General features: G+C 46.4%; 4 protein-coding genes across 16 annotated transcripts in view; 2 read left to right on the top strand and 2 right to left on the bottom strand.

The window, feature by feature from the left end:
• Positions 1 to 11,946: 11,946 nt before the first annotated feature.
• Positions 11,947 to 51,217, bottom strand: LOC146236366 (putative E3 ubiquitin-protein ligase HERC1). 5 transcript variants are annotated; one of them, XM_084688006.1, is made up of 79 exons: positions 51,047 to 51,217; positions 46,914 to 47,909; positions 46,021 to 46,167; positions 44,292 to 44,474; positions 43,582 to 43,893; positions 43,364 to 43,460; positions 43,095 to 43,238; positions 42,829 to 42,956; positions 42,599 to 42,743; positions 42,342 to 42,513; positions 42,046 to 42,180; positions 41,121 to 41,286; positions 40,729 to 40,854; positions 40,398 to 40,631; positions 40,110 to 40,262; positions 39,735 to 39,867; positions 39,124 to 39,321; positions 38,647 to 38,859; positions 38,083 to 38,256; positions 37,692 to 37,806; positions 37,403 to 37,529; positions 36,950 to 37,115; positions 36,372 to 36,669; positions 36,123 to 36,195; positions 35,977 to 36,025; positions 35,454 to 35,680; positions 35,166 to 35,363; positions 34,897 to 35,017; positions 34,535 to 34,775; positions 34,238 to 34,404; positions 33,973 to 34,134; positions 33,793 to 33,890; positions 33,579 to 33,677; positions 33,310 to 33,477; positions 32,953 to 33,192; positions 32,741 to 32,824; positions 32,383 to 32,608; positions 32,024 to 32,294; positions 30,931 to 31,730; positions 30,506 to 30,719; positions 29,636 to 29,805; positions 28,794 to 28,877; positions 27,654 to 27,840; positions 27,058 to 27,194; positions 26,560 to 26,768; positions 26,183 to 26,451; positions 25,933 to 25,985; positions 25,650 to 25,847; positions 25,313 to 25,478; positions 24,029 to 24,278; positions 23,633 to 23,858; positions 23,268 to 23,539; positions 22,718 to 22,845; positions 22,427 to 22,551; positions 22,082 to 22,300; positions 21,796 to 21,923; positions 21,338 to 21,537; positions 21,069 to 21,183; positions 20,775 to 20,906; positions 20,502 to 20,603; positions 20,205 to 20,378; positions 19,070 to 19,354; positions 18,876 to 18,941; positions 18,393 to 18,518; positions 18,130 to 18,268; positions 17,818 to 17,999; positions 17,499 to 17,654; positions 17,199 to 17,321; positions 16,996 to 17,098; positions 16,591 to 16,760; positions 16,276 to 16,408; positions 15,991 to 16,154; positions 15,719 to 15,888; positions 15,336 to 15,501; positions 15,162 to 15,238; positions 14,820 to 15,072; positions 14,467 to 14,619; positions 13,907 to 14,212; positions 11,947 to 13,748 (listed from the first exon to the last, which is right to left on the bottom strand). In XM_084688006.1, the coding sequence occupies exons 2-79, from the start codon at positions 47,871 to 47,873 to the stop codon at positions 13,563 to 13,565; spliced, it is 14,466 nt and encodes a 4,821-aa protein (XP_084544132.1). In that variant the 5' UTR covers positions 47,874 to 47,909; positions 51,047 to 51,217; the 3' UTR covers positions 11,947 to 13,562. The 5 variants fall into 5 exon arrangements, with proteins under 5 accessions (XP_084544132.1, XP_084544133.1, XP_084544130.1 ...); XM_084688007.1 differs by having other exon boundaries at positions 30,931 to 31,706; positions 36,935 to 37,115; XM_084688004.1 differs by having other exon boundaries at positions 36,935 to 37,115.
• A 160-nt stretch (positions 51,218 to 51,377) lies between these two features.
• Positions 51,378 to 53,905, top strand: esm1 (endothelial cell-specific molecule 1). Its single transcript, XM_084688010.1, has 3 exons — positions 51,378 to 52,143; positions 52,650 to 52,796; positions 53,120 to 53,905. Exons 1-3 carry the CDS (start codon positions 51,837 to 51,839, stop codon positions 53,206 to 53,208), a joined length of 543 nt encoding a protein of 180 aa, XP_084544136.1. The 5' UTR covers positions 51,378 to 51,836; the 3' UTR covers positions 53,209 to 53,905.
• A 5,300-nt stretch (positions 53,906 to 59,205) lies between these two features.
• Positions 59,206 to 112,995, top strand: arhgap24 (Rho GTPase activating protein 24). 6 transcript variants are annotated; one of them, XM_084686937.1, is made up of 11 exons: positions 59,206 to 59,426; positions 59,575 to 59,677; positions 67,173 to 67,390; positions 76,065 to 76,152; positions 103,773 to 103,895; positions 106,770 to 106,977; positions 108,439 to 108,571; positions 108,938 to 109,011; positions 109,117 to 109,238; positions 109,320 to 110,457; positions 110,878 to 112,995. In XM_084686937.1, exons 3-11 carry the CDS (start codon positions 67,193 to 67,195, stop codon positions 111,116 to 111,118), a joined length of 2,325 nt encoding a protein of 774 aa, XP_084543063.1. In that variant the 5' UTR covers positions 59,206 to 59,426; positions 59,575 to 59,677; positions 67,173 to 67,192; the 3' UTR covers positions 111,119 to 112,995. The 6 variants fall into 6 exon arrangements, with proteins under 6 accessions (XP_084543063.1, XP_084543062.1, XP_084543065.1 ...); XM_084686936.1 differs by having other exon boundaries at positions 59,206 to 59,677; XM_084686939.1 differs by lacking the exons at positions 59,206 to 59,426; positions 59,575 to 59,677 and adding an exon at positions 70,756 to 70,829 and having other exon boundaries at positions 67,291 to 67,390.
• Positions 112,996 to 118,116: 5,121 nt separating this feature from the next.
• The window catches only part of mapk10 (mitogen-activated protein kinase 10), a 28,336-nt gene continuing 3,168 nt past the window's right edge, over positions 118,117 to 143,284 (bottom strand). The window contains exons 2-14 of one of the 4 annotated variants that reach the window (XM_084686365.1): positions 137,194 to 137,265; positions 135,702 to 135,871; positions 131,831 to 131,960; positions 130,597 to 130,655; positions 129,893 to 130,031; positions 129,469 to 129,634; positions 128,740 to 128,811; positions 126,559 to 126,741; positions 124,922 to 125,046; positions 123,918 to 123,944; positions 122,290 to 122,353; positions 121,715 to 121,792; positions 118,117 to 118,709 (exon numbers count right to left, since the gene is read on the bottom strand). In XM_084686365.1, coding sequence (XP_084542491.1) covers positions 118,567 to 118,709; positions 121,715 to 121,792; positions 122,290 to 122,353; positions 123,918 to 123,944; positions 124,922 to 125,046; positions 126,559 to 126,741; positions 128,740 to 128,811; positions 129,469 to 129,634; positions 129,893 to 130,031; positions 130,597 to 130,655; positions 131,831 to 131,960; positions 135,702 to 135,871; positions 137,194 to 137,265 — 1,428 coding nt within the window. In that variant the 3' untranslated portion in view covers positions 118,117 to 118,566. Of the gene's footprint in view, positions 118,715 to 121,714; positions 121,793 to 122,289; positions 122,354 to 123,917; positions 123,945 to 124,921; positions 125,047 to 126,558; positions 126,742 to 128,739; positions 128,812 to 129,468; positions 129,635 to 129,892; positions 130,032 to 130,596; positions 130,656 to 131,830; positions 131,961 to 135,701; positions 135,872 to 137,167; positions 137,266 to 143,284 lie in introns of all 4 variants that reach the window. The other 3 variants (XM_084686367.1, XM_084686368.1, XM_084686366.1) reach the window with 3 other exon arrangements.

A 143,284-nucleotide genomic window follows, 5' to 3' on the forward strand; every position in this document is an offset into this window, starting at 1 on the left:
GAAACAGCTTGCCTGTGATAAAATCTTTAGTGTGTCTAAGTTTGCTCCTGTATTTTATTACATTTATTACAAAGCCATTTACACCACACTGTTTTACAATGCATAAGGTTTCTTGGAGATCATACTGTACTTATGCAAAATATCCCTTCCCTCAAAGAATTTTGTCAAAGTAAAGGTAAAGAAATTCCTGTTGCAATACGATTACAGATAATAACCCTGGCAGTAAACGATACTGTAAGCAATACTGTAAGCGATACACTGCAGAGTTTTGTATCACAAGTCCAATGGGTAAAATTCAGAGATGGCGAGGGTTTGCATATCACATTTAATCTTGAAGGGGAATGTCTCTTGAGTCCTAAAGGTCAGACCCTGGACAACTATTCAATACACTCATATCATTATTCTATGACAACACACACATATTTCTCTAATTCCTTTAAACAGTGGACTTCACTTTGCGCATGTATCTCCAGAGATCGAAACACAGCAATAACCTAATGACTAAAGGTGTCAAACCTATTTGAGCTTGACTCGATTTGCTCAGGTGGGATTTCTTGACTGAATGACTTGAGTGCTACAATTCTTATTAGTGGATACAAGGTCACACCACAACGAGCCAGTCATAATTACTCTACAGCAACATGATCAATTGTTTCAGAGTCATTTGGACCAGTCAGAACCATGCATCCTTTCAACCTTTTTATTTGCCATGGTGTTCCATTCTGCAGATTGACCTGCAGCTGTGTGAGCCCGGTGTGGGCTCTCCCTCCTCAGCGCTGTCTCACCTCTGTCTCATCGACTTTCTGATGCACGCAATGTTTCTTTCCATCCTAGCCTCTCCTCAGTCAGACAGTCATTGTGTTTGCCCGGTGTCTGCTGAGCCCTGATGAATCATTCTCTCTGCTGTCGGTGGGTGCCGTGAACGAATGGGGAGAGGAAGGGTGGAGAAAGGAAAGGTAGAAAGAGGGAAGGTGGAGAGAGAGAGGGAGGGAGGGCGGAGAGAGGGAGGGAGGGCGGAGAGAGGGAGGGTGGGAGAGGGAAGGTGGAGGGAGGTAGGGAGGAAGGGCAGAGAGAAAGCAGAGGACCTGCATTAGAATGCAGAGCTTGTATCCAGCTGCAGCTGCCGGATGCTGCATTTCCGTTACATTTGTGTTGAGCACACGGACATGCACGTTCTATTACGTCGAGTGGTGGGGGAGGACCCAAACGCAGGACAGTAGCCAGGCATTGCATCAAAAAAAAGGTTTATTCAAACCGTAAAAACAGACAAGGTACTCACAGCAACATAGGGTAAGGACAAGACAAAGACTGGGCACAAAACAGGAACCTAAATATACAGAACCAAACAAGACACAGGTGGACACAATGAGACTAATGAGAACTGAAACCACTCAACGAGACACAGGTGAAGACAATGACGGGGCAAAAACTAAAACAGGGGGGGCATACAGAGAGCTACGTCTAGGAAGTGGATTCACTTGTTCTCCAATAATTTATGGTGCAAGGCTGCATGGATATGATACAGGAAATGTAGCATACTGAGTAGGTGTACATTACAAGAGTGTGAAAAATAATATATCCAAGCTTTACTCTCCTTGGAGACGGGGAGGTGAGGGGCAGCGACGGGGAGATGTAGGGGTCGCGCACAGTGGTGGAATGGACAAACTAAGCAGGGAGAGAAACATATTTAAAGTTACAACAGTATGATAGGCTAGCTGAGAAGGCATGTCACTGTGCTAATTGGATAGAAGAGAGCAGATAATCGAACACTGAAACCCTGATGACACCCCAGGCAATGAGGAAGAGGAAAAGGAGAGTGTGCGTAGCGGTCGGTCGGTCGGGAGGGAGGGAGGGAGTATATAGCGAGATGGTTGTATGGCCAGAGCGTGCAGAGTTCGGTCTTCCTGACTGAACCTGCACTAAGCTTTATGGAGCAGTAGCCTACAGAGTTATTTATGCTCTTATTTTTGTGCATGTTCCACTGCATGTTAAGCTGCTCTTTTGTGAATGTTACGTCTATGAAATAGGTGAGTCGGGGTCCACCCATGCCGCAGCTCTCTCTCTATGATGGTATCTAGCAGTGGAGGTAATGCAGCCAGCAGTGATGGTGGAGGCTTGAACAGTATCTTCAAAGGGCACAGCAGGGAATGAGGGACTCTGATCTGAGCCGATAATGAAGTCTGTAACAACAGACAAGTCAATCAAGATTAGCGGAGTGAGATCTCTGCATGACAAATTAGGAAGCTAAAAAAAAGTCTACCTTTGTTGGTCTCCTAGGGTTGTTGAAATGGTAATATCAGCCAAACTTGTGTGTTCAGATATGCAGGATGATGTAGTGCAATCTCTACAGTCCCAGCTTTTATTCCTGAGAGTCGTATGGTGCATTCACACAAGCTGCAATGCGGCACATCATCGAGTCAAGTTCCAATGCATCGTTAATGACAAGTGATGTGGGTAGTGGGGCCAAGGGGAACATGAAAGAGTAAGGAGTCGTGTGTCAGGGCAAGTGCCGAAGGTGGACCCAAACGCAGAGAGGGACAGGATCACAGAGAACAAAAAGTATTTATTATTCCCAAAAGGAACCTTGAGGAACTAGCAGGTTGTCCTATGTAACATTTTCACTGAGCATGGTGGAGCCTCCAAAAGAGTAGAGAACATTCAGCTTTTTAGTGACACTCGGGAGGGTACAACTTTGGCCACATAGTGTTGAGTTCATGACATGCAGTGCTTAGATGACATGCCAAGTCTTTCCCTGTATGAAAGCTCCATTTTGGCAAGTCCACAATTTCCCTTTGGGGATCAATAAAGTCCCTACTACATGGACGTATCTGTTTTTGCAGCAGGTTGAGATGATCAGTGAGTCACTCTGGCCTTCCCGCCTTGCCTCACCAGAACACTTAACCTCCACTGTGACTACAGGCGCCCTTCACTGACACTGCTCAAGAGAGGTCCGAGACTCCTTGTTAGCCTGCTGTACTGGCAAAAATCTGTGCACTCACACAAATGCGCATAGACACCAAAACACAAAAGCACACCTACTTACAAACACACAATCTGTCCAAGGACCTCAACGTCCCCATTCATGTGAATATATCAGGTGCTAAAGTGAGGTATTCTTAGAGAAAGGTGGGGGAGCAAGGGGGACAGAGAAGGACGTGATGGAGTACAATGCAGAGAAAAAGAGAGGCAAGTATGGATGAGGTCCAAAGGATATAGATATATGAATATTTCTGCATCACAGTCCTCCCCAGCTCCTACACTACAATCTTTACAAATCAAATGCCCCTCCTAGTATTGCTGAGTCTATCTTACTCTCAGCCTACGAAACACTGAGCTATGGTTCACATGGTGACAGCCCTCAGCTGACAATCAGTCTGCCGGCTTCTTCGTTCAGCACATTGTGTTCTCCGGCTCAGATTTAATACATCAATTACACCTTTGCCCCTAGGTTGGTCTAGGGCACCATGGCTGTCTTTTAGCCTTGTCTTATAGACATCAATATGGAGAGAAAGGAGATCAGAACCACAGCATCACTGGACAACACTCAGATAAAAATACCAGCCCGCCCTCCCCCCGCCTCCTAAGAAGGATTGTAAAGGCTTTAAGAAGATCTAGGAACCACAAGCTTTCTGGTGACTGTGACCATTACAATTATTAAAAAAGATGGTTCCCTGTATGTAAAAATATCACTTTAACGTCATCCTGAATTATACTTTTAATGGTAGCTTAGTCCACAACACAAGGGATGATTGTGGATCTGCTTAGTTCTGTGGTTCTACATCATCTTGGTCTTCTTAAGAGGTCTCGCTGGTCAGATTATCCCTTAACTGAATAAGGTACTTTCCTTATCCAGGTCCCAGTCCTACTTAAATCCATTTGAACTCTTCAATGCTAATGTTGTCCCAGAAGCTGTCTGCTCATGCAGTGAACAGACGGTGCTGTGGAAATGCAGGCCAACACTTCCAGAAAGGTCAGTTGGAATCAGAGCAGATGTACTCTGTTCCCGTAAGCACTGAAACAGAAGATGCAGAGAGTCGGAAGCGGAACAGTGACATATAGCCACACGTCAGCAGATGCATTGGATCAAGTGCTGCTCTCTAACTGGAGAATGCCTTGGGACAGTTTAGACATTTGTCACGTGACTTCGATATGCAATCACCCCATCCCAGACCATCCTAGTTAACAGCCTCTAAATCCATTAATTGTAGTTAATGACCTTCCAATTAATTCAAGAAATGAAAACTTGTAATCTTTTTGGAATATATTTTCTCCATTTAAATGATAAAAGGCCAAGCACATGGAGGTTTACCAGAAAGTCAATCATTAAGAAAGATGAATAGCTATCCTGATTAAAATGATTGATTAAAATAAAAAGTGTAGTAATCAATTGATTTCATTGTGTTCCTAAAGCCTGCCTGCCTGCCTGCCTCAATCGAGTCTGTCAGTTATCAACCGGACTCCACACCCTCGGAATCAAATAAGTGAAAGTGAGTAGGCCTAATTCTGTATTACAATTGTAGCCGTGTAGGTAACACAAATAACTCACTATAGTTTAGCCCTATAGAATAATAGCATTCCTACTGAGTGCCAGACACCTTTCATGTCTTCATAGTGCAAAACTCTGGGATGAGTTATAGTGGGTATAATAACAAATAACACAAAAACATGTTTTATTGTGTGTGTCCCAGGGTGTTTCATCCTGGTTAAATTGACTCTGTGTATGGTGCTTTGAGTGAGGCATAAAAAGTACTCCGATTCTGAACTAGCCTCATCAGTCTCATTGCATTCCGGTCTCTTGAGCTGCATTGTTGGGGGTTAGGGTTAGTAGCCTACAGCTGGAGTTGAGCATTGAAATAAAGGAAGTAATCCGTTGTCCCTGAAGCAAGCCGCTAACACTGTTATTGAGGCCAAAAATGGAAACAACAGTGAACATTGATGTGCGTCCTTAACACACTCCTTGACAAAAAAACTATTGATGTTTTTGAGAGACTAAATGAGGCAACAAAATATATAATTGTTTTGTGAACTGTCCCTGTGACATTTGTAATTGCACTGTGCAACACACACAATGAACAGATACAGTGAGTTATATGACTGTATCTGAATGACATTCAACACATTTTGGTTACACAATTTAGGACACTGATGGACTGTGGATTAAAACAAACAATCCCTCACGTGTAGTAACATTTGAATGAATCTTTGAGTTAATATATATTGTCTTTTCACAGCATTAGGGTTTACATTAAGTCCATGATAATGTTGACTATTAAAAACAAAACAAAAAAAACCTCTGGTAAATATATTATATTGATTTGGAGAGACTTCTTGTATGATACCTTATGTTTAACAAAAATGGTGCCACGAAGAAAATGTAATTCACTTCATTGAGGACAGTAACTACATTTTGTGTTTTTATTCATATTGTGCATGTGTGTTGCATACCGTATGGACTCTTGACTCATGACTCATCATGGTAACAAACTGTATGCTAGTCAGATGAGAAATTAATGATGGGGGTTGACCAGATCTAAAGTCCTAGTCCTGCCAGCACGTGACACCTAAATCCTGCTGCATAACGGTAAACAATCCAACCACGTTTAAAACCTAGATTAAACAAATCCCATATGGACTCAGCTCCCTTTTAGAGTTCCTATAACAATAATCGGGATCATATTATTTACCCCCACGCTGCATAGCAAATCACATTTGTCATCCCACCACATGCGTCAGTCCCGGAACTCAAAAGTAGAGAACACACAGCTGTTGTTCTGGAACAGAACAAACGACTGCATCTCCAAATGTAAAAAAAAACCATGGATTTTGACTTCCCCAGTCAATTGCGGACAGATTCCAAGATCAATATTACCCCATCAATGTGTCGGCAGATGTCAGTTATAATCTGGGATTAAGGCTAGCCTGTAGGGACCCTGTGAGTTTCTCCAGATCTGAAAGCAGTGGTTTTGAATCTTTGTTTGGGGCATGTGCATCATTGGAGGCTCCTCAGGGCAGGAAGAGGAGACTCGAGGGTGTTCATTATGTGTCATGAAATTTGCTTTTGGATAGAGATTGAGAGAGTGATAGTTGAGCATTTTTGTATCATCCAATTAAAATGTGTTAAAATTACAGGAGACAGAGAAAGTATATTATAAGCGTAAACATTTTGTTATCTAACATGAGGGCAATACTTCAAAAGTTCAAAGCAACTGGGATTTACACATTTACCTGGAAGAGGACCCATGTTTATTTTGGCAGAGAATGGTAAGAGAGGCAAAACAATCTGGAGAGAATGTCTCAGACTCCTAGCTCTGTATTCTCCAACCTTATTAGATGTAAGGAGACTTGGTGCTGTTTTATCGACAAAGGGAGTTTGTAAAAAGCATTAGATACAGGAGTGACAATAAACTGTGGCACACATGGTTTGACTTAAAATAATAAGTTCTAGATTTTTTTCTCAAAATAAAATTAGTTAAATTGAAGATTGGATTGTTCTCATGTTTCTAATGTGGCATGAATATGAATTACTAAAATGTTACTGTTTTCATAACACTTTATACTCATTTTTGCCAAGGGGTGTCAATAATTCGGTAGTTGACTCTATGTCATGAGCCTATATAAAATGGTTATGTGACAGCTTGTATGCGAAGGGAAAAATCTCTCAGTACTGGCCTTCAGTCAGTCAGGTTAAAAAGATGACTCTAATTTAGTAATTGTGTGTTTTTTTTACATAGGATTTAAAATCTGAAGGTTTAAAAGCTAAAGGTTTATACTTGCCACCAATAAGCATTTTGAAAAAAGATTATGAGATTATTTTGGAATAAAACATTAGAATTAGCTGGCAGCTTCTCAGAGAGTTGCCAATGTTGGCCCCCATGGCTGCATAGAGAGAAAAGCGAAATTCATATGATGTGATTAGCTAATGTTTTTTCTTTTCAAAGGCAGCACAACGGTTACATCACACTGTTAAGACAGATAGTCAGGGTCAGTACAAACCCAGATGAAGGATTGGCTGTTACGAACCCACAGCTGGTGTCACACCAATCAAACAGCACACCGTGTGACCTTGAAGATATTACCCAGCCACAGCCTCTGTTAACTGCTGACTGTTAGATGGTAGCGCCAATTATATAATGTCCCCATTGATGACTTAAAATACGATAGTCAATATGTTTTGAAGCACAAACACTATTTTCATTTAAATTAAATTATTTCAGAATGGATGGAAGGACGAATGGCTGGCTGGATGTTTGGATGGGATATACAGGAGGTCACAGTGCATATGCAGCCCCGCTGCAGCAGTGTAGGTGTGTCTGCAAGCCCTATTTGAAACCACAGTCCCACAGAAAGATAAAAAATGCTAGCCCTGCCCGCTTCCTTGCTGGTCACAAACAGGACTGGCTAACGACCAGCTTTTATGGGCATGCATCCCAGCTGGAGCAATCTAAAAGGACGCACAGGAAACCAAAGCACCCAAAAGCAATGTACAGTAGCCTGTATGTGTCCCTGCCAAGAGTAATCACAGAAGAGTACCACAGTACACCACAGTACACAACAGTGTACTGTACAACAGTACATATTCAATACACACCAATCAAAGAACATTTCCAGTTTAAAGCAATAGTCTGACAAATACAGGAAATCTAGTGAACCAGCAAGTTTCCTGAAACATCATTTTTAACTAATTGCTGTGTGTGTCTGCTTGGGGCACGGTCAATAAAGCTTTTCATTGTAGAAATCATACAGGCAGGGACAGCATAGGGAAATAAGGCCTGGTGTAATGCAACCCCCCCCACACCCCACCCCCACCTTCACTAAACAATAAGGACTAGTAATGATGAATAGGTTCATTTACAGACTGAAACTGCAAGCCAATTCTGTGTAATGCTTCAGAACTAATATAAATGATGATGAGGCGTATCAGCGTTGGCGCCGGGGTCCTGATTACAGCACAGTGGGACCCAGCGCCCTGGGAAAAACACTAAGAGGAGCAGGGGAGAGTTGGGGCAGAAGAAGACAAAGGAAGGTTGGGGTGCAGGGCGAGACAACATGGTCCACGAGCCAAGGAGCGATTGAGATAAACAGAAGGATGTCCCGCAGAAGACGGAGAGAGAAAGAATGATGGATACAGGGAGGGAGAGATAATAATACACAATCATTTCTGTTTTGGAGGGGGATTCCCAACGGTCCCTGTGGATGACAGGTGTCGGTGTCTCTCCACAAGTTCAGCCGCTCAAACGCAGAAGCAAGGCCGTCCAAATCCCCAAGTTCTATCCTGCATGTCCGTGATGTTCCATTTCCAGTTTATCATGTCATTGCCAGCTGTCATCTCAGTGTTTGAATCCAAGGTCTTTGACATCAACAGGGCCTGCTGAAAACACAGATCAGGTCTATGGCCAGACACCACCTCTCTCATCTCAACAAATGTACTTTTGAACATTTGAAAAGAAAATTTTAAAAATCATCCGCCAGACTGGCTTGGGAATGTGTCTTGGCATCTTGCTTAAACCCATGCCATCTTGTTAGACCTACACAGGTGTGGAGCCCTGGGGAGAACAGGGAGGGTTTGAAACCTGGACAGAGGGAGGGGGTAGGACAGCTCCTTTTCACTGTTGGCAAGCTCCCTATGTATGAGTTCACACTGTCCCACCATCTGCTAGCAACACCAACAATCAGCTGACTCACATGAAAGGACAGGAGCAGTCCCTGAGGGCCTTTGGCGCCAGACTTAGGAGCCCCAAATACAGGGACATGACCAGGCATCCCAGCGACCCTCGCTGGTTAGTCCCAAGGGCCCCACAGCAGGCTGTTTGTTGCTACAGAACAGTGTGCAGTTCAGAAGAACAACATGACTGAGTGTGTGGGTGTGTATGTGTGTGTGCTGTAGCAGACCACTAGACAACTACAACTGCATTTTGTAGTTCTTCTGTACTAATGGTTTCCCAAGATGAATGCTACATTTAATTGTTTAAAAGTCACTCTTACAAGAATCCAGAATATACTTAGTTATCTATCTGGCCAAGATATATCTACCCAGGGATGCAACATTAAAGTAAAACATCTTTTTTTTTCAGAATCAAATTAAAATTGAATCATTTCTGAAGCTGCTTTGATGTTAATGATGCTATATTTGTTTAAACTTTCAAAGGTAAAGTAAGTCGACCTAGACAAGTGAATTACCAAGGTGTCAATACACTCTCCTGAAATCACAGCCACAACCTAATTTAGGATATAAATGTTCAAAGGACAGAACAAATTATGAGACTCATTGCTTTGAAACATCAACTGAGCCTGCTGTAGGCATCTCATTTGTCAATATCAGATTGGCTGACAGGGGGAAACCAGAGTGTCAGAGGTCAGTGTTCCTGTCACTCACCTGCATCATCAACTCTGCAGGAGCGGTAGGGGGAAGGTAGGCTTGGAGATGGGCGTGTGTGTGTGAGGGCGGGCGGGCGGGCAAGAGACAGAGGGACCGGCAGAGAGAGAGAGGGGTGGAGCAAGGGAGGAGGGGTTACAGGCAGATGGATGAAGAGAGCGAGAGAGGGAAATGGAAAGAGACAGAGAAAGAAAATGTGAGGTGGGGGTCTACTGGTTATGTATTCAAAGCAGTGTGAATCAGGGAACATCTTACATTCTGTTTTTGACATATGCCTGGCCGTTCCCCTCGGCCTTGAAGATCAAACCAACATGTCCACTATAACACATTCGTTCTGTGCAGAGCTATGGAGCTCTCTCTTCATTCCCAATGCATTCAGTATATCTGCATCTACCAACCCTGCCGAGAGTCACAGCACCATATACAGACACCATAACTTTACTGCCCTCCTGTGGCCAGTGATGAAAACACAATTTGGTGTGTTTTCACCCTTCTCAGTTTATTCAATACTTGCTTCATATTGCCGGGTTCTCAAATCAAGCCACGATCAGCGAAACACCAGAAGATGCATATCTTGCATTTGTGACCATTAGCATCAGTATCAGCATGCACTGGGCCTTCAGGGTCACACAGCAACACACAACTTGTCAATAGTCTTAGACTATGGCCCTGGTCAACATCAGTCGCCTGATGTGTAATGCTGCAGTTAGACAGGCAGTCCTGTGTGTAACTATGGAGGAGAGGACAGATGGGAATATAGACAGTGCAGATCCTCAGAGATCAAAGCTCATCTGAGGTCAGCCTATTACCCTGTTCTGCTACTGGTCTAAATAAGATAACAAGTTCGGACTTAATCATTCGTTTGCGTAATACCAGGGTTTTGAGTGTGTGTGTGTGTGTGCACGCTGCTCCAGCTGTTGGCTACTTTAATCTTTAGAGGGCAGTGGGCACGCCATCTCATCTGCAGTTTTTTCATTCTTCTCATAGCCTATTACACAACCTTTGACGTGCGGATCCAGTTTAAACCCTCCATTATCTCAGGAAGGACAAAGAACCCTCCGTCTTTATTGAATCATTTCAAACCAGGAACATCTCGTAGCTTCCTCCCTCGACATACATGCACACACACAGTGCATTGGGGGAACATTATTTGTAGAGATGCAGTGAAAGGTCATTCACAGCTACATAACTATCCAGTTCCCCTGTGGCAAATATACACAATAATCTTCTCCACTCAAATACTTCTAACCTTTGCCCCTGAATGAAGCTGAATTCACCTAACTACAATCCACCTTGACATTACATATATTGTTGACATTATTATTTTTTTAACTTTCTTAATGTTATGTTGTAATTACGGTGATCGATGGACAGAGCAATTCATACTGTGAAAATGGACCTGTGAATTCAAGCTGAATCCTCCGTAAGAGCATGCTTCAGCTACTGCATGGGGGGGGGGGGGTAATAAGGTCATGGCATACCTTTTTCACACTGACAAATCACAGACATACCATTGACCGTGCTTCCTCAAATACCATCAGACTCTGATTAATTGAATTAAGAGCAAGCTATTGATGGCTATACTTAGCATTACCCTCACATGTGTGTGTGTGTGTGTGTGTGTGTGTGTGTGTGTTAGATATTTGATAATAACATTTTGACAAGTTTTACAAAGTTTTGTGGATAAAATATGATACAATCCAGTATATACAAATCAAAGCCCGTTTGATACACAGTACTATGCTTCATTCCCACATTTTCAAACTGCAATTGTCTACATAGTGTGGAGCAGTGTAGATGAGAGATTACCTATTTCTTGTCATGCATCCCAGTAATAACTACCTGCCCATATCCATGATTCTAAGTGTTGAGTCAAGGAGCCATCGCCTCTGTCATGCTCTGCTCCTCTTATTGGTTCATTTCCAGGCCCATTCATCAGTGTGATCCCATCACAGGGGGCCATGGAACTGAGACGTGCACCAGAGCATCGTTTAGTCTGCAAGGAGAGTGGAGGTTAGACATGGTGGGGAAAGGATGCAGCAATTCCATTTGACTCAATCACTTACATATGGAGAGGTGTTGTATGGGAGTACTAGAGAGCCGTGGATGAGGGACAGAGGAGCCGTTGTTGGTCATGGTCATTGATCGTGTCCCGTGAGGCTTCTACGGTTTGTCTTAGAGTCATGCTGTGACGCCCGGACTGCAGGGGCCAACTTGTCAGAGAGGTCTTGTCAGATCGAGTGTTGTGGAACATTTTGAGGCAGTAACCAAACACCAGAAAGAGATTTCTTCATACAGCCAATAAGGAGAGCTGCAGCTGAATTCCTTATTTAAATATTTAAAAAAGCAAAAGTTTAATACGGCCCAACAAAACAAGATATTTGCCAATAATTTTCTTTAGAAAAACATTCAATCAAACAGGTAACCCTGAATTGAACTGGAGCTGATTAGCTGCACTGAGGTTGTGTCCTTTTGATGCTGTGATGATCAAAATAATACCCAATTGCATTCCGATTCAAAACAACAATAAAACCTCACGTTATACTAATGTTGGGGAGACCAAGGAGAGCAAATTTCAGTTTTAAGTCAGAATTCCACTTTAATATATTTTTTTTTTCTGCACAAGCAAGTGTACACGTGTTCTAAAGTGCGTCACACTTTACATCACAACAACCAAAACAATCCATTCCACTGTTATGTAAAGATCCAGTTTCTCTGTCAGGAGCATCGAATCACTGAGTAAAAAAAAAAAAAAAAAAGACCTTCCTGGGAAAACACCCGATAATGCTTAAATATCAAAACTCAATTGTACACTATATAATAAAGCACACAGCACACAGCACAGTCACTGAAGCCTCAATACAGAAGGAGTCGGCTGGGTGTCTCCTCTCCACGCATGTTTGAAACCAAGCTTTAAAATAAAGAACTGAATGGTATACTAAGCCTGCAAATTCTAATCTATAGGTAGCCTATAGCTTGACCTTTGTGTTCAAATATGCCTCACATCCCCCCCTCCTTGTAGGGGAAAGCATTTGTTGTTTCACTACACTTTTCACAACTGCCAAAAATGCCAAAACCCATTGATCACATAGCTACAAAGAATTATACAGTACAGTACAGTTTTGGCAAAAGATAATCTGTTGAGTGCATATGTGCATGGCATTGCTGGACATACATTCATAGTACAGGTCAGAATACATTGTGTTTGTAATGTACGTGTGTCCCTTAACATGGATTGAGGCTCGTTGGCTTCCACACCTAATGACAGCAACAGCACTGACTCGTCTGTCACATCCGTCAAGGTGCTCCTGATTTGACTCTCAGTGCAGCCCAGTGAGTTTGCACCGCTTTCAAAAATCCACTGTTTCAATTAGAGACTTACGTAAATCCGACACACCGCAAACAGTCAAAAGAAATTCCAGTCGGATTCGACCCATTATCAGTGTGTCAACACTGCCTCACTCTCGCAGACATTGGTGTCAGTCACATGATTGCTTGATTGACACTTCCATACCACAGGCAAGTCACTCTGACATTGAGTTCCAAAGCCTGCAGCCTGACAAGGTCAGTATAAACCAGACAAAAAAAAAAGGGTGTATACTTTGTTTTCTACGTCTGCCAAGGACATAGTACCACAGTACTGTAGTCTACAACCTGACATAATGACAGGTCATGCCAACCATGGCAATAAAGGACAGAGTCATTATTCACAGCTTTTCTATACACAATAGTAGCACTGATAGAATCACATTTCCTCCAGCAGGGTTAGCAATTCTTGCCATTTAAGGCGATGTTTTAGTGCAGTTTTCCTTAAATAAATGTTTCAGTAGAGTATGCAACGTCTTGATAAAACAAAAACAAAAAAGAACTTGAACAAAGTCTATAGAACTCTGTACCATGCAGAAACGGCTTGAATCCTTTATTAACAGCAACAAAAAGGTATGTTGACAACCAGAGCACAGTTGGGAGGGAGGGGTCTCACCAGAACGCACTCAAGTTCGTTGTCACCTCACTGGCAGAGTGCTCAGTGAGAGGAATATTGCACCAAAACATTATTATTAATAATAATAATAACAACAATAATAAGGAAAACAAGAGAGGAGTCAACAACAACAAAAAAGACAACCTGCAAGCTTGTGCTTTCAAGTAATGGGAGCCATGTTGACCTGTTCCTGTGTGTCAACTAGAGTCAGTACTCTGTGTCGGAGCCCTCCGCAGGCTCTGTGTTCCTTGACAGCATGTAGTTATCCATGTCTATAGAGGGACAGTTGTGGATGGAGTAGCGTAGGCGCTCAGCTAGTATGGCCTGGCTGGTGTAGGGAGGTAGGCGCAGCTGGAAGAAGCACGTCTGGGCGGTGGGGAGACCATTGATGGGCTGGGAGGGGGGAAAAAAAAGAGGCGATATATTAAAAGCTCAGATTCAAGATCCGTCATGTTTTCTTGTGGTACCAAGTATCCCTCTCTGGGGTTGTGATTGGTCCTCGGGCTTCCATGGCTTATGAAACGTGCGAGTGTCGGTAAACAAGGTCTTACCCTGTCCACCTTGATGATCTGGAACTTCTGAGTGATGTCGGCAGGGTTGGAGGGCAGCCTGGACCGGCCCGATACGAAGCGCAGGAAGAGCACCCTCTCCTCATTGGTGAACTCCTCGAGGCTCTGCCACAGCCAACCAACCAGCTGGTGGCCATCGGTGATGTCACGGTAGCGCACCACCTTCTTCAGCATCTCCACGGAGACCTCCGGCAAGCCGCAGACCAGCTGCTCCAGCTGCCGAGCCGTGAGTAGGGAGAGGAGGGGCACAGGGATGATGGTGGACATGCCTTCTCTCACTGCTGCCACCTGCAGGACATAGCAACAACAGCTTGGTTTGCTCGGGTACACAGCCGGTTCATCTGGGCTCGCAGAGATAGGGCTGGGGCAAATGGCCGGGTTGAAAAAATGGGATGGGGCGGAGTAAAAAGATGATGTCAGGCAGTCGTGTGTATGACAACCACGAGGGCCACAACAACAAAAACAAGCCACAACAAAAACAACAACAAAACATGAAGGAGGACAACACCTCACAATGCCAGGGCACATTGCGAGCCTGCTACCTGTCTGTCCATCTCGTGCAGCCTGTACTCCAGAGCCCTCTCCACGTACTCCGTCCTGTTGGAGAAGGTCAAGGAGATGTGCCGGCCTCCAGGGACCACCGGCACCAGCGTCCCATCAGCGCTGTGGGCCACAAACGAGTCCAGGGGAATCATCTGCAGGTGCGTAGGGAGGAAGGGAAAGAGAGAGAGAGACAAAGAGGCAATGGAGAGGAGTTACAGAAGAGGGGAGAAGATGGCAAAGGAGATGGGGAACAGAAACAAAGATAAAAAAAACTGAAACCTTCCTTTCTGGGATACTACTTGCAAGCTGCTCTCGTCCTAGCGACCCTAGCCTTCCTCTCCCTTTCTCTCACCACAGGGAAGTTGTCCTCTGTGATGCCTGTGTTGTCCAGGTGCAGGATGCCTAGCAGGGAGCGGTAGGTGAGCAGGTCCACCTCCTCCAGGTCAGCGCCGCCCAGGGGGATGGAGCACAGCTGCTTCCACACCCACGGGGCCAGGTGCAGGTCCAGGGGCTTCTTGGTGCGGATGGCCACCGCCATCAGGATCCCCAGGAAGCGGAACTGGACCATGTACTCTTCAGACACTGCCCCAGGGTTCAGCAGGAACCTATTACAGAGGAGGCAGATCAAAAAAAGCTCTAAATTACAGGCAGGGCGGATATGGGTTTGGGTCGTGGACTCAAGAGGCTACAGCACCTGTCAGTGTTGCTGCCTACGTCGGTGGAGGTGTTGGGGGTGTGGATGAGCAAGTCGACCACGCCAGACTCTAACTCCTGGGCACAGAAACAGTGATAGGATTACGTCAGATCGATTCGCCGGTTGATGAGCGATCCGACAGCCTCGACCCTGCCGGGCGGGCCTTCCTCCTACCTGGCACATCTCCGTGATGGTGTCGTCAAACACCCCGCCCGCGTCGTCGGCCCCCTCCCCCACCAGCTTCACCTTCCAGGCCCGGGACGGCAGACGCAGCTCCAGGGGATTGAGGCTCACCACCTGCCTGGCGATCTGCACGAAGATGGGCTTGCTGGAGCGGCCCCTGTTGGGAGGGGAGGCACGGATGCAGAGGGGGATCAAAGAGATGGGATCAGGCAGACATGAACAGAATAAGCCGTGTGAAATCAGGGATATAAGGCGGTTGTACAGTGGGACCCGGCTTATTGGATCCAAGTCGCAGGACCCAGGTGTGTAGGACCCAGGGGTGTGTGTAACCCCGGGGTTACGGGACACGGGGGTTTTGTGTGCGGTCCATGTACCTGGTGGAGATCCTCTTGACGGTGATCTGGGGTCCGTAGGTCTTGCCCTGGGTCATGGTCCTTCCGATGGAGCGGACCAGGGGCAGGGTGTTGACCTTGGGGGACAGGAGCCCCCTCAGCTGGCCCTGGACGATGGCTGCCGTCCCTGAGCTGTAGCGGGATGACGACAGCTGGAGGGAGCGGGGGAGACGGGGTGAGAACCTGACAACGCGCAAGACATCAGGAGGGCACCTGCACTGACTCGACCGCGCGCCTCTGGAGCGTGTGCTCACCTGGTTGCGTGGGTCCAGGTTGAGCAGTCTCCAGGACTTGTACATGAGGTCGGAGAAGTGGAAGAGGACCCGGAGGCGCGTGTTGAGGACCTTGGGGCTACAGTCCTTCAGAGCGTTGTACTGAGGAGGGATGCTCTGGGGCAGGCCCAGCTGGAGGGAGGCACCTGGGGAACATGGTTTCCACACACACAGAGTTAACCATGCATGGAGGCTAGGCAAACACAAACACAGTGGAGGGCATGTGTGCGTGTCTGTGTTTGCCAGTGTCCATGGTCCTGTGTGTACCTGAGGCCTTGGCGGAGGGCGTGGTCCACGCTGAGCTGTGGCAGCGGCCTGCGGAGATCTGTCGAATGCTCTTCCCCTGAAGAGCTGTGGCCAGGCTGGGCTCCTTCACTGGGTTGGAGTGGCCCAGACCCAACTGAAACACACACACACACACACACACAGGTACACACACACAGGTACACACACAGGTACACACACACAGGAACACACACACAGGAACACACACACACGAACACACACACACACACAAAACTAGAATAAAGCAGCAAACTCTGTGGCTGTGTTTCAGTGTGTCCCGGTCAGCTTGGTTCGTACCTGCCCCTCACAGTTGCAGCCCCAGGCGTAAACATCACCAGTGGAGGAGAGGGCCAGGACGTGCTCACAGCCCACTGCGATGTCCTCCACAAACACCCCCTCCAGCGCTGGCACCAGCTGGGGCCGGCTGTGGTTCTTTAGCATGGAGTCTGGCAGGCCAATCAAACGCTCTGAGGGGGAGAGACACATGAATATATAAGACTCTGACTTGTTTAGGGTGCTTCTATATATACCAAATGGTTCACTTTTTTATGCCGGAATGTGTTGGGGAATATGTAGGCGTCGCAAGCCTGTGTGACATGTGACCTGTGTGACCTGTGTGACATGTGACCTGTGTGACATGTGACCTGTGTGACATGTGACCTGTGTGACATGTGACCTGTGTGACATTCATGCCATGGCTACCTTGCCCAAAGGTGTACACGTGTCCGTCATTGGCCAGGACCACCGAGAACTGGGTTCCACAACCAACTTTCCTGATTCCCTTGTTACACAGAGGCTCCACTTTCTATAAAACAACACAGTCTCATGTTGTGAGTGGGAGGGTTCTGAAGGTTCTGAAGGTTCTGAAAGGCCGTGGTGATAACAGTGTGAGGAGGAGGCTGTACCTGAGGGTAACACTTGACAGTGCAGAGCCCTGTGCCCAGTTTGCCATAGTCACCATCTCCAAACGCCCATACGGTCATGCCGTCAGAGGACAGCACGAGAGTGTGGTTGATACCGCATGACACCTGGAGGGGGGGGGGGACGTCTTTATAGTCACACAAGCAGTGGATCTGAACGAGCACTACTGTGGCTACACATTGTGTCATTTTTACTGTCTATATCAAGCTTATGGATCCTCAAAGACAGACCCCCCTCCCCCCCCCCCAAGACAAGACAGGGAGGGTGTCCTGCTGGAGTCTTACCTGCCCTACGTGGTAGCCCTCCAGCGCTGCCACCCTCTCAGGCAGCATCTTGTTGGAAGTTGACCTTTGACCCAGGCGGCCCGAGTCTCCGCTGCCGAAGGTGAACAGCTTGCCATCGGCCGTGACCACGGCAGAGTGCTTGAACCCACAGGCCAGCTGGGGGGGCAGGGTGAAAACACCACATCAGTTACGCGATGGTACACCCAAAACCAACCTCCAATCTCCACACGCTTTTATTTTGAAATGTAAATTGAAGACGCACGCACAAACACACATCCTAAAATAGACAACAAAGCTTTTGAAAGTGTCCTGTCGTCACCTGCACCACCTCCTCCCCCTGCAGAGCCTCGATGTGTTTGGGCCTCCGCTGCCTCTCGCTGTTCCCGTGGCCCAGCTTGCCGTAATCGCCATCCCCCCAGCTGAACACCTCCCCAGTCTCTGTGAGGGCCAGGGAGTGGCCGTCAGAGCCGCATGACGTCACCAGCTGGGTCACCACGTAGCCTGCAGGGAGGGGAGGGGGGGCGGGGGCCAGGGGGGGGGGGGCGTGGTTTAGACGAGAGAATCACCACTGTTCAGACATCGTAGCCACAGGGGTACACAAGAAGACATCCGCGTGGCCAGATGTTATCACCTTGCAGGGCAGAGATGATGGTAGGGGCGTAGAGGTCGTCAGAGTTGCCCTGGCCCAGTCTGCCGTAGCTGCCCTCCCCTACGGCCAGCACCGTCCCGTTAGCCTGCACCAGGAAGGTGCAGTTCTGCCCACACACAACCTGCCACAGCAGCACACACACACCGTGGGTCACTCACTGGCCAATGGGAACGGTGTCTCCTACTCACACCCTGGGATCGAGTCACATGACATTACAAGAGCATGGGCATTGGTGTCTGTGGCACCTGCTGTGTCTGGGACAGAGAGGGGGCGAGGGTGGGCACCATGAGGTTGGTCCCTGCGTCTGCCAGCTGCCCGTGGCGGCCGTTGCCCCAGAGGTACACCTCGCTCTTCCCGCCGTGCTGCCAGTCCTGTCGGGAACACATCGAGAAGCAGACGCTAAGCTAGCTAACCCATGGCGGCCCGACACGAGGAGCCAATGCAGGCAGGAGCTGTTTGTGGAAGCCCTCCGGCATTGGGAGCGTGAGGTGTGGAATGACTCATTTGGAACTCTGAACCATAGCAACGTGAACTATCGGTGACGAATAGCCCGCCTTGGGCAGGCCGTTGTCAGTTCCAATAGATGGGAACTGGGACACTTCATTTGACTTATGTACAGACAGAATGTTGTGAAGCGGAAACATTCAAGTGAAATAAAAGCAAGCATGACTAAGCTCATACTATTTGTATATGTGAGATAAACATGATTTATGTGACAGATGCCTTACCTCAGGTCTGGTGGTGGCCCAAGACATTAGCTGTTCGTCCATCATGAAACTCCACTTGCTGTTGTCCTAGTGACAAAAAGAGAAGCTTGCCAACAGGAAATTGTAAATTTGTCTCTAGATGCTGGTTGCCCCCCTCCCTGCTGAGGCACACACACACACACACACACACACACACACGTCACAGATGCAATTACCAAGGGTTTGGAGATCTCAGTGGCGCCCGCTTCTTGGAACTCGGGAACAGTGAAGGATTCTGGGAATGCGACTCCCCTTGCGATAGCCTCGGCTGTCCTCACGGTGGTAGCGAAGGTGGAGAGCCACGTCCACTCCTGGGGACAGGCGTGCGTGTCCGGGCCGGCGTGGTGGGGGGGGCGGGGGCTGCGACACAAGTGCTGCTCCAAAGACAGCCCCACTGTCAGAGAGGCCAGGCTCTGGAGGAAGGGGCTGTGGACCAGCTGGTCGCCCGCCATCACATGGCTCTGCCCAATGGAATGACACACACACACACACACACACAATACAAAGGGACAAACACCCACAGACAGACACAGATCACTGATCAGTCCTTAAGACCCAGCGAGGTGGCAAACTACTCAGCCACTGTGAGTCATTACCCCTGGGACCCATTAACCTTGTCTAGAGAAAGAGAGATGGGGGACAAAGGGAGAGTGAACAAGAGCCAGAGAGAGAAAGACAGAGAGAGAGAGAGAGAGAGAGAGAGAGAGAGAGAGAGATAGAGAGATAGAGAGAGAGACAGAGACAGAGAGAGAGAGAGAGAGAGAAAGACAGAGAGACAGAGAGAGAGAGAGAGAGAGAGAGAGAGAGAGAGAGAGAGAAAGACACAGAGAGAGAGAGAGAGAGAGAGAGAGAGAGACAGAGACAGAGAGAGAGAGAGAAAGACAGAGAGAGAGAGAGAGAGAGAGAGAGAGAGAGAGAGAGAGAGAGAGAGAGAGAGAGAGAGAGAGAGAGAGAGAGAGAGAGAGAGAGAGGCACAGACAGAGGGCACTGAGCTGGCCTGATTGCATCCAGACCTCCAGCAATTTCACAGATACCAAGGTCGATTAGACGGTCTCTAAAAACACGTTACATAAAGTTACACAGGAAAAGAAATCAGGACAAAAAAAACAGGCAACAAGTCAACTCCCCAGATGGTTTGTTACACACAACCGTTTGTTACATAACCATCTGGGGAGTCGCACTCGGAAACGAGGACAAAAATCAAACGTGGCTGGATTCTGACATTGTTGTGCTCCCTTGAATCCAGCTGTGTTGCAAGGTGAGTGAACCTCCTGTTCCTATGGTGCAGTGAGTAAGGCGGGCAGCACCCACCCTCTCGTAGCTGTACTGTTCATGCAGCAGGACGGGGAGCCTCTCCAGGAACACAGCCATGCACGGGGCCCGGCTCAGCCCCACGATGCCCTGGGTCCTCAGTACAGTGCGACAGGAAGCCAGCACGTGATTCTGGGACATCCAGTCAGTGTTGCAAAGGATCAACAGAACATCCTAGAAGAGGGGGAACATGTCTTCTATAGGGAAATGTCTTTCTCCTTTGGGTTTCTAAACACAGCGTTTTAAGGCATTCTTTTTTATTATTTACCTCGTAATATTTGTTAAAATGTACTTTACCTTTGACCTCCCGGAGCAGGCAGCCACCCCTACATTTGGTATCCAGGTGGTATTGACCACTGAGCCCAGGCCTGTCACCACAGTCTGAAGGACTGAACCATCCTTTTGAAAGGGAGTGGGGTGTTAAAACAGGGATGGATTAGGACATACTGTAGGACACTAACACTATAACAACACTAAATCTGCTTCTTAGGAAAGTAGAATGACAGTTTGGTGCTTAGGAAGAGAATATAATGAGGCTGATGAATATGAAATTCATAAAGGAGGTCTCACCTGTAGAGACCAGATGTTGAGTAACCCTCCGATCCCTCCAGAGACCAGGGCAAGCCCGCTGGGGCAGAACGAGAGGGTCTTCACTGCTGTGATGTGCCCGCTCAGCCTGAACACACACTTTGCACTGCCCCGCTGAGGAAAGCAATCCCAGGCAGAAACACACTGGGTCAATGTCAGCCTAGATCACTATGACACGGTGGCACTACATATAACTAATTAATCCAACTGGTTCATTTAGTGAGTCAATGACACCACAGGGTTGTGTGTCGGAGACGCGGGTCCAGACAGACTGACCTTGACGGCAGCACTCTTCTCCTGGCTGGACGAACTGCTGAGGAAGTTGGGAACTGATACGCTAGTGCCCCCTTGTGGTAATGTCCACACATACAGGAGACCATTCTGGCAACCCCTAGGAAGACAATTAAAACGATGTAAATAGTGACTGAAAGCTGATGGGGGGGGGGGGGGGAAGAAAGGACGGTAGTGGGTAAAGTAGTTATGATGTTGATGTCTGTGTCTCTCAGCCTGTGAACTCAGCATGGTACTGAAGGTCCTCCACTCACGCTGCCAGCATGAGCCTGGGCTGGGGCCCTCTGCCCGCTAGCAGGCTCCACTCCACCACGTTGACCATGCCCGTGTGGAAGAGGGAGTGCAGGGTGGTCCAGGCGCCCCCCGTGCGCCCCCAGATCTTCACCACCTCCGAGCGGCCGGTGGACAGCAGCAGGTGGCCTGTAGGGTCCCACCGCAGGGCACTGACACACTCCTGGGGGAGGAGGGAAGGAGGGGGGAAGGAGGGGAGGGAGGAGGGAGGGAGGGAGGGAGGGGAGGAAGGAGGGGAGGAGGGAGGGAGGAGAGGAAGGAGGGAGGGAGGGGAGGAAGGAAGGGATGGTATAATTATGAGGACACGCACGCATACACTGAACACGTACACACATAACAAAAAACACTCAAGCACACCAGTCTGTGGTGTGCAGTCTCTAAGCGTGGATCGTGTCTATCGGGGGAAAAGTTGCTGACTCACGGGAAAGGCCGAGAGCAGCAGGGGCTGATCAGTTTCGTAGGATCCAGCGCAGGCCAATAGGATCTTGCCGTCGGGATAGCCCACTGCAAAGGGCTTGTCCACACTGTGCCAAGCCACACACTGAGGGGCTGGGGGAGGGAACAGAAAGGAGAGACGCAAGTCCACTAGGTCAATTATTCATGCCATTCTCATTTAAGATCCCATGGGACAAATACGCTTGTCGCGTTCCTGTGCCAGGGCTGTACAAGAGCGTTCGGACAGAGCCAGTTTGACAAGTCCTCCTCACCTTCTTTCCTGTGACAAAGGGTCAGCTCGGTGCTGTCGGTGTGGAGGTCCTGCAGCGACACCTGCAGCCAGCAGAGGGAGCCGTCCAGCCGGCCCACCAGCAGGCTCTCTGATGGGCTGTCTGGACAGATGCCCGCCTGTCCAGGGAAGGGGCTGGAGGTCTGCACCCAGCCCAGGGCCGTCACCCAGGACGCCTGGTTCTCCACGTGACCCTCAGTTCCTGGACCACCGTGAGACAAACAGAATCAGCATCGAAACTGCACACCATGTACTCAAAACGTGCACTACTTGTTGCGACGCGAAACCCTCCGGAGGGTCTTGTTTGAAAGGTCTTAAGCAGACTTACCGCTAATGGCCCAGATGTGGATGAGTTTGTTGTGGAAGGCGGCGAGGAGGGTTCCCCCCGCGCTCCAGTACACGGGGGAAACCAGGTGGGCTCCGCCCGCTCTCTCCGAACTCTGTCTGTCCTCACTGTGGGGGGGGGGACACACAAACATTAGATGGACAGCCAAAAGGCCACAGCTAGTGAGTGTCATGTGGGTCAGCTCCTGCCCCACTGTTGAGACTGGACCAGTTAGCGATGCTAGCTGGTATGTGTTGGTGGTTGGGTGTTTGTGCGCTGGATGTGGGGTCGGACCTGCTGCTGCAGGAGAGCGTGCGCAGCAGGTCTGTGCTGTGCTGGCTGACGTCCCACAGCCGCAGCGTCCCGTCCTGAGCGCCCGTGGCCAGCACGCCCTGCTCCTTGCTCCACAAGCAGCTGGTGACCTACAACACCACCAACACACACAGGTTAACACAGGCGTGGTGGATCTCAGAACATGGGGTTCTGACCGGGAAGATGTGTCCTTGTAGTAGCAACACTCAAGTTCAAGTCTTTGATTTGTCTGGTACACAGAACAACACAGGGTCAGACTGGGCACTGAAATTCTTAAGACAAGACAACACAAGCACCTGGCATAACAAAACATATCTATGCTGAGCTTAAATAAGTGAAACTTCCTAAATATACAGATAACAATAAATAATCGACTATACTAACCCTAATACTAAAACGTCCTAAATTACAGAAAACAATAAATAATACACTATACTAACCCTAAATGCACATAAAAGCAACCCTATAACCTATTCAGAATGACCTAAGTTCAGAATGACCGTAAACAAAATAAAAAGGATTGTTCTTTTACCCTGCCATGGTGTCCCTCCAACTTTTTGAGAGGACATTTGCGCAGGTCGCCGGCCATGTCGCTGTAGGTCTGGGGACGTGGGGGGTTGTCCCTCTCGGACGCGGCCAGGGCCTGGACCAGCTGCTGGGCCGCCCACTGACGATGCTTGCTGGTCAGCCTGGCGGAGAGGGCGCAGGCTGCCAGGGCGTTGGCCAGCTCCAGGGGCCCCACCCTCGCCCCAGCCGGGGGGGGAGGAGATGCTGCGCTCGCCGAAGGTCCCGGACTTCCCACGTCTGGACCAGTGAGAAACAACAGGGGGGGGGGCGGGGGGGGTTCAAATGGGGGTTAAAAACCATCCAACCTGTGCTGAGAGATCCTGGACATACCTTTGGGCTCTTGTTCTATCCTCTCCCCGCTGTAGCGGTAGCGGACGCCCTTCTCTGTGAGCAGACACACGAGGCTCTGGGTGACCAGGAAGTTGGGGGGGGTCATGGCCAAGGTCAGATCCCTGTAGTCTCGCTGCTGCTGTTGGGACCCCCCCTTCAGACGAGCCCTCTGCTGAGGGTCACTGATGGCCCCCAGGTTCATCCCTGTGGCCGCTGCAATGAGGTCCTACACAGGAAAGGTCAGTGTAGATACGAGCCTGGATGAAGCTACTTTAGAATTCTGGCAAATGACATGCTAGTTAAAGTGCTTACATGCTAATGTTTGTGTAAATGTACATTAATAGGTCTATGGGTTCATGCCGGATGTTTCTAGGTAGACGTGGCCGGTGTACTGACCTGTGTGCAGATGTCCACCAGCTCCCTGTAGGCACAGGCGCTGTGGGAGACCAGGCTGCCGATGGCTGAGCTGAGGAAGCTGAGGAAGGCTGAGCTGCTGCCCTCGCTGCTGGCCCCCCTGCCCGCCCCCTGCTGCTCCGCCCCCGTGTGGACCCGGCCGCCCGCCGCCAGGCACATGAGACGCACCAGGATGCGGATGTCGGCCAGGCCCAGGGCCTCCAGGCCGCTGGACTGACTGCTCACTGAGGCACTAGGTCACACAGGAAGTGAAAGAGGAAAAGAGTATGACACATTCAGTATGTGTTCCGTTGGATCGTTTTCAGCTCTTGAGCCAATGAGAATTGTCAAAGCCCAAAGAAACAAAGATAGGAATCGGAAAAAAACATTGCTAGATAAAAAGTAGGTAGGAAGTTAAGTCGTTAAGTAGTTGGTAGGTCAATATTGCAGGTACCGGTTGAGTAGGTCTAGTATGTAGTCATCAGTAGGTGAGTAGGTCTAGTATGTAGTCATCAGTAGGTGAGTAGGAAGATATTGAAGGTACATTACCAGTAATGTTTTCATACTTAGTTTTTAATTATTATTATTTTATTGTTTTTTTTGTGTCTCATTCTGTTCTTCTGTCTATAACTATGTGTTTTTATGTTAATACCTGTCTTGGCCAGGTCTCCCTTGAAAAATAGATTTTTAATCTCAATGGGACTCTCCTGGTAAAATAAAAACACAATCTAAAAATGCAGGTCTGTAGGTGGGTAGTAGGTCTGTAGGTGGGTAGTAGGTCTGTAGGTGGGTAGTAGGTGTGCAGGTGGGTAGTAGGTCTGTAGGTGGGTAGTAGGTGTGCAGGTGGGTAGTAGGTCTGTAGGTGGGTAGTAAGTCTGTAGGTGTGTAGTAGGTCTGTAGGTGGGTAGTAGGTCTGTAGGTGGGTAGTAGGTGTGCAGGTGGGTAGTAGGTCTGTAGGTGGGTAGTAGGTCTGTAGGGTGTGTAGTAGGTCTGTAGGTGGGTAGTAGGTCTGTAGGTGGGTAGTAGGTCTGTAGGGTGTGTAGTAGGTCTGTAGGTGGGTAGTAGGTGTGCAGGTGGGTAGTAGGTCTGTAGGTGGGTAGTAAGTCTGTAGGTGTGTAGTAGGTCTGTAGGTGGGTAGTAGGTCTGTAGGTGGGTAGTAGGTGTGCAGGCGGGTAGTAGGTCTGTAGGTGGGTAGTAGGTCTGTAGGGTGTGTAGTAGGTATGTAGGTGTGTAGTAGGTGTGTAGGTGTGTAGTAGGTGTGTAGGTGGGTAGTAGGTGTGCAGTTACCTGGAGGAGGTCTGGGAGAGGGCCCTCATCACCATGCTGTAGGCCAGCAGGATCTGGGCTGTGGACGTCACCCGCCTCAAAGCCTGCAGTCTGTCCTGGGGGTCTCGTAGCAAGGAGGCCTGTTCCCCCAGACTGAGGGGGCCCTTCTGCTCAGCACTGGCCGCCCCTGGGTGCACCAGAAAACAACTCAACCGCCCTGTTTTTCCTGCTATTCTTGGAATGATATGGTAGAATTTGTGGTGGGAAATCAAATATCAAAACATCCTGTAAAACCATGTTAACATCATCAATGGAACGGGCCCACCCTCTCTTTGCTGGGTAAATCCACTGAGGGTACCTTTGTGGACCAGGGCCCTCTCAGTGTTGCAGGTGGTGTTGACCATGGCACCCAGGGGGTCGGCCTCAGAGAAGGAGATGGGATCAGGGACCATCCTCTTCTCACTCAAGCCCAGGGGGCTCAGGAGCAGGCCAAAGTCCTCCAGGCCTGTGAGGCGCTCAGCGTCACAGTCCCCCTGGTGAGCCAGCTCCCAGTCGTCTATGGAGAGAACAAACACACACAGACACACTCAAACGTGCACTGGGGTAGCTCGTTGCCAGGGCTTGACCCAGAAAACACCTACCGTCTGAGGTACTGTCCAAACGACCAATCAGATCAGAGGCGTGGCCTTTCATCCTGAAGAAAGGCAAAACAAAACTCATGATAAAAATAAACATCCATTCATCCATCTAGTGCACACTACAGCACAGGTCTTCTGATCTAGACTTTAAACTGCGTCCAAAGAAATCTTGAATTTCTCAAAATTATGAAATTGCCACTGAAGTTAGAGCTCTGTAGTCTAGACTAGGCCCCATGGATCTTGGTGTGATCACCTGTCGTGCTTGGAGCCCAGCTCTCCCAGGTTGGCGGCCAGATACTTGTCCCTGCAGGTGCTGCATAGCAGGTAGTAAGGGCTGCCGGAGCCGCACTCGCCCCCGAACCAGCCGTCCACGTAGGCCCCTGTGCTGCGGTAGCCCCGCCGCCCGGCGCTCTGCCCGCAGCCCGGGTGGTTGCGCTTCATGTGGGTGTTGAACTGCAGGGTGAGGGTGTTGCACAGCTCACACTCCACCATCTCATGGTGCTCGTGGTGCTCCTCCCCACCCTTGGAAGGGGAAAGGAGGATGGATTAGGCGTGGACACACAGCCTGATTGGGCTGGCTGGCGGGGTGAACGCCCGACGTCGCGGGTTTGACCTGTCGAGTGTAGCTACCTCCACCATCCAGAGGGTGTCCCTCTCTGAGCTGATGAACTCCGGGGTGAGCAGCTCCTCGTAGGGCTCTTCGTGGTACGGGTCGTCCATGTAGCCCAGCTCAGACTCCTCCTCTGCAGCGTAGGGGTGCGTCTCCGCCTGCTCTGGCCAGTTTGAACCTCCTGGGTCCTGCCTGTACAAGGGAGGGATGGGGTTGGGGGACGGAGAGTCTAGTGGAACAGATGGAGAGGGAAAGATATAATTCAGTAGGTTACACGAGAAAACAATATTATCCTTTGGGTTGTTATTATAATAAAATTCCATATTATATATAATATATATATATATATAATATGGAATATATATATATATTATATTATATATTATATAATATTCCACAAGCCCTATAAAAGGCATTTTTAATAAAGAGGTTGCATTGAAAGCAAAAAGGGGAGACTAGGATTCGAAGTGAATGGTTCAGTGAACTAGACTGGAGTCAAGCTCAGCAGCGCTGCAGACCTGCTCTCCTGAAGGAGGTCCTCTGTCCCAGGCCTGACGTGGGGTGGCGCTGCCGTCGGGCTGGGGGAGGCCTGTTCCTAGTCAGGTGAACATCCAGGAAGTTCTCTCGCTCCACCAAGTCCAGGCCTGCCAGCAGACTGCAGAAAGAACCACAGTCATGCTCACCCGCAAGGCCGCTTGAGGGCATCTTAAGTCCTTACACACAACTCCTAATGCCACAAGATGTTTGTGATGCCTGTTTAACATACAGTAGACCAACATAGCTACAGTGTTGTCACAATTATAATTGCTGAGTGCTGGAATAAACATGTTTGATGCATAATTCCTTTGCCAGTGGTGGAGTCTCTGCAATGTGAATTGATGTGCCAAGGGGTGCATGAAGGGTTTGTGACCATCGTTACACGGCGGAAAGATTTGCTACGTCCATAACTTATCTGGTGTCCATAACTTACTCACAGTTATACACACTACAATACACTACACTTGGACAAACCTTCCACATAACAAGCTTCCATTATTAATGTTACTATTATTATTATTATAACGACTTCTTCTCAAAAGGCCATGTTGTTGGTGACTGTAAGCCTGGTCCTGACCTCTCGCTGGGTTCACTGCTGGGCCCCTCAGGACACTGCACAGTCTCTGGTCCATCGGGGGAGGGGGTGTCAGTGAGGGCCCCTGGGGGCGGGCCTTCATCCGTCAGCTGCTCCTCCACCAGGGGGTGCTCCAGCATCCAACTGGCCAACACCTCGATGGTGCGGGAGTCCACCTCGCCCGACACCCCTGCAATCAGAGACGTTTGGGTCAGGACGTCAGACTGGTCAAATGGAAGGATGAGTTATATTGGTCCGTGGGTTAAGGGTTTGGAGATTTGTGGATAAACTGAGTTTATAACAAGGAGGGAGGGCTGTCGCATCAAGCTGGGAAGTCAGAGAGGGAGGATTTGATCTAACATGGCTAGTAGATTAGGTCAAAGGGTTTTATGGTTTTTTTGTGCTTGCACGTTTAAAAACACTTTGAAAATCTGAATAGTGACAGACAGCAGACAGCACACACTGCAGACAGTAGACAGCACACACTGCAGACAGCAGACAGCACACACTGCAGACAGCACACACTGCAGACAGCACACACTGCAGACAGCAGACACTGCAGACAGCACACACTGCAGACAGCACGCACTGCAGACAGCACACAGCACACACTGCAGACAGCACACACTGCAGACAGCACACAGCACACACTGCAGACAGCACACACTGCAGACAGCACACACTGCAGACAGCACACAGCACACACTGCAGACAGCACACACTGCAGACAGCAGATAGCAGACAGCACACACTGCAGACAGCACACACTGCAGACAGCACACACTGCAGACAGCAGACAGCACACACTGCAGACAGCACACACTGCAGACAGCAGACAGCACACACTGCAGACAGCACACACTGCAGACAGCAGACAGCACACACTGCAGACAGCACACACTGCAGACAGCAGACAGCACACACTGCAGACAGCACACACTGCAGACAGCAGACAGCACACACTGCAGACAGCAGACAGCACACACTGCAGACAGCACACACTGCAGACAGCAGACAGCACACACTGCAGACAGCACACACTGCAGACAGCAGACAGCACACACTGCAGACAGCACACACTGCAGACAGCAGACAGCACACACTGCAGACAGCACACACTGCAGACAGCACACACTGCCATACCTGCTGCCTCCATGGCCCTGTAGATGTGCCTCATGGAGAAGCCCATCTCTAGCAAGCGGACTGGGACAAACATTTGAGGTCGTTCTAGAGATTGGGAAAGAAAAAAGGAAGAAGCAAAGTATAGAAAAATAATAGAAGAGAACAAAAAAGGTCAATGTTTTATAAGATGCTGAAGTTGCAGGCATGAGTGTCATATGATACTTCAGCCATGCTTTCACAGTGGCCTGCTCATTTGGTGCTCATATGACCAGAGCCTGGTTTCTTGAGTTAAGTGGCAAGGATAATCCACCCAGTGGTGCAATATATTGTTTTACAGCCTAACCAAACCAAATGTAAGGCTCCATTAGGAACGTTAAAAACATCCTGTCTTCAAACACCAAAGTGGAGTGGTGGTCCATGTTGCCTTTCAAGCAGAGTGCACAGCCCATCACGTTAATGTAACAAAACCCATTCCGCCATTCCACAAAACAAGCATTACTGTACCACATGCTTCTTTAGGAAGGTGTCTGGCAAAGGAAAATGAAGCTTGGTCTTGAATAGACAGCTAAACATCTCAGACCATGCAGAACAGACAGATGGCACCCACAGTGATATTATAGTAAGTACACATATATTATAACTGACATATATATCTGTAATAACTAAGACAAAACTAATTGGATAACAAACTGTGTGTTTATACAGTATCCCGTATGTATAATACACAGTGTAGACTATTTATTTCAATGAATCAAAATCTGGAGTTGTAATATGCCTCCTGAATGAGCTCCACGCTACATGAACTGACCAGCACCGTAGGCCTGTGGCGCTGAACAGTAAAAGATATGACTGGCTGGTCTTACCCACGCTGCTCCTGGCCTGCGTGCTACTGTGGCCCGGCTCCAAGAAGCTGGTCTGCTGCTCTGTGAAGGCCTCACAGGAGGCCGAGCTGGCCAGGCTGAAGCCTGGGTGCAGCATAGGGGGGCTATGGACCAGGCCGGCCAGCGTGGGGAACCGTGCTAGCACCATCCGCCTAGAGGGGGACGGGGAGGGGGAGGGGGGAGGAGACACACAACACAACAGGGTGGTAGAGCTTGGTAGTAAGGCACAACACTCATGCATAAAGAGAGCAGAAATACAGAAGGTCTGGATCCAGTGTGGGCAGGAACATAGCAAGGTTCTGGAACCCTGAGGGGCGTGAGGAAGCACACATCTTCCAAGAGAGCCTTTGGTTCCTCGCTTGTTAACGGAATATTTGCACTGTTCGTCGGTAAGTAGCACTATCAAGGTTTCCTGCGCCACGCTCCAATTGTTCTCGACTGAAGCTTCCCTGGCTCTGCCATTGTGGTGGTACCACCAGCTGTATATCTGCTCATGTTTGGGCCGGCGGTGGAGCTGGTAGTAGGTTAGCCAGATCAGCTCACATCAGACAGGCAGAGCCGCGCAACCACAGCCTCGGGAGGGGTTAGAGTGCATGGTCCCTCTCGCGCACACACACACCCACACACACACACACACACACACACTCACCCATCCCCTGGGCCTCTGTCGAGTTGATGCTGCCACTGTTGGCTGCCCCAGATCTGCAGCAACAACAACCCAGGTCGGTCAGTGACCACTGAGCTACCCTCTGAGCGTGGAGGGGGCCGGGGGCGTGTGTGTGCGTTCTCTCCCCTCCCGGTCCCTTCAAAGATCCCCATCTCTAACCCCCCCCCCCCCTGAGGAGTACTCACTGCAGGAGGTTGATGGGAAGGAAGGGGTTAAAGTTGTCCAGGCTGTCGGCCTGCAGCGCGGTGAGCAGGGAGGCGGCCAGGTCGTTGGTGGAGGAGGAGGCCGAGGCGCCGTTGGACTGGCCGAAGACGGCCGTGCCCTCGGAGCCCGTGCTGTAGAGGGACACAGAGCTGGAGGACTTGGACACGGGCTGGGAGGAGGAGCGGGGCCCCGACCCTGGACGAACACAAGCACACAAGCGCACCAGATCGACATCAGGGCCAAAACAAGACATCATCACCAAAGGCATCAGACATTCCTCCCAGGATGCTAGTTCAATTCCGAAAGGCATGTCATGGTGTTGTCTGTAGTACAGTGTGGAGCTCAGACCAGCCACAGACCTCAGACCACCCCGCACATTCCAACGCCGTGCAGAATAATATATTACCTTTCCGATCTTTGCTTCCTTTGTCTTGTGACCTGTTCAGTGCTCCCTTGTAGATCATGATCTGAGCTCTCTCCAGATCGGCCAGCGACACGCTCTGCCTGATGGGGCAAGGGCGGACCGCCCACTTCACCATGCTGCGTACCACAAACTGCAAGACGGACCTGAGCTCGGCGCCATCCTCCTTGGCCTTGTCGGGGCTTCTGGGCCCGGCGGAGGCCGGCTCGTGTGGAGCCACCAGGAGCTGGTCGGTGAACCTCCCGCAGCTGAGGATGGCGGCCAGGGACTTGAGGGCCCCCAGGAGGAGGTAGGACACCCGGACAGCTCTCAGCTCCAGGGAGAAGACGTCCGGCCTGGCCAGCTGGAGGGCCTGGGGAGGCGGGGGGCAGGAGGGGATCTCCTGCTCATCGGCCCCTTTACTGGTGGCTTTGGGGGAGGGAGGGGGAGAGGAAGGCTCCTCCTTATCCGCCCTCTGCTCGCAGCCCTCCTCGGCCGCCCCCCCCCCTCCTCCTCCTCCTTCGTGGGACATCACGCGGGCTATGTCCTCGTCCAGGCGCCGTTCCAGCTCGCCACGGGGAACGCCCCCCTCCTCCTCGGAGCAGCGTCTCCCCCCGGGGGGGCGAGGAGGAGGAGGGGGGCGACCCCGGCCCCCGTCCTGCTCCTCCAGCAGGCCGGTCAGGAGGATCAGGTCCAGCAGGACGGGGGGCTGGAGCTCCATGAGGGCGGTGACGTCACCCTGGGGCGCGGGGCAGGGCTCCAGGGAGGAGAGCGGCGTGTCGCTGGGTGACCAAGAATTGAGGAAGCTTGGTTAGTGAGGGGGCGACGCGCGCGGCACACGCAACACGGAGAGATGGGCGGAAGGTGGATGAGAGGGTGGGGAAAGGCGGACGAAATGAGAAAGGAGGAAAAAAAGGAATGGGGGGGGGGGGGAAGAAAGCAGGGAAATGAAAGATCAGAAGGACGCTCGAAGGCAAAAGGGAAAAAATGATCAAGACAGAAATCAACAGTCAACAGGACAAGCAAATTGGAAGTAAACTGAAAAAACGTAAAGATCTAAATGGAGGTTTCACACAAGCATCGTGTGTGTGTGTTATACCTGACAGAGAGATCAGCGTCCTCCCACTGGAGCTTAGCCAGGGGGCTTCCCTCCTTCAGCACCCCCAGCAGGGTGGCCCGACGGCCGCTGGGTTTGTGCAGGCACACCCCCCCCGCCCGGAGCCCACTGTCCACCCCTCCCATCACGGCCAGCGCCGGCCACACCTCCGCGCACAGGGCGGCCAGCTGCTCCTCAGACAGGCTGGAGGGGCCCGCCACCTCTGACGCTCCACCTTCCCCCTGGACCTGCTCCCTCTCCCTGTCATCTGTGCCTTGAGAACAAACACTGCAGCGTTAGCCTTCATCCTCGCCTCGGCTCGACGCTGCTAATATACTGTAGCCTGGGGGAGGTGTTCAGACCTTGCTTGGCGCTGCCCAGGCGGCCGTCCCTCATCAGGGGGCCGATGAGCTCCAGGCGGGCCTGCATGTGCTGGTTGAGGTGGGCCGTCCAGGGGGCGCAGGGGTGCAGCCTGCGGAGGAGCTGGACCGTGGCCTCCAGGAGCACGGTGGCCCTGGGGCTGCACAGGGGCTCCCCGGGCAGCAGGTCGCTGGGCATGCCTCGCATCTGCAGCTCACGCAGGGACACCTGGGGGACACAAAATACATTTCATTACTTGAATTGGTGTAAATGCCAATACCGATATATACAGTATATATATATATATATATATCTTTTGAGAACCAACTGAAGCTGATAATCTCAGCCTCTCGTTCCTACTTTCTCTCCAGGGTTACTGCTGTAGAACAGGACACAGGGGTACAGCTCTGTAGCATCCACACCCTCAAAGGCCAGCTTGGGCTCCTGTCAGAGACACGACGCATGAGCGAGCAGCCGTACAAGAAGAGACATGACACCGCCTGTCCCCCCCCCAGCACGTCCCCGTTAACCCATAGCCTCGTCTGGTCTCCCCTCGTCTGTGTGCTCCAGACCTTGTTGTTCTTGGCAAAGGAGATGGTTCTGGCCTCCATGTCCAGGATACAGGTGATGGTGTCTCCCTGGGTGAAGGAGGGCAGGGCCCGGCCCAGCTCCCCCCCGTGGTAAAGGCTGCCGCTGTACGCCCGGTACAGCCACATGTCCGTGGTGGTCCGGTGGTTGTAGTCTCTGATAGGCCAGCGCGACACACCGATGCACGTGCCCTCGTTGCCCTTGTTCTCCTTGGTAATGTAGAACTGGGGGGAGAGGGGTGACCACGTGGTCAGGAGGCCCAGTCAAGACCCGCCAGGTTAATTGACAGTTAATTGACAATTAACAGTCAATTGAATCCTTAGAATGGATGGGTGTGGTACCTTCCAGAGGAAGCAGCCTGACGTGATGGCGGTGGTGGCCAGGCCGTAACCCTTCCCCCCTGAGCCGTGGGAGAGGACGTTGCCACTCTCCAGGGAACAGCAGATCAGCTTGTAGGGGTCGAAGGAGAAATCTCCAATGGGGATACATTCATCGTCGCTGACGGCCTCCTGGAACACAACGATACTGTGACACCAACCTTTAACATCTCCGCCCCCCCCCCCCCCCCCACTCAATAATGGGGATATTGTTACAGTGACCAGCCTGCTACCTTGATATGGCTCTCAGATGTCTTTTCTTGATTCTTCTTTGTGGCTAACGACTCCTCCCACATATAGGCAGATAGCAGCCCAAACAGTTGATCAACAATCTTTCAAAAAATCAAAAAATCAACAAAAATAAAAAAGAGAGAGAGATAAACAGAAGTTAGTGAGAGTCTACATCCGTGTACAGGTGGTATACATTAGTGTTGTTTTTGTTTTTACCTGCTGAATCTGTGCAGAGTCTGAACACCCTGGTAACAGGCCTTCCAATATGTGGAATGCAAGTAGTTTGGTTCGGAGATTCTGAAAATGTGGCGAACCTAACGGAAACATCGACGTTGGTTAAGAAATACTTCTTCAAATCATTACGACAAAGCAGTTTAGCTGAGCATGAGGTCTCACCCGAAGTGCACTTGTGGGAGATAATCCTCATTAGTGGATCGATCCACTTGACGCAGGCGGACATCCTCTTGGTCACGCGCAGCGACAGGATGCGCCGCAGAAACACCAGGAAGTCAGCGAGCTGAGACTCAATGATGCGACTGCTCCTTGCCCCCTCAGTCCCTGCACGATGGACCACAAGTCCCTCGTCACCAGACCACACGCACTACATAAACATCTCCACAAAATGCACTTATTGAACCAGTCGGCAACATGTCCCTTTCACCTTTAGCCCGGGGCCTTCTGGCACCGCCGTCCGCCTCCCCCTCCTCACCGGCGCCCGCCTCCGAGTCCTGCTGCAGCTGGACAGAGTGCAGGAGACTCTGCAGGTGGTCACACATCACGTCCATCAAAGACTGGGACACGTCCAAAGGCAGCGCCTCTTCACAGGAGCTGAGCGCACACACACACACAACGCACGCAGGGCGACACACCAAAAAGAGATTTCACTTTGACTCCAAATATCCAGCGGAACGACTTTGAGCTTCCCCCGTAATCGGGACTCCTTCCCCCTCGGGCTCACCTGGCGGCCATAGCCAGTATCTGGAGCAGGCGAGCGCACGCCAGCTTCACCGCGCCGCTCAGCAGCAGGTGGCCCGAAACCGAGGCGGCCAGCCAGCGCTGGTTCATCAGCACGCACGTGTTGTTGGTCAGAGCGGACAGGATCTCCAGGACGCCGCACTTGATGACCACCACCAGGTCCACGGGCTGGTAGTTCAGGTTCAAAACAAACACCGTCGCCAGCAGCAGGTGCTGGGAGGACCCTGGGAGACAGAGAGAGGAGAGAGGTGAAGAGAGCCATGGGTCTACTTCCTAATGGGTCGGATCCCACCGGTATGGGACGTGACTGAGGATACCCGTGTGGCTCCATGTTAGCAGACCAACCTGTCTGCTGCTTGTCCAGCAGGACCTTCTGTCTGAGGACGCGCACCACCTGCTGGTAGAGGGTGTGAGCCGCCACCTGCAGCTCCCTCTGGGCTGCCATGGAGGCCGAGCGGGTGCCAGACTGTGGACGCACACATCCACATCCATCACTGACTTGGCATCGCATCGTGACATCACACTCACAACACATTTGGCTCGACCAACCAACAGACCAGATCGTCCGTCTAACGGTCATCATGTTAGCAGGTGCTGGGGGGAAGGGGGCTTACAGTGTAGTGCTGCATCTTATCATTGGCTCCTAGCAGACAGCGGGTGATGGGCGAGGCCAGGCCGAAGCAGCCGGAGAGGAACTGCAGCTGCACCGACTGCAGCAGGCCGGGGAAGCCAGGGGGCGCCGTCGAGCCGCTGCTCTTCTCCTCCATCTCCGCCAGGAAGGAGGAGATCTGGCACATGGCCTCCAGACGCATCTGAGGACAACCAGCAGGGTGAGGGCGGCCAGAAGAAACATCCGGAAGCCACGAGTAGTGGCGTGTGTGTGCGTGTCCCTGTCAGTGTACCTCAGCCCTCTGTTGCTGCTGAGCCATGGCGAGGGTGATGGCACTGGGGTTGGCCTGGCAGCCCTCCTCCCGTTCCAGCAGGCCATCGCACAGGAAGTGGAAGACCTGGCTAAGGACCGGCGAGCCGCCAGAGGCCCCCTGGAACGTGGTGGAGGTGGTGGGGCTGATGCACTGGCGCAGACGCTCCCAGGCGTCCTTCATGATGCCCAGGGAGCACAGAGGCAGACCTGGGGGTACACAGTGGTGGACAAGGTTGTGGGGGGGAAAGCAAAAAGAATGTTTGAAAGAGTAAGGTATCTGGCTAGCCCCCTGGAAAGAGCCGATTCCCTTTGTAGTGTTGAGTTACTTCTGCGGCGAAGGCAATCCATTGGCAAGCATTGGCTTGCGCATGTGCGAATGGGCTTAGCACGTTTAGTCACGTGACGTGTCCCGTTGAAAACGCTGCCGTCTGAATGGAGCTGGTGGATCACGGCGTTCAAGCTTCCCAGACAGAAGGGAGGAGCTTACCCAGGTTTCCACTTACCCATTTTATTCTTGAAAGACGCCGTCGAGTTTCTGAACTGGTCTGTTGTCTACATGAGAGAGGAAAAACAATTTTGCATGGATATGAAAATGATCCTTTTAGAATATGTTCACATTTCACGTACAGAGTTGATTACATCGGCTGACCTGTTTTCTACTTTCTGTGGTGAAGCGGAGTTCTGAGGACTTTGAACTGAGCACAGCCTCAGTGGAGGATTCCCTGAGGAAGATGGTGGAGACGAGTATAAAAAACACAAAATAAACACAACAAACCTCCTTTACTCACACACACACACACACAAACTATAATTGTGCTAGACATTGTGACACCATAGAGGACAGTAGTCACATTGACATTCCTAAGAAATGTTCCCATTAAATCCTGCGCACACAAACCTGGACCCTGCGCTCTCAGCCGGCCCGCTCTCCGCCTCCTGAGGCTCTTGCCACGCGGGCCGCACTCCCAGGAGCAGGAATACGCAGCGGGAGACCACCAGCTGGCAGGACGTGGGGAAGGACAGGCCCTCCTCAGGCCCCGCCCGCCTGTCCCACGGCCTGCCCACAGGCTCCCTCTCTGGGCTGCCGGGGCTCTCGGCGCTGCAGGGGAGAGTGGAGGTCCCTGACGACTCGTAGACCGTCTCGTTCTGCTGCAGCTGCATGGCCTCCCGCGTGGCCAGGAAACACTGCAGGACCTCTGGGAGACACACAGGGGACGGCAAGAGGCAAAGAGGTACACCACGGTGAGTCTGGGGAAGGGATCCGCACACTTGGAAGTATGAGGCTGCGGAAGTCGAGGACTGCTTTGCAGAAAACCCATTGTCCTTCGGACTGCTGACCTCCTTTAGTCCATGCCCTGCACCCACACAGCCCATCAGTTCTCCCCCCTTTCGGAGGCCAGCCTCAGGACTCTTATCAACCCACGGGACAGCCAAGCAGAGGAAGAGACGGTCAGTGTTTACCCGGCAGGTACATACTGCTGATGCTGGGTGTGTCCTCCTCCGGGCCCTCCTCCTGGTTGTGTTCGGCCGCGGGGGCAGGACGCCTCCCTGGGCCACAGAGCTCGGGGTCTTTCCCTGCCTGCTCCCCGGAGGTGCCCGCCTCCTGCCTGTCCTCCTGGGGACCCTGGGAGCCCTGCGAGATCTGGGGGGGAAGAGAGGGAAAGACAAACACCAGGAACGTCAGAGGAGGCCCTGGGACTTGGTTTAGATGTCCCTGACACCTACCAAAGTCGAAAAGGTACATTTCTTTGTGTGTTCCTGATTCTTTTCATTTAGGAGCGCTTGTACTCCTTGGGAAAATAGTTAGTGCAGAGGCCTGATTGGGATGCAGTCAATACAGGGCTTTACTTCCTAAACCTGAAGTGTCACCCCTCGGCCAAGGTCAGAAGTCACTGAAGTCACAGGGGGCACGTTGAAGTACGCCGGTACCTGTTTGGTTGCGGTCAGGGCCTGAGTGCTGGCGGACGTCACCGGCAAATCTTTGAGGGCCAGCAGTGTGTTCCTGATCTTATACACCATCTCATAGATCTCTATCAGCATCTCACACGGTTCATACCTGCCAAGGAGAACAGGGATGGACGTCAGGAACACCATGACGCAGTGAATATATCCAGGGGGAAAAGGCCAGAGAAGATGTATCGACAAGCCCACATGCTGTACGAAGCTAATGTCAGAACAGCAGGGATCCTTCTGAGGCCCTGCAGTAGCAGTGACTCACTTGTCCTGCCAGTAGGCTTCGTCCTGAAGGCCTGTATGTTTGAGCAGGGCGGCCAGGCTGCAGCGGCACGTGCTCTCCAGCAGGGGGTCGCCTGGAAGGCTGCCGCTTTCCCAGTCTGACGAAACAACAGAAGGGATCTAGTCCTACCTACATACACTACAGTACGGTCTGCTCCACGGATTAAGAACGAATCCTCCTCTAATGTTTGCATTCCATGATTTACCATGGATCAACACTCTTCCTGTTTATGATCAAGGGCGCCTTTAAGGATCGCCATTACTGAACAGGCATCTGTTTGATATTACTGGCAGAGGTGTGTGTGTGTGTGTGTGTGTGTGCGTGTGTGTGAGTACGTGTGTGTGGGGTGCCGTGTTGGATAATAATAGTGTACCCCTGCTGGCAGAGTAGTCCTTCATCTTCCTCCACAGGCTGCAGGCAGGCTCCCGTGAGGAGCCCAGAGCCAGCTCCATCAGCAGGCTGGTCTCATGGTTCAGACACAGGTCTGTCAGCTTAGCGTCAGAGCAGCCCAGTAACACAGCCTCAGATAGCCAGGCGGTGCTGGAGTCTGCAGGGAACACACACGTGCACACACACATACACACACGCACACACACACACACACACACACACACAGAGAGCAGGGGAGCATGAGCATGCTGTGGCTGTCTAACAGACACATGCTCATGTCATTCACCAGCAGTGAGTTAGCAGTATCATTTGCAGCGGGTCATGAGTACTTCCCTGCGTATGTAATAGGCAAACATATTGTTTGAGCACAGTTTTTTTTTTCTCCCCCCAATATGATCATGTTATTCTGTATTGTGCCTCTCAGTGCGTCTGTAACAGAATAATTCCCCTCTAATGTGCTATACTGGCCAGATATCCAGACGCCAGATGAACTGACTAGTTGACCTGCCATAGGTCAGACTGATGTCTGGTGAGCGTGTGGTCATACCTAGCTGTTCAAAGTCCATCTCCAGGCCATTGGTCAGGAGGGGGTTACAAAGCCAGAACTCAGAGATCCTCTCCTGGACGGACGGAGGCGGACCCTGCAGCATCCCACCCAGGCAACGACCAATCGCCAGCGCCACCGATCGCTCCAAGTCCAGAAGCCACACCCACCCGTCATCTTTCGTTCCAGCATCAGGCCCCGCTCCTACTGATTTATCTGACACAACATCCAAGGTCACGTCAGTATCAATCAATAGTCATCCAAGAACCAATGGAGATACAATAACAGCGATCGATAAACAATTTTCAGTCATCAATATTTCAATTAATAATCCAAAAATCCATAGGGATAAAATAAACAAAACAATGACACATAACGTTGATTAACACTCAATTATTATTATTCATATCCAGAGGGAAATCAACTCCTAGATGTATGCAGGGTTAGAAGAGCAGAGAGAGGCCGTCCCAGCCAGCTGACCTGAGGCTGCTCCCTCCAGCTCCAGCTCCTTGTCCTCCAGCAGGGCCGTGTCAGGGAGCAGACAGCTGAAGTGGTTGAGCTTCTCCAGCAGGGTGAGCAGGTGGCAGAGCAGAGGACGCACCACGCCCAGGGGCAGCAGCAGCAGCGAGTACATGACCTGGCACAGCAGGCTGCCCGCTACCGAACTGAACAGCACCACTGTGGAGGGAGGGGTGGAGGGAGGGGTGGAGGGAGGGGTGGAGGGAGGGAGGGAGGGGTGGAGGGAGGGAGGGAGGGGTGGAGGGAGGGAGGGAGGGAGGGAGGGAGGGAGGGAGGGAGGGAGGGAGGGAGGGAGGGAGGGAGGGAGGGAGGGAGGGAGGGAGGGAGGGAGGGAGGGAGGGAGGGAGGGAGGGAGGGAGGGAGGGAGGGAGGGAGGGAGGGAGGGAGGGAGGGAGGGAGGGAGGGAGGGAGGGAGGGAGGGAGGGAGGGAGGGAGGGAGGGAGGGAGGGAGGGAGGGAGGGAGGGAGGGAGGGAGGGAGGGAGGGAGGGAGGGAGGGAGGGAGGGAGGGAGGACATAGTCAGCGTCATCCTCATGATCGTGATGGTCGTCCCCATCAGGCGCCAGGTCTTACTGTGGAGCTTGGTGATGACGTGCTTGTCCAGGCAGCTCTCCTCCAGCAGGACGGACGACCTGCGAAACGTCTCCGTGGCATAGGGCAGCAGCAGACACAGGTGCTTGTGGAGCAACGTTACACTGCTGTCGTCCTGCAGGCGCACACACACCAAAAATTGTGTTTCAGGATTAGTGAGATCAAACAATAAGCGGAATATTTGCAAGTAGTTTTCATTGAGTTTTTCTTATTATTTTTACTCATGTCAACTTATCGTCTGAATATTCTAAGTAGTGACTACAAAAGCAGTGTGATATACCAACTGTAGTGAGTAGTACTGAGATGTGTTGAGCATCATCGGGGTGGTCAGAGGTGGTCAGAGAGAGCGCTGGTTACCTCTGCGTGGGGGTAGATGTAGCAGTGTGCCAGCAGGTGCTTGTGCAGGGCTGACAGCAGGTGGTGGAAATGAGAGGGAGGAACACTCTGCTTCTGGCTCTGGCTGGACTGCTGCTTATCACTGTTCTTCTCCAGCTCGCCAAACGCCCGCTCCTACACACAAACGCACACACTTGTCACGGCCCTTCTTCAGTAAACAATAATAATATTTGTAACTTGATGAACTCGACCATAAAGTGCACCAAAATGCACACGCACACAGACACACTCTCTCCCATTCAGCGTTACCGTGTAGAAGCCGATGCTGAGCAGCAGGGTCTTGAGCAGCACCTCCGCCAGGTGGAGGTGGTCGTGGGCCTCCGTGGAGCCGGAGGAGGAGGAGGGAGGGCGGTCGGGGTGGTCCGGGCTGGGGGCTGCGGGCGCCCCCTGAGCGGTCAGCTCCCCGGGGCAGCTGTACCCCAGGAGGGAGGCCACGTGGGACTGCTCCTGGAGGCTGTTCAGCACCATGTCCAGCTGCAGACGCTGGACGGAGAACGCGGAGCTCAGACGCTTTTTCGCTCAGGACAGCTACGAGTCAAATGCTTGTGAGGCAGGAGAGGGGCGAGGCGGCGGCCGGTACCTGTCCTCTGGAGAGGCTCTCCCAGCTCTCGGGGCCCTGGGGCAGCAGGGAGTGCAGCAGCTCCGTCCTCTCCCTGAGGGGGGGCAGCAACAGGGACGCTCCGATGGACAGAGTGTTCATGACCGCCTTCAGCAGGCGCACACACACACACACACACACACACAAGAGAACACAATCACGTTCACGTTGAATCACAGGGATAAAGTCAACACGAGCTGCCATTTTTGGGGTGGCCGATAATGCTGGAAATAACACACAGCAGATTCACTTTCTCCACAGATTTGCCATCGAGCTCTCTTCTTGTGTTGAGGGTGTTTTTGGTGCATGCCACCAGGTCTGAAAACGATTCGAGGGGAACCACGGACTCGGCTGCGACTGGATGGGTAGTTTACCTGTTGTATGGAGTCTGGTACATTGGAGTCTATAAGCCTGAAGAGCAGGTTTCGGAGGGGCCTCCCCTGAGCCCCCAGCACTGACGCCCCTGTCCCCCCCGCATGGGCCAGGGACAGGTGGATGGACAGCAGCTTCATACACAGCAGGACAAACTGGTGGTGTTCCCTGGGGAGACAACACAGACAGTGTGTTTGGGTGTGACAGGGGAGTGACTGAGAGTGTGCTTGGGTCTCTTGAAGAGGGCAGCAGAGTGTCCTTTGTTCAAGGCCGCATGCCCTCCAACTCTCCACCGTCGGGCTCATGAATGGTGGCAGATTTTCTCTCAGTGTCAGGATGGATCTCTCAGCAGGCAGGCCAGAAAGAGGCACCACAATTCTAAAAAAGGGTTGACTCTGATTTATGAGCTCGACATCGGATCATGCCACCAATCCACAACAGAGTGGCTAGCATAAGGGAGAAACATATCTCTTCAGAGAGCTTAAATACAGTATCTGGACATGTTCAAACATAGAATGCACAGAATCGCTTCCTTCACGGGTCTTCAGTGGTCAGTACACTGATACACTAGAACGTTCGGCGGGGGAAGTGGTCGTTAGTCCCAGTTTGTACATGTTTTTCCTTACTGTCTCCTAACTGTCTGGGCTGTGTGCTATATTCTGCTCAGTGAGGGCTTCGCTGCAGGACCTCTTGACCTTACAGAGACTCAGGCTGCACATGTACACTGAACATCTGCATATCAGACAGGAAGGGGAAGGTTGAGAGGGTTAGAGTGAGAGAGACAGAGAGAAAGAGAGAGCAGAAAGAGAGACAAAGAGACAGCAGAAAGAGAGAGAGAGACAGAGAGAAAAAGCGGAAAGAGAGAACAGAAAGAGAGAGAGACAGAGAGAGAGACAGAGAGAGAGAGCGGGGGGGTAGATCCTCTACCTCTTCGAGGGAAAGGGGGCAGGGGGCGTCTCGTCCCCTATGCCGTCGCAGTAGCGCTCCAGGAAGCTGCGGAGGTAGGTGAAGGTGCTCTCCTCCAGGTCCACACAGAAGGGCCTGTGCCACGCCACCAGCTGCCTACACAACAGGAAGACAAAGGACGTCCTGGCTATTAAGAAGCAAACACTAAACCTTGTTTTTAAGACACATAGCCGTAACGGCCTGCATTGTATCGGGAAGACAAAAGGCAGCTGTCAGCTCCGAAAGTGCATACAGGCTGAGAGACTGCCGCCCTGTACCTGTCTGTTGGCACTGCAGTCCAGGCCAGACTGTGGGAGGTGCCTGCCGTGATTTGCTGGATGGACACTCCCTCTAGACCAATCACCTTCTTGGGCTTGGTGACAGGCGTGGAGGTGTGGCCCTGCCCACACTGGCCCATGGCGTTGTTGCCCCAGGCATACACCTCGTTCTCTGGAGTGGAAAGTCACCAAAAATCAGTTGCAACAAATGGTGTTAGTAGTGCTCCGAGGATGTTTTTTTGGGGGGGGGGTCTCACCATGCGACAGGGCAAGACAGTGGCTGTCTCCACAAGAGATGTCGATGATCTTGGTGACACTCAGCTCCTCGATGAACCTTGGCCTGAGAGAGATGGTCTCAGAGGAACCACAGCCCAGACACGAGCCACAGCCCCACGCAAACACCTGGAACAGCGGAGAAAAAAAACACTGGGTCAAACTCTATGTGTGTGCGTGTGTGTGTGTGTGTTCACGTGCATGCACACTGTACCTGCCCAGCAGAGGTCAGAGCCAGCGAAGACTGGCTCCCGGCACACACTTTTCGAATGATGAATCCATGAAGCGCTTCGACGACCTTGGGCCGATAAACACGGTTGGTATCTCCGTGCCCTAGTTTACCTTAGAGGGGGGGGGACACACGCTCACATGAGTAATGTCTTACTGGGGGCGGGGCCGGGGGCCGTTCTGAAAAGACAAATAGGAAACCTTGTAGTGTCTAGTTGTGTCTGGTTCATCTGAGCTTTTCTGTAGTCCTACCGTTGTCTCCTCCTCCAAATGACCAGACGATGCGTCCGTCCTGCGCCACGGCAACCGTGTGAGAGCTCCCGCAGGCCGCCTGGCCCACGCCGCTGACGTCCTTGACCAGCGTGGGCACGTTGCGGCTGTGGCTGTCGCTGTGGCCTGGACACAACAGCACACGTGACTCACCTCCCCAGCCACGGACGCGCTGCCGTTTGAGAGCTCCGCCTGGGTGTCTTTTTCCGTAGGCTGAGCTGAGAAATCATGTGACCCACAGACAGACTTACCCAGCCTGCCAAAGTCCCCTTCTCCCCACGTGTAGAGCTCTCCATCGTTGGTTACCGCGGCGCTGTGTCTGTAGCCAGCAGACACACACACCACCACCTGAGACACACACACACACGGAGAAGTTCAGAGGCCCTCTCTCTGGTTACACTGACCTATGCACGATAAGAAACCTTTTCCGTTTCCTACTGCACAGCTGTCCCACCCCTGCAAGTCTCACCTTGCCCAGCAGGGGTCCCTGGATGATCTTGGGGTATTTCTGCGTGGCGCTGTTGCCGTGGCCCAGCTTGCCGTAGTCGCCGTCCCCCCAGCTGAACACCTCCCCCTCCGCCGTCACGGCCAGGGTGTGGCCGTCGGAGCCCTTGGAGGAGGACACCTTCCTCATGCTGCGCGGGGGCTCCAGCACCAGCTTCTTGGGCATGGACTGGTTGTTGGAGTCGCCCAGGCCCAGGCGGCCGTAGCTGCCCTTCCCGCAGGCCTTGACCGAGCCGTCAGCCGACACGGAGAACGTGCAGTACTGGCCTGCTTCGATCTGCAGGGAGGAGGAGGAAGGAGGAAGTGGAGGGAACTGATACGGTGATCCAATTAGGCCTGGACGCATTCGAAACAGGAAATGATGCGATGGCAGATCCTAAACGTCAAAGACATTATCAGTCTGGTGTTTAGTGCGTCCATGTCCTCAAACAGGGCTGGAAGTAAACATGTTCTCTGCTTTGGTGTTCATGGTGTGTGATTCTGAGCTCAATGTGCAGAGTCAAAGACCACATACCCTCTCATTTCGACCATGACTTAATAGCACCTCGAGATGTCAAGCTAAATGCTAATTCCTTGTTAGTGAGGTCTCATGCGTGTAAACCTGGCGAACACCGTGCCGCCAAACAAGCCATGGACAGCCTCCAGCAGCCCTGTGAAGGGGGCTGAGGGTCGTACCATCTGGGCATCGCTGAAGCCCTGCGCCAGCTTGGGGTGCAGGATCTTCTCCAGGGTGCCCTCGGCCAGCTGGTGGCTGCTGTTGCTGCCCCACACGTACACCATGACCGTGTCGCTGTCCGTGCCGGGCGCGGCCGTGCCCGCGCTGCAGGAGCACAGGCAGCTGGAGGCCAGGTTGCAGATCTGCGGGGGGAAGAGATGGAGATGTGGGAGTCACGCGGCTGTGGAGTGAACCTGAGTGTGGCCCTCACAGTGTCCTGACTGGCCCATATAACACCCTGAGTGTGGCCCTCACAGTGTCCTGACTGGCCCATATAACACCCTGAGTGTGGCCCTCACAGTGTCCTGACTGGCCCATATAACACCCTGAGTGTGGCCCTCACAGTGACCTGACTGGCCCATATAACACCCTGAGTGTGGCCCTCACAGTGTCCTGACTGGCCCATATAACACCCTGAGTGTGGCCCTCACAGTGTCCTGACTGGCCCATATAACACCCTGAGTGTGGCCCTCACAGTGTCCTGACTGGCCCATATAACACCCTGAGTGTGGCCCTCACAGTGTCCTGACTGGCCCATATAACACCCTGAGTGTGGCCCTCACAGTGTCCTGACTGGCCCATATAACACCCTGAGTGTGGCCCTCACAGTGTCCTGACTGGCCCATATAACACCCTGAGTGTGGCCCTCACAGTGTCCTGACTGGCCCATATAACACCCTGAGTGTGGCCCTCACAGTGTCCTGACTGGCCCATATAACACCCTGAGTGTGGCCCTCACAGTGTCCTGACTGGCCCATATAACACCCTGAGTGTGGCCCTCACAGTGTCCTGACTGGCCCATATAACACCCTGAGTGTGGCCCTCACAGTGACCTGACTGGCCCATATAACACCCTGAGTGTGGCCCTCACAGTGTCCTGACTGGCCCATATAACACCCTGAGTGTGGCCCTCACAGTGTCCTGACTGGCCCATATAACACCCTGAGTGTGGCCCTCACAGTGTCCTGACTGGCCCATATAACACCCTGAGTGTGGCCCTCACAGTGACCTGACTGGCCCATATAACACCCTGAGTGTGGCCCTCACAGTGTCCTGACTGGCCCATATAACACCCTGAGTGTGGCCCTCACAGTGTCCTGACTGGCCCATATAACACCCTGAGTGTGGCCCTCACAGTGTCCTGACTGGCCCATATAACACCCTGAGTGTGGCCCTCACAGTGTCCTGACTGGCCCATATAACACCCTGAGTGTGGCCCTCACAGTGTCCTGACTGGCCCATATAACACCCTGAGTGTGGCCCTCACAGTGTCCTGACTGGCCCATATAACACCCTGAGTGTGGCCCTCACAGTGTCCTGACTGGCCCATATAACACCCTGAGTGTGGCCCTCACAGTGTCCTGACTGGCCCATATAACACCCTGAGTGTGGCCCTCACAGTGACCTGACTGGCCCATGTAACACCCTGAGTGTGCTGGGTTAGGTGCAAACGGCTGGATATGAGGCAACAATATCACCGTCAAGATGACTTAGTATAGATAGTCCGCATATTTTAATGTTAGGTTCCTATATGTTTACTGTATGCACCTTCCTGCCAAAGTAAATTCCTTGTCTGTGCAAACTTTCATGGCGAATAAATCCTCTTTCTGATTTTAAAGATGATCAGAATCTTAACAGGTAAAACGACTGGGTCTTCCGACGTAAAAGTCCAGCCCTGCTCTGACAAACCTCTTCAAACAGGCAGAGGGCCACGTGGGACAGACTGCAGAGGCCGTCTGCATCCTTCTTCAGCACCTGAGTGTTGAGGGAGTCACCCCGGAAGCCGTCTGCATCCTTCTTCAGCACCTGAGTGTTGAGGGCGTCACCCCGGAAGCCCTGAGGGAACCAGCAGAGGTGGGCAAAGAATTCAGACAGAGACACACTTCCCCGCAAAGCCCCACCACATCCACCACCTCCTTCGATGGAGCCAGCCAGTGGAGGAGTGGAGCTGGCTCACCGATACACTATGGATTCTTAATATGGATTCTTAATAAAGTGTGCAGTGGGCCTATATGCATCATATAATACAGACTACTGGGGTCCACTTGAAACGTCTGTGGCAGAGTCCTTCATCACACATACAGCCTCCTGTATGTGTGATAAAGGAGCCTGCTCGTGGAACCTTTCCTATTGATTAAGGGATGGATAAATCTAGTGGAGTCAGAGAGGCTCTGGAGGCAGACATCGGCTTCAGCAGGCTTGTAGCCCGCGGCAGCAGGCCAGGACACCCAGTGAGGTGGACTCCAAACTCTCCTTTTACAGGGGACATATATCAAAAGGAGGGGATTTAAGAGCTTGTCATTAATGCTGCATGCAGGCAGGCTGCTAAGCCGGCTGGGAGCGTGCTGTACGTGTCAATGTGACAGAGGGCAGGGAGTCGCTCAAGAGGCTTCATCCTCCTTCCTGTGGGGGCCTCGGTGTGAACGCCACGCTTCGCTCAGACCACTTGACATCAATACTCTGTCTGTCTGGGGCAGCTGGCAGTGGCCTTCGGCCTTCGCTAGCCTCGTTGGAGGGAACAGAAGGCCGGCCGACCAGGGGTCTGAGGAGAGAGCGTGAGCGGAGAGAAGGACCCCACGTACCGAGTACTGCCTCATCTGGAGGAGGGTCTGATGGATGAGGTCGTAGCCCACTCCCGCTTCCGACTTGGACTGCGGAGACCCTGAGGACGAGGAGAACGGGGAGGAGGAGGACGTGGCCAGGGCCACCTCCACCCACTCCAGCAGGAAGCGCAGAGACCCCCTCTGCACCGCCAGGCCCAGCAGCAGCTCCAGAGCCAGCCTGCGTCCCGCCTGGTCGGCCCCGCCGCTGCCACAGCTCACCGAGGTCTTCTTCAGGAAGTCGGCCACCTGCACCAAGCAGTCCAGCCCGACGGCCGGGATCTTGTTCTCGTTGGCCAGGGAGAGCGGCGGCAGCGAGGCCAGGACGGACGAGGCGGTGGCCAGCACGTCGTTGCACAGCGCCGCCCCGGGCTCCTGCTGGGCGTAGCGCCAGTTCTGCTGCAGCAGGGCGAACAGGAGGCTGAGCCCCGTCCGCACGCCCATCTCGATCAAAACATCCGTGCCCGACTTGGGCCGGGACGCCCCCCCGGGTAGCCAGGGCTCGGACACGGGCTCCAGGGCGGCGCTCTCGGCGCCGGCCGCGGTCGGCGGAGGCGGCGGAGACCTGAAGCGGTCGTGGTACTTGCTGTGGAGGGCGTCGTAGATCCTCTGGAGGACCACCAGTCTCTGGTGCAGGCCCAGGGCATAGGGGGTCTGGGCCAGCATCCTCACGGCCAGGCAGCGCTGGCTGTGGAGCAGGGCGCCCAGGTACTCCTCCCTCTCCTCCTCGGCGTTGGACTCGTACTGGAAATCAGGCAGGCGAGGCCCGATGAGGTCCTGGACGGGCTCGGACAGGCCCACCACCTCTTTGTTGTGGAGCAGCTTGGCGTAGAGGCCGGCGGCGCCGTGCCGCGTGGAGGTCTGGATGCTGTCCTCCGCAGCCCAGGAGCTGTTCAGGTGCTCCTGCCACTTCAACATGACATGGGTCTGGGACGGCACCATGTCTAAGCATTATCTAGTCTACTCTCCGGAGCACAGCTGGCAGGGAGAGACAGGAGAGAAAAAAACACGGGTTATTCCTATCACTTTGATGGGATGTGAAGGCCTGAGGTTTAGCTCTATTTTTCTGCTGAAAATCTAAGCAGAGCGGCCAGTCGATCCCAACTTGATCAAGTCCCAGCTAGTGTCAAGCCCTCGTCTAGCCCAGCCCAGAATGCAATCCAGACATCCCTGTCCCAGTGGGTGAGGATGAGTTAGGGCACTGTCACCGGCAGGGCTCAAGTTTAGGTGTAGTGATGTTTAACTCTAATCTAGCACAGTAAGAGTCGGTGTGATTATAATAACATGACCTCAGGGCACCTTCACTTTTAAAACTGGGCCTGCATGCTTCAGTCATATCAAACAGATGGTTCTTCTGAACCCGACGTGTCTAGCCTGTCACAGCCTGTCTGCATCACAAATACTCTGAAATACTCCCATACTTTGAAAGACAGTCATAACAATTTTGCTCAATTATATTGGGATGTGTATTGATATAGTTGTTGTGGTCAATGGCACAGCAGAGACTAGTAGTGACAGTAAGGTAATTGGAGCTGCCTGTGATTTGATTTATAAATACATTATGTTTCAGCCTTACACCACCACCAGTCTTTCAGCTGGACGGGCACATGAGCTGACATACTATCCTTCTCCCCTCTTTTTTAACCCACAGTCTGCATTCAGATGTCTAGTCTGACATTTTCAAACTGCTTCTGTTCCAGATTGAAACGTGTGCAGAAATGAGGGTGTGGGGCAATCGGGGCACGACTCAACTTTCAAAGTTCACACAAGCCTACACAAACAAGCCTACACAAACAAGCCTACACAAACAAGCCTACACAAACAAGCCTACACAAACAACAACAACAACATCCTCAGAGTTCCAGGGAAGGACTTTTTCAGGCACGCAACTAAGGCATGTCAGCTGCAAACATGAAGGAATGTTGTCAATGAGTTTCACCGCTCTAGATAATAATATAGTCTTGTTAATACAATACAGGATATTACACTCAACAAGCTTATACTGACAGTTATTGGTCTTTCTTTTTCCTATTCAAGACAAACATCAAAACAACAGGCCTATCCTCTTAGAGGATAGAGAGATAGACTGATAGAGGATTCCTCTATCAGTCTGCATGCTCTGCATACATTTGAAAAAGCTAATAACTAAATACACAGACGGCACAAACAATCAGTCTCATTGCTGGCCTTCATAACACAGCACTTCAACTTGGCCTAATGGCTCTTCTTATACACATTAAGCTAAGTGAGCATGTGTGGGGGGGGGGGGGGGTGCAATTAGGCTAGGCCCCTATACTCCATGTGAGACATGTAGTCTTGAAGCCCTCCAATAAGAGCCCCATCAACACTAACGCAAGGCAGGGTGATTGCATACTGTAGCCCAATGTAGTCCAGCCTGGTCCTAAGCTATATGGTTTCCAGAAGACAAAAATAACAGGAAGCTACATCAAGACTTCAATGTTACAGTACAAGAGAGTCAGTAAGGACAAGAATAACTCACTCATATGAAAAGCAGTGAACCGCTTTATCGTCAACTTTTTTCATGACCACAACTACCACACACCTATAAAGCATACAGTTTGACCCATACACTCTGTGAATCCGTATCATGTAAACAAATGCAGACCTGTCACTATCTTGATTATTTACAATATGCTAGCGCAACTTAGGTTAAATTACACCTTACTAAAAATAGGCTAGCCACATGGCTGGTGAAATAAAGATTCACTCTAAGAGACTATTAGACCACATTACATTAAGATAAATAGCCTTGTGCATTCAACTAGCCTAACTTTAGAGGCAAACTGGCGACTTTGGATGCAAACTGGCTACATGATTTTAGGCTGGTATTATCAATAAACATCTTTTCCTTCTTAGAAAGGTTCCAAAAGAGATAAGATTAAAAGACATTCACACTAATGTCAATCAACCTTTCACATAGATATGCATCACCCCATCACACTTACCATCTAGTTTAAAGGTACTGTTAGTCAAGTGGTGAAATTGACAATGACAAAATAAAGACAATTGTGACAATAGGGGTTTAAGGAAAGTTGATCATCACGTTTCAAATACAAGGTCACCTCCATACCAGAACTCTCACAGTACTGATTGCATACAAGCATGTATGCTTCAAGGACGTCTACCAGTGCCAATCATACTAGATTCAATACTGCAGTCTATTACTGTGGCTGTGCACTACGAGACAGGTATTACTGTAGCTATTCCTACAAGAACCAACATTACTTGCTGACCGAATCAGTCACATTTATGCAATCATACAGTCACCTAGGTATCTAGTACTGTGTCTGTGTGTCATCTTCTGTACACCAACGTGAGAACAGAAGATGAATAAGCAAGCTCATAAGCACGTACCAATACAAATAAGCTAGCTGGCTAAACCGACTAGATATTCAAAAAGATGTTATGAGCTAGCTATCACGTGTACTGTAGGTACAGTAGAGCTAACTTTGTCGAAGCGTTCATTGCTTGCTAGCTCTACGTTAGTGTGAACAAGTTAGTCACGCATAACTGTCACTCGCATGCAGCAGCTGCTCTATCAACGATGTCAGTTGATTGCTTAGTAGCAAGAGCTAGCTCAATTGCTAACTAGGTAGCTATAGCTACCTATAGGCTAAGTAGACTGTGCTATCCGGTTTACTGTACAAGCTAGCTTGTGTGGTGTTGTCTAATAATTGCATTATCAGCTAGTTACCTTTACGTAATATGTACCAATGGAAATAGTACTGCCATCTACAATTAGCTACTGTAACCTAACAAAATACATTCGCGTGACATAAAATAATATAGCTGGCATAGCTACCTCTCTCCAGTGTGTCAGTCACACCGGTGTTTGCCTGCTTTCTCCACTCACAGGCTACGTTAGCTAGTTTGCTGTATAACTTAGCTAAGCTACCGCCTGTACGGTAGCTGCAGTAGATAGCTAGCACTACAGTAGCTAGCCAAGTGCTGCAAACTGTCAGTGTCAGATTGAACGGTTGACCAAGCCGCTAGCTGACAGCTTGCAACCAACTAGTTCCATGAATGATTAGATCTATGTAGTTAAGATTTGTATTTACAATTAAAATGAGTCCGCATATGCAAAGATTACTGACTGTTTAGATTGATGACAGCAATAGAAGGAGTCGACACTCCTTTTAAATATGTCCCCGTAAGTCCCGCTGATAGTCTTCCTAGGACAGGACGCGATCATAACATTCTGCTGTGTGTGGGTGCCATGAGAAACAGCACACCACACAGACAGAATCTGACGAAAAGCACATAGGTACTGTAGGCTGTCCGCAACGTCGTATGGCAAACATTTTTTTTGTTAATCAAACTACGTTCCAAAAACATTATTAACAGCCACATAAAGTTCAAATTAATTTACTTACGACATCTAGTCTAACATTTAAGTTAAAAAAAATTGAACTATCAAAAAAGCATCGTATGAGGTTGAGAGATATCTGTGAATTAACACTTTGTTGAGTTTTGTTGCACTTGTGATTCTTCTAAGGTCAGACCTGGTGAGGAACTGCAAAGTGCAGGTCAAAGGGGCACTTCAATGCAGTCACAATAACAAACTAAACATAACTCATGACATCAGTTAACACGAATTTCAATTCCTGGATGGCTGGTTGGTGTCAATCCCACTTCCATGCCGGATTTCTAAAACAAGGAGGCTAGCTGGCAAATCGACGACAACACCGGATTGAGGAAATTGACTAGGGGCAAACCATGTACAAAACAAATTTATTTTAAAGCAGATAACTATGCAACCTGATGTATCCCCAAGGTCACTCTATCCAAGTAGCTCTGTGGTCAGCCTCTCCACAATAGCTGTACTGCGATTTAGCCTATTCATTCAAGCATTTGCCATAGGAGCGCTAGTGGAACCTTCCAGTGATGTATTTTCTGTTTTTCACGGTGTTGTCTGCACTAATTGTGCGAAACGTTGAGGCATGGGGCGCAAGTGTGAAGTACGCCGTCAACTGCCCGGACAGATGCAACGTTGACCTGTGCGGTGGAACTCAGCGCTGCAGACTAACTGTCCTGGATGACTGCGGCTGTTGCCAGGTCTGCACTGCCGGCAGAGGAGAGCACTGTTACCGTACTGTGTCGGGGATGCACGGGGTAAAGTGCGGACCAGGTTTATTCTGCGAGTTCTACAAAGATGAGGATGACTATGGAGATGAATATGGCATTTGTAAAGGTATGATTCACAGTCCATGACGCACCTGAAGTGCGCATCACAAAAAGCCTTATGCAAATTCCAGTATTTAAACCTTCGAGTAGCCTAGACCTATATACCATAGTATCATAGTGCTAGGGCAAGACAATTATAAATAGATATCTTAGTAACACGATCACAATAGCTGTCTCCTTCAAATAGATAGATGATCCCGACTCTCACAATTATTGAAATTTAATGTTAGTAATTATTAGTTAATTATTAATAAGGTTTGTAATATGATAGGCAGTGATGAAGTTTCTAAACTTTAAACATAATTTTAACAACCTTAGTCAGCATCTTGTGCTTATAAAGTTAGTCTCAGTTTCTTTAGAATCTAGATACATAACTTGACACTTCACAATGCATGTAAGAGTAAAACATTTGCCAAAGGAAAGTCATTTATTGCAGTATAATACATTCACCTTTAATATGTCAGATGCATGTTGTGTTCTGATACACATAATTATGGTATTCATCCCTTACAGATTGCACATACGGAACATACGGTGTGGAGTGTCGCCAAACATGTAACTGCAAATCTGGGGGCCTCTGTGACAGGGAAACTGGAGCTTGTCTCACCTTCAAATTCTTCGCCAAAATCGCCAGCAAGCTAAAGGCACAGCCTCCAGCAAGTGAGTAATTGAGATGAGATAGATATCTATATAATAAGGTTAGTGTTAGTAATGTTTTTCAGACACAGATATCGTCCATGCATCATACAGTGCGATGTTATATGTTATAGCTGAAAAGCATCTTCTCATCAGTGTCCAGGGCTTTTGTGTTGCACCTTCCAGCACTGTTAATTTTAAACATTATATTTCATAAAGACTCTTATTTCAATAGTTCTGTGGTTTTCAATGAGTAATTGTGAAACCATTACAAATTGAACAAGGCATCCGCCGTTATCTTAAATCATTAATTTTGACTAAAGGGTATTCTTTCATTTCTTTATCAGGTGGTGAGACAGGCTCAGGGGAAGTGAGCATGAATGGGGACCACAACGCGGACAGGTCCACAGCTCCTAAGTGGTTGAACCCTCGCTGACAAGCAATAGTCAGGACGTAGTTTATTCTGTGATAATGTAGCAAAGTAGTAACTTAAATTATGGAAGGATATATTTTATCATGATTTAAGAGAAGCAACTTTTCTACAGTATTTTGAAAGTTGATTTCTGTTATGTTTCAAACCAAACCCGTCACCGTGATAAGAGCTAAATAAGAATGTACAATAGTAGGTGATTTACCCTTGATGTACAATACATAAAAATAAAAGTACTGTAAAAAAAATCTGTGCTTTACAGACGGTTTAGCCTATAATCATTCCTCTAGGAGCTAGAAAAATCATTATACCATGGTTACTGGACTGGTTTCTCAGACTAATGTTGAGTGGTTCTAGAACTACTTAAAATGCTTTTTAATCTAGCCTTGATCTAGGTCTGTACTTTCATATTCCATGTCCTTTCCATGGCACTCAGTTGATGGAAGATGATCAGTGAAAACATATAAGAATATCATTGAACATCCATTTGACCACACTTTATCTGAGCATTTGTGAGTATCTGGCAAAGCGAATGATCTGTTAAGAAGCAAAGTAGCATATTCTCTGTTCTTCACAGATTTAATTTATATTGTGAATTCTGAGGAGCTTTTGTTATTCCTTAATGTTATAGTATGCAACTATACTTTATACTCAGACATGTTCACCAGCAAATGTACAGAATAGTATTGATATTAAAGCCAAAGTTACCATTGAATGAAATGCAGTTTGTCTGAGTTGTTAATTACTTTCTGTCTTGACTTTAATGAACAGTTTGTCTTAGATAAGCTCAAGTAAATACAAAACTAAAGAGACTTTTAGATAATAAAAGGATTACCTTTTTACATGTGTATATTAAAACTGAGTAACAATACAATAACAGTATTAGACTTCTTACTAATATGTAATATTAATTACTTATGAATTGTCCCAGTCACTTGCTGGTCCCGGTCGGTGTTAAAAATAGATGTTATGAGCCTCACCTCCAGTGCTTTACGATGCACAACCGGTACACAACAGTTTTCCAGTATCCAGCTTGTTTATTTCCTGTGCTTCCTGACACCTGTGAAAATGGTCACTCTTCCTGTTGTTGTTGTGTCTGCCCAGGACAGGAATTGAAAAGACAGGAATTTGTCAAGTGACACACGTCACTGGAGGACTGTCGCGGCAGAACGATACCGTGCTTCCTCTCTCATTTATCGGACTTTTTTCCTGTGACACAACTCTGACACCTCAACATTAACAAGTTCTCACAGTGAAAATATAGTTGCTTGACAACAGAAAACATTCGTTAAGTGGCACGTTAATAATATGTATACAAAAACACAAATTAGAATATGTATTACTCTTAATTCATTAACTATAAAGTTTCTTCTAGGCCTGATGGCAGTTTATGTTACTATGGCTAGAGGTATATGGCCTCTAAACCTCTGCACCAAATGTACACCATTTCTTGCCAGATGAGGATTTTGACTTCCCTTTTCCCACACAGTGCACAGTTTAAGCCCATGGACCTCACATCATTTCTGTGGTGAAGGTTTGCCGTCATTAAATGAGAGAGGCATTAACGATAGCCATGGTATATTCGTGTTTTGTTTTTCCCAATTTGAAAGTCTCGAAGAGGTCATTTTAAAACTGATGGAATAGCAAAACTCTGAACATTTGGTAAAGCCCATAGCATCTGGTCTGCTTGAGTTTCAGAATGTAGTACTGTAGACAGACAGGTGGGGTAGCAGGAGGAGAGGGCTGTGTGTGTATGTGTCTGTGCGTGCATGAGTCGGAGGGTGGGGGGTTGATAGTGTTCCTATTTGCTCGCATGTTCCTCTCATTCCCCTGAGAACCAACACACAGGGGCTTCACAACCAAACAAAGGCCAGGACTGCAAAATAACAGGAAAGTGTTGGTGAGAAATACCCTTTATCAGGCTCCCTGAACACGTCAACACCGTCCTACAGAAACAAAGGTGGCTGAATGAAGCAGTAAATAACCATGATTTACGGCAAATGCCTTTTCTGGTATTTACAGCGGGCTCTACTTCAACACGTTATTTGTTAGCACAGGAGCAGGGATCATAAAAGGCAACACACACCGTGACCTTCTAGGAAATTAAGTGATGTCTGGGTCTCGACACTTGAGGACAACAATGAGTCGGATATCTAATTCAGGAATCAAACGAAAATCTAAACTGATTGGACGTTTGGAATTCCACTGCCTCCCTAGGTTGGCCAGTGCCTTGGAAAGACCAAGGCACGCTTTTGATGTGATAAGTGGCAACTTTGCACGTATGAAGCTTGTTGTGGGAGTGTAATGCTGGGGTGGCTTGACTCTGTCCCAAAATTCTCAGTCTGGATAATGTTCAATTTCATTGGCTCTTTGGTGTCCTCACAACATTCTGGTGACCTTCCATAGCAAGACACCTAGCGCCTGTAACGTGGACCTCAGTGACCCTAAAAACATCCTTCCCCTGCAAACAATGATCTTGCTAAGCACATTCAAGTCTAAAAGTTAGTTGTGTCACCTGTTTCCCAGAATTTGTTAGAAGTTGTATGAAGTCTAATGCAGATCTTCTTATTGGGGTCGTCACTTCCACTGGATGATTGGACAGATGTTGCATTCTGTCAGCTGTAGCTTTGAGAAAGCATTATTGCCAAGAATAGACACTGTCTAGACACAAAACTCACTTGATTTTTGGAAACCAATTGACACACCATGTTTGTTGATATATTTCTCTTGATTTATTTGACCTTTGGGTTTGGTCTAAATGCATGGTGACCTTCATTCTGTGTAATGAAACGTATATTCTTCCTGTTCTACAGAATGGTTCAAAGTAATGTTATCCTTCTACAACCACACCCTGTTGCTCCTTCAGCACTATATTCATAATATTATCTGAGAAAACCCAGTGGATCTGTTGGGTGGTGATAACCACTTTGGACATTGCATTACCATTTCCCTGTCAAACCATTAACATCAATCTTGTTTTGAAGCACTGATGAATCTGCTGAAATTTGGTCATGGAGTTTGTTGGCATATTATACAATGCAACTACAGCTGTGATTTAATGTTGACATTAGTATAAAACAAAACATTCTCTTTTTTTAAATGCTACCCAGATACTATAACTATAAACACATTTTAGTTGTATGTATTATTGTAAACAATTGGATCAGGCACAAATTGTACACGAAGGACATGATGGTTAAACATTTTCTCATGAATGCATCTCTACCCTTTAATAATGGTTTTGCATAAATAGTACAGTCCTGGGGTCACTAAGGTCAACTCTTAAGACTCTTGATATTGAAGGTCACCAGAATGTTGCGAGGACATTCCAAGGAGAGACAATAGATGTGAACATTAATAAGATGGGAATGCTAAAACAGAGTGAATCCAATCCAGCATTAGTATAGAATAAATATGAGTTTGAAATCAACTAGCTATAGTTATTATTGTTATCGTATGTTATATCGTTCAACGAACTACCCCAGACGTGTGTGGAAAAAACCCATTTTGATCGTTCAACATGCAAGTCCTGCAAGTCACCACCAGAGGAAGTTAGAGTCAAGTAATGAGACACAGGTTATTTGACATGTATGCCTACAGGGCAGACAATATTTGTGGAAAAGGGAAGAGGTACAGATGGATATATTATTAATATTATTCCACTCTGTTGAAGTATAGGAGAGGTTAGTGTGTTGTCAGTAGTGTAGTGTAAGAGGGATGTCTGGAATACCCTGCTCAGCCTGCTGCCACGGCGACCAAGCCTCAGATGAGTGGAAGATGATGTATAGATGGATGGATAGATGGTCTGACATGATTATTACATAACAAAAAGCATACTTCTATACATGTTTTGATGAGGGAGACATATGGGGGTTTTTGTGAATGTGGATCACAATGTTGAGCCTTGCCCATGTGGAGCCCACTTGAGCCTGGCCCCGAACTGTACACTGCAGTCAGGGTAACCCCCTTCAGTACTACACCAGTACAGCTTGATATCTGTCAGACAATTGAATGTACGGCCATTAACTTTCAGACCTCCTAGATTGTTAGTCTAGGTTAATTTAAATGTAATAATGTGCACAACCTAAATCCCTTTTAGTTCTTAATTCTTTTGACACAACCTTTCGCATGATCACATTCATAAAGGATGAAAAGATTCTTGGCTTCTATATTTACAGTACCTCTCAATATTTACATATGGCCAGTGCACACCATTACCCGCCATGCCTGACGTGCAGTAAAGTTACTTAAGTAGCGACAAAGGTGGAAGCAGGTATAATCTAGGAATCAGAGGAGTAATACATGTTAACACTAGATGGCGGTTGAGGACCAAACCTTGGGGATGGAACCTCAGCTCCTGTATTTAACGATCTTCAGTAAACTTAATGGAAATGTTTCACAATGAACACCAAACTGAATGAGCTTCTTGTGTTTTCTTTGTATTGGGACTTATTTATTTTTATGTGTAACCATCTACTGTATATTATATGTGTTATGTATCTATGCAGATGTACTGTATCAATATTGTTCTACTGTAATGTTTTTAAATTGAAGCATAGAATGTAGAATTCTCAGTTTTAATTACTCAAAACACAAAGAAACCGCTATTGAATAATATTCACTTATCCATGTGAAGTAAGTTCAAATTAGTATCATGTAAAATACCTTAGCTTATTGAATTCTTTAAAAGACAAAATATCTTCCAGTATTTCAGTTTGGAAGATGGCCCACACAGCCCCCCTCTGTCGTACCTACAGTATGGCTTGTCTTAATGAGATTCAAGTAGCGGATTCATTTCAGACATAGCCAGCTCAAAATAATCCTGAGAAGTTGTACATGGCAGGTAAATGCAGATATTTAATTGATTCAGTCACTGTTATATCTGGAAAACTTGGAATCTGCAGTATGTGACACAGATGTCATATATCATCAGTTGACAAACACAGTATGAATGTTATTGCTATGAAGGATACAGAAAGTACAATATGTTGGGGCACTGTTAAACCATAATGTCTCAGTGCTGTCAGAATAAGTACTGATAGATAGTATTGATAGCTGTACTAAAATACTAATAACACTTGATTAATTACTCTTTAAGAAGTTTATATCACAATAACACAGTCATAAAGCACTATTCATACACAATGAGGTAGATGATAAGGACTACATTAGAAGCTTAGTGAGGCATGGCTGCTCACTGGTATGTATTTTGTGTTCTCCAGCTGCCACGATTGATGTGCTTATGTGAAGGAACAGCACCTCTTACAGCGCACTAACCACCAACCTCATTCTCCAGCTTTTACTCTCTCGGCAAACGCAGAGATATAGACAGAGTCAATTGACAATGGGAGCAGACAAACAAGGTGCATTCTCTTTGGTTGTGTGTACAGCTGGTCTTACACCTGTGTGGGAACTGACTTGAGGAGACCAATTGTTTGGTCCCTGAAGCTTCATACAAACTCATTTTTCCCTGCCACCCTAGAAATTACTCATATCTGGGGCATCCTCATGCACGCGTTGCTTTCTTTTCTGTGAAAGAATACTTCTGGACATAAAAAAACTGGAATGGAAGTTGTTCATTGTACTGTCATCTAGCTGCAAATGTACTGACTGGGACACCCTCGAATGTGTTTAAATGTTCTGTTTGAGAAACAACAAGGTTAGTGAGGGAACGGTGTGAGCCACAGAGCTGGCAGTTGTTCCTACGAGGAGAGGTAGAGTGTAGGGAGTGTGTGTGTGTGTGTCTGTAAGAGAGTGAGGGAGAGAGATTGTGTGTGTAAACGTGTATGTGTGTGTATGTGTGTGTATGGGGGAGTGAGAGGGGGCTGGCAGTTGTGTGGAACCTGAAACCCAAACTGTGTGGAGACAGCCCAGTCGGGGCACTCATCTTCAGACTTCCTTAAACATGCTGGCGCAAACGCCTGCTCCCCCCTCCCCCCTCCTCCTCCTCCTCCTCCACTCTCCCTCATCGTCCACCTCCCTCCCTCCGACTGCAGCCCCTGCTCTCGCAGACAGCAGAGCTGGAGTTCAGTATGAGTGCGTAGACAGTCAGCTGGGGCTGGAAGTGTGTGTGGACGGTACTGAACCGGAGGGGTGTGTGTGTGTGTGTTCACGTGGGTGTAGGTGTGCCGTGTAGATGTGTGTGACTGGTAGCCCGTGTGGCTTTGCTTGGCTGGTCACAACAGCCGTCCTATCCCTGCGGAGGTTCCCAACATGCAAATAGTGTGAGCAGTCAGAAGAAAAGTTTTGACAGCGTGTGTCACAGCCTCTTCTGCCTACGCAGGCAGGCAGTCGGTCAGACAGCTGGCCAGTTCTATGGAGGTAACTACAGCAAGGCAGGAGCGGGCTAAAATCGAGCTTCTCTCTCTTCAGGATTGTTGCCCTCTCTCTGACTGAACCTGTCCCCAGATTGGATCTCATTTATTTCTCCTCCAAACGTCACATCTTCGAGAGCCCAAAGTGTTGTTTTCACGGGGTAAGTGTGCATTTTGCTCTGAGCATTGTGGTGTGCTGAACAATGTGTACTCTGGGGCTACGCGTACGCACCTGCTGGTAGTGTTTTGATTTGTTTTTAGAGGTTGTGTTCTATTTTTACCAGGCAAGTTCTTCAGGTCTGTGGCATGCCTGCAGACTGTAGGCAGAGTTGAATATAATCATTTGGCAGTCATTTATCAGCCTCTCCATGGAAAAAAAGACATACTGTTTAGCGTCGTCATCTTTCCCATTGTCAAGCTATTAACTCCTATTGTGAATGTACATGTCATGTTTTGTGTTGCCAAATGCTTTAGTAAAGCTATAATGTTTTAGTAAGCCTCACTATTTGCCATCTTGTATCCTCATCTGTGAGGTTTTAATTCCCTTCATGTGAGTCAGTGGGTGTCATATCCCTTTGACACACTGTGCTATATATACTAAAGCAGAACTGTTCTCCAAATACTTTCTAGTGCAACAGATCTCAACAGAGCTCAACATAGAAAAGCTGCTGAGATATTCCCCTCCCTGGTTGAGCGTGTTATACTTTTTCTTTCTTTCTTTTTTAAACTCAGATTGAGTCATTTGCACTCTGCAATGAAGAGAGGAACATAGACCAGTATGAGGGTTTATGAACACAACAGTGTACAAACACGCTCAGACTGAACCTTTCTATGTGACGGTGAAAACTCCATTGACACACAGGACAACAGCACATACATTGTAGAATGCTCTATATTTCTCAAAAGGGAGCATTATAATTGCCAGCTCTGTGGGTACAGTATATTAGTACATGTCTGGTACTACATGATACCCATGCAATGGGATTGTCCAAGGTACTCTCTCAAGGACACAGATCCTGTTTGGGGACACACAAAGAGGGAGGCAGTGACACACACATTCATATTCATTCATTTTAAAACATGACATTATGAAGTCCTATCTGGATAAATGTTCTATCCTGTAACATGTCATAACCCCCCCCCTCCCCATCCCTCCAACATTGTCCTCCTCCTGTGCACAGAGGTGGTTACGAGACAGGGTGAGAGGGCGGGTCGAAGCAAGGGAGGGAGAGAGAGACTGATCCAGCCCCCCCACACTGGGTGAGGAATGTCTGCAGGGGCCTGGCTCCGCTGGAGAGCCCTGGGATCAGATTCCCTCCGTCAGCTGCTGCACTCGGCCCCCAGGTCTGGCTTTGTCATATCTGTTTATCTAGGGAGGGAGAAGGGAGAGGGGGGGGGGGCAGGACGGTGTTCATGTGGGCTTGCTGAGGTGTAGCCACTCCAGGGTAGCTTTGACTCGGAGGATGGCGGCAGAGAAGCTGAGTATTCCCTCTGCTGCCTTCAGATCGGTGAAGTTCCTACGATGGCTATGTCATATGTTTAAGGAAAGCACACTGCTTTGCTTTCAGACCATGGGGTTGTGGTGTTGTTCTCCTTTCGGCACTAAACACACCAGACTGAGGCTCTCCAGACATATCACTTTAAGTGGTTTCAGTATGACTCTGCTCATCTTTTTCCTCTGTAAGAATCTCATCTCAGACCTATTGCGACGCACGTCAATAGAGGGAAGGAGGAATAGAGATGGGGAGAGAGGAGGATGGAAGGGTGTACAGTAAAAAACAGAGCTGCATCCCAGCTTTAAAGGGATTCCATATGCTCTATGTAGAAAGGGTTGTGAATGGGTTTAGATGAAATAGGCCACCATAGAGAAGCAAAGCAGCTCTAGCAGTCTCTCCCACTCGCCCTCTCTCTGTCTATTTGTGTCTATTCCAACAAAGATATAGACACATGCATACAAATATCAACATGTTTACTTGTCTCAGTCTCTGTCGTAGGGTGAGCCCTCCACCTATCTCTCCAAAACTAGTATCGTCTCTCAATGTCTCCACTATGACTGACAGTTAGTGGTGAGGTGTGAGCAAACATCTACAGGTCTCTCTCTTTTCATGGGGATGAAGTCACCCTCCGTCATCCAGCAGGACTCACGTTCATGTCGGTGGGCTGATTGACGCTGCGGTACCTCTCTCTGCAGCCTCCGTCCGACCCCTCACAGGCAAACACCGTGCAGGAAAAACGAGCTCCTTGCACCATGGTGTGATTTCAGCAGGGGCTCTCCAGAACGTTGTGTCCTGTGGTGGACTCTGAGGGGTTCTCTGGGGTTTGTTTGTCTTCAGCACAAGGTCTAGCAGAGGGCAGCCAGGCACCCACTAAGGACATGGTCTGGGGCCTTTTTATTCAAAAAGCAATCATTTTAAGATCATTTTTTTTACTAATATCTAGTGATCTAGCTTGCTGGAATCTGTTTTTTCTTTCTTTCAGTCTAGATTTAACACTGAATATTTTAAGTGTTAAATCAGCATTTCTCCTGACGGATGGAGATTAGGATCAAGGGATACAGTCAGTTACAGTAATAATTTCCCCCTGTATTTTAGCCTCTTCCTATTCTACCCTCAGGTGCTGTCTATTTGATATAACCTCTGTGCTGCCTCCTTGTTAACCATTTCAATGCTGGTCTGTGAAGGAGGCATTCTGGCGTGTATACACATGCGCATTAGTCTGCCAAAAGAGATATCATCAACCTGCTCAGTCTTGTGGTACATGCTCTTTGGCCTGCCATAGTGCCTTATAGGTTCACGCCCCATTGGCCATGCATCACCCAGAGACCTGGTGAGCATGGGCATTAGCGGCCTAGTCTTGGTAGTATCTCAGAGCAACAGCTGCAAGGCTGCAGTACTGAGGCCTGCAGACAGACAGACAGATGGTCACGGTAATGGCTTCATCAGCTTGGTAAATAAAGAATTTATGTCAGAAATTCAGCAGGGAATTATTGTACAGGTCTTAAGTGCAGTTTAAGACAGTGGATTAAGGGAGTCATTTGCACTTGTTTGGATCATAAATATAAACAAGGCAGTCATTCATCTTTTTAATATGCTTTCACCCTCCAAGTAAGACAAGAAAATTAATTTCTCACCATCTTAGCAGGAGCAAGCAGTTCTGCGAGTCTCATTCAGTAGCAGAGCCACAGAGTGGCCCAGGGGACCTAGATGCCTCATTCACATGTCAGGCCCCTCCACAGATTTATGACAATACATAAAAAAAGGAATTGTATAGTGTATATATATATATGTATATATATATATGAGTGTACAAATATTACATTTTAGTGACCCCCTCATTTAAAGATGGGTCCCCCTAAAAATATAATTCTGGTTATGCTACTGGTCTCATTACTGAATTTCTACACAGCTTCTTCTGACTATAATTTACCAAAGGGTAAGATAGACAAGTTAGATCTCTTTCTTCCCTCAGAATGAAGGGTTCCAACAGAGAAATGTCAAACAGTGAGACTGCCAGTCTGGCTTTTGTGTGCAGTGACCTCCATTACATTCCCATAGAGACCTACAGATCCCACACCCTGAGAAAGCATAGAACACAGCAGAAACTTCACTATCACACCAGCCCAACAGTCAACCTACTTGCAGAAGGAGCATACTGTATATACAATATAGTGAAAGCCTTAATGAAGCATAACTCAGTCTTTTATCAAACAGGCAAATCAATTCTAAATGTTGTATTTCAATGTTCTTGTTTTAGGGTACACAAGCTGGAGTCTGTTTCCTCCCCTAGTCCATGCCTTCATGACTGCATAATGTTTACCACTGCTGATGAGTTTGGTCTTATCAGCAGAATTAATTTTTCGAGTTCAATTGAGAGCTTTATTGTCTGAAATGAAAATGGACAATGCATCCTTCCATCAGGCTGGGAATGTAATGTAGGGCTGTACCACAGTTGTTTTCTCTATCTCAGGACTTGTTTGAGAGATTGAGACCCATCAGCCCACAGCAGAACAAACTGTGGCCTGGTCAGAAGCAGCAATATCTGGAGTGTGATTGAGAGCAAACGTCCATGTCCATCAGCTGATACAGCCACAGAGGGAAGGATCCTTCACCCCACACCACTTACTTGGTACATTATGCAAAAGACAAGCTCTCAGTTGTGCCTCAATCTCAGGCAAGATTACTCGTGATGTGAACACTGAAGAGACAATAGTAACAGCATGGGTTATGTTGAAAATGTTTTTTAACGTTGACGTATTCCAGACATATTCTCTGTTTCTTACAAAAAGTAGAGACCATAAATTTCCTTGAAATCCAGAGCTCTAGGGAATATGGCACATCCTGTTTACAAACATGTGGTCCATCGCAGAATCCCATCCTTAGTCCTTGTCCTGTGATCTTATGGCAAAGGTCAGGTTGTTTTTCCCATTGACTCTGTAGCTCAGTCACACACACACACACATACACAAAGACACACTCACAAATGCGCATACAAAAATGAGAGAAATACCATAGAGAGAAATCCCCCCCAAAAGCATATACTGCCTGGGATTCCATAAGAAGGCTAAAAGCCTAAAGCTTAAATAAATTTATCGGTTACAACAGTGGTCGTGCTGATAGATGGCATTTCAAGGGTTAAACCTACAACTTCAAAAACTTTTTTTACGAGTGGGAGTGAGCCTGAGTTTTGTTCAAAGGCTTATATTTTTCATTTCTTCTTTCATTTCTTTTTCTCTCACTCGCTCACCCCCTCTCTCTCTCTCCCTCTCTCTTGTGCTGATGAAGAAGAATAAAGTCATAAATAAAACATTCAACCCCTCATTGCTTATTTGCCAAACAGTAGTGTATATTTTATTCATGAGTGTTCATCAATAGAGCCTTTTAGGTTAGACAGGGCACAGGGCTCGGGGGACAGAGAAAGGACAGAGTGCCAGTGTGAGTGGGGCATCAGAACCTCCGTCAGAAACAGGAGGACGCTGGCCCACTAGCCACATGCTGTATGAGTGAGGACCGACCGACACACAGGGATGGTCTGTCGCTCCACAGGAGCCAATTAGTAACTCTGATGTTCAGAATGGGGGTCAAATAGTGTCACACACTGTACTTTGACACTAACCCTCACAGAGATGCAGTGAATTCTTTTTAAGATATGACACTATTCAATACCTCACAGTTGTGAGGTATTGAACAGTGAGTTGCGGCAAAGTCATCTATTTCCCTATTGAGTGTAGGGGTTCAGATACATGTCAAGGTGTCAAGGGAGGGAATGAGAAAAGGTTCAGCACTGACAAGGCTCCATGCAGTGTGGAAATGGTTCCTTGTCGTTTTTTTCCCCCATCATTGGACATCCGATTGACTCACAAAAACTGTATGTGCACTAAGGATTTATTGAAATATACCCGAGCACACACATTTAAACTTTTAAGCACTGTGCATATAGTTTGTTTACTGTGTAGGCATAGCTCCAGCTTTAGCAGCTAGAACCAGTGGCATTAGACAAGACCTATAAATCACAGACCAGGAAGTCTGGCATGAAGACAAGACTGTGGCACGAGTCAGGCAGCAGCCACAACAGGGGTTTCCTCAACAGATGGGTGTGTCACCTCTGCTCTGTTTGTATGTGTGTGTGTGTGGCATTGGGGGAGTGTGTATGTGGCTGGGTGAGTGTGGGTATGTGTGTGTGTCTGTCAGGGTGTGTGGAGATGTGGTCTGTGGTGGTTGTGTGGCATTGTACAGTATGTATTCACATGTTGTTTTAGATAACAGAGTAGTGGCCAGGACGAACTGTCACTCCTAGTTTATCTTTGCACGCTAGCTTCTGCTGTGCTATCTTCTGCTGTGCTATCTTCTGCTGTGCTAGCTTCTGCTGTGCTAGCTTCTGCTGTGCTAGCTTCTGCAATGGCATGTTGGTACTAACAGAATAAAAGGAACATCAAAGACATCCAGATGTGAAGAGTACATCCTTTAGAACTGTGATGTACTCTATGTGAGACCCTGGTTGACAGATCTCTGTCATTCTACTTTCATACAGCTCTATCCATCAACTAATCTAGATCATGACAACACAATATAACAATAACAACAAACACTTTTCAAGGTATAGTATGTAGACACTGACACTTTAAACACTTTAACTAAAACTATAACATTAATTTGAAGACTCAAACATGTTGATTTCCCTGCTTAAAAACCCACAATAGTGGAGTTTCAAACAATGTTATTTAGCAAGTCAGCTATTTCAAGACCATAGCAATGGGCTGGTGATGGAATCCCGAATTTCACCACCACCAGCTAAGCGACTGCACTTGTTCCATTGAACAACTGGAACGCCTGGCCACATCTGGTCCTCATCTGGGCTCTCTCTCTCTCTCTCTCTCTCCTCTCTCTCTCTCTCTCTCTCTCTCTCTCTCTCTCTCTCTCTCTCTCTCTCTCTCTCTCTCTCTCTCTCTCTCTCTCTCTCTCTCTCTCTCTCTCTCTCTCTCTCTCTCTCTCTCACCAAAGCACAGCCAGAGCCTCTGATGACAACGTGGCAGTAGTCTTTATCCAAAGAGTCAGGACTTTGTCATTAGTGCATGGGTGTACAGAGCAGTAGGGATTAGAAAACATCCATGGGATGTTTGGGATCTTTGAGGGAATTGTTTGGGTTGATCAGATCATCACTGGATAATCCCCCCTCCTATCCATACACAGACAATACAAATTCATGCGTGAGTGTACTCACAAGCAAAACATCTCCTTCTTGTAATGAAGTGTGGTTTAAGTAATCTGTTGAAAAGATTATTCCATTTAGGGGGTCTGTTTTTTATGAATTAGCTGTGACAGAGAAGAGTCTGCTTATCCTTATCATGTGCTAATGGTAATTACTACACAAAGGGAGGTACTACTAGTTAACATAAGCCTTGACCTCAAATACACGGTAGTGTCCTTTTGATGTGCCGATTGTATTTGAACAAAGTTGATCCACCCTCTTCTAAGTGGATTGGCATTCACAACTCATAAAAGTAACGCCCAGAAAGAGAGAGAGAACGAGAAACTTAGAGTGAGACAAAAAGTGAGATATTGTGTTGTTTGTGTGAGTGTCTGTCTTTTTTGTTTAAAGAGGTAGGTGGAGAGAGAGAGAGAGAGAGAGAGAGAGAGAGAGAGAGAGAGAGAGAGAGAGTGAGAGAGTGTTAGATGACAGAAAAAGGTGATAGAGTGGTGAAGAAAGCTGATTCATGAAGTAAAAGTTTGGTAATATGGTCTATTATGTGGCCTCTGAACGCCCTTTCCCTCCCTCCCACATTTCCGTGCAGGCCCTTTGCTCCCATCCCACAGCCAGTATGGGGCTCTGTTGCTGTATCACAAGCCATAACACATTTGCTTATCTGGATACATTCAAATAGAGGCTTTATGGACTAAGAAAACAGAAAACAGCCAAAACAAAATGGTCCCGGGTGTACTGTATATCAGATATGACAGTCAATGTCAATTCCTATGGTTGGTGAATGGATGACATATCTGAGTTTCCTTGTCCCTCTACCTACCATTACTGCCTCTCCATCTCCAAGAGAAGCCTACTTAGGATAAAGCTGCGAGTTAGCAGGCGTTAACACCATCGGTCCATCATCAACAACAGTCAAGTTCCCTTTCATTCCAACCCTATTCTGCTTTGTGTGTCCAGGGAGATCCAGCAGTCTACTCATGGAGGACCAGGCTGTGTCCAACAGCAGCCCACAACATGGGCGAGGCCAGGGCCACAGCCAGGTCAAGCACAATGTCATCAGGTGTGGGTGGCTGAGGAAGCAAGGGGGCTTTGTCAAGACTTGGCACACCCGTTGGTTTGTGCTACGGGGAGACCAGCTCCACTATTACAAAGATGAGGAGGAGACCAAAGCCCTGGTAAGTCAAGCAAACCTGCAACTCCCTGCAACACGACTGGGTTTCTCAGCACATTCTTAGTTTGAAGCATGTTATACTGTGAATGACAGAAGCACCATCCTCTTTTCAACAGACTCTTTTTTCCATTAAATTGCTGACTAATGAATATGTCATGTTTGTAGAGTTGTCATGTGGCAGTGCTGATATGCGGTATTAGATTCCTCAGTACCCCTTTGTGTTGTGTATAGTAACTGGGGGGCAACTGGTGTGAGGGGGTGAAGGGGGGGGGGGGAACATGTATTTAATTGTCTTAACAAAATTGCAGAGGAAATACAATGGACCTTCCTCCTTTCCATCAGTGTACTCCCTCTCTCTCTCTCTCTATCTCTCTCTCTCTCTCTCTCTCTCTCTCTCTCTCTCTCTCTCTCTCTCTCTCTCTCTCTCTCTCTCTCTCTCGAAGCGGCGTACTGTCTGCGTTAGTCAGCATCACCGCTTAGCTAGTGGCTCAAGTGAGCTCTGAGTATACCTGGCTCATGTTGAAGTGTCAGTCACACCAAACTTTGATTAAACAGTGTACTGTGACTCAGCATGTTAATATTAATGGACACTGAGCATGTGTATGAAAGTTAGTGTAACTATTTGAAGTTCATGGATATGGAAGGAAATCATTGATTGCATTTGGTTAAATCTTCATGAAATATACTTTGAAGGACTTTATTTTCCAACCTGTGCTTCAGAAGATTATTTAGCATGATTATACATAGCATGCTTAGCAGTAGACTTCTCTGATCACCGACAATAAACTGTTACGGTTGAGTGGTGGGGCAGTACTCAAATGCAGGTGGACAGCTGGACAGGAAGTGCTAATATGAATGATAAAATACAACAGAGCTAAATAAGAATCTCACCAGCCACGGTTCAATTTATATAGCCAAGCACAGCTGTAATACTGTAGATGGCAAATGAGGATGTAACACAAGAAATGGTCTGAGCGTCGAGTCTGATTCCATGGGCTGTTTTGACTCCATTTGACTGCAGAGCGCCTGTAGGAGTAGTCAGCTGTGTCTTCAGAACAGAGTCAGACTGAGTCATGGAGAGCAGACAATGACTGAGGCAGACAACAGGCCCAGTCTCTCAAGTTACTGTAACCAGGCAGCCTGCTCTCTAGGCATGCTCTGACAAGGCCCTGGGAGTAGACACTCACAAACTCACATGCGCATTTGTGCACACACACAAAGAAGCTGATTGATATATAAAGTTCTCAGTGTAGTGTATTACATTGAATATGAGTTGCAAGAAATGTGGCCTATACAGTTTTGTGAATTACATTTGTACAAAGAAACATACGGTTCAGTATTGATGCCAGTAACTCAGCATGAGAATCAAAGGCACAAAAAACAAGCTCCTATCAGCTCATTAGTGGAGCTCAATTTAGTCCACTCAAGGTACTGGACTTTGATGTCACACGCTTGGCTGAATGAGGGATATTTTAATAAGCTGATAACTGGCTGGGTAGTGAAAAATTAGGATGAAAAGTAGCTTTAAAGGGTGAGCCATCCAACTTTTAGTGCGGAACACAAATGCATGGAAAAGTGTTGGAGTGCATTAGGGTACTTAAGTCTGTGTATTGCATTGTGGGAAGATCTAGAATGCATATTAGATGGATGGATCTTTGGACTAATATGGAATGGAAGCCTCTGAGGGCCAAACTTTGCAGATGTGATCGTGGGCAGTTAGTCACACCAAGTGAAACAAAGTCAAAACCCCAAAGTCTAGCTGGTGGGAGAGAACTGTCACACCTCAGTCAGATGCTGGCCCCTGTTCCCAGTATGCTGCTCCACTCTGAATGCTAAAGTTTTGTATTGAAGTGAGCATGGAAAATAGGCAATAGGTTTCTTGTTTGATATTACATTGTTTCTTTGTTATATTGAACTGGCTAAATAAACTGTACATGAATGAATGCATTGACAAAGTTTATTTGTTTGTGCAAGGCATGTTTTTTTCTCAGTGTTTTTCTGTCATTTATTTAAGCCTGACCTACCTTAGTGACTCATTCTCCATGCAACTAACATTTTCCATACCCTGGCCCAGTTTTGAAATTAAGCCAGCACATTTTCAATACTTCCAAAAACTCGTTTTTGTCTGCATGGAAAAAAACTGGAGTGAAACTAGGCCAGGCATTAAGCAGTTTTTTCAAAGTTGGTAATCTGTGACCTGAAGAACACTTCGCAAGCAAATCATTGAGACAAATTAGCAAAGGCTGAGTTTCCACTAGTCCGAGAACATGGCCAGAATACCACCCAGCAGATCACCTACCTTTGTGTAACACTGAACATCAGTGAGGCCCAGCCAGTATGTGTGTGTGTGTCCTGTAATAGGAGTCAACGAGCGTTGAAGCCGATACAGGGTGATGATGTGGAGCAGGCTTTATAGTGTCTATTAATCACACCACTCATGTGACATGATATCTCCATTCGTTACCTGCCTCGTTAGCTTAATTGCAGTCTCCGACACAGGTGCATGAGCATCTGCCCTCTTCTGTTGCCTAGGGGATTTGCGACATACTGGCATGCGACAGGGGGCACTAGCTAGAAACACACACACATACTCACAGTTTGTCTCACATTCAGTCAATCATAGCATGTAAAAGTACCCAGTCATGCTTGCCATAGTTGTCTAGTATTTGATTTTTGATGTGCAAGTAGGAGGATGTAGAGCGTTTGATATTGCCATTGTCACAGAAGAAGGACTTTGTGTCCCTCGAGTCCAGGCCAACCCCTCTCAGGCATGGTTGGAATGTTAGGAATGGGAATGGGGAGAGTTGAAAGGTCACTGGAGTGTGTGTGTGTGGCTTGGCACGTGTGGGCTTGGCATCAGCACGCCTTTGACATGCCCCTGCTCGTCCAGCACTCACACACACACACACTCATGTTTTTTTACAAAGAAAACCCTTTTCAAGAAGAAGAGACGGACCATCTTATCCTAGGACCAACACAGAGACAGTTGTCTACAAGAAAACACTGAGCTGATTTGTTTGTTGTAACCCATTAATATAAGTGAGATCTTTTTTATTGCAGTATTTATGTTAATACCTGATGTGAAAAGAACAAATGAATGTTATTTACTCCATATTACTATCTGGAGGAAATACCAGTTCCAGGAACTGAATGAGAAAGCTGTTGCTAAAGTATTTGTTGGACTTCTCCACCTTCAGCATTTAGCAAACCCATAACATATCTATAATTGTTCAGACTGTTGCATTTTACAGCTAATGTTTAATGAGTTCAACAGTGGAATCATTAGTGCATCTTCTACCCACCCCAGTGACTGGCCAAACCTCTACACGTGTTGCCCTGTCAACACATAACAACATTTGCTAATTTCAGATTTCATCATGCGCAGCATTACCTCCCACTCCTGCGTTGAAGTTAGCATCAGAAGATGAAGGGCTGCTTTCCAGGTAAAACATTTGTGGCCCACGTCTGGGCTTGAGGCACTGCCTTTGTCCTTTACAGCTTGCCTTCTCTCTTTGTTAACCTCCACCTTAGTTCTCTGAGATCTCAGTGGTAGTGATGAACGTGGATAGGGTGGAAGGTGTACATTCATGTATTAAATGTATCAAATCATTCTGAGGCTAGGCTTCTCCTGTGGCCGAGACTAATTAAAGAGACTACAAAATGATTCCTTGGTACTTTTTCAAAGCTTGTTTGAAATCTAGCCTTGGATCAATCATTGAGGATGTTCTCAGGACAGAGGGTGTGGACACTGAACTCAGATCAGATCCAGCACTCACTTCCGTCGATGTCTGCAGTGCCCTAGGCAGCAGGATGGAGGCTGTGGGGCTTGTGCGGGGCTCCATAAGATCAATAGAGGCTTTCACAGGGTTGTTAATCGCAACAGGAACAGCCTGGTTCACACGGGGCCAACGTCTTTGTCAGATTCAATGTTCTCTCCAACCCAAGACCACTGAGATATACCCATCTGCTGAAGATAAATAGCAACTGTTGATTCCTCCCATCCATTAAGAAAGACCTGATTGAGCCAGATAGACGAATGACGAGGTAAGGGGCCTCGGCTGAGGGTAGTTGAAGGTGAAGCACCCAGACTGCCAAGGTTATTAATCAACCAACTCCACGATTACTACTACAATAACAGTCATTTACAAGGACACATTTGAAGTACTTTTCTGGGGGCATTGCAAACCTAAACCTAACCTTACTGTAATGACATTGAATGGTGAAAATAATTCCTTAGTATAAAGCCCACCTACGCCATGAGATTGCTATCTTATTGATGGCTGAGTTTATGTGGTTAGCTGCACGTGTGAGTCAGATACAACCATGAGATTATATGACCTATTATCCTTGAGATATTTGCACATTATTACAGATTTTGAAAATTCGTTAGCAGAGCAGAGGATGACCTTCTGTTCCTACAAAGGATGTTTGCGATCTATGAAGACTTTATCTCTCTCTCTCTCTCTCTCTCTCTCTCTCTCTCTCTCTCTCTCTCTCTCTCTCTCTCTCTCTCTCTCTCTCTCTCTCTCTCTCTCTCTCTCTCTCTCTCTCTCTCTCTCTCTCTCTCTCTCTCTCTCTCTCTCTCTCTCTCTCTCTCTCTCTCTCTCTCTCTGTCATTATACCTGCTGTCCATCTAAGTCCCTCCCATGAGATGAAGGGCATGATGATCCTCACAGAGTCAATGTTTTTTTAATCCCGAATAAAAAGATGCTTAATCCATGAAAGATATTTGCTTTCCAGGACGTGGTAATAAACATAAACGTAAGATGCAATATATATGTGTCACGTCGACTGGGTTTTTATCTGGTGTACTACTTTTAATATTGTGTTGGGTACTTGAATTGACTTGAATCCCCTGATCAACCCAGACCAAATCATCATCCATAATGTATTGTCCCATTAGTAGTCCAACTCCAAAGCAGCACTTTGGTGTCAGAAGCAGTGACGGTATCTACAGATGATGGTGAGATGCTTGTGGGAGTAGAGACTGTTCCGACCTTTCAAAGCAGAGGTATCACAGGCCCTTGTAGATCAAGCATGCTCACTGTAGACTTGTTCCACAATGATCCCCTTCTACTTCAAAGCTAACTGAGTGTAGTTCTTTTCATAGTCTGTTCCCCACTTCACAAATGACATTTGACTTTTGATCGAATGTTACAATGACTAGTGAGCACTCGGAAATGAATTTGCGAAATATATTTGCATTTCGAACACACAAATATAGCAATTGGTGTCAAACTGGATGGAATTGTGCAATTTGGGAGGAAGTCCTGAAGCAATATGGAACTGGTCATACCTAAGATGGAATCCATCACTTTAGGGTAAGAAAATATATGAAGCTAGTAGTGGTTGATTTAAATAGGACTCAAAAACAGTCCCGATATGGGTAATGGAAAATCTGAGGTTAATCACATTTGAACTGTAATATTCTACCCAGCTCTTAATGTATTGAAGTTTTAAAAATGTTAAAATGTACCATTTTGGGGGGATTACATCAATTACCCCAAATATGTGTCCTTATTGCGTTTATGAGATTGCTGGATGATTGGATTGGCCTATCTGCCACACTGACAGAATAGATAAGGCTAGAAAAAAAGAGCACAGTGCATTGGCAAAGTTACTTGCCACGTACGACTCATTTTCACACACACATGCACACACTGCAGCAGCCCTTAGTTTTTATTCAGTAACTTCTAGAAGAAACTTTGTCTGTTTCATGTGTAAGTAAGATTTTGCTTCCATTTCCTAAGTCAAACAGAGGCCACTGGGACAGGGCTATAATGATAAGTGGATGAAAAGACCAGTGGTTGACCCGTCAAAGTTAATGACCTTCTTATTGAACTGGGCCTCATCAATGGCTGCTCCCTAATTGACTCATTAGTGGCCATTCACATTTGGCTGTTTACAATTTGAAATCTATTAAGTCTTCAACTTTGCCTGGTCATTGTTTCATAGCCCACCGATTTATTCTTTCTGACTTTTCAGTAAATAAACTCACAGTTGGTCTCACATCTCTGCCTCAAATAAGTTTAGCCACCCAACAAGGGTTGACAAAAAAACATCACCACAAACATTCCTTGGTAGGAAATGCCTATGGCATAATGATGCCTTTCTCTTCTTACACACCATTTAGCTGCCAAACTCGGATGGGAATGGGGGGGGGGCGGGAACAAATTAAGACACTGCACTAACTTCTGTCACCAAAGGCATGCGCCATAGTGAACTGTCGAAATGTGGACATGATTTTGTCCGTCGTACTTCCGTTCACTACTTCCCTTTTCTGGACTGGCCACAATATACCTGAGGGAGAAAGAGGAAGGGGGAGAGGCTCCCATGCTGGGCTCTGACTCGTCAGAGAGGAGCTGGCTCACAGCCCTGTTCTTAATGACCATAATAAAACAGCCCTGACTCCAGAGGGCAATGTCATAGTGAGAATCGAACTACTGGCCCACAAGTAACAGAAGCCCAGAAACAGCCCTGGCAACAAGGTTGTGATGGATTGTAACGTCTGGCTTCAGTAGCTACGATACAGCATCTACATAACTGTGTTTAGCCCCTCTGCGTTGGGCTGGGCTGGGCTGCACAGGGTAAACAGTGCCCTGTCTGAAACTGGGTTTGTGTGCAGCAAACAACATCAACCCAAAAGGGTGTCATTATGGAAAGTGTGGTAGGGAATTGGAAAGGAATAATATGTCTGGTGTTGTGGTTTTGTAGCAGGCCCTTACAGTATATCTGCAACCCCCTGCACTTACACTTAGCAATCAGAAGGGTGTGTTAACAACAAGCTGCTTTTTATAGGCTGAAGTCATCCACTGGGTTGGCTGTGGCTTTACTTGTTGTGCTCTGAAACTGTATTTCATTTCACAGGCCTTTCTTGTCTTAATTGTCAATGGAAAAAACAGTCAAGAACAAGGGAGGGAAGCATGTGCTGAAGCCTTTTTTGATGAAAGTCATCGCCGGTTTGCTTAACACCAGAGGCAAAAGGACATGAATGAAAGACTATTGTCATTTGAGAAACAGTTGTACTCAATAAACAGAAGTTTCCGGTCGGGACATTGATGTTTGGCAGAACCTGTGGACCACATAAAAAATGTCCCTTCATTTTGGGGGCAAGTCTGTGCTGTCTTTATGAGCACCATTAAGGCTCTACATGTGGGGCTTCAGGTGCAGCTTGCACTTCCTCTAGTCACGGTCATGGCTCATTAAAAGCTCTTTCACAGCAGGAAGCCGCCCTCAGATCCTGTTTATCTTTATGGGCCTTTAACACCAACGCATCAGCACACATCTTGGAAACATTAAAAACATTCCCAGATAGAATACTTCTTAATGGTGCCGATATGGTCCGAACATGAATAGACAGAAAGGGTACTGCCTCCAAAATACCAAGCTTGTCATTGACGTTTGTCGGTCTGATCAACTACATCACTAGTGGTGTTTACTCTGAAGTGAGCTATAGTTTGAATGAGTGCACAGAGTCCACACATTTACTGAAGTAAAGCCAGTAAAGGGTAGGAAGAATCAAAATCTAAAATCAAAATCAAAGAAAGAGAGCCATGAGTCTCTCCATCTTGTGTGTCTAAACTGATAAAGGCTGCTACCTTTGGCCCAGCAGAGATTATTTTACATCATGCATTATCTTTGGTAATCCAATCTGCAGACAGTTCTATGAATGGCCCCTTTCTGCTCTACGAAAGTACATCATATCATACTCTGGGGCTTAGAGAACAGGCCGCAGATGCACATCAACCCAAGTCAAAACCTGTCTTTGTCTTTGTTTGATGTCATACTGTCTTCCCTCTAATACACAAGGAACCAGGAGTGCTACATGGGTGTACATCTTGAATAACAAGATTCAATCGGCTTTAATCTGGTCAGTCCTGAACTTGAATGCTGACAGTCAGCGATGGAGAGAGGTAGACACAATTACAAGGACAAAGAGAGACTTGTGGAAAGTGGAGCAACAGAGAGTGGAGGAGGAGAGGAGGAAAGCGAAGGCTGGCTCCACACTTCACCAGTGGTCCCCACACAGACCGGTGGAGCTGGAATTAGCATAGTTCTAAGAATAGCCCAGCAAGGTTGTTGAAGTGGAGGGGGTTTGGGGGGGCTGGAACATGCTGATGTTGGGACTATTTAAAGCTGACTCCAGGTCACAAGTGTCAAACACTGATCTATTCGTTGGTGTTGGAGCATCAGGGGCTGCAGAGGAGTTGGTGTTCCCCATAACGCCACCACATTGTCACATTGTCACATTGAATAACAAATCAACTCTGTCATCCTGACCCCCCCCCTTCCCTGGGGGAGTGGTGCTTCAGCACAAAGTCTGCAGAGTTGCTGGCTCCTCCTCCCACCCCTGGCCCCACCCCCACCTGCCTCAACCGCATCCTCCAAAAAACGCCTTGGTGAAATAAGCACTTTTCTCTATGTTAATCGCTCCAAACCATGCTGAGTTAAAATTGTATGTCCCCTCTGACCAAAGAAGAAGGCTAGAGGTGCAAGCTTGGCACAAATGTAAACAGTGCATGTGCTGCATACAGTAGCAGGTCTGTTCTCGGACAGCACACAGGCTGTGGAAGGGTTGGCCACAAGCTAGAATGTGATGGGTCCGGGAGTTGTTTATTTTCACCTAACCCTCTCTCTCTCTCTTTTTCCCATGTGCTCTCCTTTTCTCTTGTTTCTAGGGAACCATTTTCTTACCTGGAAACAGGGTTACAGAGCACCCAACCAATGGGGATGAAGGTGGAAAATTTCTGTTTGAAGTCGTCCCAGGTAAGACGGATTAAAAAAAAAACTCTTTAAGAATGGCCCATGGTGATGATGAGTCAGTAAGAGCACCAAGTCCAGTCACTCCATGGTATTTCAATGTAGTGATAACATCAGTCTACAACTGACCTGTTGTCAACCATATTCCTAAACTGTGTTATGCTTGTGTTGTCTGGCTTTTGTCTTCACTGTTAGGGTCCTGTCAGTAAATGACCATCAGTGGTGATATTTGGGGGGCAGCTAGACTTGAGTGAAATTCTATTGACAAGAAGTTCCGCTTCAGGTCTTGTTCAGAAAGTACAGGTGGACAGGTTGGATTTTGGAGCGTAGGAAGCACACAAAGCTGGAGTCAAAACTGTAGAGTAACAAGCATAACTAAATTAATGATCTTGTCAGTGTCCAAGCCCTTCTTTCTCTTGCATTAAAGCAAAGCCATAAAAGGTGTAGAATAGCTGTTGAGGGGACACGGCAATGTGAACGTCAGAATTCGAGGTGGCTCCTCTGACCGACTCATCACAGCACAGGCCGGCAGAGCTCCAGTGTGTCTTGTCACTCGTGTGACACTCATAGAAGAATTTGCTCATGACATCGGGTTTGGGAGCTGAAAGCACGGAGAAACACATTGGAGAGACGATGACGCCTGTGTCCTGACTGTGTGACATCTGTCAGGCTATAGATGCTGGGGGCTGTTGGGGGGGGACATAACCTGTTTCTTTGATGACATGACCTTTGACCTGTGTTGGAGTTCAGTAGCTATCTTGTGAGTTAACCCCCACAAAAACTCACATGCACACACACACACACACGCACACACTGTCCAGGATGTCCTTGGTTCAGACCGTACTAAGGGAGTCCATTTTCCCAGGCAGAGCGATGCTGGGAATGTGAGTCCAGGGAATTCATCTGTAAACACAGACACAGCTGTAAGTCTGTGGTCCTCAGCTGGCCTGTGGGGGAATGCGTGACCAGCTCCAATCAATCCATCGGATATGCTGTAGGGAACAACAGATAAAGTCCACAGTACATTTTGAGCGCTCATCCTTTTCCCTCTCTTGTCCTCCCCCCCCCCCCCCACACACACACACACCACCATCACCATGATCTTTACCCCACCACTGACCTTGAGACTTTAACTCTATACCATGTACTCTTTTTTTACATCTTTGTTGATGCCAAGAGTTAAGTGAGAAGCACAGATTTTGATGTCTGAATCCAGCCTCAGAGAGAGAGCTGTGCTTAGTTCCAGCTCTGTTTTGAGAAACAATGTATGCCCTCTTTTTTTTATCATTTTGTGACCTTGGTCGGCTATCGAACGCCTTTCCTCACTGTAGCTGGTAGACTAGTCACTCCAGGGACAAACCGTGCATACTTGTAGAAAGACTTGCCTAACCTGCGCTCAATTCGATCATTTAATACACTTTTGGTTGTGGTATTGTGAGTCGACTTTAGACAAGTGGACAAGTGTGTGTGAGGTAGGACACCTCTCCTGAGCCTCCTTTAGGAGGGATGTTCAAACATCTGTCAAATAAATAGTGTGTGGTCATGTAGCAGTAATGAGAAATACATACAAGCCATGTTGTGTCTAACAACCAGAAAAGTGTTCTCGGTCATGAGGAATCCAAACCTTCTTATTAAATTGCAATTTCAATCAACATCGGACCTGCATGATACATTGAGTAGACTTATGAGAGACTCAGATACACAAAAACAGTTTTTTTAAACCGAAGTTATAACGTTACTCATAACCATTTGCTGTCAGTGGCTTGACACTGACTGATAATGCATGGTATGTTTGGAATAACATTTTGAGAGAGAAAATCTTTAGCGCTTGTGGGCCGCTCTGTCTGTCAAACCAATTTGCCATGATACAAATTCTGAAAGTGTTGAACTTCAACATCATAATTACTCAATTCATGAGGGGCTTTAAAAAACAATCTACATCCCACAAAAACATAAATGTGGAAACTATAGTTTCTTTTCTCCTTTTATTTGGAACTTCCACACTAAAGAGAGACCCATATCTTCTTTGCATATATGAATATGCAAATGTATAACCTTAGAATATCTTGGTTCCGTGTCACAGGATAAGATGCAACCTAGCGCTATGTATTTACATTTACATGTATTTATTTAGCAGACGCTTTTTTCCAAAGAGCTTTACAAAGTGCATAGGTCACTGATTACAACAAGATAGCCCCAAAAACGTTGCGGCTAGCCAAAACATGAAGCACATATTGTGAACAACCAAAATAAGTGCCAAAGGGAAGAACCATAAGAGCATGTAGTTCAACAAGTTACAATTAAACAACGTGAATCGCTATAAGTGCAATTCATGTTGTTTAATTGTAACTTGTTTAACTACATGCTCTTACGGTTCTTCCCTTTGGCACTTATTTTGGTTGCTCACAATATGCTATGCATGACAATGAGGTTCTTGTGAGTAAGTAAGTAAGTAAGACTTTATTTATATTAACACATTTCATACAAGAATTGTAGCTCAAGGTGCTTTACATAAAATGTTATGAGGAAGAGAAACCATATGGTGTTGGTGGGGGGAACACCTATGTTATGATAATTGAGCAGTTAAATAAGACTCAAGATTATCATATGTACAGTATATTATACATCAGTGTGTTATATATCCATTGCACATACATAGGAATTGCAATTAATTAATCAAATTGCATTAAGCATTGGCTGTGTATGTTATTTTAACAGTACGGGCCAGGGGTGTTACCAAAAGAAGATAAATGTTACCACCCACTTACTCCTAAAAGCCCAAGTTTCACTTAATAAGTGGCACTGCTAAACCGCAGTGAAGCGTAACTACATGGCAGTTCTTATGTAACTACAATGTCATCACTGTAGGCATTGCTATGTAGTTACATGGTAGTTAATGAAAGATTAAAGTGTTGCCCACGGTTCTGTCAGACATGTAGTAATTAATCTGGAACAGCTTTAGTCCTGAAGGAGCCGACTGTGTACTACCTAAGACTTCGTCGGGGGGGGGGGGGGGGGGATTTGAAATGCCACAGACTCCATCTGGAAACACAGAACTGTCAGACTCTGGTGCCATGGCAACTTCATTTTCAAGTTATTATTCCAAAACGCCACCATGTATATAATCTTTCTCAGGATTCATGTTTCTGTCACCTGACCTTGGTGAAAGGCTATATTGTTCTGATGGTATCCACAGCTGGATTTGTACCTATGGATGAGCTCATGTTCTGATGGGCTGTGCCCCTCTCCACTCTCTGACTAGAAGCCCCGCCCTGGGGAGCTCACCTATGTGTGCCTGCTTGCAAGGACATACATGCGGGCATCTGTGGGTGTGTGTGCGTGCACACCTTTTTGTGTACAGGCATGTGTGTGTGTGTGTGCATGTGTGTTTGTGTGCGTGTGTGTGTGACTGGCATTCATGTGTTTATGTGTGTGTGTGTGTGTGTGTGTGTGTGTGTGTGTGTGTGTGTGCATGTGTGTTTGTGTGTGGATGTGGCTGACTGCACCATTGATTAGGAGCTGGGGGGGGTCTGCTGTCAGGTACAGTGTTATTAAGTTCCCAAGCAGTCAGGGGTGATTTAGGGAGGCTGCTCCCTCCCTTTCAGTGAAGGACTGAGCTGCAGGCTGGCTGTCACTGGGACAGAAACATGGACCCTTGGTTTGTCCCTGGATGGATGTCCAACTGTCATCATCAGGCATGGAGCAGTGTATGCCTGCCTGCCTATCCTGCCTGTCTGCCTGCCTGCCTGCCTGCCTGCCTGCCTGCCTGCCTGCCTGCCTGTCCTGCCTGTCTGCCTGCCTGCCTGCCTGCCTGCCTATCCTGCCTGTCTGCCTGCCTGCCTGCCTGCCTGCCTGCCTGCCTATCCTGCCTGTCTGCCTATCCTGCCTGTCTGCCTGCCTGCCTGCCTGCCTGCCTGCCTGTCTGCCTGCCTGCCTGCCTGCCTGTCCTGCCTGTCTGCCTGCCTGCCTGCCTGCCTGCCTGCCTGCCTGCCTATCCTGCCTGTCTGCCTGCCTGCCTGCCTGCCTGCCTATCCTGCCTGTCTGCCTGCCTGCCTGCCTGCCTGCCTGCCTGCCTGCCTAACTGCCTGCCTGCCTGCCTGCCTGCCTGCCTGCCTGCCTGCCTGCCTGCCTGTCTGTCTGTCCTGCCTGCCTGCTTGTCTGTCAGATCTCACATGTATACTTGCACACACACCTCATACCTCTTCTGCAGCAGAAAGTGAAATGTGTTGATTGGGCTATGTTTACAAGTGCACCAGTTTATTCTATTTTTCCACTGCACTGTAGAAACAGTCAAATAAATCTGTGCCTCCATAAGAACATTTACAATTGTGAGCGTGTCTGTTAAAAAGAGATTATTAAGGATTTCCCGTCAAATTATAGTAGGCCTACATTTTCTTTTGTTGCCTATTTTGACCACCTGAACAAGAAATGCAGAAAGACTGGAACGTTATAATCATCGTTTGAGCAAGGATTGTCAGAGCAGAAACACTACTGGTGTTGTCTCTGTCTGCCCTGTCTGTATTGATGGAAACAAGGACGGAGCTATTACCCAGCTAATAAAGAGCCCAAAGACGAGCAGAGATACTAAATGGAAAAGTCCAAAATGCCATTGGTCTAAATGTGTCCCGGCTGCCGCATTACAACACAGAGAGATCTGCAGACTAGCAGCATCTGCATGTGCTGCTCGGCCAACAGAGAGGCAGGGGGAACTTAGAGTGTGTGTGTTTGTGTGTGTGTGGTGGGGAGAGGGGGGGGGGTTGGCAGTGGTGACATGGTGAGGCAAGATTCACACAGAGATAGAGTGGGAGAGTATCTGGAAAGAAGAGTGAAAGAGAGAGTGGTGAGTGGGTAAAGCAGACCATACAGATGCCCATTGTCCTGTAAGGTGATGATGGGGGTTGGCCAAGGGCCAAGTATCTGTTGACTGCCAGGGGGCCTCGAGACAGAAGAAGGAGCCCGTTTAGGCACCTACTTCTGAGGAAGAATTTCAGCTCGGCCCCAACTACTGTAATTTAGCACTACAGTTTTTCACTCTCTCTCCCTCCCTCTCTCTCTCTCTCTCTCTCTCTCTCTCTCTCTCTCTCTCTCTCTCTCTCTCTCTCTCTCTCTCTCTCTCTCTCTCTCTCTCTCTCTCTCTCTCTCTCTCTCTCTCTCTCTCTCTCTCTCTCTCTCTCTCTCTCTCTCTCAGTTGCACTCACTCTCTCATTTGCTCTTCTCTCTATCCTGCTCCCTCAAACCCTCTCTCCCCGTTTGACACTTCCTGCCTGGCACCCTGCCAGGGCCTGACCGGGGCTGTTTGTGAAACAAGCTCCATCATGTTGCTGTAATGCGATAAACAGTCAAATGAGGAGCGAAAGAAGGAGGGGGGGGGGGGGGGGGAGGGAGGGAGGGAGGGAGGGAGGGAGGGAGGGAGGGAGGGAGGGAGGGAGGGAGGGAGGGAGGGAGGGAGGGAGGGAGGGAGGGAGGGAGGGAGGGAGGGAGGGAGGGACAATGAAAAGAAAAGCCAGATGTTGTTCTGCTAGAATGGTTCAATGCATTACTTCCAGCGTTTTGACTTGAGTGCACCATCAGCGTGCAGAACATGTCGATTGCACAGTCATGGCCCTGTTTTTTTTTATGGATCTTAGATCCTCACACGAACGTCCCCCGTTATTCTTAGCCTCCGACAAGGAGTGGAGGAGGGAGAGAAAATGACTGCAGAGCCTGCTTGATAGAATAGGAGACTCTGTTTATGCGTTTATATCAGAGTAAGTGTCATGAAACCCTGACACAAGCTCTCCGGCTTGTGCTCCTCTCTCAAATAGGTGTAGGCGGATTTGAATGTCTGGGCATAAAGTCTGGGCAACATAAAGTCTGGGTAACACAGAAGAGACCTGTTTCATCTTTCTCTTTTGATGTTGTTGTAAGGCCAAACATTTGCCTTGCACATTTGCTTCACTGAGATCTCCAAGAGACACTGGATCTGCTTGGTTCATACATTCTTCTTTTTTAAGTTCTTTGGTAGACGTGCAAATTAAACAACTGTTTTCTTTGTTGGTGTTTGAAAGTTGAGCGTGTAACCTGTTAGCTAACTAATCATTGGTCTTGCACTGTTAGACACTGCTTGGCGAGCAGTAGATCAAAGGGCGGGCCAAGGTTGAGCTGAGATTAATCATGTGATTCCTCAGAAAGCCCAGCCAGAGGAGAGAAGCCCCTGTTCAGCGTATACCCTGCTGTGTTCAAGATGGGGAAACCGCAAGGCCCCCTTCATTCCCACATGTCTAATAAAGCCAGAGCTTCAGCCCACTCTGTCTTTGGTGTTCTCAGTATGTCACTCCACTGGCCCCGGGCACAGCTTTTACACATACCAAAAACGAAATCCCATTCCTCTGTCTCCCAAGCCTGAAAGGACCGGTACTACATGCCTAGAATGGTTCTGGCCAGGCCAGAGAAGGTGTTCACTGGACACAGTGCACATCATGGCAACTCTGGAAGTTTCTGGAATGTTTCCATGACCACCCCCCCCCCCCCCCCCCCCAGAGGCATCCTATAATAATTCACCCACAGTCTTGGATTAAGTTGCACAAGGCAGGTGGATAGCCAAAGGCCTTCATGGTGTGGTTTTAAGTCAAAGCAACAGTAAGTGGTAATGTTCCATTACTGTACCTTCATTACAGTAATAGATATTAACAGTTACAGCTACTCAACCAAAGCCTTTTTTTATCCTAGTCAAAGGGTATATCAGGTGTTTGCTGGTACCCTTAGAGGTAGGCTGAATTATGTTTGTGCTATATGTATAAACACAACATAAGCAGTTGCTACCCTGGTTTAATGTACGAGAAAGGCTGTACAATGCATCGTAGTTCTTTCTTTCTCATGAGTTCTATTGTGAGAGTATGGTTGCAGTGCCCTCAAGTGGTGATAAGAATAACTACATCTATGAGAACCCGATAAAACATTATTTACATCCCTCAGAGTTTGAGAAGGTTAAGCTATTTTCTTTTGGAAACAAATGCATTGATCTTATTCTTATCGACATTCACTGCCCCAGTAATGGTTAAAGGATCATCTATCTGTGTGAAATGGATCTAGCATAACATTACCCTCCCTCCCAGTCAACAAGGTCAGTGGGGAGTGAGGATTTTATTTCTCCTTCTCAGCCAATATTGACTCATGAAATATCATAATGTTGTATGAAATTTGGTTGAAGTAACACTTCCATTTCAGTTACCTTCTCGGCATGCTGTGCTTTTAAAAAGAGGAGGGGCTAGATAGGAAGAATGACACAGACGACAACGACAACAACCAAAACAACAACAGAAGTGTCAGTCCCTTCAGGCATCAGTGGGTTTTACATTCACTATGAGAGGCATGAGAGTCCTCCATCGAATCACAGCTGATGTAAGAGTCTGAAACCTGTCTGCCTTACCTCCATCATCACCTCCAGCCCTAGCCCACCTACACTCCATCATCACCTCCAGCCCACCTACACTCCATCATCACCTCCAGCCCCAGCCCACCTACACTCCATCATCACCTCCAGCCCCAGCCCACCTACACTCCATCATCACCTCCAGCCCCAGCCCACCTACACTCCATAATCACCTCCAGCCCCAGCCCACCTACACTCCATCATCACCTCCAGCCCACCTACACTCCATCATCACCTCCAGCCCACCTACACTCCATCATCACCTCCAGCCCATCTACACTCCATCATCACCTCCAGCCCACCTACACTCCATCATCACCTCCAGCCCACCTACACTCCATCATCACCTCCAGCCCACCTACACTCCATCATCACCTCCAGCCCACCTACACTCCATCATCACCTCCAGCCCACCTACACTCCATCATCACCTCCAGCCCCAGCCCACCTGCACAACTTCTGTGGGCTTCCCACACTCCTTGGTTGGATCACATGACTTGTTCATGAGACTTCAGTGATTATTTAGTATCTGTTAGAGCACCGGTAGTCTTAAGAGACTGACTTTGTTCTAGGGCATGACATGGACCCTTAATTTAAACATGAAAGAACAGTAATGCCATTCTTGTGTTACAGCTAACTATTACATGATGTGGACAGACGTGTGTCTAAGATTAGAGGTGCTTCCATTGGTCATTTTGACATGCCAGTCAGAAGCAGGAACGCCGATCCTTCATAAACGAGCAGGGAGCGCACACACACTACTATCTGCCTGCACTCTGGAGTGTGTCATGTTCCTCCAGCAGTTCCTTGCAAGATACACAAACACATAAACACATTTATCGTCAGGTTCAGATCACTCATCAACCAATATTACGTTCTGTCAGTGCGCTGCTTCACTTCTGAGACTAGCATTGGCATTGTGCTGCGTCTGTTTTGAAAGTGTTCGTACAGCAGAGCAGTGAGGGTGGTTGTGACAGTCAATCACCCTGGGTAATGTGAACTCGTTCTGCACAGCGTGGGGCCTGTAGTGTTTACTTCAGACTAATGCGCTGATTATTCGGACAAATGATCTCTAAATAACAATTTATTTCACTGCACTGCAAAGACATCTTTTGATTAAATAAAGCAGCTGGAGGAGATACTTTTCATCAAGGTTTGCAAACCACCAATGCGCTTGTGTCTATGTTCTCGACAGCAGTGTTGGTTTCCTTACTCAGCGTTGTCTGCCCATCTCCTGGACGTACTGGCCTCCTAGGATATGTTGCAGTAAGATGTCTAATGTCAAGATGACCTCTAAAGTGTGAAGGGCTAATACTGGACGTCACTGGCATTCTGACTCATGCATTAAGACACTACACATAGAGGCCAACTATTCTCTGAAATCCATGTAGAATGGGTTAATATACGATATATATATAAGATATGATGATTATAATCAGCCATTGAAAACAAAACGGAGGACAGATTTGGTCCCACATTTGCCCTGTAAAGACAATGAAGAGACTGTTGAGGTGATAGACCCCCCAGGAGGCCCCTCTGATAACTGCTGTGCCACTGGATCACAGACAGACCCCCTCCCCCTGCCCCTGCCCCTGCCCTCCCCCACTGCACCACCAAACCTTCTGACATCCCTCCAGTCTCAGAACACATTGGTATTTATGAGGTGTATAAAAAGCAAGTTGGTTTTAATCCTACAAAGGGTCCTGTCACCATCAACTATGAATCACTCTTCCATTTCAAATACTGACCTATAAGCATGTCTGCGTCTAATACAAAGAGTAAAATGAATTATGAGAATGCTGGTGATAAAACTGCCCTTTCTCTTTGTAAAGTAATACTCGGTAATTATGTGTCCTGTATGTGCTGCTTTTAGTTTAATATTGCAGGTTATCTTACTGTTTTTTTTTTTTCATTGTTTCTACTCTCGTGATCACGCTTCTTCAGTCATTCTTGGTCAATCCATTACCTTTTGTTTATATACAACATAAACCTGTCAGTACAAACCAATTTCATTAAAGTGTTTTTCCATCTGTGCAGCTTGGACAGCTGTATATAACATTGTTTTTGAAGTGTTATAATTGCATGAGGTATATAAACAACGGATATTACTCTGGTGAAATGGATACAAGGGATGAGTTGGATAGTGACTGATTTGTGATTTGACACAGTTTTCATAAGGTGGTTTCATTTGGTATAACTATTTCCATTTGCTGTATAACTAAGGCTGTCTCCTCCACACTCCACTGCCTGGAAAATGACATATTCTTTTGCCTTTCACTCTCAAATTTTCTTTGTGATATGACATTTTCAGAAAGGTCATGATATCCCCCCCCTTTCTCTCTTTGGGAGTGTGTGTGTGTGTGTCTTCACTCTTGTGTGAGCGGTCCATTAGATACTATCTGAGAATCTGCCCAGTGTTGTTTCCATGGGGAGTAGGGGTTTGACTGACTGCTGTTGACATTTCTCTCAGCCCGTGTGTTACTGTTGATAGTCGTCTCTTCCACTGGCCAGATGATTGGTGATCCTCCAGATAGACAGAGGTCATTGAATCAAATAGAATATGATCAGAAAACTGGCTTGACCTGTTTTAGTCAGACCTTTGCCAGTTAGCGATCATTTCCCAAAATTAAACAATATCCTGCCGATTTAAATATGTAGTTGTGTTTCTGTTTGGACTATCTGGCTATTTCAACATGACATTTTGTCAAAAACAAACAAACAGATGAGCTTGTTAAGATCAGTTGGCATCACCTTCCATTAGTGTGTGGCTGGATTGCTGTAATACCAAGCAGGAGCTGACTCCTGCTCTGATGAACCCAGTCAGATGAGTCACACAACCTGGCGCTGGTGACGATGGGTCTCCTCAGATCCCAGTACTTGCTATTAAGGCTCAGAGCATGTAGTCACATCTACCTCAATATCCTGCAGCTGGCCATGATGACGCTCTCAGCCATCTACGTTGTTGCTTATGGATTCTCTTGTGGAGAATCCAAAGCACGAGGCAGAGATGCTTCTGGATGACACTGTGACGGCTCGTTTCTGCCTCTGAGCTCAGACAGGGTTTTTTGAAGTCACAAATCATCCATTCGTTTGAAGGGGTTGGCTTGATGACACGAGACACATTCAGTTGTGGAGGAGATGGGTGAACATCGTACCGTTGAGATTGTAGTTTAAACGGTTTGTGTGTGTGTGTGTGCTTGTGCACGTGTGTTGTTTTATAATACATTATCATTTTAAAAGCTGTAATGTCCTTGAAATGGTTGTAAATCATTTTTACAAATCTGTGATGTTCTTCCAAACCTCTTTCATACCAATGTATTATCAACTATAGTGTGAAATTCAGAAATGTTATTGACGTTTTGTCAATAAGAAACAGCAATGTTGATTACAAATCTTCAAAGTGTCTCTGCTGACCATGTTAGGGAAATCAAGCTGTGTCGTTACAAACCTTTTCCATCACCACAATATAGTCCTTAATTAGGGCTTACATAACCTCTGTCATCCCTCCATCCCTCTCCTTCCTCTCCTCCCTCCACCCTCTCCCTCCCTCCTTCCCTCCCTGCCTCCTCTCCTCCCTCCACCTCTGTCTCTCGTTTTTCTGTTTCTCTTTGTTGTGGGCTGAGATGGCGGCTCTGTGCTCCTCCTCAAGCTAACACATCAAGCGAACTCGGTCGGTGGAATAGATGTTTGGGGAAGAAAAGAAATAAAATGTCATCTATCCTCTCAAGACAGTGAGAAAATCAATGGCAATTTTTTACTCCAAAGGTTTTCGCTTCGTGCCCTCAATTAATTCTCTCTATCACATTGGATTGGGGGCACATATTGGATTCTGGCATTATTCAGTCAGTCTTTGCTTTGTTGTGTTAAAGTTTCTTTGAACAAGTACTGAGGCGGGCCATCAGGAGCCTTTTGATTAAACTTTTTTGAAATTGAATCTCGCCCCCGGTGCAGTAGAGTTCCTTGAAACAAAGCTTATTCTTCATCTTCAGAGAAATTAAAGGGTGGCTGGCTTTTCTCACTCTCCCACTTTGCTGCAACACCTGTCTCGAAAGTTAAAGAAGCTGCACGTATGTGATGATACAGAAAATTGTCTGTCTTTGGGGTATATCAGTGGTGAGGCAAGAAATTGTATTTCTTTTGGAAGCTTAATTTAGGATTCAGTGCGATGGATCTGCTTCAGAAGGGGAACAGGCAACAGCAAAAACAACACAGGCAAATAAAGTGTTAGGATGAGCTGAGCAATTCTGATTTCTAATCTGGACAAGCCTTTGTTCATTGGAATGATACTACGGTATACAATATGTGACATGTTTTATTTGATTGTAAATGTGTAGAGCAATAGACCTGTCCCAGAGAACAGAACAAAGGACACCAAAGTCCACTGATATAAAGCATGTGTAAATGACCGGCTGTACGTCAGACAGGGAGAGAGACTGTTCCTCTGCTCCGCCCTAGGATCTGTCCGCCATGATGGACTACTGTGCACTAGATCCTGTAACACAGGCCCTCTCTTCCTGAGAAAAGACAGGCCGGTGGAGGATCCAACACACCCAAACAGTACATACTTTCTTCAAGTGGCTTTGGAAAGGGGCCAGTCCAACTCTTGGAGAAGCAGCTGCCTGCGAATCACAGGAGGACTGGAGAGGGGCTCTCTGCTGTGGTAGTCGAGAGGCTGGCCGTCCACTGTTCCACTGTGTGTCCGTGGCTGCCTGCAGTCCTTGGGTACATGTGGCATCTCAGCGGCTGTTAAGTTCTGCGTAGTCCACAGAGCACCAAGCCAAGTCTGTGAGGCCGTGGAACTTTGTGTCTGGAGGAATGATCGACGAGGGCCATCAGGGACATGAGGACTGGTTCCAGCTGAGGCCGAGGGCTTGGGACAGGGACAGGGTTGATACCGGGGCCAGGGCTGAGACAGGAAACAGCCGTCTCTTGCATAACAGCCTAATGGAGGGGATCGGTATTTGACGTGTCGAACGTCCCCCTGGTTTCCCTCCCAACTCCCTTAACCCCTCGTGTATCAAGTTAGCAAGGTCTCCGATGACAGACTCAGCCCCTTTGTTTTGCTGTCGGTGTACACGCTGCGCACACTCTTAGGCTGTTTGTCAACATTGTGAATGCTTGACTTGGTCGCTTGAGTATGGTACGTAAGCTGATTTCATGTCAGATAAATATTTGGAGGGCCCTCCTCTTTTTTCATCCCCCTCTTTCCTGTCTGCTTAACACAGCAAACAGGGCAGTATTTAATTCAATCAGACTGTTCGCTTAGTTCAATGGCGCACTTTGTATGTCTCCTAATGGAAGCTTATTATGTTTGACTAGCCTTATAGTCTGAATGGGAATTCAAAAGTTGAGGGAAGGATTCTTACAGACCCTGTACTTGGCCAGAGAGCTCCCGGTGTCTATGTACCAACAGTAGCCAGCCCAATCCAGCCTGTATTTATAGAGTGTGTCAGAGAGGAGGAGTGTATGTCAATTGGCCCGGTGCCCATTAGTCGATCGTTTGATTTAGTGGCCCAGGGAGACCTCTCTAGCACAGCGGCCAATGATTTACAACATCTAGCCCCCCACCCCTCCTTCCACTTCCTAACAGCACTGAAGAGAATAGGCCGGCCCCCTCGCCAGCAGCCCAGCCCCTTCCATGGGTCTCCTGGTCCTGGTGCTTCTCTTGGCTTGGAGTTCGCCCCACTCCCAGACCCAGGACTAGAGGTACATGTTAGGGCCAGCCAGACCTCCCCTTACCTTGACCTGGTTGTTGTGGCTGTGATCTGTCTGGATCCCGACTCGGTTTGACTTGGCAAGGAGTGGGAGACGGAGGAGCTGGCAGCTGTGCACTGAAGACCTACAGGAAGGAGAAAGAGAGAGGGGAGGAAGAGGAGAGGCAGGAAGTGGAGGTTGGGGAAAGAGAGAGAAGAGCACAGCAGTGCCTGGGACTGTTGCACTCTTTGTCATCTCTAGCTGTTTCTCTGACTGGTTGGTTAACTGGGACAGATGAGGAGTCTGCTGCAGCAGTGTTTACACTTTGGCTCCTGCTTCTCCTCAGTGTCGGCAGAGAGGGCGCTATACTGTACTCAATGGACCTCAGCTCCAACCCAGGTGTGTGTCTTCACCTCTAACCCCTGTGTGTGTGTGTGTGTGTGTGTGTGTGTGTGGGCGGGTGTGTGTGGGTGTGTGTGTTGGAGTTTGAACTAAACTTTGGGTGCTTGGATTTCACACCAGCTGTTTGTCTTTGTCTCTTGGGGAAAGGTTTCAAAGCCAAGCAGCTTGATCCATTTACTGGTCTGACATTGGAAGGGTGATGCATTCAAACAGATGAATTGTCAACCAGTAACTTCAAAGACAACATTTATTGGATGAAAATGAAATGAATCACTGTCTGTCTTGAAAAGCATAGAATATCTTGTTGCAGTAGACTAGTGTTCCCTGTGCTACCTTCATAAACAGGTGCTTCGCAGGTTAGTGTCACGCCCATGGCCATGCCCCAACCTTACTTTGTCTGCCCTAGTGTTTCCCTGTGTTATGTGTTTATCAGTACCACCTGTATCTTGTTGGTTGTCTTTCAGTGGTGTCGTTTGTGTTGTTGAGTTCACCTGTGTCTTGTTTGGTTTGGTGTCTTTGGTCAGTCTTTGTCAGTTGTTGTTTGTTTCATGGAGCATGTTTCCACGTGTCCTAGTCCCTGTGAGTTGCCCTGCTGATTCGACGTGCTCCATTAAAGCCCTTTTTGTTTCTGGAATCCTGCCTCGCCGAGCTCTCTGCATCTGGGTCCCCCCTACAACTGTTACAGTTAGCCTATGGCTTGTGGATGACTTTAGGATGTGGAGTTTTCAATGCTGCTGAGCTGATCTTCTTTCCTGCCTCTCTTGATTGTAATGATCATCAAACGAGTCTCCAGAGGCCCTTTGTTTTGCATATGTACAGTATGTGTGTTTAAGGTTTTTAATTAATACTCGGAGCATTCCAACGAGAATGGATAGAATGGATGCCACCAGATACCAGGCAGGCATACTGAGGTGTAGCTCCACAAATCCTGTCAGTGGAGCTGAAAACATGCTTTATCAGACAGGATTCTCATTCCTGATTCAAATTTCACTTGCTGGGATCTCCAGGCAGCTCAAAGGCCACTGGATTCATAGCTTCCGGCCTTCCAGTAAATCCACCTGGGGAAGATGTTCCCAGGCAGAACTCAGAAAGAGGGGGGGGGAGGGGGAAGGAGGGGGGAGGGGGACAGAGGTTAGATTCCATGGAAGGTGGGAGAGGCAGAGATGGAAGGGGAGAAGAGAGGGTGGTTAAAAAGAGAGTGAGGCAGGGAAGAGGAGCAGAAGGAGGAGACAAGAGGCTGTCCAGAGAGAGAGAGAGAGAGAGAGAGAGAGAGAGAGAGAGAGAGAGAGAGAGAGAGAGAGAGAGAGAGAGAGAGAGAGAGAGAGAGAGAGAGAGAGAGAGAGAGAGAGAGAGAGAGGGGAAAAGGGGAAAAGGGGAAAAGGGGAAAAGGGGAAGGAAAGGAAGCTCCCTCCCCTCTCCTGAACACACTCTGACTGTTTCACCCTAGACTAACCTCACACTCAATACTAGCGGGTGATTCAGAGCGACTTGGGTGAGCGGGGTCAAGAGATAAACACGGGGATGGCCTCAATATCCTAATGCTCTCTGACTAATGCACAGCAGCCACTCAGGAAGACGTTAGGCTGATCAAAGTGAATGAAGTTTCCATTTGATCAGGATGGGTAGCCAAGGCGTCTTGCTTTCCAGCACAGAATGCTGACCTTGTACATAGTATACACCGTTCCACACTGTCTCACTGAGAATCAAAAAGGAGCATCGTGCCCTAATGTATTGTCAGTGTTTTATTCTTAATATAGTGTGGTCGTCCGACATCATCAGGAGTGCCCTCAGCCCTCCTCATAATGACACAAACACACACACGGCCCTGCTGTCAGCAATTTGAGGTTATTTGATCCTTTGGGATCTCTGGGGCTATCATAGTCTAACCCTAACCCCTATCATAGTCTAACCCTATCATAGTCTAACCCTAACCCCTATCATAGTCTAACCCTATCATAGTCTAACCCTAACCCCTATCATAGTCTAATCCTATCATAGTCTAACCCTAACCCCTATCATAGTCTAACCCTATCATAGTCTAACCCTAACCCGAACCCCTATCATAGTCTAACCCTATCATAGTCTAACCCTAACCCCAGCTTACTTGCTTGCCTGCCTGCTTACTTGTCTGTTAACCTGCTTATTTTCCTGCCTGCTAGCTTGCCTCCCTGCCTGCTGACCTGCCTCCAAGCCAGTCTGCCTGCCTCCCTGCCTCCCTGCCTCCCTACCTCCCTGCCTCCCTGCCTCCCTGCCTCCCTGCCTCCCTGCCTGCCTGCCTGCTGACCTGCCTCCCTACCTCCCTGCCTCCCTGCCTCCCTACCTCCCTCCCTCCCTGCCTGCCTGCCTGCCTGCCTGCCTGCCTGCCTGCCTGCCTGCCTGCCTGCCTCCCTGCCTCCCTGCCTCCCTGCCTCCCTGCCTCCTTCCCTGCCTGCCTCCCTGCCTGCCTCCCTGCCTCCCTCCCTGCCTGCCTGGCTTTCTTTTCTGCCAGCACTCCAGTACTGCAGACAGCAGCTTTGTCAGAGAAAACAACGGGGATGTGGGGCGGCAGAGCGGACAGGACTGCTGCGAAGGCCAAACCAAAACATGCTTATCTGGACCAAGCTTCCGGACACTGGCCACGGACTGTCCAAATAACTGGGGCTCGTTGAGGTTGTGAGTCCACAGGGGCAGGGCGTTGTGGTGCAAACCTCAGAGCAAGAGGTGAAGAGGCACACAAACACAATAGACAGATCCACAATCCCAATCTTGCACAAGTGCGCAAACTCTTAGTGAATCTCATTTCTTTAATTCATCTCAACTAGAAACCAGTGTCATGGTCATCCTCAAAGCACAAAACTGATATATGCTATATATAATGAATCTTGTCAGTTCTCTTTGAGGATGAGCATGACTGCTGGTGGGAGAGAGGGGATAGGCTGCAACCTCATTCCCCCCTCACAGTTCCAATTTATCAAATGTCAGCAGTTGTCTAAGCCCCCTAAAAGGTTCAAAGCGGTTTCAATGGGCAGAGGGACTCCTAACCTAACAATTTGACTGGGGGGAGTGCAGATGTGTGTCCACCCTCCAGGGTTGGTTCTTTTAAAAGAGGGTATTAGGAAACAGAGCAACAGGTGCTGGGGCAGGACTGAAGTGTGAGGAAGGGTCTCTGGAGAGTCTGGGAAAGAAAACAGGTTTCCCGCAGTGGCTCGTGTTGTGACTGAAGAGGTCATTACGATGATGCCTCCACGTATATACACTGATGAGACAAAAACATTATGACCACTCAGGTGAAATAAATAGCATTGATCATCTCCGAACTGGGGCACATGTCAAGGTCTGGGTGTATTAGAAGGTAACCAAACAAGCAGTTCTTGTAGTCAACATGTTGGAAGTAGGAGGTTTTGAGCATGATAAAAGAGACTTGAGAAACTTTGACAAGGGCCATCGATCCCAATGCTACTAGATTCTCTGTTCCATCCCTGGTTCAGCACTGTCTAGAAACCTGTTTGTGGCTCCTTTTACAACAATTTCTGCAGCAAATTCCTCCTGGAGATTTGATTTACCGGTGACGTTATCGGAATGCATTCAATTACCTGTAAAACGCAATTTAACAGATTTACAGTGGGCGTGCCTCCCCCCAGTCTCCTGGTAATCTGTCAACCCAGAGAGATCCACCCGGACCATGCCCTCACTCTCCAGCCCAGCTGGGGTAGAGACCAGGAGGCACTCTGCAACATCTGTCGACAAACTTCCAACTGACCGGCCCCACAGCCTCTGAGCCAGTCCCAGGAGGTGCACAAATTAAAAACAGTCTTACTTTTTTTATAACTTGCCATTGAATGCTTTTCAGTTAACAATTAAGCAAGATTGCGTTTTTTGTGATATGAATACTGTTGACATATTTGCCATGGCACTGAGGAACAAACTTAGGGGTCTTTTAAATAACTGTCATCGGTCTTAAGGGAGGCTCGGCTGAACGGGTGGGCTAAGTGTCGGTTCCAGACGTGTGCAGTTGAATCTCAGAGACCTGTCCACCCCTCTCTGAGCTGTGTACTACGTGTACCCTTCCAGAAGTTTCCCTTGGTATAAAAAGCTTTCAAGTGTCATCTTAGGCTGTGTATGATGTCACATTTGGGCTGGCCAAGTGGCAACAGCTGCCGATCCTTGCAAAAACTTAACACTCATGCCAGTGACCCTTTAATCTCTTTTTAGTAGCTGATGAAGCTGTCACAAGTCTTTACATCACACATTTAAGAACTATGGCATTTAGACAAACCTCAAAGGACCAATGAAAGTAAAGTGCTTGGACATAGAGAACAGAATCACTCTGAGGTTCAGTGGATAGTGGCTTACAGTGTGTTCATACGTCCATAATAGGTACTTACAACATGTCTGAATTATAAGTGTAATTTATTGCTGAATCAAGTCAAATCTTTTTCAAGTTTGAACAGAAACTGGGCCAGAAATTGCCATCAGCTCACAACTGTCTCAAAGGTGCATCTAAATTGTACTGCAACACGAGCAACGTATTTCAGGCATAGTTGGAGTGGTGTTACCATTTCCTACAGTTGAAATTGATTCCTCTTACATAATGCTGTATTTGCGGACACCTGGCAGAACATGCAGACACAGTCTTTTTTTAGGACCAGTGAAATAAGAACAGAGAAACTTGGCACCACAGCTCAGTGACCTCTTGAAGAGAATGTCCCCCTGGTTCACCAACAGGCTTTTGTTAACTGTTGTCAAAACAACTATGATTCCAGACCAGAAAACAAGCAAACATTAAACGTGAAATCAATCTCCTTGTAACTACTTTCAGCCCAGTCTCTGGTTAATCTAGCATTTTCATAGCCATGTAGACCATACTTTCCCTGACACAGAGCCATGTTGTAGTGGGCTAAGTGGTGTCATGTTATTTTGTCAGCACCAAAGGATGTGAAGTGGACACAGTCATTGTCTCCTTGTTGTCTGATGTGATGATTCCATCTCCAAAGAGGCCTGAGAGGGACAGCGGAACCAAACAACCCCAGTCCCGTTTGTCCCGGCCGTCCTATTCATTCTGCTTCATTGAGTATCAAATGTTTTCCAGAGGGCCCCTTCCTCAGTAGGACCCATCGCTGGACAACTCAATGGCTGACAGATCCCCTGGGAGAGGGAGGGAGGGAGGGAGGGAGGGAGGGAGGGAGGGAGGGAGGGAGGGAGGGAGGGAGGGAGGGAGGGAGGGAGGGAGGGAGGGAGGGAGGGAGGGAGGGAGGGAGGGAGGGAGGGAGGGAGGGAGGGAGGGAGGGAGGGAGGGAGGGAGGGAGGGAGGGAGGGAGGGAGGGAGGGAGGGAGGGAGGGAGGGAGGGAGGGAGGGAGGGAGGGGAGGGAGGAGAGGGAGGGAGGAGAGGGTTGGCCTTGGAGCATCAATCTACACCTGACACAAGGTCTCCATTCCAGCTCACTCACTGCCAGAGACACGTACAAGAAACCCTGTCTCCTTTGCTTTCTCTTTTTTACCTTTTTATCCACAGAATTTTATCCAATCGGCTTTACCCCGACAACCACATGCCAAGTAAATACAATTTGAGCGTACTAATCGTTCAGGGACGATATTAGGCAGCGTGTTGATGTATGGATGGAGTGTGTATGTCATCAGATGAAAGAGTACAACAATGAAAACATTGTCTTGGAAACCATCTTGTTCGGCAAGATCCCATACTAATCTTTGGGGTTCTTAGTTCATTAAAATACTCAGCCAACCCAAATATAATGAAAAAGTCAGTGCAGGTGTTTTGAACATTTGGTTTAGCAGGGAAACTTTGCAACTCTTATTATGATGTATGTACTGTATGTCTTGTCCTGTGATGCTGCTCTGACCTTCAGATTTACCCCAACCATTGCTAAACCTGATTCTATGGGGTGAGTTCATAATTCAGAAGTTACCATTGAGGGCAGTCAGTCAACTCTACGAGTACCAGGCAACAAACAAAGCATGCTTATTCGGATCCTCTTATGGTTGAGAGTCACTCTTTCAGAACTATTGTCAAGGAAATGCAGGAGCTATGGTGCAGAAGTAATCCAGAACAAACAGTGTTTGCACAGATTTACAGCCATTCATGTTCTAACTCTGTCAGCTGAGTCATCTAGTGCCCTCTCTCTCTTCCTCTTTCTCTCTCTCTCTCTCTCTCTCTTCCTGTCTGTTAATTAGTCCAGTTTTCCCATGTTTCCTTTTGAACCCTTTCGAACCCTCTCTCTGTAGTTCTTTTCCCCTTTTTCTTTGCGTCATTTCTTCTATTGTCCAATTGTTGGTCACATTAGGTTCCCAGTGGTTAATGGTAGACTAGTGTGGGGAATGTGTGACTAGGGTTGTGAAGACTCAGAGTACTTATGTATCATTCTTTCAAGTGGAGACAGATTCATGTACGGTGGAGTAAATGTGATTTTACATAAGCTATTGAGGGATCCAGTTGATTATGGAGCTGTCAAAGATAAATGAATTAGTTGTCTTATGTACTCTTTGGAATGAGATTTGTACAAGAATATGATCGGTATAATTAGGTATCATTTCAACTCTACTTTAAAGAAGCTACTATATGACACATAGTAGCTCATTTAAAGCTTATAGTAGTGTCACTGGTGGTGATGATTTATCTCTGTCTGAATTGAATTCTGTGTTTGTTTGAGCGTCCATGTAACAGCCTGGAGTCAAGCTCACAGACTCTTTAAACTCCTCTAGTGAAAGACGTTCCTATTGTTTGCCCATGAGGAGGGGTGGGAGTATCCCACACCCCTTCCCCCACTACCCAACCCTCCAACCCCCCATCATGCTCTCAGCTGTGCTCACTCACTCGAGGCCAAGCCTAAACTAGCAAGAGCACCAGGCTCACATTTTCAGCCTCCCGGAGCACCCAGGTGACCAGAAGTTTGTGTTCTCCCTAGAGGTTCTCTTCTCTGGGGTTGCAGGGCTGAGGAGTTGGGCAGTGGAGCATGGAGGTGGTACTGCAGGCAGCTCATATTTGACCTCAGTATAGACTATCAGATTTGTCATCTTCCCACTCAGGTAACCCCACTCATAATCTGTTAAGATTTGTTCTTGTTCAGGCCTGCAGTTGGCTAAACATTTACTCATGGAAAATGGCAATCTCTCTGGCAAGGTTTTCAACAACAGCATGTTTGTTGCTTTGATTGGTGAATTTAGTCTGGACATTCATGTTTTAGCAAATTTGCTTGTCAACCAGTTTGTTTTCTGGTGGCTATCATAGCTATCAGTTTGTCTTGTCGAGTCATTTATTTGATTAGATTATCTTAGCTATAGGCACCATGAGTGTTCTATGTGAATGTACCCTTTAAATGTATAGTCCATGCTGCTTCTTTTTATTTCCCATGGTAAATAATCCATGAACCCCAGGCAGTTCCAATTCCTTTGTATGGGTAATAGGTATTTATGACGGACCACATCGTTAGACTAAATATTGTATCTCAACTTGTCCCAGCATGCATACTCAGGACTTTGCTTTGCACAGTGAGAGGGGACAGACACAACCTTATTTGGAATCTGTATTGGGTTTGTCAGTGAGAAAATTCTCGGTCATTCTTCGGTCTGTGTGAATCACAAGATGCTGTCATGACTGTGTTGTGCTTCAAAAGCATGAAACAATATGACATAGTTCTGTGTTTTATTCATCCAGACTAAACAATACCAAGCCAGACTGAATAGACAGGTTTCCTGTTTAAAACGTATGTTTCCTTATTAATGGCAAGCACGACTCTTAACGTTTGCAAAAAAATATATGTAAATATTTGTGATTCCGGTTGCTTCCCCAGCACTTTAAATATTTACCTTTTAATGATGAATTGTACTAACATGTACAAAGGCATTCATGGAGAATATGCATTTGGGTGTAGTGGCCTAGGACATTTGCAGCAAAGAGGTACAGGCTCTTTAGTCTATGACTATGATTCTATGTTGCTGAGAGCACATTCACCAACTGAAAAAAAGTGCTCAGTGTCTTGTCTTCGGTTAGATTCTGCAACAAAAGGGGGACAAGTCCCACCCCAAAATGTTTTTTTGACCATATTCCTCTAATAATCTCTACGTCCCGCTGAGATCATGTTCTCTGTACTTGGCTTTTCTCTGTTCATATGTTTTCAGTGCTTTTTAGTCTTGAAGTACAACTCTTGGTAAATCTGAAGAGTCGCCGGTGACCCATGATCCGAGTTAAACCGCTGTGCATTGTTTTCCTATGCAGAGAGAGGTGGCGTCAAACGGAACCGCTGTCCTTAGCGTAGCGCACCGCTCAAATTGTGTGTCAGTGTTGCGATCCAAGTCCGTGTATTTAAACTTTGACCTCAATTGCCGCTGCCCACTCAAAGTGCAACCAATGAGCTAACAGCTGTAGGCTATTTGATATAGCCAGAAGCGACATGCAATTGAGGAAAAAAGTGTATTTTAGAGTCCCCCGAACTGTAGCTATAATACAACGTTAGAAAGTGTGTCACCGTCGTCACGGCTGTCGCTTGCGGAGGGCTGGAGGCTGTGAAGCGTAGCCTAGACTGTCCTGGCGTCTCAGCCAGGTCAGCGACCGTCTCCGTAGTAACGTGTCAGTCCTGCAACGGAGCACATTTAACCGCATAGGCCTGTTGGCAACATCATCTGACAGTTTCGATTTATAGGGACATTTTGCAATTGGGCTTGAATGCAACTTTTAGAGTTTCTTAGTGACGTGTGTAGCTGTCAGCCTTTCTCAGCGTTTCGGCTCAGACTCCAGACCAATCACTAACGTGGAGAATGATTATCTATGTCAGGAGACAAAGATGTCTCACCTGAGACTCCCTGAAGTTCAGGAATGGAGCAAACAAGTCGCCATGAACAGGCATGGATGCAGACTTTCCAAGTCTCCCGGGAGGGGGGGGGGGGAGCACCTCCCGGAAATGAGTCTTAGCAGGTTGGGATGTCTGTGGATGTATTTATCTGGGTGGACTGAGACCCCTTCATTGAGGACCAAATAACTAAGGCTAAGAAGCCTAAAGTAAGCGTCGGTTTTGGTTGAGGCCTGTTTGCAATGATCAAAATGTATTGCCGTATACAAAGAACCAAGACATTCCACCAATGCTTTTATTAAATGAAGCATTCAAAAGATTTACAAAAAAATGTATTCTGGACAATAAAATAGTCCACCAATAAACAAAAAAGAAAATAGTGGATGTAAAGTGAATCAATAAACTTCCTTGTCATAGTAGTATAGTAAACTAGTAAAACCATTACTACAGTTTATAAGTTTAGGGCTCTCTATCCCATAGGGGTCTGGCATTAGAACAGTCCAAGAGGGACATGTTTGCAATTAACAAGGTTTTTCTGACAGTTGCTGTGAAGGTTTTTGTGTACAGGGGACAAACTGTACCCTGGCACACCTAACCTCCGAACCTTCCGAATAAATCAACTGGAGATTGTCTGGAGAAACATAACAAAACAGAGAGAGCATCAACAGGAAATAGCAACAGGAACTGTCTTGGTGTTACAGCTGTGGTATGCCGTATAATCCTGTTGCACGCTTGTTTCAAAGCTTCCGAGGTGTCGCCAGAAGTGGAAAGCCACTTTTGTGTCTGGGAGTAGTGTGAAAATGCTATAGGCTGTTTGATTTTAAATAAGGACAAAGCAGGCAGCAGACACCAGGGAATCATAACACGTTTGCATGACAATCAGCCCAGACAATGAATGCCTGGAGAAACTGTGGCACACAACATGATACCCTAGTTTCTAAGCCATGCAGATAAGGTGACTGTTTGGAATGTCAATATATTCTTGGTTAAGACCACAAATTCACTCAGACCCACTGTGACAAATGGATGTCCCTGGGGCATTGTTGAGGAAGCCATCTTGGATGTGTGTCTAAAGCGTGTCTCAGTCATTCCTCTCCTCTCTTACTCCGAATAAGATCATGACGCATGAACACTCACAGCACTTTTATACATACTTTAGCTAAGAAAGACAAATGAAGGCAAGCAAAGAGAGAACATTAGCTTTCATTCTTGCCAAATCAACATTTATTTAATAAGTTAGTCAATAGAGCATTCTCTTTTACAACAAAGACCTATTACAATGCTTGAGTAATGGGAAGTTCCCCTGTGAGAGAGGTCAGTGATTCAGCACATCCTGAGGAAGATCTGTAAGAAGGAACTACGTGTGGACAACAGGACATTCAAGGAATGCAGAGGATTCATGGACAAGCCATCAACCCCCTCTGACTAACACAGGCGTCAGTGTGTGTTTGTGTGTATGTGTGTGGAAAAAGAGAAATGGTGGTGGTGGTTGGAGGGTAAAGCAGACAGATCAGATTATATTACATCTGGATAGAGATTTTAAATACATTGTTAACTTGTCATCACCAATCGATTTTCTTAAATAAAAAATAAAAATGAAAATCAGCAATCAGCCTACTTGGTGCAGTAAATCTCTCTTTCTCTCTCATTCTCTCTTTCATTCTCTCTTTCATTCTCTCTCTCTCTCTCTCTCTCTCTCTCTCTCTCTCTCTCTCTCTCTCTCTCTCTCTCACTCTCTCTCTCTCTCTCTCTCTCTCACTCTCTCTCTCTCTCTCTCTCACACACACACACACTTGTCATCTCATTCCACGCTCTCATTGCTTTCCACTAGTAAAGAGTAAAAAAGCTGCGCGGAGAGGGGAGGGGAAGGGTTGAAACGGTTGGACCCCATTGTCCGTCAGCCGGTGCGCTGTGAGCCACGTTCCGCCGAGGACCTTTTCGATGTGTTGAAATCAAAGCTGGACCACCAAATACTTACGAGGCGTATGGCGAATCGTTTCATGTGACAGATATCTAAAGCTGCATATCAACGGGTCAGTGGTGCTTTCATTTCTTTCTCGGAGACACTTTCAAGACACTTTTGAAATGGTGTAAGATATTTACCGCAACGCTGTTGCGCTTTATTCACTGTACCCAGAAGCAGTGGCCGTTCTACAGGGATTACGCTTCATTCGGTGTGTTGTCTGCTTCGAAGCGAAATGTGTAGTTCGGCAGACAGCGAAGGCGTGCATGGGGATTAGATTAGAATAGAGTTTTCCGCTAAGAATGACCAGCAATTTGAGAGTGAAATATGAGAGCAGAATTTGTAGATGATGCACTGCTGTAAACGTACATAGCTGGTTACAGAAATGAAAGACGTATCCTTTCATCACCCATGAGGAACATAAATCATAGTCACACCCGTTGCTCTCTGGTATCTTATTACTTTCTCAGCAACATTGCAATTGGCAAAGTGATCAATTCTGTCCTGTCCATGTGGGGCGTAATTCATGGTAAGCTTCTCCGTATTCAATATAATACCTGGAAGTTGGTGGCCAATTCCGGATTTTGTGATTTCAAGCAGGATACATGAGACTGTGGGAAAAGCTCCAATATGGACACATGATATGTAAACATACTGTATCAAGGGATGAGTGATGCCCTTTAAAGGTAGGAAGAGAATACACAGATTTTAGGAACCAAAGTGATGTCTGGACAGCAGTTGGGGTAGAGAGTAAGGGAAAGAGATAGAGGTGAGGAAAAACAGAAGCTCTACAATGCAGGGGATTATTAGCTGCACTCATTAAAAGGTAAACAGTCATCACCTCCTCTGAACAGCTACAGCCACAGTCGCAGCTCACTCATTACAGGTGTACTGGTCTCTCTGAGGAATGTGACTAATCTGACAAATGTATCTCCTGCTGACTGTCTGCTCTGTGATGTAGAATGTTGTAAATCATTGTTGACTAGTTCAGTAATCTCATTTTCTATTGATAAGATGTGCAAATATGTTTTTTTCATGACAAGCAATTGATACATACTTGCATTGAAGCTGTAATATGGAAGAATCAGATCTTAGTAAAAGGGGTACATACAGGGAGGGGCGAAGTGGGGCTTGTTGCGGTTACACCGTCCAGACTCTTGGTCCTGATCCTTCAGTTCCAGGAGTAACCTCTCCCCTCCTGCCCCCCCAAACATCCCAGCCAATCAGAGAAGGGTTTAAAATGGTCTCCTGTTGACAAATATAGACCCTGACTGAAACTATGTCAGTGTGTGATATGCTCTTCTAAGTTCTTACTGTTTTGTTAAGAACCACTACCTGCATGGTTTAAAGAGTGAAACAAGTAACGCTACTGGTAATGCGTGACCCTAACATTGACCAGGAGGCTGGAGTTCGTGTACTCTAGATGTTTTTTGGGGGGAGTGTTTAAAACCCATAAACCATTCGAATAAGCAATTGTGAAGTGGACTCTGCCCTCCACCTACAGACTCTCTCTGCTTATTTTTTTCACAGATTAATGTTCGATTATTAGTGGAATGTTTCATAATCTTTTTAGCTGTAATCCTTAAATAATGCTTACCCATACAGATCTAGGCTAAAGGATTGTACCCTAGATCCAAAAGGTTGATTGTGATGTTTTAAGTTTGCTGCATTCATCCGTGTCAAACAGCAACATCTGCCGTTGCTCTAACAAGATCTCTTCTTGAATGATGCATCTGAAATCACACCCGTTCCATTTTATAAACAGCAGGTTTCAACCTGTCGTTAGATTCAGGCTAACTTCAAGGGTGATTGTGAGAGCTACTGTCGCTTCCAGCGCTTTCTTGGGAGGTCCTACCTTTCATTAACTGCAATTCAGCATTGTAAATTCTTGCTGATCTTTGACCAATCTGCTTGTCCATGTTTACTAATAAATCAAGCAGCAGGAGGAGTATATATACTAACTGCAGTCTTCATCTGTCTTGTGTTTACCCTTAACACTCTACGTGTGTGTGGGGGTGTTTGTGTGGGGGTGGGAGGGGGGTAGGTGTGTGTGTGTCTGTGACAAGGCTTCAGCAGATGGCCTAATAACACACACAGTCCCAGCTAGCACCAGCCCCCTACAGGGTTACTCTTTGAGCCCCTTTAACCCTACTTTAACAGGTTTAACAGTGCAGTTTGCATACATGAATGGAAAGTCAGTGACAGTTGACAGTAGCCATATGCCATTATTGTGACTAAAACATCTGTTGTCTCTGTATTTCTTCCTAAACTCACCTTTAAATAGCTCACAGGCTGATGTGCCACTGAGAATAAATCAATGGGTATTCCAAAGTGTTATTCCCCAAAGATAGAGGAAAGTCGGTAAGACAATGGATCATTTAGGCCGTCAAGTGGCTGAGCGGTTAGGGAATCGGGCTAGTAATCAGGAGGTTGCCAGTTCGACTCCCGGCCGTGCCAAATGACGTTGTGTCCTTGGGCAAGGCACTTCACCCTACTTGCCTCAAGGGGGAATGTCCCTGTACTGTAAGTCGCTCTGGATAAGAGCGTCTGCTAAATGACTAAATGTAAATTTAGTCTCTGTCCAGTCTACACACAATATAATCCATCCACATGTCAAGGAAGATGCCACAATCTGTGTCTTATCCATCATGGATCTGTGAGGTGAGACATGTATCTGAGTCTAATAAGAGCTATACACAAGTGTAGGAAATTAATTTGAAAACTTCAGATCAATTAACTATCTTAACCCCCCAAATCCTTCTCCCCAACCTCCACCCAGACCACCAATGTTCAGATCTCCAAAGTCTGAGTGAACCAAAAAACCCATGGAAATGTCTTTGTGGGCCAGTATCCCATCCTGGGTCTCTGTGTTTGGATATGGCCTGTCCAATTGAAGTGTGTTTAGGATGGAAATCAAACTGCCTTACTTGAGAGGTGTGTGTGTGTATCATGTCCTGTGTGTTCCCACCTTCATCCATCCCACTAAAGGGTCTGTCATTACCACTGTGTCTTACCCTCTAATCAGAATACATGACTACAAACCAACAATTGCCTTCACTGAACACAACACTTGTAGTGAAAAGCTTTTCGCTTAAACAGCCAAATTAAACGTCTTTTTGTTTCTGAAAATGGTTCAGTGGTTAAAACTGGTGTCAGAGGAAGAGTGATGATTAGAAGCTGGTAGTTTGCATTTCCAGGGTGCTTAAAAGTCTACCTGTTGGCAATTCGCTTCATTTTTGCCTTTACCTTTTTTTCAAGACAAAGTTAAGATAAAAGGTTTGCATCAAATTGTCTGCTGCTAGATTAATTAAATATAATGTACATCACATGTTTTTCTCATGGGTTTCTTTCTCCTGTGTTGTATTTTTTCTCCAGGGGGAGACAGGGAGCGGATGACAGCCAACCATGAGACCTACCTTCTTATGGCCAACACCCAGAATGACATGGAGGATTGGGTGAAGACCATTCGCAGAGTAATATGGGCACCCTTTGGTGGAGGTTAGTACACAAACACACATGCAGCCAGACTCTGTACCCGGGAATCATTTCATACACAGGCCGTTTCATTTTTTGTGAGCTAACTGTTTCTTTACCTATGAATGTTTCAGTTCAGTAAGTTGTCTCTGACTTTACACATATGTGAGTTTGTCACATAAGTGTTGGCTTTCACTACTGGCTACCTATGACAGGCTGAAGTGCCTGTTTGATTGCAATGGCCCTGTATTTAGAGATAGCATGGCAGTGGAGAGTAGAGTGCAGGGCAATCAGAGAGGGTTCCTGGTGCTGCTGTGACTAGATAGAGCTACTATGCCCGCTGTTTTCTGTGCAGCCTAGTTTGATGCTGATTGCAGTTGACTGCTCTTCAAAAGCGCGAGTCATTTGTCTTCGATGCCACAGAGAGCTGTGTCACTCCTTGCCGGAGCCCACTGCCTCATGCATGAACACGCACACACATGCATACGCAGGCACACTTGCATATATGCACACACACACACACTCACTCTAGTGCAAGAAACTCGTAGCCTATTGGCTGGTTTATACCCCCGAGGTGTGATTAAAGTCCAAGAGTCCTGCTGGTTGGGTGCAGGCAGGGAGATCTCTAAGTCCCTCTGTGATTGGACTAGAATAGCAGCAGAGCTGTGCTTCTGTTGTGCTGTCCCCCATGGCTTTGCTGTCATGTTTCTCTGAGCGCTCACTGGGTTGTTGAATTAACCAACAACTCTCTCCTTTCTGCCCAATGAAGCTCTGGGCTTCCCTCTCTCCTTAGGCCACATACTCAAGAAATGTTACTCGTTATCATTTGCAGAGTTAGGTAGAAGCTACCAGCCATCCTAGGAACTATGTAGTTGCGTATGAGGGTTCGCAAGGTCATGTTCATGGTCTGTTGTGAATTCAGGAAGCCAGCTGTACTCCACATTCTGACACAGAGATGATGTGTGGTCATCCATATACTAAAATATCAGGTTTCTTTGGTGTGGATGATGGCGCATACTGAATTCTGGTCAGATCTTTGTGTGCAAATAATGTCATACAGGTGTGTTACCCAGCTCACCTTCCACCTACCACCCAGGGTGATTCCCAGCCAGACCCTCCCACAGACTGCTCTCTGTCTCAGGGAGATGGAGTTCGGTAATGGCTTTCTGACCATTACCGTGCCAACCCCAGGGTCAAAGGTCAGATGTCAGAGGTTGTCAGATACCACGTCACCAGCCTCAAAGAAGGGTTGTGTTACCGTGATGTTAGTCAGGAGCCATGGTGCTCTTAGCACCTAGGTATCTCTTCTCTGTCAGTTGAGCCAAGGCATTCGTGTGTGGGCCGGCTGAAATCTTATATGTTACTAGATCTTTTATTTTCTTATGGCTCACTAGGTTTTTGTTCTGTGACAAGGAACACATCCGTATTTCTGCTGAAATGTTAGTTTGAAGCTAATTCATTCAATAAAAACAAATTCATAAGCTTAATGATGCCTTGTCCTTTGCACAACCGTTTTGCTTTGCGATGTGGCAGAGATGATAGAAGGACGGAGACAAAGCCAGACCTTTGGGACAGAGCTACCGTGCCTCTGTGCATGTCACTTCCTTCTGATGGCCACCCTGTCAGAACTGCAGTCCAAGCTCCTCTAATAACCCTGAGTCCACAGACTGCTGGAGCGCTGGCTCTTCAGAGTGTGTGCCTCCGGCTCAATGACGTCCCATTATTAACAGAAGTGTCTGCAGGAACATGTGTTGTGTCAGCTTTAAGAGAGGTGAGTGGGTCTGGAAATGCCACCACTCATTACATTACAGACGCTTAAAGGCAGCAAGTGTTTCATGAGGACAAGGTATTGTAAGTTTAGTCCCAGAGTGGTTCAACTACATTATTTTTGCCATGTCTATTTTTTTTTTCAATGGCTGTTTAGGCTTCATAATCTAAGAAGATTCTGAAGATCTTTCTTTGTATGAATGAAGTAAAGACAGTTTCTCTTGACCCCATGGCAGTTTTTCTTGTACATGGACGCAGTACCCAACGTGTGTTTGTGTGTGTGCTTAGGCTCTATCAATGTCTGGAGACCGGAAAACTATGTAGATGTAAAGCTTTCAGGAAGGCCAGCCTTAATCCCTTCTTGTACGCCATCCACATGAGACCCCTTCAAATGTGAATCAGCCTTTTTCTACTGGGACTGACCCAGACAAAAGGCAAGAGGAGACTGGCAGGAAGTTAGAGATGGATGAATCGGTGTGTTGGTGGGAGCTTAGTGGGTGTACGTATTCTCTGCTCCAGTGGGTGAGTTGGCTGACTGACCACAGGCTCCAAAAAAAACTACAACCAAGAAACTATTTTAATGAATCAGATGATTTGAACCTCTCAATTCACTTTGATGTCCTTTCCAGGTTAATTTCACTGTAGCAGTCTTCCTATTTATTTGGTGTGACCTGCAGCTCTATAGGTTGGTTTGTTGGTCAGTCCACAAAAGTGGCCATTGGTGGCCACAGTTTGCATTCTGTGTGTTTGAAGGTGTGTGTTTGTGTTCATGCCAATTGGCAAAAGGCAGTGTGGAAGTGGACTATATCAAAGTTGCATGTTTAAAGATGTCTGCTTCCACAAGAGCATTATAGCAATTTTCCAATGTGTCAAGGTCAGCAAAACATATTGATGTGATTTTGCTTCCTTTAATGTGTGATATTTCAAAGCGCTAAACGAATTAAATATGTTTTGTCTGCAAATTAGCAGTATGTATGTAATCATGGTCATAACTGAACCTCAGGCACTTGGTGAGAAAAGCCGATAAAGCCAACAAAACAGAACCAATTAGGTCTGCTATACTAATGTTCTAATGCCGAGGGCTGTTCTAATGTTGTTGCCTGTTTTAATGTTGATTCCTATGCTACGCAGGGATCTTTGGCCAGAAGCTGGAGGAGACGGTACGCTACGAGAGGCGTTTTGGGAACAAGCAGGCCCCTATGCTGGTGGAGCAGTGTGTGGACTTCATTCGCCTGTGGGGGCTAAGAGAGGAGGGCCTCTTCAGGTTGCCTGGCCAGGCTAACCTAGTCAAAGAGTTACAGGATGCCTTCGACTGCGGGGAGAAGCCCTCCTTTGACTGGTAAGACTGTTAGAGACTTTTATTGTTGAAATTAATGCTCATTCAATGACCAGGCCAATTCGACAGAAGACGATTGACAAGTTGTTCTGGAAAATTCCACATACTGAAGTTGATTGAATTGGGCTCAAGCTGTTGGGGAGGTGATTTTTCATGTTAAAAATCTCATTCGTATTTATCCAAATCAAATGTTCTGTCCTGATTGTATTTGCTCATTTCTGTCTGAGGCCAGTCAGGGTGTTACATATTTCTTTCCCACACTAATTCCTTGATTTGACTGGAAAATAAATGTAGGTATGAGAGTGGGGAGCTGAGAGCTTAGCTCCAAAAACCCCAACTGTCACTCCTCTCACTGTATCAACATCTGACAGCCCACGCAGGCACACACTGCTGACCTGGAAACAGTGTTCATATGCTTGTCACTCTAACTCGTAGGCCCTTAACTCTTTAAGATGTGGTTTAGGCTGTCAAATCAAACATTTCTTTTTCTCCTATTGGTGTTGTCAACTTAATCCTTTCCTTAGCCTCGGACAGGATTCATACGGCATGTTATATGTAAGCTACATTTACTAACCTACATTTCTGTGCCATCCCACTGAGTAACTTGAGGAGCAGCTTACTTTTCCAAAAAGTCCCTCACTCAACTTTTTGAAAAACGTCAGCTCAATTTAGCCGACTAATCTACATGCTGGCGTGCAACTGTAGCTTCCGTAAAAAAAGAAAAATGCACATGCAAAGCATAGCATTGTATTCAGTGTCATCCAACTCATGCCAATCATTGACAGTGCTACAGCGGAACGCTCTACCCATATTCCACATTCCCGTCGCAGGAAAGCGGAGAAGGTTAGCCTAGCTACATGGAGGCGCTAATTGGCCATGTTTAAGTTTAGCCTGTTCTCACACTGGAGGTGAAGCTACTGATAATTTATGCTGCTGCTGTGTGTTAAACCTGTCAGAGAGGAAAGGTGAAGGCAGCTTCAAGCCTTCCTTCAGAGACACACTAGGGAGCAGGGGCGGGTGTGGTTTAGAGCTCTGTGCTGTAACATGTCATAACTCAGCTCAACCCTTACCTTACCCTGAGCCCTCCCCCCACTCCCCCACGCTCTCCGACCCTCATAAACAATATCTGTTTAGGATCTAATCTGTGGGGTCCATCCTCCAGGGCCGTGACAGGACGAGTTGTAAATCAAATACACGGGACGCCGTTTCCTCTACCCACTGATTTAAGATCAACTGATGTTTTGTTTCTGATGGCCCAAATGAATGGAGGAGGTCTCCTCTTCCCCTCATCCCTTATGCATCCCCCGCTCCCCCAACTCTCTTCTGCTAAGTTCCGTGTCACGACATCTCATCTCACTCTTTCCACTGATTTGATTAGTTTGGCCTATTTCTCTCTCTTCCTCTTACCGCCCTCCCCTCTCTGCCGATACAGTACAGTATCTTTGTCTCTCTTTCTCTCCGCAGTAATACAGACGTCCACACAGTTGCATCTCTCCTGAAGCTGTACCTTCGAGAGTTACCAGAGCCTGTCATCCCCTTCTCTAAGTATGATGAGGTCCTGGCCTGCACCAAGATCCTCAACAAGGAGGAGGAAATGGTGAGGGGGGCGACCTCCTGAATGTACCCCCGTTTAAAGCTTTTGGTTTTTGGTTCACCGTGTGGTTCACTCTGGAGCCCTATTAAGCAAGAAAATTAAATAAAATACCTTCATGGATTAATACAAACAACATGACTCTTTGTTCCGAACTGCAAGCATTTTTTAAATTTAAAGGTTAATTGGGCTGTTGTGAATTTAAATGCCATTTGAATTCTGTTGGAAGGTGGAACTAACAGCTTGTGCATTACTGTAATTTGAATGTTATTATATCCACCTTGATGTCAGTTTATTTTCCACCACATTAGACCATAGCATGCCCATTACTTATTTCCTCTGTGTATGACACTGTGGTGTGTATTCTTTCAGGGAATGAAAGAACTAAAAGGCCATGTGGAAAGCCTACCTCCAGTTAACTACAATTTACTCAAGTACATATGCAGGTACAGTACAGTCCTGTATACAGGCTTACCTGTAACCCTCATAGATTATTGTTTGACAGTACATCTCTCATTGGCATGACTCAAGAGTTTTGTTGTGCTTCCTAGGTTTCTAGATGAAGTGCAGTCCTATTCCGCTGTGAATAAAATGAGTGTCCAAAACCTGGCCACAGTCTTTGGTCCAAATATCTTGAGGCCAAAGCTGGAGGAGCCTATGGCGATGATGGAAGGTCGGCATTTCTCTTATTGAACTCTTGTCTGTGCTTTTTATGTCCTAAGACAGTGTTCTGAGTGTGTTCTGGTGTTGTCAGGTACCGTCTTGGTCCAGCAGCTGATGGCTGTTCTGATTGGTCGCCATGACGTGCTGTTTCCGAAAGGTGACGACAGCCCCACAGCACTGGAGTTGTGCAACAACAACAACAATGACCTCCTGTCACCTCGGCGCCTCGGCGCCACGACGACAGGCCAGAACCAGAACGCAGAGAACAACAACACGCCGGCTGTGAGGCAGTGTGTTTGGGAGGCCCCCGAGTCGCCGCACCGCCAACAAGTTGACAACGGCTCGTCACGCCCCTCCAGCCCACGTAACGGCTTCATGGGCATCACTGGCCGCTTCGAGCAGACCCGCAGCCCACCACTGATGGTGAAAAAGAACCCGGCCTTCAGCAAGGGCAGCGGCATCGTCACCAATGGCTCTTTCAGCTCCTCTTCCTCGTCGGATATCACACAGGAGAAGAGCCAGACTGTGCCAGCAGGGGGCGCCCTACAGGTCCGCCGCACCGGCACTCTGAAGGGCTCGGGCACCAAGATGGGCACCAGCGGAGTTCCAAATGGAGGGGGGGCTGGCGGAGTTCGCATGGGTGTGTCCAGCACAGATGTGGTTAATGGGACTGTGAACGGACGTAATGGGCTATGGGTGCCCAATGGGTACGTTACACTACGGGACAGCAAGTCCCGGGACTGCCCAGCAGCGGAGCAGACGAGCCAGAACCGCCTGTCGACATACGACAATGTCCAGAACCAGCAACAGCAGAACCAGCAGCAGTACCAGCCTTGTCTAGTCAGCAGTAGCGAGGACAAGCAGAGTGTCGACAGTGCCACCTGGTCTACGTCCTCCTGTGAGATTTCTCTTCCCGACAACTCCACCTCCTGCCGTTCCTCCACCACCACCTGTCCAGAGCAGGACTTTTACGGGTGCCACTATGAGGACCCCCTGCTCCTGGACGGGGCCTCCCAGGATGAGGCCCCCCAGCCAGGGGGAGGGGACAGGGAGCACCAGAACGAGAACGGAGGAGGGCGGGGAAGCCGCGCCACCAGCAGCAGTGACAACAGCGACACGTTTCCTGTGAGCAACGGAGCAGGAAGTCACAGTGCCCTGCACAGCTTGGTGGCCAGCCTCAAACAAGAGATGCAGAAACAGAAGTTGGAGTATGAAGCAAGGATCAAAAGGTACTGTACCTCAAACTACAGCTTGTACTTTACGAATGCATGCTCAGTTTCTGTGGCAATCAAATGGGAAGGGAATGTGAGTCGTGAGTTGTCTGGGTTCTAGTGATGTCATTGCAAGTGTCAAGCATGAAACAAACAACCACTGTCTTTTAATGGTTCAAAATAATATGAAATATTTGATATCTGATATCACCCTGCAACAGAAAACTTAAGTTTTCAGAAGACCTCAGAGGAGAATGTTGTTGTTCTTTCCCTCTTCTCCCAGAGTCTAGTGCACCATACTCACAACACACCACACATTTACCTATATGCAAATCCAACATGTTAACACCAAAGGCTTACACATTTAACCAGTCAGCCAGTGTAGTCCCACCTTTTATTCTGGTTTCCATTGTCATTTTCCAATGTGTCGTTTTCCAGCTTGGAACAACGTAACCTGGAGCTGGAGACGGAGATGGTGGGTCTGCACGAGGAGCTGGGCCAGGAGAGGAAGAAGTACACCATGGTGGAGATCAAGCTGCGCAATGCAGAGCGGGCCAAGGATGACGCCGAGCGCAGGAACCAGATGCTGCAGAAGGAGATGGAGCAGTTTTTTTCCACCTTTGGGGACCTCACCACCGACCCGCGACCAGACCGTGCCAACACGATCTGGATTCAGTGACGTGCTGAGGGGCTTCACCTTCTCAGTACGGGGTGTGAGAAAATGCCCAAGAGGCCACACAGAGGAGATGAGGGTCAAGTGAGAGCTCGAGAAAGAAGCCAGCAGGGTGGAACTTTGGGCAGTCGGTGTGTGTGCTGCTTTGCGGGAAAGCCGCAGGACATTGAACCATGCAGACTGTGAAGGTGACTCTTTCCATACAGAGGGCAACATTTTGCTCCCACTCTTGTGTAATGCCGCTATCAAAAATATAACACTCCGAGCATTTTATATTTTTCATGGCACCTAAGTTGCGTTTGCGTAGCTTCCGCAAATGGGCCAGGGAGTACATGTCCAAAGTTTAGAGTAGTGGGAGGTGTCATGAGGAAGAGCGGTGCATTGGAGAGGTGTTGCCTCTCCTTCCAAATGGCCTCTTCATCAGCTTACACAACGTATTTTCTTTCCATAACCATAATTCAAATAAAGGCCATCAATCAGTCAACCAAGCACATTAATTTATAGAGCAATATACATCTCTGAAAATCGCAAGTATTTCCATTGCGTACATGTTTATGTGGTTTGCACCTGGAGAGGTTGAGGCAGGATAGAGTAGGCAGGATGTCAAAACAATAATAAAATCATCTTAAAATAACCACGGCTAAGGCAGAGGAGATTATGGTACCATAGGACGGGAGGGCTTTGGGACACAGCCAGGGTTCGAATTACGGGGGGGCTTGGGGGGGTTTGACCCACCTAATTAAGACTCGGACCCCCCCCAAAAAATAGGTCAAAACAACAGGTTGGGGGGTCGATACACGCCCTGGAGCAGAAGTTGACCCCCACCCCCCCCGATTGTCATTGTATAATTTGCACTCTGGAAATGGCTAACATATGACGTTAATGTTCGTTTGATTTGAAGTGTATTTATTATTCAGGCGTGTCAATTAAATAAAGCCTCTTACGTTATCAAACGTTGCTACGTATTACGTAGCAAAAGTTTTACGATAGGGCGTTAGCTGGTACCGCGTAACCTTTTCTGGTTTTTACGCGCCCATGGACTACTCGACTTATGTAAAAATGTTCTAGAGAGAAAGTATAAAGCTGGAAGATATTTCCTGCAGGGACACAAGCTCAGAACCTCATCAGCTACCAGCCATAAACTACTAAGACACTTCATAGAAACATCATATTCCCTCTAATGACCCAGCCCAATTTGATCTACCATTACAATTAGCCTACATGTTTGGTATCATGGACCTGTGTCTGAATATAGAGGGAAACAATGCTGAAAAACAAGAGCATCTATCTGTACCGTATGCTTGTGTGTGTGTGTGTGTGTGTGTGTATGTATGGGAAAAAGCATGCCTGAATAGTAATATTTTAAGCAGAACTATCCATGTGTGACATTTTTATATCAAGGCTTTTCCCTGCACTTATGTTTCGTTTTCCTGCAACGTGGTACGAGTTGTTTGTTTCATTTGTTTTCTTGTGTGCATTTAAATGGTATACAGGCTATGCTTCTGTGCCATCACACTTGGCCCATGACCAAAACGGAGAGACACAACATGTAAGTATTTTATAGAACATGGTAGACACTGCTTTTATGTCTGTACATTATATTTTTCAGACAGGAATTGTCTGTAATAATGAAGAATGTTTTGTAAATATAGTAAAGACTTTGGACATAAGTCGTCATTCAACTTGGGTTAAGTCATCTTCAACTGATATGTATCATTCATTGAAACGTGTTTGATTGTGATGATAACACAACAAAATATCCACCTGAAATGATCTTGTGAAGTTTTGACGATTTTGTGAGTTTATGGCAATTGTCGTTCTTATGTACTGTATGTGTGTAGATAGGCACTGTATCTGGTAATATATAAAATGTCATAGAAATATACTGTTTCCACCCTTGTGTAAATTGCTATGTATTTCAGACAATACCACCCCTTGGTATGAACACCTACTGTTGATAACACATGGGAAGTGCAACTCAATTGTGAATGTGTAGCATAACTCTGAAGCAGAGGATGTAGCTGGTTGTACAACTTCCGGACCATAAGTTAGGTTGGCTTAGAACAGTAGAAATCTTTACATAAAATGTGTCAGTTGCGCAGGAACAGGAACATTTGAATTTCGATGGAAATACCTGTCTTCATGTGTGTAGGAAGCAGCTGTATTGGGACTTGTGGATGGACATTGTGTCTCTGTCACAGGCTGTCAGTGACGAGGGCCTTCTGGTGTTGCTGCTGGTTGAGAGGACCCCATTAGGCAGCCCCTAAGGACTGCCTGTCACAAATCTCACACAGGACGTCTGGAATGTACAGACGAAAAAGTGCCTGGACAACAGAGCAGGGAGGGGTGCCCAAATGTTCTATTCTGCAGTGTTCACCAAGAGATAATAGGCTTATATCCAGCTGGCAGTGTTAAACCAGAGCTGTAAATTCCGTACAGAGACGCAGATTATTAGAGTGGTGGAAGAGGAGTGTGTGTGTGTGTGGGGGGGGGGGGGGGGGGCGGGGGGGGGTCAGCAGAAGGTGGGGTTATTTATATGCCTTGCTTGATACAAAAATACTTCAAACAGTTTTCAACAATTATACATAAAAAAAATCATTTGTGTCCTTTGTTGTTAGCGTATTTGAAATCTTGTGTTTGAACAATGTCTTTCGAGGTTGTCATTGAACACTGCTGTATTTCAAAGAAAAATACTGAATGTCTAGTAAGAATCTTGATATAACCTGAGCAGCACGATCACCGAGTATGCTCTATGTCTCACTAGTGGTTGGTCAGTTTAGGCCGTGTCAGTCCTCAACTGTAAAGCAGAACAGTGTTGAGAAGCCACCAGAAAGTTCTCAGCGTGGTTTGGCTCTGCTAAAGCATTCTGTAAAAGTCCTGATGCACCAAACACTGGCCAAGGAAGATGAGGTGTAAGGTATGCACAACATTAGTTTAAATGTGTCAGGTAGAGAGGCAGGTGTGATGTGTCTCATTGAATATCACTCTGCTGTTATGTGGGAAAAGGTCACTAAGCACATGTTTATTCTGCCCCATTTCACCTCATTTTGGCTGATACATCATTCATGGATGCTGGACTCAGGATTGGTTTCTTACGGTGACAGGGTCGGGAACATTACCGGAGCCTCAGTTGCCATGCAATGCAGCTCTGTTTTTGGAGATTGGAAAGAAAGACAGATGGTAGCAGTGTGAAGCCAGAGAGAAAGAGAGAGATTTGGCACAGGCCTACAGTAGCAGATACAAGTAAGAAAAAAAAGCGTTTTCATTTCCAAGGGCAAAGGTTTTATTTTCAATCACATACATATATTTTTACATACACATTATCTTTAAAATGTTGAGTTTTCAACAGCTTTCAATAGTATTTTTCGGTTTAACGGTTTATTTTCTTTCAAATGTTTTGATGTGACGGGAACACTAGCCTGAAGCTTGTACATTAACGTAAAAGCTGTCAGTGTTCACCAGACATATTTTCAACCTGACATGTCAACAGAATGGTTTAATAATAGCAGGAAACAAACAACTAAGAAAAGGAGAAAATATTTATCAAAAAAGATTAATCAATTCTAGTTCTTTTTTTTTAGTAATTGTCACCAGATTCTAACCACTGAAGATGTAACATAATGCCACCAGGTGCATCCTGTTCTTTATTAAAATGTCTATTTGTGGATTTGTTTATTGCATTGTGTACAATAGGATCATCAATAGAAGTTACAAATGCAAGTTTTCAACCAAAGTGATTAACACAGTTAAAATCAATAATTGGACACTGTCCAAACCCAAAATGGTTCTGTAATGAATCAAGATACAGACAGGTCTTTTCAGTTGCTAATGTGTGTCTCAGTGATAAAAACAAAAAATAGACCGTGGTTAATTCTGGTGAAGGAGCATATTACAGAACCTTCACAAACACTTTGGAAACAGCAGTGTCATTTCTAAGTATCACAAAATATCAATATCGACCCTTCACAATGCCTTTTTCACTTGCGTATTTGGACCCAATTCAAATTTTATTTTAACATGACTTAACTTGAATAAACCTTCCTTATACTTTCAATCACATACAGTATCATCATATTGTTTCATAAGATTACACCACACTACTGTAGGTCTCTTACTAGACCCTGCCAGCGACTCCTGCACAAGGGCCAGCAAACAATACTAAAAAGTCAGACCCTTAGATAGACACAACATTTATGTCCAAACAATTGCCTCAGCAGGGACACTTAGTCACATTGAGCGCAGCGTTTTTGATAGTAGTGATAAATGCTGGTTTCTTTGAAATCACACACACACACACACACCGAAGCAGTGCAGCATAGTGTGTAGTGTAAAATACACACAGATCTACATTCATCACTGACACCCACATTAAATACTGCTGCGCCAAGTTTCTCTATGAGAAGCAGTTGGACCTTTAGTGAGTTGAGATATAACAGGCTTTGGAGCACCTTGTAGATCAACGAATAACCAAGAATGTTATTTTAGAGTTTTTACTTTTACACAAATGATTCTGTATGGGTTTTTGAAGTTTGGAAGAGATTCCTTCCATCCAATAAGAAGAGACCACTCCCACAGCAGGTAACAGTAGTGAGTAAATATGGTTTCAAAAAATGTCCGGTAGAAAATGTACAACAGCACAAACATTTAGTTGTGTCGTCTAGCTTAACTTTGTTTGTTTACAGCCATTGATATGAAATTCTGATAGTCATTCCTATTTCAAATAATGAACACGATAATAGGTATAGTTCCACCCTGTTTTATAAATGTCTTGAAGACCCTGAACAGAAGCCCTTGCCTTACAGTAGCTTATCCTGGAGACACCGCCAAACAACAGGTTCCCACTTCTGTGAAGTTAACAACTGCACTGTACGAAGCCATGGTGAATCAGGTTTACATCAATATACATATACAGTAGGTGAGTGATTGCACAAAGGTCAAGATTACTTTTTTCTTATATTTTTTTAATGGTATTATAGAGTTACAGTATGTCTGTGGTATTGTCCATGCGTAAGAAAAGTGGCACCTTAGCAGGAGATGAGAGATACAGGATTAGTTAGAGCTACTACAGGAGATACACACATAAGGGAAGGCTACCTGAGCAACCCAAACACAACCTTCCTTTATCAAAAACAGGGTTCTGTTTTCCCATGTTAGTGGCTTCTATCTGGGTATTTCCAATGGAAAGATGCAGAAGTCTTGGTGAACTTCTATGAAACATGTTGATGTGACTACGCCTTCAGTCTGAATACACATATCAGCTGCATGATTGTCAAATGATAAAAAAGGATCTCTTTGACACACAAACACATGGAATACATGGAATGTTGGGAAGGGTGTTACAGTAGCGTTCTCCTCCAAAAAACTTCACTTCCTCTCCATGTACTGACTTTCCTTTTGACATCTTGATGACGGAACCATTGTTTTAAGAACATCCCTTCTGTGCCAAAAGAACCACCTCTAATATCCTGTGTTCATAAAGTACCAAATAAAAACCCTGTAATTCTTTCATTCCTTTATTGAAACATAAGGACACTGATCAAATGAAACATAACACAGGTACAAAAATGAAACAATACAAAACTAAACATTACAACTTAATTGGTTGAATTGACTAACTGCTATAGAATCTGACGAACAATACACGATGGGCTCTATCTGAGGACAAGTCCAGTGGGTTTCAAATGTCATTTTTGATAATTCTAATATTGGTTGATGAAAGATGCAACATAACAGGGGATTGCGTCCTACTGCTATGAAAAGGACATGGCTGTCAGATCTGGATGTTTCTATATGCACGTGAGGAAGGGAGATGAGCTGGGAGATGAGGTGACTCCATGCCGAAACAGACCACAGGGGCAGAGTTGGTACCAGATCTCGATCCCCAGAAGCACCTCCAGTACTATAGTATGTCACCACCTAGCCCTTCCACACGCAGGCTCAGGCCAAACTCAAACATCATATCAATGCCTGCATTACAATGTCTGCTAGGAGGAAACTGCATCATTCCAAAGGCACTTGCCATATTCAGGTTCAGTCCAACAAATAAATACAATTAATAAATACAACATCCTGTTTAGGAAATTATTTAACATATCTGGTTCATTTAGGTAGTAGGTATATTAAATTCCCTTTTGACAAATGATGGAATGGGTAATCATTCAATAAAATTATATGTGGGTTTTACATGAGTACAAAAAACACAAGTTGCTATGAGGTAAGTTACCCTGCCCTCTCTCTCTCCATCTCTCCAAGTATTCTGTGCTTCGGACAGTAACACACACACACGGTTCCTCAATACCACTGAGACTCTGAGAGATGTGACACAGAGTGCCCTCTTGTGTCTTGGTAGTGATATAACATGCAGATGTATGGCCAGCCCACTAGGTGGTGGAGGGAGGTGGAGGGATATAATGGATATCAACAATATATACAGAAATAGAAGCATTATGGGACATTACACCCCAAATCACGCTCAGATCCTTTAGACCTCTTCCTAATCACACAACATAAAAAAGAACATCTAGTTCTGGAGTGAAATGTCCCTTTAAGCACCATCTCTGCCCTGAAATGACAAGCATGAATGTCCCTATGGCTTCCTGTGCAGCTTAAAAGCACTTCCTGTCCTTCAACTACAGCCTCCATGTTCACCACTCAGGCTGAGGAGTTTGATTACTTACATGTTAGATAAACAAGAGCCAATAGACTCATTGAGCATACAATTAGCTTAGCGTATTTATTTAGGTCATGCAGGACTAGCTAGCTACAGGCAGGGCCAAACTAAGATGGAAGCAATGATGTGACAAGGTGCAGTGTACTGGCCACCAGTCCCACTCCTTCTGCCTCTGAGCTGTACAGTATTACACTATTTACAAAAGACGGGGGGGGGGGGGGGCTGTTCTCAAACGAGCAATAACCCCTGAAGAATAATCACATACAAACATACCCATTTGTCAGCCTCACTGGAGGGTTGGTGGAAAGAGGTGGTGGTGGTGGGGGGGAGCACCACCACAAAGGGGGGTGAGAGGGGTGTGTGGAGGTCAAGAACAACAGGACCCACCTTGCCACAGTGATTTAAGCACAGACGCTTTCAAGGTATTGGATGTACCAACCAATCAATTTACACTTTACAGAAAGATGCCAGTCTTAGCGTCTGTTTTTTTATGATGCCATATACAAGAAGGGAGACATTAAGCAAAGCAACTGTAATTTCATAAACATATATTTCAGCTTGTTTATTAGATTTATCATAAATACCTTTCTCTTTTTGAATGAAAATGCGCAGGCTTATATAATTTCAGATTCACGTTTCTTCACAATAAGGTTCTCTTATCTCTGTAATCTATTTTTTTGTCATTCATATTTAGATAATTGGTCTGCCAGTCAATTGGATTGTTGTGGGGGGGGGGCCTTCTTCACCTTCTGAAGAACACGGGGTTGCGCAGGCAGGCGGCTAGTCACCTGCAACACCCCAGCGGTCCTGCGGAGGTCTCCAGGCTGCTGTCGGTGTCTGAGGCCAGGGTCTGATCGGTGGACATGGAGGAGAGGTCGTTGACGGATGAGGACGGAGGGGGGCTCTCGCTGCTGTTCACGGCTGCACCTGCGCTGGGGGAAGCAACGGCAGCAGGGGGGTTACAACGAACAGGAGCCCTAGGGAAGACTGCGCACACAGACGGCAACAGAAGAACACGCCTTCTATGTCTCACAGGCATTTGTTAGCTGCACTGGGATCAGTTAGAACAGCATTGAATACAATTCATTTGACTCGACATTAAAAAGAGAACACCAACCGCCGTCCCCTGACCATCCCAGTGTCTCAGGAGGAATGAGAGGGGCGGGGGGGTTAAGGTTGGGGTCAGACAGTCCAAGTTCCCTTAGTGTCTCTCTTTCAGGACACGTCTATGTCAATACAATGAATCAGTTGCTGTACACAGATTAATGTACTAGGCTATTTTGTAGGTTATGATATGGCCAAAGAGTCTTATGGCAGGAATCTACTGGCTGCAAAGAGCTGTGAAGTGCTGCAAAGCTTACATTTGGGCCCGAGGCTGTTTCCACCAGCAGTGAGACACAATGATGACCGGTGCGGACACATGCGCTTCTGGTCGATACCACCTCATTCTCGAACTTAAGCTTTGTGGCGCTTTGTGGTGCTTTGCAGTCTTGTGTCGGGATTAGGTAGGGCAGTTACATCTAGATGCACTTCAGATGCACTCATTTTTTATTTCCCTTCCACTCTTCTGATGTCAGAGATTTAGATGAGGGCGTAACGACTTGCCACGCCTCTCTGTGACACTCTGAGCCTCAAGATGAGGTGTGTATTTTCCCCTCCATGACAGCTCAGTCTGTAAACAGATGTGGAAAACAAAGCTGGTGGGGATCGCCTCTATCAAAGTGGGATAGAAACTGAGGGGAACCTTACAGGTACTGTGTAAAATGATGTTCTTTTCTGGTCTTGGATTATTTTCTCACAGCAGACATTTTATCAAGTGTAGCCTCCTGTTGAGTCTTTGTGAATGTGTGCAGGCACAGACACTCTTCAGACAGAGGATCAAACAGAACTACAACTCCCACTGCACAATGCAGGAGGACGTGGTTGATTCATTTATCCATAGTAAAACTGGGAATACATACAGTTACACTGAGTATGCCTTTCAGGCCTTGCCCTTATTGATGATCTTCTTTTAACTTCTCATCATTTAAAGTGTCTAAATGTTGACACATTAAGAAAGTGAGATGTAACATATTGAGCTATTTTACCTCCACACTTTACTTCTGAATCCTGCGTCATATAGTTCATGCCCATGTGAACTCGTACTCTTCAAAACCAGTCAAGAGGAAAAGTGAGGGTCTATGCTAAAAATATGTTTTTCAGTCCAGAGCATTCCAATGGTCAGGTGATTTGTACAGAGAACATCTTGGATGCCCTGGGTAGACCATAAATTTCCTGTTCATGTGTCAATTGCTGGGGGAGGAGAGTGTCTGAAGGACAGTGTTAGCCATTTCAGCTGACCCACAATAAAACAAGTCAAATCAGGATTGATGGTATGGGATTGATTCTAACCGTCTCTGTAGTGGGTTTAATCTAGACCAGTAGTTTCAACCGCAACAACAACCGCAGCTGCTCCACTCCCTGAAGGAATACAAAAACACCAGCCTGTGTCAAGCCTGTTTCAGCCTGCTTTTACATTTCTCAAGGCCATAAAAGACAAACAGGCCCATTGAAAGTTATTATCTGACTGTTGACCAATGAACCACCAAGTTATCCCTCCCAAAACACAGGATATTGTATTCTCTGTATATTGTTATCTGTTTACACACAGGACTTGCGCATAGATCACCATACAAGTGCCAATGTGCCGTCCCTGTAGCTCCCGCCTCTCACTGCGGTGAAATACTGCCGTCTGGGGCAGCTTAGCTGCACTGCGTCGGCCCCACGCAGCACTGGGCCAAGCCATCTGCTTAATTACACACCCAGGGAGGACGCAGGGAGGGAGGGAGGGAGGGAGGGAGGGAGGGAGGGAGGGAGGGAGGGAGGGAGGGAGGGAGGGAGGGAGGGAGGGAGGGAGGGAGGGAGGGAGGGAGGGAGGGAGGGAGGGAGGGAGGGAGGGAGGGAGGGAGGGAGGGAGGGAGGGAGGGAGGGAGGGAGGGAGGGAGGGAGGGAGGGAGGGAGGGAGGGAGGGAGGGAGGGAGGGAGGGAAATGAGGAAAGGCAGAGGTAGAGGGGAGGCATGTGTACATTTAGTAGCGAGAAGGCCAGGGGGAGTGATGAAGACAGGGGAGGGGAGGGGAGGAGGGGCTATCGCACTGCGGACTAAATCCATCCCAGAGAGCAGTTAGCTGGCTAGTTTGGAGTCATGAATAAAAGCCTCAGCTACCTGCCTATGTTCTCTACTGCCATCTCTGACCAGACCTACAGACAACTTCAACAAGACTTTGTATGAACATCTTCTTCACAGCTTCTGAAGCTTTCAAGTTGTTTTTCCCAAATCGGCACAACACTGGAGAGACGCCATCATGCTACAGACCCAAATTGAGAAATGATCATACACTGCCCTCCAGTGGTTATTAATGAGCACGACAGCTTTCTTGGGAGAGAAGGCAGTGGTGGTCATCTTGCTGAGTAATTCAGAGTGTGTAGCTACAGTGTACTTTGAGGGAACATGGACCGCGACACCAACCTTAAAACATGATATGATTACACACACATACAGATGTGAACAACACGGTACAACATAAAGAATCTCATCAAAAGAACAATTTGTAAATAAATATACACCATACATGCAATGACAAGTAACAATAATCTATAATTTACCAGCTTTATGCATACACAGTTTATCACCATTTGTCTAATTTACATAATTTGTACTTCATCAAAGTACTTGATTCATGTATGTAATGCATTCATGTATTGTATATAATAAGCAACTTTCACATATATTGATTATACTGAAATAAAATAAAATAGTGTTTGTCTCAAAAGCACAATGAGAGACAAGGACATATGGTGCAACGCACAATGGGTTTCTCAGTTATAGGGAGAACCGGATTAGTTTGAATTAGATCCACTTACAGAGTGTTTAGGGTTATGCACTGAGAGTACCTGAGGGAGATGGCTGTCCCTTCACAACGCCATTCTTCGTCCTCTCCTCAAAGTTCATCACCTCTTTGTAGATTAGTTCTGAAAGAGAGGGAGGAAAAAAGAGCAGATAAAAAAAAAACGGACAGAAAAAGAAACAAGGAAAAATCAATTTTGTGCTTCCCCCTGCGCCCTCTCACTAATCACCACTCTTGGGCCGCAGGCTAATTGGAAAAGTTTGTCTATGTCCGGGGACAGAATGCTGTGTCATTGGCTACTCAGAGACACTGAGAAAAATAAATGAGGGCAGGGAAGTATGTTTCATTATACATGGGTGAGACATCAACCCACCAACTTTGAGAAAAACAGCAAATCTGTCCTCTCCCACTTTTTTATTAAGGACATTATATTTAACGGCTGCATCCTAAATTATGAAAAAAGCTGTTCCACCCACATTTCAAAACAAACCTACACCCCTGAATTGGGGAATAATTGATAGTGAGGGAAACCGATCAATTGCATTTACTCAACAGAAACAACTGGGCCGTGAGATTCCCCCTTGGAGTCAGGTGTTTGGATGGGTGATGTGCCATGGTTACCTTTCCATTCATCTATGGAGTGTTCTCTCTCATCCAGTTGCTTGTCGTAAATCTGTGGCGGGGGCTGAGGGAGGGGGAGGAGACAGAGGCTTATAACCTGTTTACTGCATCCTGAACTGGCGTCCTCCACAACTAGCATGTCAACATAGAGGCGACCATTGACCAACTTGACTTCAGACTTAGTAGAAATAGACTTGTACAAAAAAAACATATTTTGCACTCACATATTCTGCTCACACCCTCTCTCTAAGCATAATTGACAATGTACAGTCGTGTTTGAATATTTAAAAGCCAGGTAAAACACAGTTTCAAGTAACAAGAGTACATGAAAAAGTAAACAGTGAACTCCATTGAACCCAAACACAGGTATGACAGAGGAGAGCAGCACACCAGTGGCAGGGTACGGCTATGGGAACAATGGTACAATAAGGCACAGTAGTGGTGGGTGGGGATGGTAAGAGATGCGATGATGTATGGAAGAAACAAAAAGTGCACTCATAAACGCCATAAAATAAGTTGCATTTTTCCCCAGTTGTTGAAATGAGACAATGGCCATTTTGATACTAAGATGGACAGCAATTGTATGTATACTATTTTTCTGCATCAACTTTAGAAACTAGGTTGAAATTGTGGAAGCACCTTCACAAAATCAATGACAGAGCCACTATAAAGGATGATAGACAGTACAAAATGCACACTATTACCAACAAACAATGCTGACCAAGGCTATCTACAACCAGGACCAAATATTATCCCTTTCACTCCAGGTGATTGACAGGTGGCTAGAATAAAGCTCCTTCGGGTGGTCCAGCCACCTCTCACAGGTCCATCTGATGGTGTCATTAGTGTGCCATAGGGCTGTCCATCAGACAACGCAGCCTACTGCCATTAGGCAATATGAGGAGTGATAACCGTCTGCTCTCCTTATCACTTCCTCCTCCCCCCTTCATTCCGACATTATTACTGTGCCTTTCTGTCAGTCTGGGCAACACTCCCCTAAAAGGGATGCAAGATAAATCACTGGCATGAGACCTTGAGATGAGCTCATTAGTCTGATCTACACATGCACTCTGAAGGGCTATCACTGGACCAATTATGACCTTTCACTGGAATTCACTCAATTCATTCACGCTATAAGACATCAATCTAATGTACATCATGTTTATATTGTGAAAATCATATTGAAAATGGGTGGATTCTCCTAAACAATTCAAACCATTTTCAAACAAACCCTTTTTAGTATCCCAAACTTCACGCATAAGAATGAAGATGGTGAGAGATAAACGGTATTCTGTGTATGTATGTCCGGGCACGTGTAAACCTTAACATTTGACCCACATGCAAAACCACGTGCAAAAACACCCAATTGGCATCAGTTTACCATGGCTGTAGCAGGAGTCATGTGCTCGACTGCCATCAGGACTCAGCCAAACAACATGCATATAAACACCTGGCCTCTGCGTCACATACGTACAGTCTGGACAAGACTCAGTCTGATAGTGCAGATACCAGTCTATAAACGGCAACCATGTTGTTGCCGTTGTGTGTTTGATCACAAGCCCTCAGTACGTCTTTTAAATATTCCACTGCAGGAGACATTGCCTTTAGAGAGGACGGCTGTTATTTACCATGGATATTTGGACGAGATCTCTGGCCTTCATCAGCATGAAATGACAATAGAGAGGGGGAAAAACAGCAGAACATGTGTAAAAGGAAAAGTGCCATAGATGGCCAGTATATAATGACATCTGTTCTCAAATAGTATAATAATAGTCATCAACATGGTAACTATAGTACGTAATAGAACATCATGACGGGCAACATTTTACATTTTAGTTTGATGAGCTAAAATACATGTTTCCACAAAAGATGAGACATGCTACAAATTAAATATATACATTTACACAGTCATACATGATACTGTAAATTCATATTCCTGTCTCCTGAAACCAAGATGTTCATCTTTATGATGGAGGCATGTGAGAATATGCAGTTTGTACTGTAGGCTACTACTGTGCATTTGAGCTCATCGATAATACACTGAACATATTGAGATGCAGCCTGAGCATAAGGAAGACTTCAGGCTATAAACGGTCTGCAGATGCCTTTCCCAACCTCACTGTCATCTTTCATTGATCAAGGTCTGATTAAAAAGTTAGACTTTACCACCTAACCAGAGCAACTTATAAAATGCCTGCTTATAGCGCTGCTTCAGTAACTCATTTACAGGGGGAACAAGCCTGTTTTCTGAAAGTAATCACACTGTGAGTTGGCTCCAATTGAATTTGGCACTAACAATGTTACTAAGCCTGTCCTAGGTAAATAGGGGAATGGCCATAAAGGTCAAACCACAAAAACAAAACAAAAAACAAACATGAGATGAGGACCAAACCATTATAAACGTAACAAATGCACTGACAGGACAATTCCTATAGACCAAATAGGTTGAGTGACACTAACAAAACTACCACCTTATTACCAAAACATATGTTATCACATTCAAATCCAAAAAGTTCTAGTGCAAACACTAGGCATTTGAACCCAGTCCTGACTAAATGAGAACAGAGGGAGAGGATTCAACTACGGCTATAAATCAATGAGGCACCAGAGAGTCCTCTGGAACCCTACTCACCGCCTCCACCTCGGCTGGGTCGTACCACACGTTGATGTAGGGGTGCTGCAGGGCCTCGTCCACTGATATCCGCTTGGCAGGGTCGATGATCAGCATCTTAGACAGTAGGTCTCTGGCTTGGCTGGCTGCAGAGACAAATGTGGAGGAGGAGGGAGACAGAGATAGAAAGAGACAAATAAAGAGGGAGGGAGACAGCAAGAGAGAGCGAGTGTTCCGTACAAGAATCAGAAACAGAGCACTGTAAGATCAATCAACAATAACCAACTGTCAATCAAACATGAAGCTGGGCTTAGTTTCCTTAGCAGCCTATTCCATAAGAATCTCCAGGAGCTGTGTGGCTGGACAAATAAATGTTGGACCGATAGAGCAATAAAGAGCGAGATATTGACTTTAGATCTATAGCAATTAACAGATATTGTTATGAACGACAATGTGTTTTTTATCGTTATTTTATGGGTATTCATCATGGAATGATTCACATTCAATAGACCTGTCACATGTTGTTTTATTGACATACTACATATGAAGAATGAATGCCACCAGTCCATCTGTGCCTCCTGTTTACACACACTAAAACAGAGCTGTTATGCTCTTCCCACCAAGACATTCTCCCACGCACCTTCTACACTATAAATAGCTTTGAGTAACAGAGCAGAGCTAAGCGGATGAGCTGGACACTTCCTCATCACCAGCATCCTGTTGAATCAACACGCCAGCAGCTAGAAGCCAGCACTAGCTCCAAAATGGCCGCCTATCTGACTCACTCCCTCCCCACTGACACGGCTAGGTATGATCAAATGCTGGGCTTCACTTCCAGTATTCATGAGGCTTCCCAGACTCCCTACAAATATGACACAGTTAAACACAGTGCTGCTCTAATGCCTAGGCTCAATGCTGGTAGTGGTCTCGAGTGGGGTTTGAGGTGAGGGTGAGGCTTAAGCTGGGTCTAAAGCTAGAGCTAGAGCTAGGGCTGGGGCTGGGGCTGGGGCTGGGGCTAGGGCTGGGGCTGGGGCTAGGGCTAGGGCTGGGGCTGGGGCTAGGGCTGGGGCTGGGGCTGGGGCTGGGGCTGGGGCTGGGGCTGGGGCTGGGGCTAGGGCTGGGGCTGGGGCTGGGGCTGGGGCTAGGGCTGGGGCTGGGGCTGGGGCTAGGGCTGGGGCTAGGGCTGGGGCTAGGGCTGGGGCTAGGGCTGGGGCTGCCTCCTCAGTGGGTGTATTCGATTAATTTCTGCATGTAAAGCTGGAAGTCAGAATCCAAAAGTGATTCCTGTAAATGTCTCCAGACGAGGCTTTGATGTCGAAGCAGAGCACCACAGGAGCACATTTCCTTATCTCACGGCATTAGTTTAGTTCAGAACAGTGGGATTTTAAAGATTCCTCCTTCATAAAAAATGAATGGGGCTGTCCCTGTTCCATTTAATTCATGTTGTCAAGGAAAATGGGAGCTGCGCTATTGAGATACCTACGAAACAAAAAACTGGTTAAAGACTGATTACTGTATCTATATCACATGGGCACAGGGGTGCAGGAGTTTAAGGAGAGACAGAATATGTATAAATCCAGTGCTCTGGGTATTGGGCATCATAAGTAAAACAGTGTAACATATTACACAAAGAATACACACAAGGAACCTTGTCTTACCTTTGAGTTTGTTGTGTTCTGAGTCAGCCGGGAATAAGCAATCAGGGAAGAGTTTGGGAAAAGTGAGGCCGGCATACTTTGGCCTGTTCTCCACGTAGTTCCTCACTGTGGGCTGCAGCTTCTTCATGAATTCTGGCATAGGGGTGCCCAGCTGCTCAATCACTTTATTCCATTGGTCAATATCTGGTGGTGGGGGAGGTTAAGAAATCCACACACACCTGCTCCTGCATGTCATCTGACGTGCAGGCTAGGAGACTCCCAGGCCCCATCACGTACAGGCTAAAGAGTGGTTGGATAACGTTTTGTTTGATGTTTCTCACACTTACGTGCGTGACCTCATGTGGCATTGGTAGTCAGATAATTCTCCTTGGCTCTTCTTCCTCTGGCAATCCTCCATGCTTTCCAGGATTCCCCTAGGCCTTAGTAGATTTAAACTGCTCTCTTGTGCCAGGTTCAGTGATATAAGAGAGATGGGTGTGTGATTATGGTGTAGATAGCAAAATCATATTTCTGATTTTATTTTGACATGGGAACACTAAAAGAGTTGCTAAATTGATTTACCAGAAAGTATTTAGTATGTTTCATCAATGTTTAACTACTAGCAGTAATTGGCAACAGATGTGAAGAGCAGTCTACTTCATTGTGATGTTGAAAGAGAGGGGCTTGTTGTTGTGGTGAGTGTCTATGAGTCTGTGTGTGAAGGGTGGGGGAAAGGAAGCTAAAGGAAAGGTTTTTTCCCTCCCCAAGTCTCAGTGTTCTCACAGGGGTGTTCAGAGAGAAGCATTACCTCATCTTGCAAGAACGTAAGCCATTTCACCTCTTCTTTGTTCCCACTGACACTCTGGGAATTCACACAACGTTGATAAAAGCTGTGGGGACTTTTCCCTCACTAAAACTCTTATCCATGGGTGTTTAGGTAGCCGCCAGATTCTCACACATATAGCTCGTTTTTGTTTTGTTTTTTCTAATGCAAAGGGTTTCTGTGTTGAATTGCAAAAATGTAAAGAACCTGCATAATCTTTGTCCTAAATCTAATAGGCTTGTCATTTGCTTTTCTAATGGCATGACATTTCACTAAAGCGACCACTTATGTCCCCCATCCAGAGAGGGATATGTGTGAAATCAAAGCTGGAGAGCAGAGAGCGACAAGGATACGGTCGGTGCCAGGGAACAGCACTGTCCCCCTTATCACCTCTCCAAAAATGCAGCCCACTGACCACATGTCCACTGTAACCAAACACACATACACACACACACACACAAACAGACATGTATGGATGCATTAATGCACCCCGCCCACACACATCCCTCAATTCCACTTTTCCTTCTTCAAATGTTTTTCTACCAACACCCACAAACATCGAGATGTTTCAGTAAACTCACAACTCCTTCTTCTCCTTCTCTAATGAGCTCACAACTCCTTCTCTTTTAGCTTCTTTGACCTGAAGGAAGTCTTCTATTCTCATGGCTGGTAGCCAGTAACAAGGTGTGTATAGCCACCCACTAGGTGATGCAAAACTTGTGTGCTGGTAAATTGAATCCTAACAGCCCTCAGGTTCTCCATCAGTAGGCTGCCAAACTATAAGGTCGTACATTATATGTTTTTTAGTCTTCTTCAACATGTTTCAGGTACATTTTAGGAAATAACTCAGGGTCAGAAGCAGGTTCTTGTCTGCGTCGTTGTAGCACAGCATGTACCTTGCACTGAAATAATGGTGATTGTGATTATTAGGAGTGTTATGAAGATGCTATAAAGCCAGACACAAGGTAGCAAGGTTTGGTTAGAATTACTAGCGCTACGCCCTCAGAACCAAACAGATGAGTATATAGGTCAGGTATTGGTCAGGTACCTGAAAACCAAGCCTGAGAGAAATATGTTACAAATAGAGAGGTGTTTGGGCCTCACCGATTATCTGCACACAACAACACTGTGCCTCATTTGTCTTTAGAAACGTTAGTTTTTCATTGTTTTTGGCAAGACTCTTTGAGGAGAGTGAATTGAATTCAAATATATATGTGTAGGAGTATATTTTTTCAAAATTCTCATCGTTTTTTTTTTATATTGGTGAGTACACCTACAGATTGCATCCACATTGTATTAAACATGCACAACTCTGTAATGAATCATAGTCAACCTTATTAGATCAATGGCCAGTCATTCCTGTATGTTAGCAAGGATACAGTCGCGACCAGGGAAGAGGATTTTGTGGCGCACCATTTCTCCCATAATGCATCCCACCGACCATATATCCACTGCAGGTACAGAGGGAAGGAGTGAGAAGGAGGGATGCGGTGAAGAAGAAAGATCAGAGGTTAGCGTTGACAGAAATAGATGAGATAGTTATTTAATTATCGCTGGAAGACAACAATTAGTAAAACAGATTTAGCACCCAGAAAAAAATGACCATTCCACTGTTAAGGAGAGAAAGAGAGAGAGAGAGAGAGAGAGAGAGAGAGAGGTAGAAAGCCAGCAGTCTCCAGAGGTATATGACTCGTGACAATAAAATCTACAGACTCTAGAGTTTGTGGTGTGGTGAGTATGGCTATCGAGCCTTAGTGCAGGCTAGCACTCATGCAGGAAGCACGCAGATTAATGTATCTCTGTTGCTAGTTTATTTACATGAAGTTTGATACACATGTTTATTTACAAACCCATACGGTGGAAAGAGTCTCTCATACCCCCTACACAGCCTAAGGATTTCCGCTCATCTTAAAACATGTTGATAACTAAGGGGGTTTCAAAGTTGGTCAGCAGTATTAAATTGCTCAACCAGGCTTCAAAGCTGACAGATGTGGAGAATCAGACGTGTTATTAGCCAAAGTGCTGGCCCAAGCCATCCATTTTTAATAAGGACCTTAGGACTGTAAAGACTTGTGAGGGAGAACACACACCAACTAGTGCAGCCTCACCGTTCTCTTTGTAGCCCATGCCTAAGATGACCTCAGGGGCTCTGTAGTACCGTGTGACCACGTAGGGAGTCATCATGAAGCTGGTCCCCGCGGTCCTTGCCAAACCAAAGTCCAGGATCTTCAGCGTACAGTCAGACTTGACCACTATATTGCTGGGTTTCAGGTCCTGTCGTTAAAATGAAACAACATTACAGTAAAGAAAGGTGTTAAGCGGACAATTGTTAGGACATTTCTTCCGGTCAAGAGTCCTACTCAAACACAATGCCAGTTAATGCTGCCTTTGGTTCACCAAGCCCATATGACAGATGGTATTAATAGTCTTAATCTAACACATCCCATTACATCACATTACGCCAGAGGATAGGATGAAAGGGGAATGTTGGGGGTCGGATACAGTTGCTATGTCCCAGTGCTCGTCTCTCACCCTGTGAATGATGCCGGCTGAGTGCAGGTGCTTGATGCCACACAGCATCTGGTACAGCAGGTAGGACATCCTCTCATGGTCCAGTTCCATCTGAATCACCTGGCACAGGTTGGCATCCATAAGCTCCATCACCAGGTACCTGGTACCACAGCAGAACGTTGTAAAAAACTACAATTAACAAATTAAATACAGATATATCATACATCTTTTCTCAATTATATGAGAGTGAAATGGAGAAAATCTTCTGGTCATGCAACATTAATGTTGCGATCTGTCGCATGTGAGATTTATGTATGAGACTTTATCAACAGAGAGATTGAAATCAGCTGCCGCAGATAAGGCTTCACGCAGAGAGAGAATACTAATCATATGGGTCTCCTCTGCAGTGGTTGGATACCATTCTGAACTGGAACTGATCTCACTCATTTATCATTCAGTAAGAAGACAAGCTGCCTGCAGCTTCTGTTACACCACCAGCACTTACACTTGGCGAGAATCCATGTGCAAATACAGTCTGAGATGCAAAAAGACTCCCTAACCTATATAATCAAATCAACCGTTGCTGAAAAAGATTGAATGTGAGATAATGTAAAATCTAAATAATGAGGCTTTCATCTACATCTGATGTCAGCATTTTCCTAATTCTCCCAGATTTATTCATCCTGAAAACGTTTTGTTGTAATAAAGTATTTTGTTTTACTTACACATCCTGGAAGTCCTCTAAAGATTTCTGTGGTGTGAAAACATTTAACAAACTGATGATCTGGAAAAAGAAAAGGGAGAGGGATCCATTTTTAGTCATACATCCACAATCTTAAATGCTGTTGGCAAAGCCCATCTAATCACGTGTTGTTTACTTTTCAACAAGGAATTACTTATAAGCTTAGTTGTAGAACCATGTATCACATTGCAGGTGCTATAGGCAATACAGCAGAAGTCGTTTACTGTAAGAAAGCCAATATTACCATTCAGACACACACTCAAGCCCCATGGGTGGAAACAAAGGGGTAAGGGAGGTTAGGGGGGGGGGTTATGTGAGATGAAAATGACCCTGATCAAGAACAAAACAAAGAGAGGCGACAGAAAAAAAAGAAATCAATAGAGAGAGAGAGAGAGAGAGAGAGAGAGAGGGAGAGAGAGAGAGAGAGAGAGAGAGAGAGAGAGAGAGAGAGAGAGAGAGAGAGAATGACACAGATTGAGAAAGGTCGAAAGACAAAGTGAGAGGATAGAAAGAGTGACAAGAGTGAGAGATGAAGGGAGAGACGAACTGCTGCACTGTGAGGATTACACCCATGCCTTCAGAGCTCTTATACTCCCTAACTCATCCTCCCCTCTTCCTCTCCTGTAGTTTATATGAATCTCTGTATAATTTCCATCAACTACATTTCCTGCGGAAAGAAATTAAGCCAAGTCAGAACACCAGCCTCTTTATCTTTTAAAAGCAGCATTAACTGGACTTCTATATCAATAGCTTGGTATCTAAATTAGTCTTTGATTGAATTATTTCGGTTGATAAGGAGATAACAATATGAATACACCAGTTTACCCCTCTTCCATCAGACCATGGGCATAGTTTTGGTTGTTTGGTCTGACCCACTAAAGGATCAGGAGTTCTTTCATCTATCTATCCATCCACAATAGCTCAAGCATAGAGTAGAACAGAGTAGAACATAGAGTAGTATGGTGGGTCATGGCAGTGGAAATAATCCCCTCATATTCTATGATAATGGAAACATGTTGGCAACAAAAGTCTGTTAAACACATAGAAACAACATTTTTCAACTAAAGCATTTCAACCCTCATTCCCACGGTACCCAATTTCACCCAAATCATCTTGAAACAGCGGTCTTCCAAAACCTCTCACAACACAGCAAGACCTTTTGGACCAGCTTAAAGTGGACCCACATTTTCACAGTAGGACTCTCTTTTTACACTCACATTTTTGTGATTGACACATTTCATGAGCACCAGTTCCCTGTAAGCCCTCTTTGCATGGGTCTGGTTCTGGAAGGGTCTACTCAGCTTCTTGATGGCAACATTTCTGTCGAGGACGGCATCGTAGCCGGCACTGCGAGACAACACGAGAGAATGACAGAATACAGTTAGAAGAGGATGCAGGGGTAATTGGTGTTTAGACAGCTCCACGTAGACATGTACATATAGATAGGCATGCATTTCTTCTGTGGTCAGCTATTGACTTTCACACACTGATGACATGTTGAAAAAGCAGTATGACTGTGCTTTCAACAGATTATTGACTAACAGTATTAGGGGTTGTGTGTATGGGTGTCCCATAGAGGAACCCAGGGCAGTCATTGTGAAAACAACCTTCTATATGAGGCATACACTGCATTGTTTATTTGGTTGGGGGGGACAACAACACAGGAGTATGGATTTAGCCTTAGCTACAGCTCCTTCTTCTGTCCTCGCAAGACACAGAGTGTAGGCAATGCTGAAACACAACACTTCGTTGTGTCCAGCACGATGAAGATTATTCATGACTGACACTTTATTTAATAACGATAATACGAGAGTACATTATTGCAATGCAGCGCAGCACAATACCAGGCTGCCTTCTACCGCCAACCGTTGAGATGTTCATTCCACTGTAACTAAGGCACTTCTGGGGTTTGCCAGCAGTTGTTGTCATGGTAATGACTTATGAAGGACAGTTTTTGAGGAGAGTCCGAGAGAGAGCGAGACATGAGGAGAAAGGAGGATACCTTGTCGGAGGAGACAGTCGCAGATGTCTGTTTTCAGATGCTGTACTTCCTCTATGGCACACAGCTGGACCCCTCCCTCTGTCCTCTCCTCTGTCTCCTCACACTGCCCTCCTCCCTCCCTCTGTCCTCTCCTCTGTCTCCTCACACTGCCCTCCTCCCTCCCTCTGTCCTCTCCTCTGTCTCCTCACACTGCCCTCCTCCCTCCCTCTGTCCTCTCTGTCTCCTGTCTCTGGTACTCGCTGAACATGGTTGACAGTCCCTTAGGCTCAAATTACAGCCACTTCATGCTTTTATGCATTTAAGGGGAACATATTCAACGCTTCCACGTTAGTCTGATTCTTTTGTCACGGCCTCTGCTGAGGAGAACACAGCCCCGTCACTAACCATGCAACAGCAGCAGCTCAGAGTCACAGAGCAGGCAGGGCCTGATGACTTATAACACAGGTTACAAGTTATATGATCAGTCATTTGGTTGCTTTGGTACACAATGTCATGAATGAAACCATTAAGAGATTAAAAGAGGTTTGAAAGCCTGTTTAGAGAGCTCATTGGGATGAGAGGGAAGTGAATCAGGAGAGTAACTCTTTCTCTAACTCTCCATCACACACACATGCATACTCACAGTCTCACACACAACATGTGAACACACAAGCAATACATGTCACATGTACATTACATTTTTTTACAGTACATATATGTATATGTACCTCTTCCTATTTAGATTGGACTGTTCCTTCTGAGTATTCCCAGTTAATATAATAATACTATATACTTTTTATAAATCCTGTTTTATTATTCTTATGTATTCAATATTCCGTTTTCTTGGATGGACCGTGCCATTGAAATACCCCAGTTTCCACTGACACTTGGGACCCAGAGGGTGGTTGTTCAGGCCTGTAGGAACCCAGCAGCAGTTTAAGGTGAACAGGAGAAGGCAGACGATCATGTCAGTGTGCAGTCAGGCCTGACTGTTTGGATTCGTCTTTGTTAGCCACAGGAGCCTTGGGAGTCAGAGGAACCATAACACTGGTCTGAGTCATCGCTGCTTTTGGCACTCTTATGACACAAGCTCTAGAACAGCGCTGTCACGGATACAGCAACTGAAAGGTTTAATGCCTATGGGCCAAGCTGGTTAGGAGTCCTCACAGAAAGATGTTTAAAGCTTAGATCCAGTAGGGGTAGGCAGCTGTGACTGATAAATAAACACCTCTATAGGAAGTTCTGGGATTGCACGACAGTGAGATATGGTTTAGGGGCCGCAGACTTAACGACCACTTTCAGGGAAAAAACGATAAGAGACCATGCACATAAGGAAAATGTTGAATTGCTCTTCAAAGAATGGTTACAGAAAATATATAGTATTTAGAACACATCATATCTTACAGATAAATCCAGTAACGTGTTTGCGTACAATTCATTTACTTTTTAAAATATCTAGCTGACATAAATGCTGATTTCAAGGAGGTCATTACCAAAACATAACCTATACTAATACTGGTGAAGCTTTAGGAAAGATTTTTTTTTAAGTAATCAAACGCAATGGGATTTCAACAGCTTGGATAGTATAGTATACTTGGAGTATAGTATAGTAAATATAAATATAAAAACAATATTCAATTTCCAACCCAAGGAACCTGCCCGGTGACAAATTTATTTATAAGTCTACAAAGAGGAGGCAGGTAGGTGTGATTTGTTAGGCCAATACATAAAATAGAAGGATGTGTGGCCATGGAAACAGCAGAGAGTGCATGAAAAGCTTTGGGCCAAAAGAAACCTGAACAAATCACTATGATGAGGATGTCCTGACTTGACCTGGAAATGCACATCAAGATAGGGCTTCTGAGAGCTCTGACCACACAACCAGAAGTGTGGACAAGGATAAGTGGACAGATGTGAATACAAGCAGGAAATAGAACGTACAACACCCACACAAGGACAGTTTTCTCCAGTCAGTGGGTGTACAAGTCTCTCCAATCCTACTCAGGCATCAGGCAAAAATCTCCAGATTATATAACTGAGGCAGATTGCATAATGATGTTGATTCCAGGATAAGGCTTTGCTTATGTCCATTGCTGTTTGCATACTGTTGTTACCCTTCCTCTCCTAAGTTACTTTGCCTGTCAGTTTGGATGGCAGATCAGGGAGAAATTTCACTCTTTAAGAACTGATGATTAACTGATGATTAACTTTCATCAACGGTGTTGCAGGTACACTTGATTACACTACAACAATGTCTTGAGATGTTAAGCCATAGTACATCGTATTCATTGACGGGCTTTGTGAGACCATGTGACAGCCCAGCCGAAGAAGGAGCCACAGCAACATTAGATTGGGTCTGTCACCCTGCCACAAAGCGTCCCACAAACACGGCCGGATCTTGGTATTAGCAGTCCCTCCCTGTCCCAAGCTCCTTTGCAAATTGCACAATTGCTTTGGAAATGTGGGGGCATGAGAGGCCACAGGGTAGGAGGGGGTGGGCACAGAGACAGAAGAAGGATGAGGCAGGCAGGGGACAGGGGGTGGGAGGGTGGGGGGGGGCATTGTGCATGGAGTATCCACACTGTGAAGTTCCTGGTAAGGGAACACGGCAGATATGTTCATCCACCGCTCACCGTTTTGCATTTACATTATTCCACACGACAGACGAAGGCCCTGTGACATTAACAAAGCCCCGAGATAGAAACGTGCTCTGATCTCTCTGGCCATCTTCTTGGCAGGCCTAGAAGACTACATTCCCTTCAGAGGAGTTTTGGCTTTTGGTGCTCTGTATCTGACAACATTGGAGTGGGGTGAATTCTAACGCACACAAACTGTCTAAATACGAGATTTAGATTTGCTTGGTGTCCCTAATGCCCAAACTTGCCACACAGAGTAAGAGAGACAATTGGTAGATAAAATACCTATTTGATATTCACCCTAGTGTCAGTGCTATCAAATGAAACAGTCTGTTATTTACATTTTTCTTCTTCAGAGTACTGTACACCATCATTCAACATATACAACAAGCATTCTTTGCGACTTAATTGCATCCACAACTTTAACTCTTAGACTAGCCTGTAAAAGGAAGAAAGAAGGAGTGGACTTACCATACTATACCCTGAGCCCCAGAACCAATGGGCTTTAGGTTCTGGTACCGTTTGAGAACTGTGAAAGTGGAATCCCCTACTTCCACACTATAGAACTGGTTGTCCACTTTGCTTTTGCTCATGTTGTAATGCTTGGCGATATATGACACATCAACTTGTTTACCAAATCCCTACAGAAACAAAAAAGAAAGACTCCATTAGTGAAGTTGAAAGAACCTAGCGAGATATTGTCCTGTTCTACATTTAATATTAGATCATGCCAACAAAATTATAAAGTAACCGTACAGTATTATTTAGATAGGCTAATCACAACCCAAGTTTAACATGTGTGGTGGAGATTAATCTTTATAATGGAGACTTTGGCTTTAGTTATTAAATATTATTTAAAAATGAATACAACTGATTTTCTGTGGACCAAGAATATGGTTGGGAAGTATGGTTATGTTGTACAATAGGACATGTACCAGGAAAACCTGGCTGGACAAGGGAGAACGAACAGCAAACTCACCGTACAATACTCAATACAATACTAAACAGTTCTGTATAATAGCAGTGTCATTAGACTAATTACACCAGCATTTAAACATATATTTACAGTCCCTTGCTAAGTGCTTTGTAATTGTATAGGAGATGAACAGTCCTCAGCCCACTGGGGTAGTGAGTAATGTAATCAAGCAATTGCAGTGTAATTACTCCCTAAAGTTTTACACATACTTACATCCCCAAGATTCAGTACATGTTGATTGCTGTCATTTCCTTGATTGATACACACTTGCATGCATAAAACAGTTCTTCCATGAGAACAGGGAACGCCTCCGTAACTTAATAAGGTTTTTAGATTGTCTCTGACTTGCACACTGTCTTTGATGATAGAGAACTAGGGAAGGAGAGTCCCACGCTTTCTAAGATCATATTCCAACTTAGGGCTCACTCCTGACGGTTGGAGCCAACCATTATGCTCCTATTGAGTCTAATTTGATCCTGATTTTGAGACTTAGAGAGAATAGATGTGTTATCTATGTAGTTATTTACTGAAATTAGAAGAGGACTGTAAGAACTTCAATTGATTAAACTTTGACTGAATTATTCCAAATCTATCTATCAGTATTGCTATCTGGGAAAGGCACAAGTGGGATGTTTTGCTACTACATGATATACTCATGATAAAGCTAATGGGCTTGAAACTAAAAGTGAAATAGGATACACACAGAGAGAGGTCTATGCTTACCAAAAGGTCAATATGATTCATATTTCACATTGTTGGAAGCAATTTATAGTATGAGAGCCAGTGGTGAGAGTCATTGGCAAACAAACAAAAAATGACAAGTATACTGTTTGTTTCTTTCTGTTTACCTTTGAATCTTTAGTAACCTCTAAACACCAGAAGGGTCATCATACTCTCAGACACAAACACTTCTACAACATTTACCAATGAAGGGGAATATGGAAGCGAATGAATACTGTACCTTTTTTACCTGTAAGGAACACACACCTGACAAAAAGCAATCTTCACATCCAGGATTGGTTGGCTGCAATTATACAAGAAATGTCTGCTCATAAATACCTGAAAAACACAAGAGGAGAGACCAGCACATATCAGCCAGGGTTCTACGAGAGCTAAATGATACTACAGGTCAGATGTGTGTGTGTTTGCTGTTGAGTATGCATTAAACTAATGTCAAATATGAGTACAGAATTCTCCAAATATCCTATTGATTCCATATTTGTTTTGCAACAGTGTGAAGCATGTAAGTGCAGCTCGATGAAAATGTGTCTAATATATTGGTTCCACTTTGCATGTAAAAACATTCCTAGAATAGCCAGTGTCATGCAGAATTTAAAACGGCTATGCTAATTTATGCTAATTATTTTCTGGTCAGCTTGAGGCATATCCATCTTCCCATCCTCACCCTCTCTAGGGAGGACATCCCTTTATGAAAGGTTCTAGAATATATCAATTTTATATTTCATGAAACGTTCAAAGACAACCAGTAAAACCAGAATAGAAATTCTGCAAAACTTAAATAATTTGTTGTTTAGTATCCCTTGCCACCTTCAAGATCTTTCACAATATAAAAAAGTTTTACTGTAATCACCACAGGAAGACAGTGCAATACTAAGGCTGGGCTACAATCCCTGTTGAACCCAGGTAAGTCCCAAGGTGGAGATAAGTCCATTCCTGGAATCATATTGTCTATTAATGCATATTTCTGTTAAAGCAAGACCCTGAGAGAAGTTGTTTAAGAGCTATGGGAGACAACTTCAGGTACCGGTTATTTAGGTCACCCAATTTAAAGAACAGCACTGTCGCATCAAAATGTGATGGTTGCCACTCTTGATGTTCACTATTGGCTGAACCGTTTTTTATGGACTCCATGATGCCAAAACAATCATTCATCCCACCAACTGACATCCTACCAACTGACTAACCATAGCTATCATAGGCAACAGAGGCCCAAACCTTTGCAGGAATATCAAAGATGGTTGTCACAGTGTAGGGAGAAAAGAAGACTAGGGCAGCAACCTATCACTAAACACCTTGGCTGACGGAGGTCATCAGGCTCAGAGCTGAGGAAGGGAAGAGGGGAGGAGGGGAGGAGGTGAGGCAAGAGAGGAGAGAAGAGAAGAGAAAAGAAGCAAAGCAAAGAGATGGGGAGGGAGGAAAGAATATGAGGGAGCAACAAGCATAACGCAAAGACATACTTTATCTTCTTTCTTATTTTCACCAATGTGTTTAGGACATTTATTCGTTCTTTTTTCCACATAGCACATTCCTTTTTCCACACATCTACAAAACAAGGAATACAATTTACCTGATAGGAATAATAATTTACAGAATAAACTGTGTTCAACTTGCCAGATGCTACATTAACATTGGCCACTGCTATTACTCTAAGGGTTAACATTGACACATCCCAGCTACATTTCAGCATTAGTAGTTAGCACACTCCAACTGTACATTTGAGACTTAATTGGCGGGAAACACCAGTCACTCCACCATGTCTGTGTTTGTCCTCAGAGAATATTAGATGGACCAATTTAAACCCCTAAACTCCTGAGTAATCCTCTCTCTCTCACGCACACTCACAAGAGGTGGTCTGGAGGGACATTTATTGGCACCAGAGTCACAGAGAGCATCACTGATCAAACAGAGGAGAGAGAGGAGGGGAGAGAGATAGACAGAGAGAGAGAGAGAGAGAGAGAGAGAGAGAGAGAGAGAGAGAGAGGATGGGAGAGAGGGAACTGCAACACTTATTGAAACCTCCTCACATATCCAGGGTGGTTTAAGCACTAAGAGCCTGTGTTTGACATCATAGAGAATCACATTTAACGACATAGACATTTGTTATTGAATATAAATATTGAAGCTGCACCAATAAGAAATAAAAGCCTGTGTAATGATGATAGTTCCCATGACTGTATGATAACGGAAGCACGATGAATCAGCTCAGACACATCCATACACATAGCACCAAATGTCTGAGCCAGTTTCTACGGTAACCCAGTGAGTAAGTCCAGCGACACCTTCCTCCGTGCATTTTCACATCTCACCTTGTAAATCACATGTGTAACATAGCATAGTCATTCCACAGGAAGATCGTAGCAGAGGACCAACCAATAGACTCACAATGTGTAGTCATCAGGTTTGACAAATGTATCCAGCGAGAGATGTTCTGTATGTGTATATGACACCCATGAATGTATGGTGCTCACTGTCCAGACCAAATAGACATGAGCTCTGGAAAAGACAATCAAAGGCAAACAGAGAAAAGGTTCCCATGTAATTTGTACCAATAAGTGTAGTAACATTTGTCAAACGTGAGAACTTTTTGAATTTCTAATAAAGACAATTTGAAAATTGTGAAAATGTATTGTACTGTATGTGTTGTACTGTACTGTGTGTGTTGGGTGTACACATACAAAGCCTTGTACATCAATTAAGTTTAATTCCAGTTTTGGACGGAGCTGTAGATGTCCCTAAGGAGCTCTGAGTCATTCTTCATAAAGAGGAGTCTCCTGGCGCTCTGACGCAAGTTGCATTCAGACACCAAGGACAGTCATGTTTGTATGTCAACCCCACTGCAGGGCACCATAGAAACTGGATGTATATTACACTGCATACACATTGCATTTTACACAGGTTGAATATCTGGTAGAGGAGATCAACTGTGTTCTCACAGCAGCATAAATATTCACGGGGTAATGCCATTCATCCATTTAAATGAAAGAGACCACCTGCCATCATCAAGTCTTCTTGATGGCTATCATACAGAGCTTCCCTTATGTTCACCTGGCCTCTCACGTTTCCTACACTAGCACTACAATATACAAAAACAAACTGTCTTAAAAAAAAACAGCATGAGTAAACAAACTGTTATTTAAATAATAATCATGCACACCACCTCCATGGTTTTCTCAAAAGTCTGTTTTTTAATCATACATAATAACCCAGCATGCTCTTTTAAAAATAAGTACTTCAATTATATTGCCTCATTAACCTAATTTACATCAATAAATTCACATTCTTTGTTGCGGTTGTCTACAAATCTACATTTACAAATCCTGCAAATCATTTCAGAAACCCAATGTTGAGTGCATCATGTTGCACTGAGTAAGACCTCACTTGTGTAAGTCAGACATCAAATATCCATTTATCATCCTTACCAATCATTAGGTATTTTTTTTGAGTAGTCGAGGCTACATTGGGTGAAAGGTTAATCCAGTAAAAACATACTTGGATTCAACAACCTCAGATTAGTCTGTGACAAGCCTTAATTCTACAAAATGATCAAACAACTACTTTGTGGATTTTTCTTCTTAGTCATTGTAGAGCTCAACCAATGACAGGCCCAACCTGTGGAAACCAAGAAGCCCTCCCGATTTTGAAAGCTCTCCAAGCAAACTCACTAGAGCTGGATATGTTACAATGCCTTTACCACCAATGACTGCCTTTACCACCACAGTATCTCATTACATTACAACACTTTTTTTTTATACACTTGCTGATTTCCTCAAATTAGGCCTAATCAACCAATTTTTCTAAAACAGCATATTCAAGACTTTGGACCATAATAAATAGTCCATAGAGAGATGAAACCATTTAGCTGTTTGGATTATTGTGTGGTCACCAGTCAAACTCTACTGCAGTCAATAGATTATAATAATGATACAATTATAGACATAAAACAAATATCTTAGAAGTTGCAGAAGTCTGTACCATGTTATGTATGTTATGTATGTACTTGTGTGTCATCTGTTGCATTGTGTATCCTATAGTCTACCCAATTGGTCTTGTACCCCAACTGTATTATTATTGTAATATTTGAAGTAAATAAATAAATAAAAATAAGAACCTGTCATTAGATTATCCAGACTCATCTGTCAGCAGAAGGCACCAAAGTGCCTGTGAATGGCCATGGTGTCAACTTATGTCCTCAACAAAGAGTGTAATCCCTGAGAATTTAATCCAGGGGAATACCTCACATGATTAAATGGGATTGGGGGAGGGGGGGGGGGGTTACAGTTATCTGGTCTACCAATTATATTAAATATGTGTGATCCACGTATTAAGACCACAGCTCTGTAATGTATCCAACTATTTGGAATCATGATGTTGAATTACCTACATCTAATAAACAACCATATATTTTCAAAAGATGGCCTTTGTTGATGCAGCAAAACTTTAATTCCTCACAACAAAATGCAATGCTATTCGACGCAACCATATATTGGCTTAAGCAGGACAGATACAACTGTATTCACAATTAGCAGGCTGGTGACGAAAGCAGTGAGCTGCATCTTGGTGTTTTAAGGGCGTGCAGAAGTCCCTGATGATCCCAGGTTGTTGATATTCAGAGTGGGTCATTGTACAGGAAGTGACCCCCAACAGGGGAGGATGGGAGCAGGACATTGTGTAACTGTTCCCTGCACCACAACCCCTCTCAGCATTGGCAACAGAGTTAGGATTAGTATGAATTAAACATGACAACATCTGCTAAATTCAGTTGATGATTAATAAATATTTTTTTCCACAAAAGCAAAATGACTGCATTAGCTTTAAATCTGTTTGTGAGGTAAGCAACAATTGGCTGTCACAATAGAGCCTGCATCCATCTTGCATTCATAACACATCTATTTCCAGCTGTCTCCCATCTTATGTTAGACAGGTGTAAAGGTCAATGTCACCACCTCTACTAGGCGTGACAGACACCACCTCCTCATTCACCTCCAGCTATATAGAAGATACTTGGGCTTTAATGGCATCCGCAGGGACTGTTGAGGTGGAGGCTAATTGGGTTGTATGCTGTTCAGTTTGAAATATGGTCTGAAACGATAATAAACATGGACATCAAACAGGTCTGTTCACAGAACGGAGACTTGGTGAGAGGCTACAGTTGTCAAATGTAGTGTGTGTGCACTATAATTCTCACATGTTTAGGTTTGATATTATTGTATCTTCCTTCCATTTGTTGAGTAATGACTACTTGTCTCTTTTCCAAATATATGGCACTGTACACGGCGGGTATACAACAGCAATGCCAAAGTGGCAAAAGCTTTACTGTACACTACGTTTCCTCTCTTCTACCTTTCCTTTTATCTGCCTGACACCAGAGTCTGTCTTTCAGGCAGCTTACATGCATCACATAAATATGTCAGTGAATCCTCCCCTCTATCTCTTCTCTCCATCCCTTTATCCATATTGCTACAGATAGCCTGTAATTCCTCATCTCTGCCTCTTTTTTGTCCCTCCCTCACTTCTGCCTCCCTCTCGCGCTCCCTCATCCCCTACCTCCCTCAAACTCTCCTTCCCCTCCCCCTCCCATTCTATTTCACTGCGACTGCAAGGTTCAGCAGCTTAGTGTCTCCTGCAGTACTCAGCCCTCCTTCCAGTCCAGCCTCCACCTGGGCTCAGGGGCTGAAGGCCCAAAGCCCAGGCCAGAAAACAACAGCGACTCCCTGAGCCATACACTCCCATCCTATGGAGCATACGTGAAATGCAACCTCAATATCGACACATTAACTGTGTCTACATTTTCTTTCTCCATCTTTCTCTTTCACCCCACTGTTCAACTCCCTGTGACGGATGCTATTGCAGGATGGAAACCAGCACTGCTGATGCTGCAGTTTTTTGAGGCCTAGATGCGGAACATGCATTGATATGGTGACTGGACTCACTCTATTTTTCTCAGCTGTAATCAGGCTGAAACACAATCCCATAGATGCCAGGACTTAGACATCCCACAGTGACCGCTGAGCAGCTTATTAAGCCATGCCTTACACACCCACACAAACAATCAAATGGATGTTACAAATTAGCACTGGTATAACTAAGGTACACTGTGAGGCTATTAGACTTCTGGTGATTTCATCTAATGCTGTGTTGCCTCTCCTTTTCAAAGGTACCTTTCATGAATGAACAGTGGATATGAATTTTAGAAACATCTCTGCTGCTGTTTGTCTCTGGCTTCTGAAACAACCTTTGAAATCTTCTCAGCTAAGAGCTTTTGATGCTGCTCTACGCTCATTCATCCAGTTTTACATCCCAAAAGCCTAATTGACCTCATTTCAATATTGAATCCATC

Source organism: Hypomesus nipponensis, chromosome 22, assembly GCF_054491055.1.
Source record: "Hypomesus nipponensis isolate SF chromosome 22, ASM5449105v1, whole genome shotgun sequence".
Lineage (NCBI taxonomy): Eukaryota > Metazoa > Chordata > Actinopteri > Osmeriformes > Osmeridae > Hypomesus > Hypomesus nipponensis.

What these genes read in the sequence shown, in the direction of transcription:
- LOC146236366 (XM_084688004.1), bottom strand. Translation starts at nt 47,873, where the DNA reads ATGGTGCCGTCCCAGACCCATGTCATGTTGAAGTGGCAGGAGCACCTG. An exon ending in CCTTTGCCAAGAACAACAAG is followed by an intron (nt 32,825 to 32,952) that starts GTCTGGAGCACA and finishes TGTCTCTGACAG; the next exon opens with GAGCCCAAGCTGGCCTTTGA. An exon ending in CGTGTACACCTTTGGGCAAG is followed by an intron (nt 16,761 to 16,995) that starts GTAGCCATGGCA and finishes TCTCCCCCTCAG; the next exon opens with AGCGTTTGATTGGCCTGCCA.
- esm1 (XM_084688010.1), top strand. Translation starts at nt 51,837, where the DNA reads ATGTATTTTCTGTTTTTCACGGTGTTGTCTGCACTAATTGTGCGAAAC. An exon ending in TGAATATGGCATTTGTAAAG is followed by an intron (nt 52,144 to 52,649) that starts GTATGATTCACA and finishes CATCCCTTACAG; the next exon opens with ATTGCACATACGGAACATAC. An exon ending in AAAGGCACAGCCTCCAGCAA is followed by an intron (nt 52,797 to 53,119) that starts GTGAGTAATTGA and finishes TTTCTTTATCAG; the next exon opens with GTGGTGAGACAGGCTCAGGG.
- arhgap24 (XM_084686936.1), top strand. Translation starts at nt 67,193, where the DNA reads ATGGAGGACCAGGCTGTGTCCAACAGCAGCCCACAACATGGGCGAGGC. An exon ending in GAGAAGCCCTCCTTTGACTG is followed by an intron (nt 106,978 to 108,438) that starts GTAAGACTGTTA and finishes TTCTCTCCGCAG; the next exon opens with TAATACAGACGTCCACACAG. An exon ending in TTACTCAAGTACATATGCAG is followed by an intron (nt 109,012 to 109,116) that starts GTACAGTACAGT and finishes TGTGCTTCCTAG; the next exon opens with GTTTCTAGATGAAGTGCAGT.